This window comes from Salvelinus namaycush, chromosome 42 (genome assembly GCF_016432855.1).
Source record: "Salvelinus namaycush isolate Seneca chromosome 42, SaNama_1.0, whole genome shotgun sequence".
NCBI classification, from domain to species: domain Eukaryota; kingdom Metazoa; phylum Chordata; class Actinopteri; order Salmoniformes; family Salmonidae; genus Salvelinus; species Salvelinus namaycush.
The window spans coordinates 3,647,646-3,791,824 of NC_052348.1; the positions used below are offsets into that span (position 1 = coordinate 3,647,646).

The following is a 144,179-nucleotide window of genomic DNA, read 5'->3' on the forward strand; positions in this document are numbered from 1 at the left end:
TGTATACACCTGTCAGCAACGGGTGTGGCTGAAATAGCCGAATCCACTAATTTGAAGGGGTGTCCACATACCTTTTTATATATAGTGTAGCTGCTGCTACTTCAAACTCGATCAGTTCTAATGTCGTGGCCCCACTGAGCACATGTGGGCGACAGAAAGGTAGGCCTGGATGCTGTTTTCTTTTATAAATGCAACTCAGGAAAAGTCCTTGCTGGTAATTGCTTCCTACACGCTGCTGCTGCTCAGCACTGAACTGTTTTCACTCATTCACTTCCATCGTTGTCTAATAGCAAACGTGACCGCTGCGGTGCCGTTGTCACTGTGCTGCGAGCCTAAACTACAAAACACTAGGCTATCTAAAGGGTTGGCCTTTCAGGTATGCGGGGGAAATCGATAATACCCCGAAGTGTTCAGTGGTTGAGCCAACCTGTTCACACAGACGTTGACATTTCAAACAATAAAAAAGGCGTTTTATTTTCACTATCTGATGCTGGGTCCATAGAGGCGATGTAGCACATGTCCCTATGGGGAAAGTTGTTTAAATCGAGTGGACAAACTGTTAGGTGCATGAGTTTTCTTTCCATGATATCAAAAAGTCGATAAACACTGAGTGTACAAAACCTTCCTAATATTGAGTTTCACCTGGTTAGTCTATGTAATGGAAAGAGCAGGCGTTCTTAATGGTTTGTACACTCAATGTCCACTTTCAGCAGCGGAAATCAGTCGTTGCGCTGTCCATGGTCCTGAAAGGACCCATGCATAGCCACACTCCGTTGCGCTGATAGGGGTGATTTCAGGAACACCTTCAGCACCAGTGCTGGTTTTAACACTGTCACCACATAAACGCTATGGAAGCTTCCTTACATCATGTTCCCTGCTTAATTTCACATGTAATCTATATTATTGCACAAGTGTATTGAACACGATAGTCTAGGCTACGTATTGCAATATGATGACAATTGGTAATGGTATAGCCTACCTAAACGCGCTAAAGAGGGGGGACCTCTTTGTAGGACTTATTTGAACTGTATTTCTCATGGTTTGCTATCTCTGTTGTGTTCTCCTAGCTCTCAAATGACACCGATTTGGAGAGCAAGAATGGATCTTCAAAATCGTTGCCATAACGGCATACGGAGAAAGGAGCACTCCCCGTCCACTTTTTAAGTTATGATAATATCCTAATGCGCTACTGGTCGCGCCAGCCAGCGAGGGGTTTGACATTCTCTGGAACAAATCGTTTTCACCTTAGTGACGTGCCTCTAGCTGCTCTAATTCTAGGGCCTCGAAATGTTTCGTCTCTCGGATATGTCTTCAAGTAAACCCCTTGAAGTATATTAAAACAGATCTGATCACACTGAGGTATCCGTCCCAAATAGCACCATATAGTGCACTACTTTTGACCCGGCCCTAGATCGTAGCTAGTGCACTAGATAGGGAATAGTGTGCCATTTAGAGCCACGGAGTTTAGAACGCTGTCAAGATAACTGCAGAGTGCGCGCTTACCTTTCTGCTCCCCGGCGAAATACCACAGGGCCAAGAAACCTAATGGATTTGCGTAATGTCAGCACTTACCGAGATTATTGTACGGAGCCCAATTTAGTGCCTGTAAAAGTTTAATGACACAGGTGTTATTGTATTCTGTGTAAAATAAGTCTCATTTCCCTTATGGAATTTGGTAGGCTAGTTTTAGGATTGGATGTTCGTTCTAGATCTTAGCATGGGTGTTGACATCAAATAATGTTCAAAGTGTTGGCTAGTGCTAAAATATGAAATATGGCTGGAATGAAAGGATATCTTCCCAGGCTCATGAGGCACACTTTGATTAAGGTTTGTCCCAAAAGGCACCCTATTTCCTATATAGTGCACTACTTTTGACCATGGCACATGGTGAAAAGTATTGCACTATGTAGGGAAAAGGGTGCCATTTGAGACACACCCTAAATTAATCCAGCTTTAATTAAAGTAGAAGTACAACATAATTACTTCTACATCACCATTAATAAAGTTACAGATGTTGAAACACACTTCCTTTACCAGGACAATAATGACCTACATATTGAATAATGACCTTTGAAAACTGTCCTAGTCTGGTCAACTCCTATGGTCATTGTCAAGTTGGCGAGACAGCACAAACAGATCTGGGACCGGGCTATCTTTTTATTAAACTGGGTGTGATTTTTATGCAAAATGGTACCCTATTTCCTTTACAGTGAAACATTTTTAACCAGAAGCCCTTGTCAAAAGCATTGCACTATGTAGGGAATATGGTGCAAGTTGAGACATATCCTGGATGACCTACAGTAAACATTGGGCCTATCCCATTCCTGAAAGAGGACGCAAAGCAGGATGCTTGAGGGAAATTGCAGAGCATGCTGAAAGGCCTAAAATACCTATATAAGGATATAGGAAAAGGGTTAAGGATACGCTCTCTCTTTAGCCAATTGAAGGTGCCAATTAACTCTCATCAAAGCAGAACATCTGGTCATTGGAAGCTCCCCATGGGACATATAGAATAGAGAGAATAGTTTAGATACAATTCCTTATAGAGGGAATACTGTATACAGAGCATAGAGAATCCTCCCGAAACCATCCATATGGTAATGAAATGATATCATACTGTATAATGCAGGACTGCGTTCTAAAATGGCACCCTATTCCGTATTTAGTCCCCTACTTTTGACCAGGGTCCATAGGGCTTTGGTCAAAAGTAGTGCACTATAGGGAACACAGACATAATAATTTCTATCCAGTATCTAGGCTTGAGCTCAAGAGCAAGATAGGCCCTTTATTCACCGACACATCTGAATTTATATACCTAGATACAACAGGTTTTTGGAGGCAATACCACAAAAAGAGAAGGAGAAATCCTATACGCAACCCATTTCTGACAAGAAAGTCCCCCACATTAAAATATGAAATACCCCCTTAGGCAATGGATGAGAGAACATCTCCGTCTAAACCTGGATGGATGTACAATAGGGCTTCTGAAGAGAACTGAAAAAATGGATTGGGAGTGCTAACAACGGAGAAACCTCTGCCGGAAACACGACTCGCTATAAATACAAGATGCTCGCCTCGGCTGCCAAGTTTTTTTCCCTTCTCTCTCTCTCTCTCGTTGGGCCACGCACAGTTACATATACCAACATTCAAACACCGGGCGACGGAGAGTGCAGAGAGAAAGAGGGGGAGAGAGAAAGAGAGAGAGGAGCGGAAGCGTGGTTTTTCATTTGAAGGAGCAGGTCTTTCTCTCTTTCTCTGTGGGAGTGATGGGTTAGGGAAGCCCGGGTAACTAGGCCCCTGTCTGTTGGTCAGTGTGGCAGGTTTCCCTTGTGTTCTTAAAATACACCCCTCCACTTGCCCACCTCTGTCCCTGCCCGCCCGCCCCTTGCCTCTCTTCTCTTTTCCTCTCCTCTCCGGCAGCGATGGGATTAGAGCCTGCACTTCTTTCTCCAATCAGTGACTGCAGATGGTGGCTCCAGCTCCAGCAGTTCACCCAGCCCTCCCCCTCCCCAAACACCCCGCACTCATCCGGGCCCCTACCCTACCCTGCACTCCTCTCACCACAGGATCCCCGCTCGAGTAGCACTCTGACAGGCCAACTTGCTGGTCCCATGCCAGCTACCTGCCGTTACCTAACTACTCAGATGCTTGGAAGTTAAATCGGCGTAATGGAACGCAGAGTGAAATTATAACAGTGAAATGATACCCTTTGTGGTCGATGTTGAGGGTCGGGGCAATACTTAGCTTGGTTGGAAGTTACTTAGGGTGAAATAGAACCTGAAGTGCTAAGCTGTCGTTGTGATGTGAGCGACAGAGGGCCTTGAACAGTGAAAATCAGATGTACAGTAGGGTGATGATTATACAGTTAAAACAAAGCTTAGGAAAGCTGTATGATTTTCTCTGCAAGACGCAACAACTACCTCTAACGGCCACACAAAATCTATACCCCACTTAAAAACCAGCTGTACTATTCAAAATCAATAGGGACCAACATTCTTCATATTGGTGACTGCCTTCGACTGCCATTTGTGAGATATTCTACAAGCATATATTGACTGTAAAGTTTGAAGCAGGCTTGCTTATTTGATTCATCGACAATGTGCAACAGGGAAAATGGGTTATGATGACAGTTTACGCTCTAAATAAAGGATATCTGATAGCACAAATGGTGATTCAATCACCTTTCTGATGCCCAATCACGAGAGAGACAGAGAGAAAGAGCGATAGCTAGATAGAGCAATAGGTAGCAAGAGAGAACACTGAATTCAAACAAATAACTTGCAGCTGTTCTGAGGCAACAAGACTGAGAGAAAGCTAAGCCTTGGTCGGCTAACAAAAGTAACTATGGTTACGGCCGCTCGGCATGGCACTAGCTTTCCACAGCTTCACTCCAGAAATAAAACTGTTGGGCTAAGAGCGAAGAGCAGGTAAAGACAAAAGATCCTGGGCGAGCACTATTTATAGCGGCCAGGCTTTACATAACCAGCACAGAGGGCAGTGTTGGTACTGTAGAGCTACTGGGTGGAGCGGCTGCTGCTGAGTGCTTCTGGTTGCTGGAATGCACCGCTGGTTTCTGAAAGGGGCAGAGGTGCTGGGCATGAGGGAGGGGAGAGGGCCACGGAGAGAGGCGAGAGCCAGTCCTGGAGAGAGGGAAGGAAGGGAGTGAGTGTGGTGGCATACCAGGGGAGCTCTACGTTGAAGGATAAGAAAGTGTTGTTGTTGGTGGTGATGATAATAGGCCTAACAGGTGAGGGGAGGAGAGGGGGTACTACGCAGGAAGAGGATGTTGTTTTGTTTTGCTGACGGACGGACGGACACACACACACACAAACAACGCTCTACTCTTGCGTCTATCGACATCCCATGCTCCCCTGGGAGAGGCATTGATGTCAGCGGCGAGGCGCCACCAGAATGTCCGCCCGCCGCTTGGCGTCAACATCAGCATTTACATCACCGGGTGATGCGTTAACGAGTGTTTGAGAGTTGGGAGTGAGAGAAATACATTAGCCGAGCTCAGAGGGGCCAGCTTAGCCACGGGGTGGGATGTGGAATCCACACACAGTCACACACACACACAAACAAAACCTAAACGTCATAGCGTGAGCTCATAGACAAAGCCAGAGGCAGCGGCGAGTTAGGTGATTCCTCCCACATTATCATATCACCCCAGGACAAAGCCCTTACAAGTCTCCCCTTATATCCATGAGAACGTTCTCCTTTGGCTCTAACGTACGAGCCAATGTGAAACAACGAACTAGGATCTACGCAACTGCCTAGAGATACTCTTAATGACCACCACCACATCTTACACAAATTAAACTATTAACATAATTACCCATTTATATGGCTCTAATGCACTGCACTTCTCAATTGTAAGTGTAAAGCGATAGACAAACTGAATTCAAAAATAGCTTTTCTTCAACGCCAGAAAAGCTTGATTAATTGGAATGGTGCTTGATTTTGTATGTCGCCTGACGTCGGTCAGACTTAATCATATGCCTAACCAAATCAAATCAACATTTATTTACAGTTTATTTTACAACAAAAAAAATGTGTCACAATACTCATTACACACAAAAAAAGAAAAAAATGACAAAGGGCAAAAGGTAAGGGAAAACAGTCAAATGTGACCATACCCTCAGCCCCATTAACTTAACTCTAACCTTTAACCCCAAACATATCCTTAACCCTTAACACCCCTATGTACAAATCTACCAGCTGTACAATGTTCAATTCCAAATGGACCCCTTATCCTACAGTAGACACTCCTGTAGATCTGAAAGGATTGGATAAGCAAAACTCCACCCAACCTATCAGAGGTTAAGGTAAAGCTATTTACCATATTGCTTACATTTTATTCAAGCCTTCCATGTCTACAGGAATTCCTAAGGGGTAGGATGTAGGGGATAAGGGTCTATTTGGAATAAAGAAACACACTTGGTTATTAATCAGCTCCCTCTAGCATAACTTTCTAGTCATTGCATCCTAGATAGCTGTGCTGAAAGAGGGGTTATTCATTTCTATCTCCAACCAGCATTACTTTAATGATGCTCCTCATATGTAATTAGCTTTTTTAAAGGCAAACTGTACAATAATTGAAATGTGAGATTTTGCCCAATACATTGCTTCCTTCTAACAGGGTATTGGGCAGTCACAAATTCTCTAGAGGACGCTCACATATTGTTTGGCTGTAAATCCATACAGAGAGAACGCACCAATGAATAGGCCGATACCACGGGCCTGACTCATCTGTTTATTATGCAGCCACATTAGTGAGCTCCGATGCCATTTGGCTATTATCCCATATCAGTGTGAAAAAAGAGGTCTTCGGAACAGGGTGAATGCTCTGAATGCTTTAGTCACACTGATGGGTCGCTCTCTTCAAAGGAATTAATGCATTTGTTTTCTGACTGACTGCCATTGCTTTGAGGGGATATGGAAATGTGGAATACATTTCCTCAGTGTGTGTGTGTGAGTGAGAGAGAGAGAGAAAGAGAGAGCGTGGTGTGTGTTTATGGTTCTACCATATGTGTCACTTACTCAGGCCCAAGGCCCATGATGACCAGATTTGCATTATCTGGTCAAAGGATCAAATTCTAAGGCAACAATATATTACCCACGCACATGACCCAGCAGTACAGAGCTAAACCAGTGGTATTCAAAGTCGGGATCACGTGGGAACTGCAGTGGTTTCACCAAAATGTAATACAAATATATATACAATAATTAAGAGTACAGATTATTGTATGGGACAATATAGATATGTTTTTCAGAAAGATCATTTGAAAGATACAATGTTATTGAGTAAATGTACTTATTCGTTTCTTTTCACTTTGATAAGAGATGAAAATGCAATGAATTGAAGGTTATTTGTTGATGTAAAAATCTAAATTTAGCCAATTTAAGGACGTGTCATTTGGGGTGGAAAGTCGCAACAAATTCTTGGGGAAAAAATGGTGTCCCCAGAAAAAAAAGTTGGGTTACCACTGTGCTCAGCTGAAAAAGTCTGAACACCACCGTGCTAAACCCTCTGCCTCTCCTGTGGAGCCTCTGACACAGCAGAGCGACAGGTAGCCTAGGTTGCAAGATCGAATCCCTTAACTGACAAGGTTAAATCTGTCGTTCTGCCCCCCGGAACAAGGCAGTTAACAAACTGTTCCTAGGCCGTCATTGAAAATAAGAATTTGTTCTTAACTGACTTGCCTAGTTCAATAAAGGTAAAAATAAACATCTCCCTACTGGACAAGAGTGAGCTATCACTCCCACACTCAACTGTTGGTTGCTAAAATTCCCAGGGTTTCTAGATTAGAAATTACATTTGGAAGATTTCAGGAGGCTGGAAAATCTGGGGAATGTTACAGGAATTTTGCAACCCCATTCTACATTGGAATTGTTGTGGGCTGACGATGAACAATGAATGTCTCTCTGTAGATCAATAAAAAGGACAATTCACCATTGGCAGAATGTGAAATAAAGACAACGGCAGTTGTGCTTATGTTTTTAATAAAACACTTCCAGTAGCCTACTTCCCAAAAGTGATGCAAATTACATCAAGACATAAAAGATGTCTGCTTTATGTTGGTGATGATAGTTTAAAGAGAAATACTGAATGTTGCATTGCTAGGTTTTTCACCTTTTACATTCATTCTCTAACCTGCTACAGGCCAGTGCTGCTTCCTCCTGAGCATAGGCCTATTTATAGAACTGAAAACCTGACTGCGACAAGACCGACATTGAACTACACATCTATTCAAAAGGCTGTGATAACATGAAAGCCAGAAAGATTTCTGTCCCAGGGTCACGCGGAAGCAGTAAACCAACATCAGTGCATTCAGGAGCCAGGCCCTCTGTAACGGTGTACACACTGCTGTATTAATAAAAGATCTAGCGACTGAACACTACGCTCTTGTCTTGTTTGTATGTGTCTCCACTCTCTGCATGTCAACACTTGAAAAGAAGTTGACACCGGCGATGCACTCCGAGCCTCTCCATTTTATCCAATTCAGCATTGGGCCCCTTCACAACGACGCCTCGCCATGGTAACCGGGCACCGCAGAAACAATGACTCTCGGCGGATTGACGTCAGCGGCTGTCCTTCGTGTGTCGCAGTCTGACAAAGGACCAGGATCAGGCTCTGACAGTGGCTCTTTCTCAATTCATCTTTCCTCGATTCCTCGCATCATCTCTCCTCGCCTTTCTTAAAACCCATCGAAGGAGGAGCTCCCAGGGAAGGGTCCATGGACCATCTCGTCCAATATGGTTGAGAAGGAGGCTAGGAGAGAGGATGCAAGCAATCAAAGCAAGACAAATTGACCCAGTCACCGGTTACTGATCTGGAGGGTCACTCCTATCAGAAGTGTACATTATCAGCTGTAGTTTAATACATCTTAATAAGCACTGCTATAAACTATACAAAAAATATATACTTTCATTGAATTTCTATCGTTTCATGATTGGTTACCAAAACCAGAGGCTAGAGTAACAACACCACATATTGAGCAAATAAGTGTCTTCCTAAAAGGCGATAAAGACATCCTTCCCACAGAAAAAAAGTAATCAGCACAGGTCATCGACACGACACACAAGGCGTTGACATATTTATTGTTCTTTTCACTGAAGATGTAACAAACCAACGCAAGGAAGTTACTCATGTTATTCCGTGCCGTGAAGGATATCTGCTACCGGTGGAGATACATCCGTGTCTTGTTTTGCATTGATAAAATGAACAGGAAACCGTTTATTTGCAGCAAAACATTTGGGGAAAACAAAACTTATTTCTTAATTTTATACGGGCTTAAATGAGATTGTATGAGGGGACAAAGCAACCAGAAACAAAATGAACCTGGGGATCAAATATTTGTTAAGACGGAATATACTATTTCTCAATAGGCCCACCAATTATAGGTATTACTTTGCTCAACAGAAAATGCATCTCCAGAGACAAAAAAAAGTTTGAATGATCGACTTTGAAAAAGTGCATTACTTCCTATAGTACGGTAGTCTTGATATGATACTGTATGAATGATTTATGTCAAGACTATTCTTTAGTACTACTATTGTTACTATAGTTCTTAAAAGGTTTCTGCCATCAGACAGACAGAGAACTCAGTCAGGCGGCACTTGGGGAGTTCATTGATAAGTATATGGGCTATTCAAAAATAACCTTTCATCCGTACTTTGGGGTATGGGCTTTGTACAAACACTCACTGAGACAGCCAAAGGGGAAGAATTGGAACATTGGAGTTGGCCCATAGACTTAACATCTGTTGACGTTAAGGAGACAGATGGAGTAAAAATGGCAATTCTTTTGAGAACATCTTACAAAAAAAGCGAGATGAGATTTTTTGCATCAGTGTCAATACTGCTCAGCCATTATCAAAACAGTTAGTGCCGACCAGCCAGTGAAGGGGTGACTCCCTTGCCCACTGCCCGTGCTGTCATTGTACTGTTCCCAGATATACCCAGTCTCTACATACTGTCTGTAAACATTGTTCATGATATTAGTTCTGAGTTCCTGGTAGAGGGCGGCTGCCTTCTCCTGATATGGCCCCTCAGTGTTGCCATAGTGGTGCAGGGCCCTGACGGCCAGGTAGTTGATGTTGATCCATATGGGGCCCCGCCAGTAGGGGGCGTCATGCTCAGTGTTGCGCTTCATGTAGAGCGGGTCGGCCCTGGACAGAGAGCGAAGGCCGTAGGGCGTCCACAGCTTGTCCGCGTCCCTCATGTCTCTGAAGATGTGCTCAAGCTTGGGTGAGTCGGGCGTCAGGACGTATAGCAGGAAGGGGAATAGGCTGATGTAGCCCAAAGCATTGACGAACTGCGACTTGGGGGCCCGGCGCACCGAGCGCACCAGGCGCGCCACGGGAAACTGGTGCCTCGGCTGCCCCGGGGGGACGTACACCTTCTCCTGCTGCAGCGACACCGCCTGCGTGTGGTTTCCATAGTCGCTGAAGGAGCGAAGCTGGTCTGACCAGTGCAGCTCTTCCAGCAGTGCGTTGTCGCTGAGCGTCTGGTGGGTGCGCTCGTACTCCTGGTGGGGCTCTCCCAGCAGCCGGGCCACGCTGGCCATGGTGCCCGACGCCAGGGCCATCCAGCAGTGCAGGTCCACATGGCGCTCCTCGGCTGATGGGTGCGAGGCCCGCGGATAGTCATCCAGGCCGGACGTCAGCGTCTTGGGATTGAGAAAGAGGTTGGTGTCCTTGTCGCGGCCCCGCCAGCGGTAGGAGTTGGGCAGCGGGCCTATCTGGGTGGTGTTGTACCACTCAAACCATGTCTGGAGGCGGGGGTAGAGCCTGCGGAGGAAGGGCAGGGTGGGCCGTGAGGACTCTGCGTCCGGATTGGCCTGGACCTGCTCCACCAGCTTCTGCAGGGCCAAGAAGAAGGTGGGCGGGTTGGCGTTTTCATTGCGCTGCACCACAAACTCGGCAGGGACCTTGCTGCGTGCCTCATCGCCCAGGATCTGCTCCCGGGGAATCCATCCCTCCATATTGACCAGGTCCAACCAGTGGGCCGTGGCCTCCCGCGTCACCTGCGGGTCCCACTTGCTGAGCAGCAGCTGGTGGAAGCCTTCGTCCCACAGGAACCCTCGGGGGAAAAAGGAGCGTGAGGGCACAGCGGTGAACAGGGCACCCTCAGGGTAGAGCAGCGGGTACTCGTTGTACACCGACTGGACCACCGACTGGCCGTAGAAGTAACCCATCCCACCCAGCATGTTGCTCAACGCCGCCTAGCTGAACTTCACCTGGGCATGGCCCAAGCCTTTGGCCTGGAGACCGAACGTCTTCTCGAACTTGGCATCGAACGCCGCCTTCCTCTCCTCCAGCTCCTCCGTCATGGCCGCCGCTGACAGCTGGTTGGGACGGTTGCGGAAGCTACCAGACTCGAACAGGACCTCAATCTGGAAGGGCATCTGGACGGTGACCTGGTGCAGGACAAAGTCGCTCTCCTTTCTGGGGTCGGCTGGTTTCGGCTGGTGCGGGGGCTTGTAGGTATCCACCGCGATGTACTGCCTCTTCTCGCCAGAGGGGGGGCTGTAGACGAATCTGCGGTTCAAGCTGTTCCTCACGATGTCCGTCAGCCTCTCCAAGCCTGGCGACAAGGTCTGGAGGTAGTTGTAGCTGAGGAAAGGAGGAGAGAAGACGAAGGTGAACCACCCTGAAGGTAGAGGGAATCTCTCATGTTCTCATCTTGCCAAAGCTTCCTCTCAGAATTGGAGCAAGGCACCAATACCCTTGACCTGCCATCACCATAGGGTTTTATACCCTTCAGAGTGCAGTGGCCTCCTGGAAAGTGGCATGACCTTAAACCTACATCTGTGATTTCATACTATTTCAGCCAAGGGTCAGGGATAAAGAATACCGCATACTGACCGATGTGTTATGTTGAATGAAAACAATGCTCCTTTTTAGTTCTTTATGGTCTAAATGGCAGACACACCTAACCCTAACCCTATTCAACGCTCTTTTCTGGCCTGCGTTATGGCTTGATTGTGTAACCTCCTCATGAAACCTTGCTGTCCCTTCAATATCTATGCATTGGAGTCTCTATTGACCTTGTCCTCACCACTGGAACAGATCAATGTCTCTCTGTTTCGTCCCTCAAAAGGTTGAACATAACCTATATATCAGAGCCAGAACAGCAGTTTGGCTGGCCATCTTCACCGCAGACACTGAGGACATGTCCCATCTCTGCTTTGTTTCTCAATGCATTGCTGTAGCAGTTGTGCCTTTATTAATATGCAATGCTTTGTTTCATACTACATGATTTCTGTCACCTATCATGTTTCTCTCTTGACAGGCTCACTGATTTTATTGAAAAAGATTGATTGTGCCCTTTCTAGTTTTTTCACTTAGAACATATTCTTCAGATATTTAGTATTGCTTGGTATTATTTAAATATTAGTTAATAGGGACTATTGTGGCACATTTGTCCACTGTTTGCAAAATTTGGGGTACATTCATTGAGTTCTATTGGTTTTGGGTACGAAAATGCTAACGTTAGCAGTTTGGGAGAGTACCTACCTGGCATACTTGGCACTGGAGGACTCCCCGGCAACAGGCTTGCGGAAGGTGATCTTGAAGTTCCCCAGCTCCTCTGAGAACCCAGTGATGGAACCCAGACGGTTCCTCTCCTCCACGTGGGCCTCCAGGGAACCCTGGATGTCGGCAGCAGCATAGAACATCAGGGAGATGATCGGCGCGTGCGGAGCCGAACTCTGGGGGAAGGAAGAACTGGGTCATGTTCAGTAAGAAGGAGAAAACGTTTTGAAACCTAGCGAAATGGGAGAGAAAAACTCTGCTCAGTAGCATTCTAATTTAAAAAAATAATATCAATACCAGGAGACAATATGAATAGTTTCAAAACTCAAATGTCTTTCAATGTAAGACAAATAATCGGAACAAAATATGCCTGGTTAATTGCCAGGTGGGTTTAAAGGTGTGTGAATGTATCCCACCACACTGTTTAAAGGTGTGTGAATGTATCCCACCACACTCACATGCTGCTTGGCTGTGATCCTCCAGGTCCAGTCCCCTCCGTGCTCACCGCCCATCCGCTTGACAAACTCCGTGGTGAGCGTAAAGTCGCTGTCATGGATCTCCTGCACACCAAAGCTGAGGCCATCATGCATCAGCCAGCCGTAGCCCTGCAGCCGGTCGCCCTGCTCGCATGTGTGCCTGAGGTTCACATCCACCTCAGAGAACTGGCGCATCCACATCATCCCTGGGATGTAGAGAAATGGAAACACAGAATTTATTTATTTAAATCATTCCCCAAAATATTAAATGTTAAACATGTACATGGATTATATATATAATCCAGGGTTTCCATTAGAAAAATGTGGCGCTGGACATTTAAGAAATGTACCGGATCCATATGCATTGGGTGCGTAACCTGATTAGAGCGTCCACCCACAGTGCTCAGAATGAAAGAAATGGCATTTACTTTATGGTAATTCATTTCAACAAAACATGCAATTCGAGGACGCAATAGCGTGTCCTTCCTACCGAATTCTGATGAGCAATTTGAAGAAGAACTGTCCACATTTACTTTTCCTCAGCCAATAAGACGAGTAACGAAAAACAAAATCACTAGCCTATGTCAATCCTATGTCAATCTGACGCGCTGAAGCCAGCCAAGTTGTCTGTGCACTTGAATGGCGAATGGGAAGCTCGTTTGAATTACCAATTGGAAAATAAAAATATAGGTCTAGGTTTAGTCTTCCAAACGGCCATATCGCCATGTTACAGCGAGGGTTTACGGAAGACAGAGGGACCACCTGTGCTAACTAGCTATCTAGCATGCTCTGAACACCTGTGTGTAATGGAAGGCCACCAGAAACATGTTGTCACCGAAAAATACTGTTGGCTGCAACTGTGATAAAGCCGGATAAAAGTGTACAGTATAATTTGCATTTGTAAAATGATTTTGATGTGAGATGAAAGTAAAGGGCTTTATGTTTCAGCAACTGAAAGGTTGCTAGACCAAACCCCCGAGCTGCGAGCTGACAAGATAAAAATCTGTCGTTCGGCCACTGAACAAGGCAGTTAACCCACTGTTCCTAGGCCATCATTGTAAATAAGAATATGTTCTTAACTGACTTGCCTAGTTCAATAAAAGGTTAAATCTTTTTTTTTCTAGAACCATATCGCAACTAAGAATCAATTCCCGTTTAGATAAGAGTTTTGGCTGCCAGAGCCAGTCTACCTCTGAAAATAACATAAGATCCTTGGACCTTAAGGAGTAACGGTAGAGTCCTAACATAAATCCTGATATAAACCACATATAATATGAGGATAACACAATAAGTGATACAACTTATTTCCATTGTGTTCCTCTGGTGTTTCGCAAACAGGTTAGTACCGCTTGCCACATAGCATACACAGTTATTTCCAGCTGACACTTTAGTCAATAGTATTGTCAATAGTATTAGCAAATATTTAAGTGTGAATGTAGAGAAACGACAGTCTTGTACCTGTGACAACAGATCTGGGGCTCCTAGTTTTCATCCCAAAGTAGACCTGGGGCCGGTAGGAGCCCCAAAACCTCTCAGGGGACACCTCAGCACTGGTGCTGTTGGCATCGAGGACGGGCGGCGAGTGGTGGAGAGTTACCACCCGTTTGGCCAGCGAGGAACGCATGTAAAGGGCATAGCAGAACCAGGTAAGGCTGAAGATGCAGAGGCCGATGGAGATATTGATGAAGATTTTGCCGATGTCTAGCTTTTTTTTCTTCTCCTTGCGTTGTAGGGTGGCAGGTTTCTCGTCTTTCCTTGTGAGAGGGGGGTCAGCCTCGCCGGACACCACTCTCTTCCTCTGCCTGCCCATCCTTCCAGCTGAGGAGGAAGAGAAGGATACTGTGGGTGAATCTCACATTTCTCTCCAATTCCTCACATCCTTCTCAACAAAGAGGGTAGCGAGGAGAGGATACGGGGAAAGGAATGCTCTCCACGTTTATAGGTAATATGAACATGTCCACACTATTTTCATAGCCGTGTATAAGTTCTACCCAGTACGTTATCATATTTGGTTACCATAAAAAGAATGGCATGCCAGTGCTCTTAGTTTATAGAATAACAGGGACAAAGTCATTACCATATAAACATTAGCCTAGACCAGGGATGGGCAACTGGCGGACCAATGGATGTGGGTACGCAGACCCACTGCGGTCCTTCATGATGAATTCCGTTTTTTTGTGGGCCACACCCCCATCAAAGTTGTCCATCCCTGGCCTAGACCTTAACTGCTTTTAGCAACGCTATCATTTACACACTAGCGTTGCTTGGAATTAGCTTGAGAAAAAATGAATATTCCGCAGGAATTTAATTTCAAATTCAACCACAAAGACCAGGGAGGTTTTCCAATGCCTCACAAAGAAGGGCATTTATTGGTAGATGGATAAAAAAAAACAGACATTGAATATCTCTTTGAGCATGGTAAAGTTATTAATTACAATTTGGATGATGTATCAATACACCCAGTCACTACAAAGATACATGCATCCTGCCTAACTCAGTTGCATGAGAGGAACGCAACCGCTTAGGGATTTTGCCATGGTGACTTTAAAAAACAGTTACAGAGTTTAATGGCTGTGATAGGAGAAAACTGAGGATGGATCAACAACATTGTAGTTACTCCACAATACTTACCTAATTGACAGAGTGAAAAGGAAGCCTGTACAGAATAAAAAATATTCCAAAACATGCATCCTGTTTGCAACAAGGCACTAAAGTAATACAGCAAAAAAAATGTGGCAAAGCAATTCACTTTTTGTCTTGTTAGGGGGAATTCCAATACAACACATTACTGAGTACACCCCTCATATTTTCAAGCATAGTGGTGGCTGCATAATGTTGTGGGTGTGCTTGTCATCATTAAGGACTGGGGTGTTTTTCAGGATAAAAAAATAAATGGAATGGAGCTAAGCACAGGCAAAAACCTGGTTCAGTCTGCTTTCCACCAGACACTGGGAGATGAATTCACCTTTCAGTAGGACAATAACCTAAAAGACACGGCCAAATCTACTCTAGTGTTGCTTACCAAGAAGACAGTGGCAGAGTTACAGTTTTGACTTAAATCTACTTGAAAATATGGCAAGACCTGAAAATGGTTGTCTAGCAATGATCAACAACCAATTTGACAAAGCTTGAAGAATTTTGAATAATAATATATAACATTTCTAAAGCGCTTTTCGTAGAATCTCGAAGCGCTTCAAGTGGAAAAAACAAAATAGCAATATATCATGACAGGTCAACCAATAGAGGCCAAGTCTTTGGAAGCTGCATCCTCCGAAGATGGAGAGGTTCATGGCTTGAACAGAGGGAGCCAAAGGATGGTAGATGATGGAGTCTGCTGATGATCTTGTAGAGGGCAAGTCTGGGAACCAGCCTGAGTCTTATAGCCACTGGACTTCTCCTCTTCCACTCTGTAGCACCCACTTGTGATGCCTCAGCAGCTCTGGGCTTCAGAAAGCTCACCACACAAAGTTCAGAACAGTAGCCAGTTGTCCTCACTACTGTGGCAGCACTGTTGTATACCTGTAGCTCCCATTCCTCTCACGCTTCAGGCGACTCCTCAAATGATGTTCTCAGAAGATCAGGAATTGGCAGTCAGATGAAACAAAAACGCAAAATCATCGGCAAATGTTGCACAATCCAGGTGTGAAAAGCTCTTAGAGACTTACCCAGAAAGACTCACAGCTGTATTCACCGCCAAAGGTGCTTCTACAAAGTATTGACTTAGGGGTGTGAATACTTCTGTAGATGAGATATTTCTGTCTAAAAACATGTTTTTACTATGTCATGGGGTTTTGTGTGTAGATGGGTGAGAAAAACAATCTATTTAATCCATGTTGAATTTAGGCTACAGCACAGCAAAATGTGGATTTACATTTTTATTTACTTAACTAGGTAAGTCAGTTAAGAACAAATTCTTATTTACAATGACGGCCTACCCCGGCCAAACCCAGACAACGCTATGCCAATTGTGCGCCGCCCTTTGGATCTCCCAATCACGGCCGGATGTGATACAGCCTGGATTCGAACCAGGGACTGTAGTGATTCCTCTTGCACTGAGACGCAGGGCCTTAGACTGCTGCGCCACTCGGGAGTCAAGGGGCATGAATACTTTCTCAAGGCACTGTATTATATGACAACATTGTGACGTTTTTGTTGGTTTTCGGCTGTTTGTGCACATCACATTTTTTCTCAAGGCAAGCCTAATTTCGGTAGCCGAAGTCTAGGCCCCTTCGTCGCTCATTGGGCAGACAGAGCGGTCTTCTGGTCAGGCTCCGTAGACGTGCACATCGCTCACAAGTATACTACTTGCCAATGTCTAGTCTCTTGACAAGGTAGACAAAATTCGAGCAAGTGTTACATTCCAGAGAGACATCAGAGATGGTAATATTCTGTTTCACGGAATCATGGCTTACTCGGGATACGTTATCAGTCGGTACAGCCACCCGGTTTCTTCACGCATCGTGCCGACAGAAACAAACATCTCTCTGGTAAGAAGAAGGGCGGAGGTGTATGCCTTATGATTAACAAGTCGTGGTGTGATCATAACAACATACAGGAACTCAAGTCCTTTTGTTCACCTGACCTAGAATTCCTTACAATCAAATGCCGACCACATTATCTACCAAGAGAATTCTCTTCGATTATAATCACATCCGTGTATATCCCCCCCAAGCAGACACCTCGACCTCCCTGAAAGAACTTCATTGGACTCTATGTAAACTGGAAATCACATATCCCGAGGGTGCATTTACTATAGCTGGGGATTTTAACAAAGCTAATCTGAAAACAAAGCTCCCTAAATTTGATCAGCATATCAAATGCTGGCAGAATCCCGGGCTGGCAGCATTCTGGATCATTGCTACTCTAACTTCCACGACGCACACAAAGCCCTCCCTCACCCTCCTTTCGGCAAATCTGACCACGACTCCATTTTGTTGCTCCCAGCTTATAGACAGAAACTAAAACAGGAAAGGCCCGTGCTCAGGTCTGTTCAATGCTGGTCCGAGCAATCTGATTCCACGCTTCAAGATTGCTTCGATCACATGGACTGGGATATGTTCCGGATAGCCTCAGACAACAACATTGATGTATACACTGATTCGGTGAGTGAGTTTATTAGCAAGTGCATCGGTGACATTGTACCCACAGTGACTATTAAAACCTTCCCTAACCAGAAACTGTGGATTGATGGCAGCATTTGCGCGAAACTGAAAGCGCGAACCACTGCTTTCAATCACGGCAAGGCGAACGGAAACATGACCGAATACAAACAGTGTAGCTATTCCCTCCGCAAGGCAATCAAACTAGCTAAGCGTCAGTATAGAGACAAAGTAGAGTCGCAATTCCACGGCTCAGGCATGAGACGTATGTGGCAGGGTCAAAAGTCAATCACGGATTACAAAAAGAAAACCAGCCCCGTCGCGGACACCGACGTCTTGCTCCCAGATAAACTCAACAACTTCTTTGCTCTCTTTGAGGACAATACAGTGCAACTGACACAGACCGCTACCAAAACCTGCCGGCTCTCCTTCACCGCGGCCAACGTGAGTAAAACATTTAAACGTGTTAACCCTCGCAAGGCTGCCGGCCCAGATGACATCCCTAGCGCGTCCTCAGAGCATGCGCAGACCAGCTGGCTGGTGTGTTCACAGACATATTCAATCAATCCCTATCCCAGTCCGCTGTTCCCACATGCTTCAAGAGAGCCACCATTGTTCCTGTTCCCAAGAAAGCTAAGGTAACTGAGCTAAACGACTATCGCCCCGTAGCACTCACTTCCGTCATCATGAAGTGCTTTGAGAGACTAGTCAAGGATCATATCACCTCCACCCTACCTGACACCCTAGACCCACTCCAATTTGTTTACCGCCCCAATAGGTCTACAGACAACGCAATCGCAATCACACTGCCCTAACCCATCTGGACAAGAGGAATACCTATATAAGAATGCTGTTCATCGATTACAGCTCAGCATTTAACACCATAGTACCCTCCAAACTCGTCTCCAAACTCGTCAACTCGTCGGGATCGCCCTTTGCAACTGGGTCCTGGATTTTGACGGGCCACCCCCAGGTGGTGAGGGTAGGAAACAACATCTCCACCCCGCTGATCCTCAACACTGGGGCCCCACAAGGGTTTGTTCTCAGCCCTCTCCTGTAGAGGTCGACCGATTATGATTTGTCAACGCCGATACCGATTATTGGAGGACAAAAAAACGATACCGATTAATCGGCCGATTTTTTTGAATTTATTTATAATAATGACAATTACAACAATACTGAATGAACACTTATTTTAACTTAATATATCAATAAAATCAATTTAGCCTCAAATAAATAATGAAACATGTTCAATTTGGTTTAAATAATACAAAAACAAAGTGTTGGAGAAGAAAGTAAAAGTACAATATGTGCCATGTAAGAAAGCTAACGTTTAAGTTCCTTGCTCAGAACATGAGAACATATGAAAGCTGGTGGTTCCTTTTAACATGAGTCTTCAATATTCCCAGGTAAGAAGTTTTAGGTTGTAGTTATAGGAATTATAGGACTATTTCTCTCTATACAATTTGTATTTCATATACCTTTGACTATTGGATGTTCTTATAGGCACTTTAGTACTGCCAGTGTAACAGTATAGCTTCCATCCCTCTCCTCGCCGCTACCTGGGCTTGAACCAGGAACACATCGACAACAGCCACCCTTGAAGCAGCGTTACCCATGCAGAGCAAGGGGAACAACTACTCCAAGTCTCAGAGCGAGTGACGTTTGAAACGCTATTAGCGGGCACCCCGCTAACTAGCTAGCCATTTCACATTGGTTACACCAGCCTAATCTCGGAGTTGATAGGCTTGAAGTAATAAACAGCGCAATGCTTAACGCATTGCGAAGAGCTGCTGGCATAACGCACGAAAGTACTGTTTGAATGAATGCTTACGAGCCTGCTGGTGCCTACCATCGCGCAGTCAGACTGCTCTATCAAATCATAGACTTAATTATAACATAATAACACACAGAAATACGAGCCTAAGGTCATTAATATGGTCGAATCCGGAAACTATCATCTTGAAAACAAAACGTTTATTCTTTCAGTGAAATACGGAACCGTGTCGCATTTTATCTAACAGGTGGCATCCATAAGTCTAAATATTCCTGTTACATTGCACAACCTTCAATGTTATGTCATAATTACGTAAAATTTGGGCAAATTAGTTCGCAATGAGCCGGGCGGCCCAAACTGTTGCATATACTCTGACTCTGCGTGCAACGAACGCAAGAGAAGTGACACAATTTCACCTGGTTAATATTGCCTGCTAACCTGGATTTCTTTTAGCTAAATATGCAGGTTTAAAAATATATACTTCTGTGTATTGATTTTAAGAAAGGCATTGATGTTTATGGTTAGGTACACGTTGGAGCAACGACAGTCCTTTTTCGCGAATGCGCACTGCATCGATTATATGCAACGCAGGACACGCTAGATAAACTAGTAATATCATCAACCATGTGTAGTTATAACTAGTGATTATGATTGATTGATTGTTTTTTATAAGATAAGTTTAATGCTAGCTAGCAACTTACCGTGGCTTCGTACTGCATTCGCGTAACAGGCAGGCTCCTCGTGAGGCAGGTGGTTAGAGCGTTGGACTAGTTAACTGTAAGTTTGCAAGATTGAATCCCCCGAGCTGACAAGGTAAAAATCTGTCGTTCTGCCCCTGAACAAGGCAGTTAACCCACCGTTCCTAGGCCGTCATTGAAAATAAGAATTTGTTCTTAACCGACATGCCTAGTTAAATAAAAGGTGTAAAAAAAATTATTAAAAAATAAATAAATAAATAAAAATCGGCATCCAAAATTAAAGATTTCCGATTGTTATGAAAACTTGAAATTGGCCCCAATTAAATCGGCCGTTCCGATTAATCGGTCGACCTCTACTCTCCTGTACTCCCTTTTCACCCATGACTGCGTGGCCATGCACGCCTCCAACTCAGTCATCAAGTTTGCAGACAACACTACAGTGGTAGGCTTGATTACCAACAACAACGAGACTGCCTACAGGGAGGGCCCTCGGAGTGTGGTGTCAGGAAAATAACCTCACACTCAACAAAACAAAGGAGATGATCGTGGACTTCAGGAAACAGCAGAGGGAGCACCCCCCTACCCACATCGACAGGACAGTAGTGGAAAAGGTGGAAAGTTCCTTGGTATACACATCACAGACAAACTGAAATGGTCCACCCACACAGACAGCGTGATGAAGAAGGCACAACAGCGCCTCTTTAACCTCAGGATGCTGAAGAAATTTGGCTTGTCACCCAAAACCCTCACAAACTTTTACAGATGCACAATCGAGAGAATCCTGTCAGGCTGTATCACCGCCTGGTATGGCAACTGCTCCGCCCACAACCGTAAGGCTCTCCAGAGGGTAGTGAGGTCTGCACAACGCATCACCGGGGACAAACTACCTGCCCTCCAGGACACCTACACCACCCGATGTCACAGGAAGACCAAAAAGATCATCAAGGACAACAACCACCCGAGCCACTGCCTGTTCACCCCGCTGTCATCCAGAAGGCGAGGTCAGTACAGGTGCATCAAAACGGGGACCGAGAGACTGAAAAACAGCTTCTATCTCAAGGCCATCAGACTATTCAACAGCCATCACTAACTTTGAGTGGCTGCTGCCAACATACTGACTCAAATCTCTAGCCACTTTAATAATAAAAAATTGGATGTAATAAATTATCACTAGTCACTTTAAACAATGACACTTCATATAATGTTTACATACCTTACATTACTCATCTCATATGTATATACTGTACTTATTACCATCTACTGCATCTTGCCTATGCTGCATGGCCATCACTCATCCATATATGTACATATTCTTAATCATTCCTTTACACTTGTGTGTATAAGGTAGTTGTTGTTAAATTGTTAGATTACTTGTTAGATATTACTGCACGGTCGGAACTAGAAGCACAAAGTTTCGCTACACTCGCATTAACATCTGCTAACCATGTGTATGTGACCAATAAAACTTGATTAGATTTTCTTGTTGTTCAAGTGAAGGTCTTTAAAGGGAGTATGCGAGCACACTCCTTCGGAAACTTGTCTAGGTGCCAGCCGAACCAAAGCATGCGGAAGCCTTTAGCTTCTGCTCAGCAATGAGTCTGGATCTGAGTAGCTCCCCAATGATTTCCAGAAAGCAAACATTCTAACCGTTCTAATTGGTCACAGAAACCGATGGGTTGGGCCAGAGACACGTGGGTAAAGCAGCATTTTGAAATGATTAAATTGGCTTTGATACTCCAATTGCTGATGACTTGCTTTGTACAACACCCCTTATTTTAAGTTCACCAAGAACTAGCAGAATAATTCAGTTTGAGTTGTCAGGCAAATCTCGCTGAGAAACTGCATGGGTCTACAACAGACCTACGTTTGGGAATTCTGTTTATTTATACATTTCATTAGATTTTTTTCTTCTGGAATTTCGCCTGCATAAGGACAAAGCCTACAGTCAATCTACAGAGTAAATTGAAATATAATTTTGTTCACTTCTGGTTTCCGGCGGACTATTCAGTTATTTTGTAAGCTAATTGCCAACTACGCCAGTGTGTAAATACTAGCGTTTCTAAAAACAGTTAGCCTCGACCTCATCTTCAGCTTTTAGCCTGGCTAATTATAATGCACCTGCCACTGCTAGGAGGTAACATTGCTTGCAACTACAGAACTAGCTAGTAGTTTGCTACCTAGCTAGCAAATGTAATGTTGCCTCGTCGACTATGGAAATTATTAACCTGCAAAGTTGCATAAATAAATACCCTTTAAAACTATTACAACATTAAAAAAATGTAGTTACTGCGCTAGGCAAAGCATACATTTAAGCCTTTCGGCTAAAGCTAACTGGCTAATGAATGATTAGCAAATCGGTGGCTGTCACTAAACTATCGGGCAGACCTGTTTTAGCACGAGTTTGCATAATTTTTAAACAAGCTTTTCTGCCAATAATGCAGCACATAAATCACCGAGAAATGTACTATATGTAATATGGACAGTAAATGTAAAACTCACATTTCAAATGCACATAATTCGCGCTAGTTCTTGATCCCCTCGCTCTCGTAAAACACTGACGTGTACACAGTGCTGACTGCCCACGCCAGGGGCCTATTCATTATGCCCATTCTGTTGCTAAATGTTTCTTACACGGAAGAAAACATAACACCTACCTGCATTACTCGACTTTAAACTCGTTTGTTGCAAAACGGAACGTCGCAACTCTGATTACACCACAGCTCGAGTTATCTGGCCAGAGGCCACAACATTCAATCCATGCACACCATTCTATTCTGTAAGGAACAGGCTGAAAATATATATACTTTTGGACATACTGTACACAGTCCTGAACCATTGCATCAGTAGTTGACTATGACATTTGGGACTATGCCATCCTAAATGTGTTCACTAAACCAGAATATGCAGATATTAAGTCCAACTTCATGTATTCGAATTGGGCCAGGTTGTGCAATGCATTATAGTGTTGATCATTGTTTATCATTCAAGTCCATCAATTTTCTATCCAGTATGGAACAAGCATTAATTTGATTGTCATATGCCTTAGCAATAGCATGTAACAGGAACTGGTTATACAAAAATGTCCCCAAAGAATATTACACTGAAGAGAAATATGGAATTTTATTGAAATTATTGTATAATGAACTGCATGAGGAAGGGAGTTGGAAACAGTTTAACCTTTTAAAGTGTTTTATAGCAATACAAAGATGGCTCTGTGAGGCGTGTGTGTAAAAACCCATGTTTTCTTTTTGCGATGCATTGAAATCCGTAAACTGTAGTTGGTGTGATTGTATATGTAACAAAACTGGATTTTCCTAAATGTATCAGCTATGAACTTTTCAAAACATAAACGCTGTTAAAATAAGTGAAATGGAGAATGGCAATCAGGAACAAGTGGTTCCGAGCTGATGACTAGGAATAAACGCTGACGTCAGACGCCTCCTCTCAGCCCTAGGTGGCGATGACCACTCACTTCTAGCTCCTTAAAGCCATTCCCAAACCAGTTTATGTAACAAAACAGGGGTGATGACACACTCAACCTCACTAGTTGTTGCTTTTTTTAAATCAATCAATGTTTCCCCCATCCTGAACTCTCACATTACGATTGAGCTTATTACTTTACATATTGGTCAACAAAGGCAGGAAAAATCCATTGCATTCTCATACGAGACCCTAGATCAGCGATAAGACTTGTTTCCTTCGCGCTCTCTTAGGGCCAGACCTGGGTTCAAATGTATTTTCAATTACTAATTGAGCATTTGATGTAGCCTGCCTGGAGTGCCTGAAAGGTAGGGAGACAAAATTCATTAGTTTCATTGTGCCAGACAAGTCTAATCAAGCACAAAGTATTTGATAAACCTACTTTTTAAACCCAGGTCTGCCTAAAACATATTCCACTAGATGACATGTAAGTTGGAGTATATGAGAATGAAACATCACAATACCAACACAAAAGCCTGCAAGGTGTTCCAGTTTGTCAACAGCTCAGCGAACGGAAGAGGGGTTCTAGAGACCCTGCGTATTTGCACTGTATATTTAGAGAGACGCTAACCCTCCCATTCTGACACTCGATTACAGTGTACTAGAAGGGAGAGGCCTTCCACTAAGGGGAAGAAGGAAGGCCCTGATCTGGGCTCTAGTTATAAACCTGACAGGCTTTTGTGACTGCTGCTGTGCTTATGACAGTTTAAGAACCCTGCCTAGGAACAGTTGAACCACCCTGCCTGTGGAGTGGACAGATAAATAACCCAACTGACAGAGCAAAATCACCATCAAAAATAAAAAATTAAGAACCATATAACTTTGTCTTTGTGTAATTACAGAAACCTTTGGCCAAACAAATGCAGAGGTCCATGTCATTCCAAAGAGCGATTCAGTTCATAAGAGCTTGCGATGCAGTATGCTGATGACGAGTTGTCTTTTTTTGACAAGTGCTTTGTATTTTTACTTCTTTTTATGAGCGTTATACATGCAAAGCGAAAAGAAAATTAGAGATAGACAGTCACCGGTGTAGCAAAAAAAAAAAGCCAAAATAACCCGTGCCCAGCACAAGACATAATCCCTTTTCCACTTCCCATTGACCCTTAACCCCAGCTTAAGTGACTCCATTTGACCCCCCTTTATCCAGGGCCTTGACTCAGACTCAAAGAACAGACTGAAAAGAATGATCACCAACCCCGGAATAAAAAAAAAAAAATTACAAAAATTACAGGAGAAAAAAAAGTTTAAAAAAAGTAAAAGATTGCCCGTCTCCTCGGTCCTCCTTCACCTGATGTCAGCGTTGGTGTGTGGGTGAGTGAGTGGGTGGTGATAACAAAGGGCCGGAGATAAATCAGGGGACTCTGACCGCGAGCCCGCCCAGCCTCAGGCCTGCGGCTTGATGGGCAGAGGGACGCCGAGCACCCCACCTCCTCCACACTAGTTCTTGATCAGGCCCCCGTCTCCCTCACTCACAAACCGCTTCCGCCCCCTGATGGACAGACAGAACAGGCGATTCAGTACTTCATAGGCTACCAATGAGTTGAGGATATGAGTCCTCAGCCTTACAATGCAAAACACTCGGGGCCTAGTGAAAAGCTATTCATAAAGTAATTAATATACTCATATTGAGTGGGTTTACATGTACACTAATTACTTGATATTACTCAGACTATGGCATTATTAATGTAAACACATTAAGTATGCATACTCTGATTAGTCTAGTTTTATCAAAAACATAATGACTTTACTGTACAGCCCCTCCAGGATTTGGCAGAGATTGATATTTGCAGTTAAACATGCTTTATTTTGAAGCAGCAATTCCAACCTTTTGTATGACAAAATGCAATAATGTTGTCCAATTTGTGAAGAAAAATGCACTGAAGAGGTTAAAGGTTTGTTGACGTGTGGCTTGATTTAATCATTATGCAGTAAATGTGCATTGATTGGTTGACATCACAAGCCCTATTTTTGTATTGTGGTGATGGGTTAATGTTTTTAGTTTCATGCAGAGATAGTGCAGTGACTGGTCAAATTTGCAAGCCCTCGCATAATATCCAGGGGGAATTGTGGATTTTTGTAAAAAATAAAATGCGATCGCAGAATCAGGAACTGACTATACCCAAGAGACAAAATGAGAGTTTGCACCACTCAACACTGGGACTGACCTGGAGGGACAGGAGTCTCTCAACTGTTTGGTGATAACAGACTCCTGGTAGCAGAGGTCCGTAAAGGACTCCATGATGGAGTGGGCGTGGGGCACGTCCAGGTTGATCTCTGGCAGCTCGTCGTACACACGCTGGAAGCCCTGGTTGTTACAAGAAGTCAGAGTAAGCAAATCATACAGCCAAAGAACACTTTCAATCATAAGACAATATAAGAGACGATTCAATTCTGTCACTTGAGCTTGTCAGGTAACAAATGAATATGCCTTGACAGTGACTCGAGAGAATATCACAATATATACTGTGGCTATAGCTAGAGAGAATATGGCCAAATACTGTAACTATATCAGCAGCAGAAAATATGCCTTGACTGAGTAGTTACAGATGGGTCTACAGATGGGTTTAAATCCACAAGGTCTGACGTTGACAATTAATACTCGTTTAACATTCGAGTCATGCTATGTTAATTGTAGTGCTGGAAAAGAAAAACCTGCAGTCATATCACTGGAAATAGTTTTTAGAAGTTTAGAGGTATTTTTTGTGCTGGTGCTACCAGTGAATTTGGTGCTACTTTCTGGTGCGTAAGGGGACGTACCCGGTTCATCTGGTCCACTGTGACGAGGCCAATCTTCCAGAAGGCCTGGAGGAGCTTACACATCATCTTGACGGCCGTGTCCCCCTTGGACTCCAGCACCATGACAACAGCCTGGTGACCAACCAGGAGAGAAGGAGAAGAAAATGCATTGGACTTCATGCTAATGTCTATGAACAGGATGTTCATGTACAAAATGATTGTAAAAGTACCGTCCCAAATGGCACTCTATTCCCTATATAGTGCACTACCTTTGTCCAGCGCACTAAAGGGAATAAGGTGCCATTTGGAACACCGGTTATGTCATGCACACAGTGTCTTAAATATTCCATTATGTGCAACGGCTGCTTGACCAAGATGAGACTGAAGAGTGGAGGAAGAATTATTTGACACAATAAAAGGGGCTGGTAATTTTGCTATTTTCAGACTAGTAAAATATTTTCAGAGAGGTTGCAATCCCATATTTAACCACATTGGGGCAGCATTGCTTTAATTCTCACCACAGTGAATGGATTTGGCATGAAATATTTTGAGTAACTGATTACATTTGCATTTAATTAGTATCGAGGATGTTGGTGGAATAATGTTTGGTAATGATTTGCAAGATAACATGTCAGACAAAAACAATACATCAAACTATCTTCACAGCAGCATGGACCATAAACATTTAGGTAACATACACTACCGTTCAAAAGTTTGTGGTCACTTAGAAATGACCTTGTTTTTGATAGAAAAGCACAATGTCCATTAAAATACCATCAAATTGATCAGAAATACAGTGTAGACATTGTTAATGTTGTAAATGACTATTGTAGCTGGAACGGCAGATTTTTTTATGGAATATCTACATCGGGGTACAGAGGCCCATTATCAGCAACCATCACTCCTGTGTTCAAATGTGTTGTGTTAGCTAATCCAGGTTTATCATTTTAAAAAGACTAATTGATCATTAGAAAACCCTTGTGCAATTAGGTTAGCATCTGAAAATTGATTAAAAGAAGCAATAAAACTGGTCTTCTTTAGACTAGTTCAGTATCTGGAGCATCCGCATTTGTGGGTTCGATTACAAGCACAGATCGGCCAGAAACATACAACTTTCTTCCGAAACTCGTCATTATTCTTGCTCTGAGAAACGAAGGCTATTCCATGCGAGAATTTGCTAAGAAACGTAAGACCTCGTACAACACTGTGTACTACTCCCTTCTCAGAACAGCACAAACTGTCTCTAACCAGAATAGAGAGAGTGGGAGGCCCCGGTGCACAACTGAGCAAGAGGACAAGTACATTCAAGTGTCTAGTTTGAGAAACAGACAACTCGCAAGTCCTCAACTGGCAGCTTCATTAAATAGTACCCGCAAAACACCAGTCTCAACGTCAACAGTGAAGAGGCGACTCCGGGATACTGGCCTTCTAGGCAGAGTTCCTCTGTCCAGTGTCTGTGTTCTTTTGTCCATCTTAATCTTTTCTTCTTATTAGCCAGTCTGATATGTCTTTTTCTTCGCAACTCTGCCTAGAAGGCCAGCATCCCGGAGTCGCCTCTTCACTGTTGACGTTGAGACTGGTGTTTAATGTTTTGCGGGTACTATTTAATGAAGCTGCCATTATTGAAATTTTTCGGGAGTTTAGGCGTGTTGCGTTCTTTGCGTTTGGTGACGAAGGAGAGCTTAGCGCCACTTGGCTAGTTTTGCTTGCTCATTCGAGAGGGAAAAATGCCATTCTAAAACCAAACAACGATTGTTCTGGACAAAGGACCCCTTGTACAACATTCTGATGGAAGATCATCAAAAGTAGGACCCATTTATGATGTTATTCCATATATCTGTCGAACATGTTTACTTTTAGTTAGCGCACAGATTTTGGGCGCTCTCTCGCAATAACGTAAGCTGCATGTCGTAATGAAGTTTTTTTAGAATTCTAACACGGCGATTGCATTAAGAACTAGTGTATCTATCATTTCCTATACAACATGTATTTTTTAGTAAAGTTTATGAATAGTTATTTGGTCAGAATAGGTGAGTGTCAGAAAAATATCCGGACATTCTGGGAAAAAGATGCTAAGTTTTCAGAATGTGTAACCACGGATTTCAGCTCTAAATATGCACATTTTCGAACAAACCATATATGTATTGTGTAATATGATGTTATAGGACTGTCATCTGATGAAGGTTTATGAAGGTTAGTGAAAATTAATATCTTTTGCTGGTTTATTCGCTATCGCTAACGTGCCTATTGCTATCGCTAACGTGCCTTGATGAATGAATGCGGTTGTGTGGTAGGCTATTGTAGTAAGCTAATATAATGCTATATTGTGTTTTCGCTGTAAAACACTTTAAAAAAAATCGGAAATATTGGCTGGATTCACAAGATGCCTGTCTTTAATTTGCTGTACACCATGTATTTTTCAGAAATGTTTTATGATGAGTATTTAGGTATTTCACGTTGGTCTCTATAATTACTCTGGCGGCTTCGGTGCTATTTTTGATGGTAGCTGTGATGGTAGCTGCAATGTAAAACTGATTTATACCTCAAATGTGCACATTTTTCGAACAAAACAGATTTATTGAATAACATGTTATAAGACTGTCATCTGATGAAGTTGTTTCTTGGTTAGTTTGGTTGGTTCTTGGTTAGTTTGGTTGGTTTTGTGCAAGCCACCTGTGCCGTGAAAAATGTCTGTGCTTTTTTGTATTTGGTGGTGAGCTAACATAAATATACGTGGTGTTTTCGCTGTAAAACATTTTAAAAATCGGACAGGTTGACTGGATTCACAAGATGTTTATCTTTCATTTGCTGTATTGGACTTGTTAATGTGTGAAAGTTAAATATTTCTAAAAAATATTTTTTGAATTTCGCGCTCTGCCTTTTCAGTGGAATGTGGGAGGAGTTCCGCTAGCGGAACCCCGGGGCTAGACAGGTTAACTAGTCAGTGAACACACCCCCATGAGAACAGACATTATACCCAAACATCATGGAATCGCCCTTCCAAGGCAAGTGCTTCTAAAGGACTCCCGACAAAAATGTACGTTAGATCAGAAAACACAGCTGTTGCTACATGTTGAAATAGTTGGCGATTGAAATATAGTCAAGATAATGCCGGGACAGTGTCCCCACGTTGAAATGGCTACTACTCGAGACCAAAACACGCCAGGTGGTTCAGACTTCAACTCTACCGAAGGACAAGACCAGAGAACGTGGAGAGCATTCCCACATTCTAGATTTCTTAGCCATTTCAATCTAAAGAACAATTATTCAGGCTGCAGCTGTTTAAATACTTTAGTCTGGTAAACGCAACCGGTCGAACAGTACTCTGACATATCCATTTTAGCAAGATACAACTCCGAAAGACTGATCTCTGGTGGACAAACCAGAGACTTTGTTGACAATCTATCCAGCAGACGGACCGGCGATCGCAGAGGGGGACAACAAAGGCATGCACGCGTAAATTTGTAAATTGCAATTTTCAAATGAGCAGTTGTTCAAAGTATAAGCATTCCCAGGAGTAGAGCGTATGTATGGGGTCCACTGAGTTTCCCACTCTTGAGCTGGCCACACCCCTTTCCTTTGTCTACCAAGCCGTCATATAGGCTTAGCCCACTAGGGACTTTTCAGTGTATCATGTGTCAATGTATAATCAATGTATAACTAATTGTGTGTTTATGTAATTCTGTGATTGATTAGTTAGTAAATAAATAATTAAGCCAGTTTGTAAATTGCTGATTCATGTTAGTGTTTCTGACATTCAGGAATGAGACTTGAGGTAACAATACATAGAAGACTAAATTGACAAGAAAATATCTGAAGCTTTATAGTCGCGAAATTGAAACTCTAAACAACTTTCCCATGGTGCCCAAACTTCCTAGTGAAATACTGTTCCGTGATTCATTTAAATCGTGGAATAATTACACGGATAATTGATTTGATAAATATAACAGTCTTCACATTTAATGACAGTAAACACCACAACACTATAGTCTTATCAATACTGAAAAGGCCAGTAAGATTAAGCCATATGTCGCCAACTAGCTATATAACTATTGAAAGTACAATAGAGCCATCACTGATCAGCTATCAATATCAGTATGTGCTGACAACAAAGGCCATGTTCAGTATGGAGAAACTCCATGTAGTTGTCCAATAAAATAGTTTTGCTTTCTGTTGCAAAACATTTTGATACGGTGCGTCCTTCTAAACAGGACACCAAGCGCTTTGAGTATTTTTGTACCTCATAGACAAGCTCGTGGTGGAAGTGAGGTACTTCTAGGTCACGCAGACAGCGTTCCGCCTCCTTCACCTCTCCCGATACAAGGTACTCCTTCAGCAGCAAGTTCATCTGAAACACATATCGATAAAGTATGAATCAATCAATCTCTCCATCATACCAACCATCATTCACCACCCATGGATAAAACACTGCCCAATACAGATTTGACCGATAAGGCTTCAAACCTGGTTCTCTGGACTTATCCCACCGAGCTAAAGCCTATGTCCAATAGATAAAAGATGCATCTTATCTATAGTTTCAGACATTTCTCAGCAGTGACTACCGGACCTCGTTTATTTGGTAGTGCAAGATTTTTCCTGTTTAATACAGGAAGTCATGAATCGGGGAGAGGACTCCCAAGCGATCACTGGCTGGACAAATTGGTCATTGAGCATCGTGATTGACTATTTGCTCAAACAACGTCTGCTTTGTGTGTGTAGTACTCAACCCTCATGTTTCTGTTCAGTTATGAACCGTGAGTGCAACTGCAATTCCGCAAACCCTTGGTGACTCGGGCTTACCCCATTTAGTACATTTTTGGGGGGGCGATAGGCTGTTGGTCGACCAACATTTCTTTAGTTGAGCATATAGCAACAAAAAAAAGGGGGGGGGGGGGGGGGGGGGGGGGTCGCTGTGTACAAGACACCTGTCTGATTCTCGCCTGTTTGAGTAGACTAATCTATTGTGGAGGCAGTGGGGATGGCACAGTCCAACAGACACGTGCTACTGAAATTGTATATGATTCTAATACATAAGGACAATGGCGCAACACGAATATTATGTTATATATTTTCTCCTGCGTTGGATAGAGGTCACTGCCTTACATACCTACACGTAGACTACAGTCACAAGACGCAGGCCTCCTTATTGTACCTAGAATTTCTAAGCAAACAGCTGGAGGCAGGGCTTTCCATTTTTATGGAATGGTCTGTCTACTCATGTGAAAGACGCAGACTCGGTCTCGACCTTTAAGTCATTACTGAAGACATCTCTTCAGTAGGTCCTATGATTGAGTGTTGTCTGGCCCAGGAGTGCAAAGGTGAACGGAAAGGCACTGGAGCGACGAACCGCCTTTGCTGTCTCTGCCTGGACGGCTCCCCCCCTCTTCACCGGACCCTATTACGGGGGCTGGGTCACTGGCTTACTAGTGCTCTTCCATGCCGTCCCTAGGAGGGGTGCTTCACTTGAGTGGGTTGAGTCAATGACATGATCTTCGTGTCCAGTTTTGCACCTCCTTGGGGTCGTGCGGTGGAGGAGCTCTTCGTCGGCTATTGTCAGCCTTGTCTCAGGGTAGCACATTGGTTGTCTGATATCCCTCTAGTGGTGTGGGGGCTGTTTATAGTGGGTGGGGTGATATCCTGCCTGGTTGGCCCTGTCCGGGGTTATCTATGCAGCCTCCAGTATCTATGCTGCAATAGTCTGTGCCGGGGGGCTATGGTCAGTGTTTTATCTGGTGTAATTCTCCGGTCTCATCTGGTGTCCTGTGTGAATTGAAGTATGCTCCCTCTAATTCGCTCTCTCCCACCCATCCCGGAGGACCTGAGCTCTAGGACCATGCCTCAGGACTACCTGGCCTGATGACTCCTGGCTGTCCCCAGTCCACCTGGTTGTGCTGCTGCTCCAGTTTCAACTGGTCTGCCTGCGGCTATGGAACCCTGACCAGTTCACCAGACGTGCTACCTTGTCCCGGACCTGCTGTTTTCAACTCTCCCTCTCCTGCTGTCTAGACCTCAATGCTCGGTTATGAAAAGCCAACTGACATTTAGCCCTGAGGTACTGACCTGTTGCACCCTCTACAACCCCTGTGATTATTATTATTTGACCCCTGCTGGTCATCTATGAACATCTCGAAGGCCTTAATGGCCATGTACTCTTATAATCTCTACCCGGGATACCGCCAGAAGATGCCTGGCCACCCCTCAGAGCCTGGTTCCTCTCTAGGTTTCTTCCTAGGTTCCTGCCTTTCTAGGGAGTTTTTCCTAGCCCCCGTGCTTCTACATCAAATGTATTTATAAAGCCCTTCTTATATCAGCTGATGTCACTAAGTGCTGTACAGAAACCCAGCCTATATCCCCAAACAGCAAGCAATGCAGGTGTAGAAGCATTGTTTGATGTTTGGGGTTTTAGTCTGGGTTGCTGTATAAGCACTTTGACATCGGCTGATGTAAAAAGGGCTTCATAAATGCATTTGATTCATGATTTGAAATGCAATCAAGCATTTTAGTAAAATAACAAAACGACCCTTGAATAAATAGCGTAAACAAATGATTTCGGCAACAGAACCTTTGTCAGAAATGGCTGTAATTATTTTGCCGGTTCAGCAACATGGACAGTGCGATAAACACTTGATGTTCGGTGGTGTGGAGGAGTGAGAGAGACAATGGGTCAGTCTTTTTTCCCCTCTTTTTTTTGTGCAGCAAGTCTGAGCCCGGCACAATCAAATCCCTTGTGGCCAGACTCCCTCTAGTTATCTGTGTGTTATTTTATCAAAACAGTGCACTTAAAGCATCAGACAAGCTCAGTGCATGTAGTACATTTGATTAAAACACAGGATGTGTCTATATATGAAAAAATACATTTTAACCAATAGATTGTTCTTTCGACCAGACTCGGACAGTTTTTGTTGTTGTCGGGGACAGCCGTATTGCTGACGCTGGTTCTGTTTCTGCGGCCCCAGCTGTAAACTATCTCCTATGGAATGTGCTGGCAGGAGAGAACCCCTAGCACCCCCCCAAACATCCCTCAGCTGGAGCAGGCACACTGCCGACTACCCCTCTCCATGGTGAAGCAGTGAAATGGGGGCAGGGTTCCAGCGGTTGCCGCCGTTGGGGGGGGGGGGGGGGGGGGGGGCGTGCGATCTCGCTGACGAGTGTGTGATGACCCTAGCGTGGCCAAGGCTTCACCCCTGAGCACGGTACTGCCAAACCATACCAATCCAGTCCTCTGGCAGACAGTGTTTAAGTGGTTAGGGGGGAATACTAGGCAGCCTTCCTAAAGCCCAGATTAAGAGAAGCTAGACAGACGGGCTGTGTCCCAAATGGCACCCTGATCCTATTCCTTTTAAAGTGCACTACTTATGGGTTCTGTTTAAAAGTAGTGCACTATTGAGGAAATAGGGTGCCATTTGGGACAAAGGAAGATGCTCTGGAGGACTCCACCAGTCTCCTAATCACTCACAGCACTGACTTATCAGTCCTATTCGGTTTGTGTGTGTGAAGGTACAGTATACAATCAACCCTAGCTTAATGTTTGTGCAGTAGTCACCGGCAGCTTTGTTTACAACGATACTGTGCACACACACCCCTGTATTCAATTCTGATAACTATGCACAGCCAAAAGCACTATACAAAAGTAACAGCAGGGGAATAAGTGCACTTGTCTGACTCTTACACGCATATCCCTGTATGAGCCGGTTCTTGGAGCATGTTGTCAAATCACACCCTGAAACAGTTATTTCCAGGTCTTGTGAAAGAACACTCCAGGGAACCTCACCACAGTACCAAACGCATATGTGAAAACGCCCTAGGGGAATACTGCTATTCAAATTGCTCTTAACTCCCATACTCTGACTTCAATGTAGTCTCTGGCAGAGTGATTTGATCAAAACCAGAGGCGGCAAAATCTGTTTCCCTAATGACCCTATGTAGTGCACTACTTTTGACCAGGACCCATTGAGCTCTGGTCATAAGTAGTGCAGTATACAGGCGATAAGGTGCCATTTGGGACACGCCCTAGGAGCTCCTGTTCTGGCAGGCTGTGTGTGTACTCTGTAGCCCCACTCGATCAGGGCCTGAGGCCCAACAAGGACGGGCAGGAAATCAAACCTGGTCGGGAGTCTGCAGGCTACAGAGACTAACGTACGGTGGATTACACAATACTCTTGCTCTGCTACATCGTCACAAGCATGTGTGCAACCGTGCACATTCACACACGAGGGTGCCAAATTATCCATTTAGTTCAAGGAGCAAAGACTCTTGACCACTAGAATATACAAATGCGCACACACACACCCCTCTCCTGACTTGAAAACCTGCACTCAGGTGTGTGTGCGTCCCTGTGCATCTGTTTACGTACATACATGCACGCATGTGTCCCTGTAAGTGTGAGCATCGGTCTCTTTGTTCCAGGCTTTGCAGTCAGAGCCAAGCTCTGAGGGACAGCGTTGTGCTGACACCGGCCTGGCAGGGCTCCCCACGACTCTTTTCCCAGCATGAAGTTCTCTCTCCACCTTGTTGTGTTTACATAACACACGAGTACAGATCCAGACCACCAGACAGGAAGGTTATGTCCCAAATGGCACCCTATTCCCTATTTAGTGCACTACTTTATAGGGTGCCATTTTGGGAAACAACCAGACAGTGCCCATCTCTCTGCACTGAGATTCTGGGTTCAGGTGTGGGGGGGGGGGGGGAACAAAGAGGTAATCTCCACTGTGTAAATACAGTTGACCCACAATGGAAGGCTGCAGAGAAATATAACAAAGCTCTCCTTTGATTGGTTTTGCATGTTTCTAGCTCTGATAGATGGGTGTTTGCTGAATATAGGTTTTGTTGAATTGCCATTCAGACCTGAGTTCAAATAATATTTACAGAACCCAGGTCTGTTGCCATTTATCCATATTTGATTCTCATTAGGTGTCTCCTGTCACTTCCAACAAGGCATCACATTTCATGCATGCAGAGAGAGAACATCCGGAATGGGCGGTTGCTTGTCTAACTGGAATGTTTTGATGAGTCACACAATGATACAACACTGGCATGTGATGATTGGCGGGCGGGGCGCCAGGTCCCGCCTACTTGGCAGAGACTGCCCCTTACCTCTTTGACGAGGTGTTTGACAGGTCTGAGGCCGCCGCCCACACCCCACACGTTGTCTAGCCGCACCATCTCCCTCTTCATGGAGAGGAGCACCGCCGCGCGGTCCAACGCGGCTCTGTGGGGAAGGGAATAACCGCAACAGTCATGATCGCAACCATGACCACAACCACAGAGAGATGCAATGAGAAAAGGGGAATGTGTCAAGTCACAGCTAGATATTGAACATGGTCACTTGAATTCACAACAAAACGACTTTCTGAATAAAATTGCCTAGTAAAACAGGGTATATATATATATAAAAGAAAATATATATATATATATAAAAAAAGGAAATGGCAGGAATCAGCAGGTTAACTACAAAATGGACTTTCCCCAACTCATCAGAATAAATATAACAGTATCATTTGCATTGGAATTCACATTCTCGGGTTGGAGTAGTACATCTTTAACAGAAAATTGGAGATTCCAAACATTAGGTGAAACCAAATCAGGGTCGTCATCAGTTCTGGAGGGGGATCATTCAGTTGCTTGGAGAATGACTACGCTTCCATGGTGAGAAGACGTAAACATTTACCCTGGCCCCTCATCAGGCGGTTTTTAAGCAATTAACTGACAACATCAGTAACAGATATGTAACCACTTCAGGCTGCTTTGATGTGAAGTGGGCTTCTCCACCATGTTCCTTGTTGGCAACAGATCTAAGATGAGTTTCTTCCTTAATCCTTAAGAGAATACTGATTGTGCGCAAAACTGACAGGGGCAACTTCATCTGATTTCTCCTCACCCTAAATGACCAACATGAACTAATTCTCCCTGCCATTTGCACATGATTCATATCAGTGTCTCTAATGTTGCTGTCTATTTATAGTCTGTGCCAGTCTGTTGTTTGTCCGAAGCACTGTCTTAGCCCTAAATAGTATTCTAAGGACTGAAAAAGTTGTTTGAATTTAAAAATCACCCCTCCACCAATCAATGCCCATCTTTTTTTATTATCCTATCCCCTGCTCACCTAGCGTGGTCGCAGTCCACCTTGCCTTTGTAGCGGTCCAGGAATGCCATAGGTAGAGCGTGGTCCGCGATGGCACGGGCAATAAACTGTCCCAGCATCTGTAGAGTTGGAGAGAGTTAAAAAGGTAAAAACCTAGAGTAGATGATCGGTTACTCTTTAAATTAAAAAGAGGGTTGGGTTTAAAGCAGCATGACAAATTATAATTTGTCTGAAAGAAAAATGTACAATGATTGCATACAAAAATGGCACCCTATTTATTCCTTATATAGTGCACTACTTCAGACCAGAGATCCACAGTCCCTTGTCAAAAGTAGTGTATTAAATAGGGAATAAGGTGCCATTTGTGATGTAGCCCATGTATTTTTCTAACAAGTCCTTCCCCCATCCAGTACCTGTGGAGCCTCTGGCGTGTCCAGCATAAGGTCGGGCAGCTCTTTGAGGATCTTGTCGAAGGCGCGGGACATGTCGGACTCCGAGAGCTCCTTGCCGACCAGGTCACGGAGCAGCCTGGAGGTGAGCTCCCGGTGGCTGGCCTTGCCCTCCAAAGACAGGGACACAGCCAGGCTGGAGAACTCGTACTTGTGGTGGCCCAGGTTCAGCTCCCTCAGCAGCATCTGGGAGTGGAAGAGGGGGTAGGGTGTACACAGAGAAACACGCACAAAGGCAGTTAACGTGAAGTAAAATGATATGTCGGGACCCTGCATGGTTTTGAGGCAAAACAGTAAAAGAAAATAGATGCACTGCCATCTAAAGACCTTCTCAAATAACCAATCCTCCATCCAACCTCTTCCTCTCTTTAGTGCAACATCAAACACATACCTGGACTTCTTTTGTGTCCCCGTGCTCAAAGTACTCCTGTACGATGGGGTTGACGGTCTTCTCCAGTTCCCTCTCGTCCAGCTCTGGAACAACAGTGGCATACACGGTGTCTCCCTTTAAAATGAAACCACAGTCATTATAGGTCAGAAATAGCAATCTAATAACATCAACAGGCTGTAATCTGTAATCTGTAATTAGGCTGTAATCTGAAATGCCACTGGTGAATTTGTTAAATCCAATGCGGCCATTTTTATCTCAAAATCAAATAATTCCTGGGTAACAATTAAGCACCTTACTGTGAGAGTTTAATTGTCAAAAATAAATAGCTTCTTAGCAAAGAACAATTTCTCAAGCAAGAGTTTTGCTAGGTCTGTCGGAGTGGTTTGAGTGGAAAATTAGATTTGGAACCCTTTCTTATTGGTCTATTAACAGCATAGTGATATCACCATGGAAGGCCAAAACTCCCATCAAAACAGGCAGACATTTCTGCCTGTCTTTACAAACTATTTTTTTGCTAAAAAAGGGGATAATATTTTTTTTTGCGATTTCACAGTATTATTCCAAACTATTGAGGAAATGTGTATAAAACACAGGAAAATCACATTTGACCGCACTGGGCCTTTAAGGTATAGAGCAGGGGTCAATAACTGCCATCATATTTAGGCTGAATGGCCGGGATATGGCAAATGTAACAGCATGATAGCAGTTCTGTGCCAAGTGCTGCCGACATATACAGTCAGGGTTTCAGCAATTACCCAACGCACTTGACTCACTTTCATGTTTTCCCTCCAGGTTTCAGAAGTATGCTTGACCTTTAAGAACAACCAAAAATGTTCTCAGACGACACCAATGCCCTGTTCTGGTATTGTCCTGCAACTCCCTTCCTTAAAGTAACCATTGATCTCACTTGATTACACCATTTCACTTTCACAGACCCAGTCATGATTGATGAGTGATTACTTCCAGGAAGGGAGGATGGATGGATGCATACTTTCAAGTTTTGAAACAGGACCCATGTGACCCTTACCACTACCTTGCTAGTAAGGAACCCAGACACACCACTACCGGGATATACTGGAGACAGGCATGTGTGTCTCAAGAGCATGGGACATCCCAAATGGCACCCTATTCCCTATATAGTGCACTATTTTTGACCAGGGCCAGGCCGATCGGGCTATATGCTTTTAGAGGTCAGTAGGGCTGCTCTCCAGTGTCGCCAACTCTGTCCTAGTTACCTGCTGCCACAGCACTACTGCTCCAGTACTGTTTCTTTTAGGTTTCTCTCGAGGAATAGCCTTGGAGGCATTTTCTCGCAACACAGAATAGCAAACAACGCCTTCGACATCCACGTTTAACTGATACTGTGGTTTAAAGTGAAAAAATACATAAATAAACCCTCGCCATCATAAATCATTCCTAAGGTGTATGGTGGAATATAAGAATTGACTGTCATAAAAGGCCTATGACAGAACAAGCCTACCTTCATGATTTAAATGGAAGATATTTCACCCAGAAAAGAACACAAATAAATGGTCTATTCTGATCCCATTCAAAAAGATACAAGAGGATGTACGACTCATTAAGTGAGTCATAATTATGGTGATGGGTGTTGACAACAGGGTTGTGTTCAGTCGGCACAAAGGAATAAAACAGTCTGAAACGGAGAGCTAATGGGGAGGTATCATCTGTCCAATAAAAAAACGCTGGTTTTAGTTTTCAGTTACAAAATGTCTCCTGATGAGCATGACCCAGTTGTGGACTTTGTATGGACAATATCTGCTTGTCTGGGAACATGTGGCCCCTGCATTCACCACCAATCACCATAAGCATGTTTATTTTCCACAACCCATAAAGTGGTATGATCCAACACGGGCTTTGTGACAATTGGCCACTTCTGAACAAAGCTAGTCCAAAAACAGAGCTCAGCGCAAAACAACTACAGAAAGAACCCAGCCCTGGCCCCCTCATCTACTCAACTGTTGTCTTTGTAGTAACAATTTGGGACATGGATTGTGGGGACACTGGTGTACATGAGAAGAGAGGGGTGCGTGCAGAGGCTCTATTGTATAGGTTGGGGTAGGAGAGAGCTCGTGTTTTTTTACACACGCATACCTCGCCCGTGCCCCCTCTTTTACCTGTGCAATCTCGTCGTAGTTGGGGTCCTTGACATCTGGTTCCTCTACCTCGTACACCATACCTGCTGCTCCCCATACACCTTTACCCCCTGCGCCACCTGTCGTGTAAAGACCACATCAACATCAGAGCTAGTCAGTTAGCACAAGAGACACGTTTAGAATAGATGGTTTTGTGAACCCAGGGAGATTACCTCAGCCATAAGCACTGCTCTATGATCAGTTTACCAGACTTCAATCCTAAACAAAAACTTATGGCCCCAGACAAACTGGTACTAGACCACCAGCGCTAACAGAGTAGATGACTTCCATCTATCTCAACCATTATTAGCATAGCACAGACCTTTCTTAGGCAGGCCCCGGCCCTTGCCTGTCCTGGACTTGCGGTCGTTGGGGGCGGGCACTTTGCCCTTGGGGCTGTGGGAGTCGCCGTCGGCCAGTTCACCCGACAGCGACTCTGACAGCGACTCGCTGCGGGATGACGATTTGCGCACACGCCGCTTGGCCTTGGCCTTGAGCCGCGCCTCGTGGAGCGCCTTCTCCTGTGGCGTCCAGTTGCCGTTCACCTCCGCCTCGAGCGCCGCCTCGTCCTCATCGCAATAGGGATGGTCCATATCCACATCGTCGTCAAAGGATAACACCCCTGCGATTGGATACAAGGACAGGCAGTGTGAGTTTAATCAATTTCATGTAAATATTAATAACATTGAACGAGCAGGACCGCACCCTGGTTGGCTTAAATACATGTCTGCATAGTTTTTACATTTTTATTAAACAATGTTTGCAGTTCTTCCAGTGGCCACAGGGGAGACAAAGACTGCAGAATGCACCTTTGACAACACGAGGTATGCATTTGTTTGTGTATCCTACATTGTTAAGTTGCAAGTTACGGATATTCAATGATGGATATGGATATTGGGGATGGGAATGGATATTCAAAAGTTTGCGGTCTGTGGAAACATGTCAACTGCCAGCACTTCTACTACAAGTTACACAATCAGAATCCCCAAGTATGAGAAGTGTGTCCAGTCACAGTCATGAGATTATAATAATTAAAGGATTACAGAGAGCCAGTAAATGAAGGAAAATATGCTAAACTTTCCAAGGGCTTGGAGGATGTTCAAAGACACCAATTTCCCTTACTGATAACATAACTGTAAGATTGACTTGCAGGTATGAGAGAATTTGTTGTTATTTTGGCACCATGGACAATGTCTAGTGTAAATTGAGACTGGTGGCTTTTTATGGACAGGACAGCTGTTATCCTTAAAATAAAGTCTACAACATCTATACATATTTGCAGATAACTTCACAGTTTGACTGCATACAAGTGATAACTAAGCTAATCTCTTTCATTCAATGGTCACATGAACATCTAGTTTAATGGTTAGCCAATTATCATGCCAAAACTGGCCTGTAGACACAGGCTCACATGGTACTAAACTGAGGTAAGAGCACCTTGCAAGGCAACTGGTAGTTTAGAGTGATCCTATAGCTAGCTAACTATAGCTACCGAAACAGATTATGTCATGTTGTTATTTGACACGCAAAGACCCAAACGGCGTTCCATAGAAATTCTGGTTGAGAATGAAAAGACTGAACAAATGAACAACGAAACAGCACAGCAAGTAAGTGAAAGAAATGGGTTTGGATTATTTTACTGGTAATGGGGACATATGTAAATGCCAACGAAATTACTTTTTGGTCAATGCGGTGTGTGTGTAACCTTTATTTAACTAGGCAAGTCGGTTAAGAACAAATTCTTATTTACAATGACGGCCCGGATGACGCTGGGCCAATTGTGCGCCGCCCTATGGGAGTCCCAATCACGGATGGATGTGATACAGCCTGGATTCGAACCAGTGACTGTTGTGGCGCCTCTTGCACTGGGATGCAGTGCCTTAGAACGCTGTGTCCATGTGCGTGTTACTATTTAACTGTACTAGAATGCTTAAAAAGGCTGCTAAAATTAAAATATCGGTTTTCGTTTTTTTGGCAAGGAAAATATCGGATATCGGCCAAAAATGTCATATCAGTGCATCACTAGTCACAACAATGCCACAGATGTCTCAAGTTGAGGGAGCGTGCAATTGGCATGCTCCCTCAAGATGTCTACTAGAGCTGTCGCCAGAGAATTGAATGTTAATTTCTCTATCACAAGCCGCCTCCAACAGCCTTACAACCGCAGACCATGTGTATGGCGTCGTGTGGGCGAGCGGTTTCCTGATGTCAGCATTGTGAACAGAGAGCCCCATGGAGGCGGTGAGGTTATGGTATTGGCAGGCGTGAGCTACGGCCAACAGCATTTTATCAATTGGCAATTTGAATACTCAAAAATACCGTAACGAGATCATTAGGCCCATTTTTTTTAAAGGTACCTGTGACCAACAGATGCATATCTGTATTCCAAGTCAAGTGAAATCCATAGATTAGGGCCCAATGAATTTATTTCAGTTGACTGATTTCCTCATAACTCGGTAAAATGTACATTTTAGTCATTTAGCAGATGCTCTTATCCAGAGCGACTTACAGGAGCAAATAAAGTTCCTTGCTCAAGGGCACATCAGATTTTTCACCTAGTCGGCTCGGGGATTTGAAGCGGTGACTTTGATTACTGGCCCACCCGTCAATACACCGCTGGACTCATCTGCTCCCGCTTTCTCCCATTGTGCTATTTGCAAACTAACACGTGACTAGCTCAACTGTTCTGGGGAACTACAGTAAGCTTCATGTAAAATAATGTGACAGGTGAAATGAAGAACACGATCTTATCTCCTAGTTGACTGCAGGTGTTTAAAAAGTAGCTACAAATATGATAATTTATTGAACTTCAAACAATATTTTGTTTAAAAACTGTATTGAAAAATCATCGTGGTCATTTCCAAATACGCTGGTACACCGCCCATGAATGGAAATGGCGGAGCGATTTGTGCATATCGCACCTTTAAACCAACAACCAAAGTGCTTCACATCAGACACTGTTCTGCCATGGCAAAATGTGCCCTTGTCTATATTTGTGTCCTGTACTGTAGCTTATAAACAAATAAAAAATAAAAATAAAATAAAAAAAGGGGCCATCTGAAGTCCATCAATTTTGTGACTTCTAAATTAATTACGTGTAACCATTGATTCGTGACGAATATAACCTATAAATGCCTCATGAGCTTAGTTGAACTGCCCTATCCCATCAGAATCCAAAACATATGCTTGTTTTACTCCGATATCCATAAACAAACATTGCATCGCCTCAAAACATGATTAAAAACGAATCCTTGCACCGATAGCCCAGTCTATACATTTGAGAGTGGTTCCATTTCTCCAGACCCATCCCTCTGCCTTTAGTCAGAGGCAGGGAGATCTTTGTTATTGTTTAAACTGCTGATTGCCGCTTTAAGAAAATGATGCAATGTTTACATCAATTTTATGATCGTATAGGGCCCTACAGAGTTTAAGAGTTTCACTAACCAAACTGCTTAGGCCCATAAAGCCCGAAATCATAAAAAGTTGTAAATAAATATTCCGGCTTTAGACTAGGCCTATACCTTTCTCTGTCAACAGTGTCAAGCCTCCGCCCTATTTTACGATAAAGCCATTGGGGGGGGGTTGCAGTCTAGTGATAATGACTAGCCAATGGTTTCGTCAATGATAGCGCTTCAATCTCACCAGTTCTACCATCAACATGTCAGGTCAAACAGCAGAGCATGCTCAAGCGGTGTGGGATGTTAGCAGCTGTTAGAAGCCCTCTTGGCTGCTCACACTACATAGCTTAATAAGGTGATTTACAGAGGCAAGTCCACACCGACAACATATGCGAACCATAACGTGCCTAATGGTCTACACCTAAGTCTAAAAACACCTTTGAGCTACAATAACAGACCAGGAGAAAGAGATAATGCACTTTATGCTGGTCACATTCTGGTCACATCGTCTTACTACCAGGACTAACCCAAGCATAGTTGGCCCACTTCCATATGTTAAAAGTGTTGACGCACAACTGTTTAGCAGGCACACGGTAGCGTGTGCACACAGAAGACTTAAAGGCCTCTGCCCTTACAACACCAGGGCAACACACTAATCCCAATTTATTATGGAGACTGATCACACAACACAAGCCACACATTGACAGGCAAACACACACACACTCCTGCACTCACCAGCCATTCAGCCCACAGGTGCAATAGCTAGTTAAGACTGTTAGAGGATTAGCAAAAAATTTAAACTCCCTTCTGCTACCTCGTGTGTATGGAGCCAGGGAAAAAGGACAGGTCCCAGTGTACAGTAAGCGTCTTGTGGGAACCACAACAAACGGAGTTGAAGTAGAGCCCTAGTAGTGTTGGGGGCAAGTAAAGGGCACATTGGGGGGATAAAAATGCTGACGTGAGCGCTTTTCCCCTATCCTTCTAGTGTGCATCTCGACACTACCACTCAGCGTGGGTCTGACTACATATGGCAGTGCTAGCCCACAGCCAGTCAAATGACCCCTCAAGAGGAGCTTCTCGGGGTGTAATGAATACCCCAGAGCCCTCCTACAAAGCCCACCGCCGAGCCCTAAGAGGAGACACGACCCTATAGATCACAGGGACGAGGAGGGCGGCCCAACCACAGAGCAGATCCAGCATTGTCTGGAGTGGAGCTAGCACCAGCCAAACTACTTTTACTGGCCATGAGTGCTGTGTGTGCCTGCATCTAAAATGGCACCCTGTTCCCTAGATGTTGCACTAGCTCTAAGCTCAGTGGGCCCGGTTTCAAAGTAGTGCACTTTGGGATAAAGCCTGTGTGCCTGCTCTCCTAGAAGGGCTAGATGAGCCAGGCCCCCCCACAAGTACGTCAATTATTCAAACGAGCTAGCGGTCAGTGAGACGTTTTGTACATGGATCAAGTGAACAAGATTCCTACGGGGTGTAAAAAGGTCTAACAGAATTCCAGTGTATGTGCATACTGTGCAGCAGAGTCCTCGCTATCGGATTCTAAACAAGCGTGGGCCGGCCTACCGTCGGTCAGAAACACTCCCTGGGCCTGCAAAGCTGTAAACAACTGACCAAGTCTCTCGCCGTCCTCTAACTCCCTTCAAAATAGGCACATGCCAGAGCAGTAAATTAGGGGAAGACCAATGTCAACCAGCCAAAAAACAGGCCTGGCCAATTGGAAACAGGAAGAAAAAGAGAGGAGAGCCGAGAGAGGAAACTAGGGTTCTGCCAAGTCAAGCATTGCAAACCACAGAAAACTAAAAATGTGCTACCTAACAAGCAAACGTAACGTTATACCTCTGAGTAGCTAGTACTGGCCACATGCCTTTTGACATTTGTAATGCAATGATCTGTAGCCTGAGGCCATGTAGGTCGTCACGGACTGTATAGGGAACTGAAAGTGCTAGAAACTAGTTTTTCTACTTCAGTGTTTTCTTTACAAGTGTGTGTCTACCATAGGCAGCCTAGTTGTATGGAAAGCGCGATCTGTATCCATAAGTGTCCAGATATGTCCTTTGAATTGTTTGAATCTGGCGACTATTGTGATTTGTGGATTCAAATCCACAAATCGCATTCAAAAAATTGCGAGTGGCACAGTTTCCGCATGGCGATGAGTGACACATCCCTTCTGCGCTCTTTATTTAATACAGACACCAATACTCAGACAAAAAGATTACTAGGCCATAGGCTACCCCCCCAGTCTGAAACTCAGGCAGCAGATCCTCCTAAAAGCTTTGGGCTTGATCCAGGTCAGCAGGGAACTTTGCTGTCAAAAACAACCCTTTGTATTCCTGTGTTAGTAGCATGTAGGCCTACATGGGTAATCGTAAGATCAACTCCCTCTAGATGTGTAAAGGTATTCCGTGTGTTAGGCGTGTGAACGTTTATACGAAATAGGGATTTTGCTGAATGTTAAGGATGCCAAACTAAAAACTGGGTTTTCCCCCACCAAATATTAAAATCACATTGCAGCTGGCTCGCCTGCCCTCTCTCTTCACTAATGAGGCGAGCGTGTGTTCAGTCTGTCGCATGTAGGATATAACGGCGCCCGGAGGAGGTGGCTGCCATTTTACAAGTTAGGGGACCGTAAGGGAGGTCAGAGACCTGGCCGTGTGGTGCCAGGACAACCTCTCCGTCAACGTGATCAAGTGAAAGGAGATGATTGTGGACTACAGGAAAAAGGAGGACAGAGCACGCCTCCATTCTCATCGACGGGGTTGTAGCAGAGCAGATTGAGAGCATCAAGTCCCTTGGTGTCCACATCAACAACAAACTGTCATGGTCCAAACTAGGGATGCACGATATATATATTTTTTAATAATAATTTTAAAAAAATACAAAATTTAATTCGGTAAGCATATCGGAATCGGACGATATTAGCAAAAAATGCCAACATCGGCTCCATGTATAGTTTGACATCGGTTTTGCACATCGGCGTTAAAGCTGACGTGCATACCTGTATAACGTAGGTAGATGGCGTAATGACTCCACGAAAGATTCCTAACCTAATGAGGCCATACGCCACGTTTGTGCTACTATTATTTCCAGAGGGGAGAAAGTGAAATCTTTCAATACCACAAACCTAATTACTCATTCGAAAGTGCATCACGTCCAGACATTCAGCGACTACTTAGAACAAATGCAGAAAAACTAACCACACACTACCAACAACTAAACAAGTTCAAGTCCAGCAGTCATTTGAAAGAGGAAGAAAATTTCAGCGAGACAACTCCAAGGCGAAATCCATTAAAGCCAAGATAATGGAATCCAATGCCCTTGACAATCAACCGTTCTCTGTCGTGGATGATTGAGCACCGGTACACACTACCAAGTGTGCTATTTTTCAGATGTTGCCCTACCGGAGTTACACAGCATTGTTGAAACGCACATCCATGAGCTACTTGCTATGGGCGTCACTGATATTAGCTTCACGACTGACATTTGGACCAGCGATGTCAGCCCCATGAGCATGTTGAGTAACAGCGCAGTGAGTTGCATGCACAAGAATGTGCTGGTTCTCATACCGCTGCTGCCATTTCAATGACTTTTGAAATATGGAAAATCCCCAAGAACAAAGTACACGCTGTGTTACGTGATAATGCATGTACAGTTTTTCTTCCTTTAAAAGTTGTGTTGTACTGCAGCACAGCTTGCGGGCTGCCGCAGAATTCTATGGCACGTAATTTAAGTGTCAGTCATTGTTACCATTAACGCTAGTTTTACCACCAGTGGGCATCTTTAAGAAGCATTTGACTGTTTTTAATATGGTCTGTAATAGAGAATTTAAAACCTTTTTTGTAAGAACATAGTATATGGGATTGATTAAGAAATGTGGCTTAATTTTATAAATATTAGGGTGTTAGGAAAATATGGCGCTGTACAACGTGACCGGTCGGGAGTAGGCTACTAAGTGACTGCAAGTGAAGAGCAAAATAATCATAACATTTCCACACCCTAATTGTAGTCTAACCAATACCCAAACGGAGATTCAGTGAAAATAAAAATCTCATTGATTTATCAAGACCAGTCCCCATGCTTGCCTCAAAGCAGCATGAAACGGTGCTGAAATAGTTGACCACACACAGGTAGGCTATTGCTTCAAATCCTATTGTAACAATTTGATGACTTTGGGTGTTCCAGTAAGCAACAATGTTGCCTTCATTAGCCTACTTTGATCCAATATCTGTCATTCAGTGATATTTATTCCCATAGTAATTCGTTATGAGCCATCCAGATGCGGTTAGAAAACAATGCATTTGGTGAACTCGGTAAGAGTCTATTGTCCTAATAGCCCATCAGGGGTGCATGGCTTCTTTTGTATTCTTAAAACTTCTTCAGGATAGGGTCTTTTTTCTCCATTTCTGCCTGACTGACGTGCCCAAAGTAAACTGACTGTTGCGCAGGCCTTGAAGCCAGGATATGCATATAATTGGTACCAATGGAAAGAAAACATTTCTACTTCAACGTGTTAAAAATAATATAGGAGACTATAACACAATAGATATGGTAGGAGAAAATCCAAAGAAAAACCAACCGGAAATTATTTCTTTGAGAGTCCATGCTCTTCCAAATGGAACGTATAAGTAAAAAATGTAATCTAGCTCCCAGTATGCAATTCCTATGGCTTCCACTGGATGTCAGTAGTCTTTGTTCAAGGTTTCAGGCTTGTTTCTTCCCAAACAAGGAAGAATGAGTTTTGATACAGGGACACAGACTTAGAAATCAGTGTATGCGCGTGCCATGTAGAGGACAAGCACCTGCTAATATAATTTTCCTATTGAACATACTTCTTTCCATATGAAATATTATAGTTTAATTACATTTTAGGGTATCTGAGGATTAAGTAGAAATGTATTTTGACTTGTTTTAACAAAGTTCAGCGGGAGCTTTTTGGATTCCTTTCTCTGCATGTTACACGAGCGGATTACTCAAATCGATGGTGCCAACTAAATAGACCTTTTGGGATATAAAGAAGGATTTTATCTAACAAAACGACACTACATGTTGTAGCTGGGACCCTTTGGATGACAAAATCAAAAGGAAGATTTTCAAAAAGTTAGTGAAAATTTAATCGCTATTTGTTAAATTTATGAAACCTGTGCCGGGGAAAAAATATTTTGATGTGGGGAGCCGTCCTCAAACAATAGCATGGCATGTTTTCGCTGTAAAGCCTACTGTAAAAATCAGACAGTGCAGGTAGATTAACAAGAATTTCAGCTTTTAACTGATAGAAGACACTTGTATGTACATAAATGTTTAATATCTATAATTTTTATGGTTATTTATTTGAATTGCGCACCCTCCAGTTTCACCGGAAGTTGTCCCGCTATGCGGGACGCCTAGCCGTAAGAAGTTTTAAAAGAACTCCAGCACAGAGAAGAGAAATGAGCCATGTCGGTTAAATACTGATAGACTTGGGGATTATGGTCTCGGACAGTGCTATTCGCTTGAGTTACGCCGAACGCGAAAGCCCAGGAAAATGAACAGGTATAGTAGGCTGCAATATTGTAAAGTAGGCCTAATGATGCTAAACATAATGCTTAAATAAAATTGACAGCTGGTCTTTATTGTATGCTGCACATTTTTACATTGTATTCCATTTCCAGCGAGACTATTCAAGCCATCGACTTACTAATGGTTGAAGATGAGCGATCCGCAAAGGCAATGTTTAAAAGTTATGGGTGGAGCTAGAATTTTGGCTGTCAGAAGCATTAAAATCCACCAATGTCTGCCTTTAAATTCTTTATTATCCAAATGTTTAAAGTGCGTGTGGTCGACGGAGAGAATGCATGACTGTTTTGACTCGGTATACATTTCCCAAAATACATTTCTTTCGGAACATGTATACCGAGTATGTCCACATTCCTGTCAGTCCATTTAATTGGTAAACTACATGGTAATGTAAAAGTAATCTTTTTTGTGATCCAATGTGTAATAAACAACATAAATAATAATAGTTGGTAACAGATCAGCTCTTGGAACTCATTACGGGGCAGCTTCTATCTTCAATATGCTTTATTGTACAAATTTTAAAGCGCGTGTGGGCGACAGACTGTTTTAAATACTAGGGCTTTCAGGAGGAACGGAAAATAATTGAACAACATGAGCAGATTAATAAATAAATGTTTTGACCAAGTTAAAGACAGACTGAAAACACCGCCATTAATTTATAGTCAATTTGTGCCACAGTTTAGACTACCGATAGAACGCTGATCTTCCCCTTGTGATAGTGTGGTGCAATGACAGAATGCCACCATCTACCACTAACGTTCGCAGCAAAAGCTGAAAACTTTTAAAGGAAGAACCACTAACATGACAAAGGCTTTGGAAGAATTCAGAGTCGCCAGTTTGCCATGCATGGCACACACGCTGCAACTGGCTGTGAACAAAGGTGTTTTGGCCCAACGCAGCATATCTGACACAGTGTCAGCAAGTAGGAAGATAGTGGGTCATTTTAAAACACTCACAGCTAGCAGACAGTCACCTACAAGCAATACAGGAGCAGCTTGGAGTGAAAACAAAAAAGACTTAAGCAAGACGTTTCCAACAGATGGAACAGTACTTTTTTCATGGAGAGCCTGATGGAACGAAAACGAGTGCTTGGCTTGTACGCAGCCGACTATGAATTACCTGCAACAATTAGTACAAAACAGTGGACTCTCATTGAAAACATGAACACACTCCTAGTTCCAGTCAAAACTGACTCGAGAAAAAAGCTCATCAATTGCGTCTGCAGCAGACGTGATACCCTCTGTCATGGCATTGAAACACCTGCTCAAAACTGCAGACAGACCGTAGGGTTAAAAACTTACAAAAATACTCTACTAGAGACTGTGAACAAGCGATTCGGTGGCATTCTCTAAGAGGCCTCTTTACAGTGTCGCCACCATGCTTGATGCTAGGTACAAGGACCACTACTTCGATGCAGACAAGAAACAGGGTTTACGTGAAATGTTACACAGCTGGGCAATATGGGAACGGACACAGTGACAGTGTGCACCAAGGAAGAGGACCCACGACAGAAGAGGCCACGGAGAGAGAGCTGAAACTTTACTGCTGATATGCATGATGAAATCCTGGTTAGGAATGAAACAACTGAACAATTTAACAACAAAACTGCAAGTGAGTGAAGTAAATATGTTTTGATTATGTTTTACTGGTAATGGGGACATACATAAATGCAAACAAAATAACTTTTTGGTCAGTGTGGTGTGTGTGGGAGAAAGAGAGATAAGTATTTTCATTTTCTGTTACTACATCGGCCAACATTTGCCAATGTTGATCTATGCCTAATGATCCTTTGGAATGCAAGAATAATGCAATATGTTGTATTAAATGTACTATGCCCCCCTCCCCCATTATTTGTAGAGATGAGCATACCGGACAGAACCTACCATTCCCAGGAACGAAGATGCACTCAGATACTTGAGTAGAAACAAACAAGTATCTTGGAAATCCCTGTACTAGTGTACTGTACTAGTGTGGACAGTGCACACCTTTTCAGTGCAGCTTCACACATTGTAGACGAAAAAAAGAAACATACTCTCGTGACAAAGCCTAGCAGGTCCTCTTTGTGAAGGAAAACCTTCCACAAATGTTTAAAATGGGCAGTCATACTGTAACCCAGCCATGTAGAATCGGGGGGGAAAAAATACACTAAGCCCAATGGCTTTTCTGTTTATTCATGGCTGGTATAGGTCAAGATTTTAATTTCAAACAAAGCAGTTTTATTCTTGTTAATTTTATTTTTTTTAAATGCGCTCGCATTTTACTAGTCGAGTCAGTTGAGCAAATTTGAAAAGTTTAAGTTGTGCCATTTATAGCAGTTTATGACATGGCCTAGAGACAGTCATTTTTTTCAAGCAGTTATAGTTTAAATGATTAACTGCATTTTAGTTTAAACAAATATTTATTTCAAAGCATTTTTTAGTTTCTCCACACAGTCAAGATTGGATAGTAAGAAGAGCCACCAGCAACTTAGCCATCTTTGTAATGGCGGGCAGCTAAAATATTTGTGTCATGAATATTCATTGATTTGTCATTTACAAGTTATTAAATAATCTGTTCCTAACTGAAAATGACACGGTTTCAACTATTTAACTGTACTAGAATGCTAAAAATGCCGCATTTTTTAAATATATATATATCGGTATAAGTCGGGTTTTTGGCAAGGAAAATATCCTGCAAAAATGTCATATCGGTGCATCCCTAGTCCAAACCCACTAAGACAGTCGTGAAGAGGGCACGACAAAGCCTATTCCCCCTAGGGAGACTGAAAAGATTTGGCATGGGTACTCAGATCCTCAAAAAGTTATACAGCTGCACCATCGAGAGCATCACTGCCTGGTTGCATCACTGCCTGGTATGGCAACTGCTCGGCCTCCGACCGCAAGGCACGACAGAGGGTCGTGCGTACGGTCCAGTACATCACCAGGGCCAAGCTTCCTGCCATCCAGGACCTCTATACCAGGTGGTGTCAGAGGAAGCCCCTAAAATTTGTCAAAGACTCCAGCCATCCTAGTCAGACTGTTCCCTCTGCTACTGCACAGCAAGCGGTACCAGAGCACGAAGTCTAGGTTCAAGAGGTTTCTTAACAGATTCTACCTGAAAGTTAAACGAAGGCCTTATACCTTTTAAAGGGTTAATCAACTATGATACACTGTAAGGTCTCCTCTTCAGGAGACGTGTGTGTGTGTGTCTTAAAACCAGTTTTGAGTGTTGTGACCTTCAGACACTACCAGAAGGCGTCTACCCGCAAAACACCAGTGTCAACAGTGAGGAGGCGACTCTGGGATGCTGACCTTCTGGGCAGAGTTGCAAAGAAAAAGCCATATTTCAAACTGGACAATAAAAATAAAAGATTAAGATGGGCAAAAGAACAGACACTGGAGAGAGATATGGCTTTTCTTTGCAACTCCGCCTAGAAGGCCAGCATCCTGGAGTCGCCTCTTCACTGTTGACGTTGAGACTGGTGTTTTGCGGGTACTATTTAATGCAGCTGCCAGTTGAGGACTTGTGAGGCATCCGTTTCTCAAACTAGACACGCTAATGTACTTGTCCTCTTGCTCAGTTGTGCACCGGGGCCTCTACTCTTTCTGGTTAGAGCCAGTTTGCGCTGTTCTGTGAAGGGAGTAGTACACAGCGTTGTACGAGATCTTCAGTTTCTTGGCAATTTCTCGCATGGAATAACCTTCATTTCTCAGAACAAGAATAGACTGACGAGTTTCAGAAGAAAGTCCTTTGTTTCTAGCCATTTTGAGCCTGTAATCGAACCCACAAATGCTGATGCTCCAATACTCAATGATAAACTTGGATTAGCTAACACAATGTGCCATTGGAACACAGGAGTGATGGTTGCTGATCATGGGCCTCAGTATGCCTATGTAGATATTCCATTAAATGCATTATAAAAAATTTAAAAAAATCTGCCGTTTACACCTACAATAGTCATTTACAACATTCATGTGTACATTGTATTTCAGATCAATTTGATGGACAAAAAAAGTGTTTTTATTTGAAAAACAAGGACATTTCGAAGTGACCCCAAACTTTTGAACGGTAGTGTATATATTACCTCGACGAACCAGTGCCCCCGCACATTGACTCTGTACCAGTACCCCCTGTATTTAGCCTCGCTATTGTTATTTTCCTGTTGCTCTTTAATTATGTTACTTTTATTTGTTACATTTCTCTTACAACGGCATTGTTGGTTAAGGGCTTGTAAGTAAGCATTTCACTGTAAAGTCTATGCCTGTTCATAAAATGTGATTTATCCTAGCCATTTCATTGACGATAGGCCCTGCTTTTCTGACGTTGCGAGACATTGCAAGCAAGAAAATAAAAGCATCCCATTGTGAGATACAGCTTTTTGATGGCTGATAGATGGGCCTAGTACACGGTTCCGATTCAGTTTGTCTGGTGGCAGACCTGCCTATACTGTGCCCCTCCCCTCTTTCAGTCCCTCTCTAGTGCGCTATGAAAGATGTGCGTGTTTGTTTCACGGAAGTAGGGGAACTAAGAACGTCAGTTATGTAGTTATTAACCGAGCAGGTCCGACGGGATTAGTTTTACCAAACATTCAATTGACCATTATGATGAAGCCTGGAATCTCTTTCAGGCAGGAAGATACACTACATGGCCTAAAGTATATGGACCCCTGTTCATCAAACATCTCATTCCAAAATCTTGGGCATTGAGATGGAGTTGGTCCCCTCTTTGCTGCTATACAGCCTCCACGCTTCTGTCAAGGCTTTCCACGAGATGTTGGCACATTGCTGCGGAGACTTGCTTCCATTCAGCCACGAACATTAGTTAGGTTGGGCACTGATGTTGGGCGACTAGGCCTGGCTCGCAGTCAGCGTTTCCTTATTCATCCGGGTGTTCAATGAAGTGGAGGTCAGGGCTCTGCAGGCCAGTCAAGTTCTTCCACACCGATCGTGACAAACCATTTCTGTATGAACGTCACTTTGTATACGGGGGCATTGTCATGCTGAAACAGGAAAGGGCCTTCACCAAACTGTTGCCACAAAGTTAGAAGCACAGAATGTCATTGTATATTGTAGCGTTAAGATTTCCCGTCACTGGAACTAAGGGGCCTAGCCCGAACAATAAAAAACAGTCGCAGACCATTATTCCTCCTCCACCCAACTTTACAGTTGGCACTATGCATTCGAGCAGGTAGCATTCTTCTGGCATCCGGCAAACCCAGAGTCGGCCGTCGGACTGTCAGATGGTGAAGCATGATTCATCACTCCAGACAAACAGTTATTGTGCAAACTTTGCTTCAAGAAGCAGTTTGGAACTCGGTGGTGAGTGTTGCAATTGAGGACAGACGATGTTAATGCACTACGCGGTCCAGTTCTGTGAGCTTGTTTGGCCTACCACTTTGCGGCTAAGCCGTTGTTGCTCCTAGACGTTTCCACTTCACAATAACAGCAGGGATGGCCACATTTCTAGGGATAGCCTAATATTGGCCTAATGGCCTTCAGTTCAGAAAAAGTCATAATGCATATCAATAAGAACCATGAACTTTAACCTGACGTATTTGGCAATTTATTGGTACGATATCATCCACTTAATCTTTTAAAAGATAAGTATGGCACAAGGAAAGACCATATTTGACAAAAGGGATAATTTACCTGTAGGCTACGTGCATAGCAATTTGTTTTAAGCATCAATTTGTTCCCGTGTTCTTACCCAAACTGGGTGCAGCACCTGTTTAACTATAATATCCCTCAATACACAGGGTTGCCGATTCGCACAGGATAAGTACCATCAGAAGACCTGGGAGTTTGCCGAAAAACAGTAGGTTTTTAAGACTGGGATAACCTTCCTGCCAAGTAAAAATTACTGACATAGCAGAATCGGACGGCACTAAAATTACAGATGTGGTGATTTGTGCTCGTGCACATAATTACATTACCTGATCTCCCCCAGTAAAACTTATCTTGTTCAAATATGGCTTTATGAGTCGATTCCTAATGGAAAAGGTTCTCTTTCTACTAAATGACTTGGTAACACAGTATTTAACTTTAAAAAGTATTTTTTTAGGAAATAGTGGCCGGCGAGCAGGCAGCAGTCTAGCTGCCCGCAGGCAGCTCAAGATTATTTGATTGACAGTTCTGGTCGCCCAGTGATGGACGTGTTCGTCCCGCTTCAGAATCGACATTCCTTTACAGACAAGTAAAATGCCCGTTCAGTGGCGCTTCGAAACCATCTCCAGTGAAGGTTTCATGTCGTCATTTAAAAAGCCGTAGAGTGCCCTAGCAGACAAACAAACACGTAGTAGCTGAGGTGCATTCAAGGGTATTTGACTGAGGTAGATAACTTCCTTTCCCGGCCTTAGTGGTCATGCATATGTAATAGAACCATTATTCTGCACTGTGAATTGACGTGGGATTTAAAAAAATAAAAAATAAAAAAACATTCTCAGCATTTTAAAATGGGAAAAAAGGTATAAAATTGTCCGTTTAAATGTTAAGCAAAATTGTTCTTCATTTGTCACATCCCTAGTGTGTGTGTACACTGTTTAGGCCTGGCACTGGCTTGGAAGAGGAGAGAGGTTTGGCCCTGGGGGTCAGTGGAGCAAAGTTTTCAGAGAGCTGGGAGAATTTACCCAGTTCTAATGGCTGCTTGGTGTGAGGTGGCAGTTTAGTAAGGTCACTCACAGCCATACAGATTGGTGTCAGTGGGGTAATGGACGCAAAGTAGGTTTTTTAAACCAAGGCAAGGGAGGGGGCCTTCACATGTTGAAATGCAGTCCCAAACTGCTGTCTGACAAGGCTGTGTTCGGTGTGGAGAATTTGTCTCCAAACCGGGTGTAAAGCGGAGGTGCTACTACCTGGACCTACAAGACAAATTGTTTTCTGTTGCTACATGTCTTTATACAATGTGCCCTGCTGAACACGAACAAGCACTAAGGGGCTTAATCCGGGACAATCAGACTTTTTTTTTGGTGTGTTGTTACAGTTGGGTTAAGGAGGGAGATAGAGGGGTGTGGTTGGTTGGTGGTTTTGTCCTGGGGGGGTTCAACTGTCACTAAGGGGCGGACAGAAAGACGAGTTAGCTACAGAGCTGACTGGGAAGAATAAGCTTAACTGGGAAGATATTGGACAATTTCCCATTAGGTCTATTATTGAATTAGGCGTTTTAAAAGTGTTGTTTTTGGCCTCCCTTAATTGACACGTCCTTGTTTTAAGTAAATAATTGTTTGCACTAAAAGAGCCAATGAGCTACATCCCAAATAGCATAGGGTGATAGGGAATAGGGTGCCATTTCGTACTGGCCATATATCTGTTCCCAGCTGGGTTTGTTTGTCGGTCCTTATTTGAAATTAAATCGGCCGAGGGGACCTTAAAAAAATATATTTTTTTTAAAAACTTACATTATGTGTAGTCAGTAGGTCATAAACAAATCCGGCTTGACATTTCAGTGTAGTGCACACTCCATTATACTCTACTTATCAGCCTATATTTACCTATGGTCGACTATCTATATAAAATGTTCTGGACAGGAAGTACCCTACAACGCCGCTAAAATAAACACTGCAGCCTATCAAGTAAATACTCTATAGGCAAGTTGCTGCTCCATTCAAAAGATGGGTTACATGCTACACTTGCATCAGATAATCACATTTTTTAAAAGACATGCCAAAGCAGGTATAAATCAGAATGTCAACTCACAAACAACTAGACAACAAATAATTAAAATGCAATTTGTTCCAGCTGCTGCTAGGCTATATGTATGCCTATGCAAGACATGTCACCAGTGGTGTGGACAATGCAGCATTTCAGGGGTGAAATGATTAAACTGACAGTTGTGTTGAACTCAGTAGAAGCACATAGGCCTGTTTGTGGGAGGGTTTCTCCTCCAACCCACACACAAAGGCGTCTTTGACAGGGAGTGTTACCACCACCACCACCACCACCACCACAGCAGCTGAGCTATTTAATCAAGCGCGACAGGCCTTCCGAGTAGACTAGGGCCAACAGAGTTCATATAAAAAGAGCAACAGCCCATATGTGCAGATGTATTCACCAGTATGGGAAACAACTATGACTCAAGCATGGAGTAAACCATTAAAGTGCACATTCCTTGCCTTACATATCTAGGGGGGGCTACTTTGAAGAATATCAAATATATTTTGATTTGTTTAACACATGATTCTAAATGTGTTATTTAATATAGTTTTGATGTCTTCATTATTATTATGGAATGAGTAGGTTTGTCCAAACTTTTGACTGGTACTGCATGTGAGACGCTGGGCTGAAGGGAGTTGTAGTTTTCATTAATATGGTCGAATCCGGAAACTATCATCTCGAAAACAAGACGTTTATTCTTTCAGTGAAATACGGAACCGTTACGTATTTTATCTAATGGGTGGCATCCATAAGTCTAAATATTCCGGTTACATTGCACAACCTTCAATGTTATGTCATAATTACATAAAATTCTGGCAAATTAGGCAGCCCAAACTGTTGCATATACACTGACTCTGCGTGCAAAGAACGCAAGAGAAGTGACACAATTTCACCTGGTAAATATTGCCTGCAGGTTTAAAAATATATACTTCTGTGTATTGATTCTAAGAAAGGCATTGATGTTTATGGTTAGGTACACATTGGAGCAACGATACGCACCGCATCGATTATATGCAACGCAGGACACGCTAGATAAACTAGAAATATCATCAACCATGTGTAGTTATAACTAGTGATTATGATTGATTGATTGTTTTTTATAAGATAAGTTTAATGCTAGTTAGCAACTTACCTTGGCTTCTACTGCATTCGCGTAACAGGCAGGCTCCTCGTGGAGTAGTGCAATGTAATCAGGAGGTTAGAGCGTTGGACTAGTTAACTGTAAGGTTGCAAGATTGAATCCCCCGAGCTGACAAGGTAAAAATCTGTCGTTCTGCCCCTGAACGAGGCAGTTAACCCACCGTTCCTAGGCCGTCATTGAAAATAAGAATGTGTTCTTAACTGACTTGCCTAGTTAAATAAAGATTAAATAAAGGTGACACTGCTGTCATCTAGTGACCAAAATCTAAATTGCACCTAAACTGCAATATTATATTATGGCTTTTCTCTTGCATTTCAAAGATGGGGAAAAATATTTTGGAAACATGTTTTTTGGTTTGTATTATCTTTTACCAGGTCTAATGTGTTATTCTCTTACATTCATTTCACATTTCCACAAACTTCAAAGTGTTTCCTTTCAAATGGTATCAAGAATATGCATATCCTTGCTTCAGGTCCTGAGCTACAGGCAGTTAGATTTGGGTACACTTTTACATCTGCTATGTTAGATACACACAGACCACATGAGAGAAGAACACCACAATCAAGAGAGAGGAAAAAGACAACTCCTAAAAGTATGCCCAATCTACTTTGAAGAACTAGTAAAATGATTGCCAGACAGCTCTACAGCAGTCCTAGCCAAATAGAAGGACTAAAGACAGTACAGTATGGGGAGCACAGAGAACGTTGTCTGGCTGTTTGGTTGCTACTGCCTGAGCAGAGATGAGATTACTTTTAGGAATAAGAAAAATAACAAGTTTTTAAAAAAGTAAGTAATATATACACAACTGAAATATTGTATTATTTCACAGTAATTCCATTTTTTTTAATTGACATTTCATAATGATTTTATTGTTGGAAAAAAAAAATCTAACCGGCCTTAAAGCACTAATTTCCCAACACTACTTTTTTGGGGGGGACATTCCAATGTATGTACTTGGCAATAACGTAAGTATTTTCACACACGTGACACAAGGATGAAACCCTGGGTTTAATTCCGCTTAACACTTGTTGGAGTTAATGTTTATTAGTAAATATTTTCACTGTGAATTGTAGTCATTTTAATTTAATCCTTATCAGATATAGGAACTGTAAATGAGACAATTGCAACCTGATCTCCAAACCATAGTAATCTATATACTATAAATCCATATAAATATAAATCTATCATCCATTTCACATTAAGCACATGCATTACGTCAAGTATTTCAATTGGTCTATATAGCGAGCTATACATGTCCACGTCACTAATCTTGTAAGACCTTGATGCTGCGTTAGTAACCAAGTGGGAAGTGGGAATTTCCCACCATAGATAAAACTCTAGATAGATAAAACCAAATTTGACTTGGACATTGCCCTTGAGGGCTTCCACCATTTTAAAGTGGGTGAAGGATCACATGATTCCATCCAGGTCATCAGCCAACTAATTATACACATTCCAAAAAACTTTAGGTGGCAGTAAATTGCTAACCTTGTTTGAACAGATATAAAAGCAATGCACCCTTTCAGTTTTTTTGCCAACTCAGAAGTAGCAGATAAGAAATTATACTACTTCAAAATTGAGATTGCATTACTGGCACTGCCTTTGCGCTCACAGACGCCACATTGGGACATATAAAGATGATATCTATCAGACTGTTTACCACATACAGCCGGGGGAAAAAACTATTTGAACGGCCCTTCAACTGGTACTTCCTTGTGGTTAACTCGTCTAGCGCCGCTGAGCTCCGACTTCTCCCACATGGTGACCTCTGACGTAACCCACTAAGGAAATTATCTCGATAAAAGCAACTCAAAACATTATTTTTAAAGCAATCTATTCATATGGTTTTTGAACACTATAATTTGTTAACAAGCCTGATAGCTGTACTTTTAGTTTATGGTTGACACAGCTTGTTGGCCATTAGCTAATTGGGTGTTTCTCAAATGAGTTCAAAGCACGAGAATGCATCCAACTGGTATTTTCGACTTCAAATGGAACATTTCCACCTCCCACTTGGAGCTCAAGGATGATCGACTAGTTTCCCCACTAGTCTCTACCAGCTGGTGGGATGTTCAAGTATATTTTCCCAGTCGTATGTGGTAAACATAGAGAATGATAAAGAAATCATCTTGGTATATGTCCCATTATGGCATCTGTGAGCACACAGGCAGCGCGATTGAGGCCATCTCCATTTTGAAGTAGTACATTTTTCTAATACTACGAGTTGGCAAACAAACTGAAAGGGTGCATACTGCCATTCAGAGTGTGTTGTTTGACCAGGTATAGAGCCAAGGATGGCAATTTACTGCCACCTACAGTTATGGAATATTTGCCTCACAAGTTTAATCTATTCTTATTCATATTTTTTTTTTAAACTGCATTGTTGGTTAGGGGCTCGTAAGTAAGCATTTCACTGTAAGGTATACAACCGTATTTGGTGCATGTGACATAACATTGTATTTGATATTGGCGGATCCCTCCTGATGACCCAGATGGAATCATGTGATCCTTGCTTCACCCATAGGAAGTCCCACCCAGTTGACTACTTTTTTAAAAATGGTGAAGCCCTCAATGTCAGTGTCCATGACAAAACGTGTTTTATCCATCTAGAGAGTCCTCTAACTCTATGGTGGTAAATTCCCACTGGTTATCAACTCCGCATGAGTAGTCAGTCATCGGTTACACAGGGTTGTGCATGTGTCTACTAATCTCGAGTTCTGCTGGAGAAAAACATTTATTATGTAGAAGTCCATAGCCACATGTAACAGTATGTCTTCACCCAATGTAAGACGTCATGCGACCATTTTGCTCAGTGGGGAAATGGGGATATTCATGTCAATGCGATAGAGGATGATTTGAGCTCCTTTACGAATCCGTGTCATTCAACGTTGGCATTATGAATGACCAATATGCATAAAAGTTAATTTATGTTCGTTGCAGTATTTTTCATGTAGCCCAATAAAAATGGTATTGCACGCAACGGATTGCACGTCTGGTAAGGGGGCGTGGTGTTGTTTGACAACATAGATTCAGTTCGTCGTTCGACCGCAATGTTTATGCAAACAAAGATGTTTGTCGGGGTATATAGCGTTTAGTCAAATTACCGAGATTATGAATAAAAACACGATAGCATTGGCCATGAATGAAAGCAATGTTGCATGAATGTTTGTGGACATTCCAGACTAGAGGTAAAGGAAATGTGTTCTTCAAAGCAGTAACATTAAATCAGAAAACACCCTTTAATACAACTAAATGTGTAGGCAAATGTCCGTAATTGAAAGATGACAGGACAGTGTATAACTGTTAGTGGTTGATTGCGCAACAACGGTATACTACAGTATGTTGATTACATATTGCTATCTAAATGGCTAGCCAGATACGTTAGCCTTTCGCCAAAGAGGAAGGTACGTTAATGCAAAACAAGTCTCGAATGGGTTAAATATTAGTGTGCGTCTTCACATGTGCCCAGCGAGACAATGGTCCATTAAAAAAAAAACACTGCATAGTCAAATATGTCGTCCAGCAATTTGTGAGTTGGCTGTCGAATTAACTTGCTAGCTATCCAGCTACATTGCTAACTGGTTCGCTCTAATACAAGTGCTCGAGCATTAGAGCACATGGTGGAGTGTGGCTGGAACTGCAGCCCAACCCTTTGAGACAATGGGCGAAGTGAGCAAACATGTTTTCGTCGTTTAATCTAAAAACGATTTACTGCCTTGAAATAAGCATGCATTCGTGCATATGCTATTCAAATTACTCACCATCGTGCTTTTGAACGGTGGTCCATGTCTCCACTTCGGTCGCCATGGCGCTCACTTGAACTGGTTGTTTACCGTTTGATAGCAATCCACACCGTTTGGCCTGTCACGAAAACAAATAGCAGAAACGTGCAAAACAGCGTGAACAAACAAACAAAATGTGCATCTAAAGTAAACATTGATGTTATGCACATGCATGGCAAAAATTGTAAATACGTTTAATCCTCACCCTCAAGCAGCTTGCTTGCTCGTGCTATATAACGTCAGCTATAATACCCAACAAATATGAAATGCCGTAGCAAAATTAAAGTCAAATAAATTCACACTTTTTTTAATGAAATTAATATATATCTACTACTCCTTTCAGAATAAATCTAAAAAAAGAGCACGGAAAAAACCCGATGCGCAAAGAGAAAAATAATCCGTGGACCTTTCCGCAGCAACCTAGAAAATAAACAAAGTCTGTTTTTAACTTTGGAACGTCTGTCTCAATATCACGTGGTTAATACAGGGGCAAGTCCTTTTCTGTTCTGGCCAATCATTTGGGGTTAGTGTTATCCGAGATCCTTGGGACGTCCCTACCTTAAACTCTCAAATTAACCCCTACCGTTATCCCAATCATAACGGTACCTAACCCGAACCATTTTTTATTTCAACTTCAATGCGGTAGGGACGTCCCAAGGAACCGGTATTGCAAGGACCAATCAATTCAATTTCAATTTAAGGGATTTATTGGCATGGGAAACATATGTTTACATTGCCAAAGCAAGTGAAATAGATAATAAACAATAACAAATTAACTGTAAACATTTACACTTACAAAGGTTCCAAAAGAATAAAGACATTTCAGATGTCATATTATGTCTATATATAGTGTTGTAATAATGTGCAAACAGTTCAAGTACAAAAGGGAAAATAAATCAACATAAATATAGGTTGTATTTATAATGGTGTTTGTTCTTCACTGGTTGACCTTTTCTAGTGGCACCAGGTCACGAATCTTGCTGCTGTGATTGCACACTGTGGTATTTCACCCAATAGATATGGGAGTTTATCAAAATGAGATTTGTTTTAGAATTCTTTGTGGGTCTGTGTAATTTGAGGGAAATATGTGTCTCTAATATGGTCAAACATTTGGCAGGAGGTTAGGAAGTGCAGATCAGTTTCCACCTCATTTTGTGTACATAGTCAAAGATTTTCTTAATTTTGGGTCAGTCACAGTGGTCAGGTATTCTGACACGGTGTACTCTCTGTTTAGGGCCAAATAGCATTCTAGTTTGCTGTTTTTTGGAAGGTTTGGGAATTGCTTCCTTTTAGGTGGAAGTCTCTTTTCTGGATTATTATTTGGTGTTTTTCGTTGTACACTGAGGATATTTTTGCAGAATTCTGCATGCAGATTCTCAATTTGGTGTTTGTCCCATTTTGTGAATTCTTGGTTGGGGAGCGGACCCCAGACCTCACAACCATAAAGGGCAATGGGTTCTATAACTGATTTAAGTATTTTTAGCCAGATCCTAATTGGTATGTCAAATTCTATGTTCCTTTTGATGGCATAGAAGGCTCTTTTTACCTTGTCGCTCAGATCGTTCACAGCTTTGTGGAAGTTACCTGTGGCGCTGATGTTTAGGCCGAGGTATGCTCTAGGGCAACGGTGTCTAGATGGAATTTGTATTCATGGTCCTGGGAGCTGGACCTTTTTTGGAACACCATTAAGATTTACTGTCAGGGCCCAGATCTGACAGAATCTGTGCAGAAGATCTAGGTGCTGCTGTATGCCCTCCTTGGTAAGGGACAGTAACACCAGATTATCAGAAAACAGTAGACATTTGACTTCAGATTCTAGTAGGGGGAGGCCGGGTGCTGCAGACTGTTCTAGTGCCCTCGCCAATTCGTTGATATATATTGAAGAGGGTGGGGCTTAAGCTGCATCTCTGTCTCACCCCCTGGCCCTGTGGAAAGAGATCTATGTGTTTTTTGCCAATTTTAACCTCACACTTGTTGTTTGTGTACATGTATTTTATAACGTCGTATGTTTTTCCCCAAACACCACTATCCTTCAAATTGTATAGCAGGCCCTCGTGCCAAATTGACTCGAAAGCTTTTTTCAAATCAAATCAAATCTAAGTTCATTTGTCACGTGCGTTGAATACAACAGGTGTAGACCTCACAGTGAAATGCTTACTTACAGGCTCTAACCAATAGTGCAAAAAAGCTATTAGGTGAACAATAGGTAGGTAAAGAAATAAAACAACAGTTAAAAGACAGGCTATATACAGTACCGAGGCTATAACAGTAGCGAGGCTACATACAGACATCGGTTAGTCAGGCTGATTGAGGTAGTATGTACATGTAGATATGGTTAAAGTGTCTATGCATATGCAGATAGCCCGGTTAGCCAATGTGCGGGAGCACTGGTTGGTCGGCCCAATTGAGATAGTATGTACATGAATGTATAGTTAAAGTGACTATGCATATATGATAAACAGAGAGTAGCAGCAGCGTAAAAAGAGGGGTTGGGGGGGCACACAATGCAGAAAGTCTGGATAGCCATTTGATTACCTGTTCAGGAGTCTTATGGCTTGGGGGTAAAAACTGTTGAGAAGCCTTTTTGTCCTAGACTTGGCACTCCGGTAATGCTTGCCATGCGGTAGTAGAGAGGGGTGGCTCGAGTCTTTGACAATTTTTAGGGCCTTCCTCTGTCACCGCCTGGTGTAGAGGTCCTGGATGACAGGCAGCTTAGCCCCAGTGATGTACTGGGCCGTACGCACTACCCTCTGTAGTGCCTTGCGGTCAGAGGCCGAGCAATTGCCGTACCAGGCAGGGATGCAACCAGTCAGGATGCTCTCGATGGTGCAGCGGTAGAACCTTTTGAGGATCTCAGGACCCTTCCTCCCTATAGGCTGTCTCGTCATTGTCGGTGATCAGGCCTACCACTGTTGTGTCGTCTGCAAACTTAATGATGGTGTTGGAGTCATGCCTGGCCATGCAGTTGTGGGTGAACAGGGAGTACAGGAGGGAACTGAGTACGCACCCCTGGGGAGCTCCAGTGCTTAGGATCAGCGTGGCAGATGTGTTGCTACCTACCCTCACCACCTGGGGGCGGCCCGTCAGGAAGTCCAGGATCCAGTTGCAGAGGGAGGTGTTTAGTCCAAGGATCTTTAGCTTAGTGATGAGCTTTGAGGGCACTATGGTGTTGAACTCTGAGCTGTAGTCAATGAATAGCATTTTCACATAAGTGTTCCTTTTGTCCAGGTGGGAAAGGGCAGTGTGGAGTGCAATAGAGATTGCATCATCTGTGGATCTGTTTGGGTGGTATGCAAATTGGAGTGGGTCTAGGGTTAATGGTGTTGATGTGAGAGTGAGAGTGAGAGTGAGAGAGAGAGAGAGAGAGAGAGAGAGAGAGAGAGAGAGAGAGAGAGAGAGAGAGAGAGAGACTCGACATCCAGTTAATGTGGGATATGGGGATATAAAGGGATAAAGAAATCCCCTATACTTTGCCCATGTGGTCCAGAAATGGTCCGGGTTAAAATGTTAACATTGGTTTAACTGGTTTAACATACTATATACATACTAATGTATATAGTATGTATAAGCTGGGAAATACAGGCCTAAGCGTTGTTGTTCACTAGTTTGCTCCAATTGGGTGTGGGGTGGTAGGGTTGGAGGGTAATAAAGGAAATATATATATATTTTAAGATGTGTATATATGTATGTATGTAGGTACAGTTGAAGTTGGAAGTTTACATACACCTTAGCCAAATACATTTAAACTCAGTTTTTCACAATTCCCAACATTTAATCCTAGTAAAAATTCCCTGTTGTAGGTCAAGTTAGGATCACCACTTTATTTTAAGAATGTGAAATGTCAGAATAATAGTAGAGAATGATTTATTTCAGCCTTTATTTCTTTTATCACATTCCCAGTGGGTCAGAAGTTTACATACACTCAATTAGTATTTGGTAGCATTGCCTTTAAATTGTTTAACTTGGGTCAAACGTTTCGGGTAGCCTTCTACAAGCTTTCCACAATAAATTGGGTGAATTTTGGCCCATTCCTCCTGACAGAGCCGGTGCAACTGAGTCAGGTTTGTAGGCCTCCTTGCTGGCACACGCTTTTTCAGTTCTGCCCACAAATTTTCGATAGGATTGAGGTCAGGGTTTTGTGATGGCCACTCCAATACCTTGACTTTGTTGTCCTTTAGCCATTTTGCCACAACTTTGGAAGTATGCTTGGGATCATTGTCCATTTGGAAGACCCATTTGCGACCAAGCTTTAACTTCCTGAGTGATGTCTTGAGATGTTGCTTCAATATATACACAATTTCCCTCATGATACCATCTATTTTGTGAAGTGCACCAGTCCCTCCTGCAGCAAAGCACCCCCACAACATGATGCTGCCACCCCCGTGCTTCACGGTTGGCACGGTGTTCTTCAGCTTGCAAGCGCCCCCCTTTTTCCTCCAAATATAATGATGGTCATTATGGCCAAACAGTTATATTGTTGATTCATCAGACCAGAGGACATTTCTCAAAAAAGTACGATCTTTGTCCCCATGTGCAGTTGCAAACCATAGTCTGGCTTTTTTATGGCGGTTTTGGAGCAGTGGCTTCTTCCTTGCTGAGCGGCCTTTCAGGTTATGTCAATATAGAACTCGTTTTACTGTGGATATAGATACTTTTGTACCTGTTTCCTCCAGCATCTTCACAAGGTCCTTTGCTGTTGTTCTGGGATTGATTTGCACTTTTCGCACCAAAGTACGTTCATCTCTAGGAGACAGAACGCGTCTCTTTCCTGAGCGGTATGACGGCTGCGTGGTCCCATGGTGTTTTTACTTGCATGCTATTATTTGTACAGATGAACGTGGTACCTTCAGGTGTTTGGAAATTGCTCCCAAGGATGAACCAGACTTGTGGAGGTCTACAATTTTTTCCTGAGGTCTTGGCTGATTTCTTTTGATTTTTCCATGATGTTAAGCAAAGAGGCACTGAGTTTGAAGGTAGGCTTTGAAATACATCCACAGGTACACCTCCAGTTGACTCAAAATATGTCAATTAGCCTATCAGAAGCTTCTAAAGCCATGACATCATTTTCTGGAATTTACCAAGCTGTTTAAAGGCACAGTCAATTTAGTGTATGTAAACTTCTGACCCACTGGAATTGTGATACAGTGAATTATAAGTGAAATAATCTGTCTGTTAACAACTGTTGAAAAAATTACTTGTGTCATGCACAAAGTAGATGTCCTAACCGACTTATCCAAAACTATAGTTTGTTAACAAGTAATTTGTGGAGGTGTTGAAAAACGAGTTTTAATGACTCCAACCTAAGTGTAAACTTCCGACTTTAACTGTATATATATATATATATATATATACTGTATATATATATATATATATATATATTTGCAAAAAAAGATATGGGGGATTGGAAGTGATGCAGACAACTGCATTGATGGAAGCTACAATCTATCTGCAATATTAAAGCTGATCTACTCCCTAATAAAAAAGTACTTAAAAAAAATAATATATATATATATATATATAAAAATATTGGTTTAACTGTTAAAATGTGAATGTGTGGCTAAATTATTTCTCAAAGTCTCGATCAAACCCTCAACATGTACCTAATTTTAAGTGATCTTTTACCCCTTGGAGCAAAAAACCCCACCAACAAAAAACAACCTAATGAACACCTGACATGACGAGGTGGCCGAGTGGTTAAGGCGATGGACTGCTAATCCATTGTGCTCTGTACACTTGGGTTTGAATCCCATCCTCGGCGGTGGAAGTTATTTTAATGTAGTTGTTGTAGCTAAATTATTACATGGAAATGTTCTCTCTACTACCTACCACAGCCTGTTCACCCGGCTAGGATCTAGAACGGTGGTCCCCAACTTTTTCCGGTTACTGTACCACCAACTGAATTTTGTTCTAACCAGAGTACCCCTGAAGTACCCCCTCGTGCATTTTACCACTAAGCTCATGAGTCTTCAAGTACCCCCTGTGGATAGGCCCAGTACCCTTGGTTGGGAACCACTGATCTAGGAAGTGGAGACAGTACACGTGCATCAAAGCTGAGACCAAGAGACTGAGAAACAGCTTCTATCTACAGGCCATCAGACTGTTAAACATGAAACACTAGCTAGCCTCCGCCCGGTACCCTGCCCTGAACCTTAGACACTGTCACTAGCCGGCTACCACCCTGTACTCTACCCTACACCTGAGAGACTGCTGCCCATAGAGTCATTGAACACTGGTCACTTTAATAATGTTTACATACTGTTACCCACTTTATATGTACAGTATATAGTGAATTATAGTCATCCTATATATGTTTTTGTTCATACAAAAACATAAAACATTAAAATACATAAAACACTGAAAACAAGGCAGGGAAGGATTGAAATAAAGCATTTAATTTAAAATAAATACATGATTGACAAGATTGGGTATGATTAAGCTAGACTTTGATGATATGAGAGAGCGAGAGAGACAAAAAGAGAGACAGAGAGAGAGAGAAAACCAAGATAGTGTCAGAGAATGAAACAGAGGGATATGTTAGGTTGTATAAGGGAGCCTATAGTTACCCTTAAAATTATTGACTGGAATGAATCAATCAACATAAAAGTGATGACATACTGTATGAATAACTTTTGAATCACAGATGCAAAGGCCTACATGATGCAACCCTGCATAAAGCAAGCTCAGCCCTGTTATTAGATATATTGTCCAGTTGTAATTGTTGTCTCTTTGTCTGTGTAAAGGGCCTAGGGTGACCACGTTTAAAATATTAAAACGCAGGACAACAGGATGATTTTGCAGGACAATCGCAGTCTCGCCTACATGACATTTTTTGAGGAGGCAGCTGTCACGCGGAGTGGAACAGGTGAACCCAACAGCAGACTTAGACGAGGAGACTGGGATGAGGTAACCAAGGTATTTATTGAAACACGGGGGGAAGATTGAGTGCAGGCCAGGGGATGCTCGGGCGGGTTGCTGGAAACCAGGTGCGGAGGCAGAGGCTGGAGCGAGAGGTATGGGGACAGGGTAAGCAGATCCGGAGGGGAATCCAAGGGAGCGTAGAGTGGGGAATCCAGGACAGAGTAGCACGACTGACGAGAAGTCGGACTGGAGACAGGGACCAGTCAGAGCGGGCAGAACTGTAGCGGAGAGGAAAACAGCATCAGGCAAGGGAAAACAGGCACAACAGGAACAAACGGCTAGAAACATGGACTGACTGGGCAGAGATTATGATCTGGCAGTGTGGAAGTGGCAGCACTGGTGGGGATCTGCTCTGACTCCAGCACACCTGTCTCCGCCCACACAATCACACACACACACACACAGAGAGAGGGAGGGAGAGAGCACTGTGGGAGTGGCAGCAGGTCAAGGAGACACCGGATGAGCACTAGAGGGCGTGGCAGGAGCAGATGTGACAGCAGCACAGACAGATGTAGCCTACTGAATCTCATGATACACTGAAAAAAGTATATAAAATGCAACATGCAACAATTTCAAAGATTTTACTGAGTTACTGTTCATATAAGGAAATCAGTCAATTGAAATAAATTCATTAAGCCCTAATCTATGGATTTCACATGACTGGAAATACAGATATGCATCTGTTGGTCACAGATCCCTTAAAAACAAAGGTAGGGCCGTGGATCAGAAAACCATTCCGTATCTGGTGTGACCACCATTTGCCTCATGCAGCACAACACATCTCCTTCGCATAGAGTTGATCAGGCTGTTGATTGTGGCCTGTGGAATGTTGTCCCACTCCTCTTCAATGGCTGTGCGAAATTGCTAGATATTGGCGGGAACTGGAACACGCTGTCGTACAAGTCAATCCAGAGCATCCCAAACATGCTCAATGGGTGGTGACATGTTTAGTGAGTATGCAGGCCATAGAAGAACTGAGATGTTTTCAGCTTCCAGGAATTGCGTAAAGATCCTTATGACGTGGGGTCGTGCATTATCATGCTGAAACATGAAGTGATGGCAGCGGATGAATGGCACAGTAATGGGCCACAGGATTTCGTCACGGTATCTCTGTGCACTCAAATTACCATCGATAAAAATGCAATTGTGTTCATTGTCCGTAGCCACCATGGGGTACTCTGTTCACAACATTGACATCAGTAAACTGCTCGCCCACACAACGCCAAACACGCTGTCTGCCATCTGCCTGGTACAGTTGAAACCGGGATTCATTCCTGAAGAGCACACTTCTCCAGCGTGCCAGTGGCCATCGAAGGTGAGTATTTGCCCACTGAAGTCGGTTACGACGCTGAAATCCAGTCAGGTCAAAACCCTGGTGAGGACGATGAGCACGCTCATGACCTTCCCTGAGATGGTTTCTTACAGTTTGTGCATAAATTCTTCGGTTGTGCAAACCCACAGTTTCATCAGCTGTCCGGGTGGCTGGTCTCAGACCATCCCGGAAGTGAAGAAGCCGGATGTGGAGGTCCTGGGCTGGCATAGTTACATATGGTCTGCGGTTGTGAGGCCGGTTGGACCTACTGCCATATTCTCTAAAACAACGTTGGCGGCGGCTTATGGTAGAGAAATTAACATTCAATTCTCTGGCAACAGGTCTGGTGGACATTCCTGCAGTCAGCATGCCAATTGCACTCTGGTGTTGTGTGACAAAACTGCACATTTTAGAGTGGCCTTTTATTGTCCCCAGCACAAGGTGCACCTGTGTAATGATCATGCTGTTTAATCAGCTTCTTGATATGCCACACCTGTCAGGTGGATGGGTTATCTTGGAAAAGCAGAAATACTCACTAACAGGGATGTAAACAAATGTGTGCACAACATTTGAGAGAAATAAGCTTTTTGTGTGTATGGAATATTTCTGGGATCTTTTATTTCAGCTCATGAAACATGGGACCAACACTTTACATGTTGCGTTTATATTTTTGTTCAGTGTGTAATATGCATAAAATGCATCCTCCAATTGCAGCGTCTGCCTATGCCCACACATATTCTCTCAAGAACATTTTCAATAAACTCAAACACGAAGTTAGGCATACCTAATTTCAAAGTAGGCCTTGTTGGTCCCAACTGTCCTCTAAATGTAGCTGGAATTTAACCTGAAAGGATTTGAGAAATGTCATTGTTTGACGATAGGCCGATGACATTGGCCAACCTCTAGTTTTGCATTGCGCCGAATATCAGATCCCAACAATGATTGGATAAGTGTTTAATATCACCAGTAGGCCTACCACACCCTTATGATATATATCTTGTCATAAGCGAAACGTGATTCCAAGAGACAGGTGGAAATAAATGCGTTCGAATTTGTTGATTAAATGCGGGACATGATTACTTGGTTGTGGTAAGCGGGACAAAGGGCCACAATGCGGGAGTGTGTGTCCACCTTCTTCATCACTTGTTTTGTATAGATGTCATTGAGGGGTACCTGACTTTCTCCATGTTCCCACAGATTTGTATTACCCTTATCAATCTGACTAGTGTTCCATAGAGCACCAAACCACCTCAAAATATTAAAAAGATAGGATGGATTCTATATAGCATTGATAAAATGACATGACGCTAAACAAAGTCCTCCACATGCGCCTCATACACATAATAGTTTCTCACAGCACAGGAGTGGGGCTCCACTAAAACATAGACGTTTCTGGCGCCAAGATGTCTAGCTATTGAACTCTCATCTCCCTGACCTTGGCCAACTGACCTCTGATTGGTTGACATGTTGCTGGGCAACTATTATTCTAATCACCAGACATATTTAGCCAATCAGCTGCGGGCAATTACCTGGTTAAGACCCGTTTAGGCTACTTTGACCTGTCTCCACCAGCTACACAGAGAGAGTAGATGCTGTATCGCTGTGCTGTGTCCTTCACCTCAGGATTTCTGTTCACTTTAACCATATCTACATGTAAATACTACCTCAATCAGCCTGACTAACCGGTGTCTGTATGTAGCCTCGCTACTTTTATAGCCTCGCTACTGTATATAGCCTGTCTTTTTACTGTTGTTTTATTTCTTTACTTACCTATTGTTCACCGAACACCTTTTTTGCACTATTGGTTAGAGCCTGTAAGTAAGCATTTCACTGTAAGGTTGTACCTGTTGTATTCGGCGCACGTGACAAATAAACTTTGATTTGATCCAAGGACTTTCACCTGTTTGCCCATGTAAGTGGACTTTGTGGAACCAGAGTGACTATTATTTAATGTTGTAAAGGCCTACATATTGTGTATTCCTTTTCACTATGTAACAATCCCTTTATTACATTGTCACTAGCCAACTATACCTAACTGTTATCCAGTATAACTTGGTTAGTATTTCACCTGTATGTAATATGCCATGTTACATCACCTGCTTTGTACACTTTTTGAATGACTACTGCTTGCCATTGAAACCTATAGGCCTAAAATGATCGCTTCCAGTGGTTATTATTGTCATGTGACCATTCCAAGATGGCGGCCCCCATAGCCTAGTGTAATTAGCCGCATGCTAACAGGAATGCTAACGTTCTAACTTATGCTTGCCTATGTATGGGTTTATACTGTTTATAATGTTATGTTAGCTTGCACTGTTGATAACGCACTACTATAGCATTCTAGCTACATTAGTTTAACCCTTTCCTTAAAACTATGAGTCCACCTTACCGGGTGGTGCTCTCCTGTCACGGAGGTTTAAAGCAGTGTACTCAAAGGAAAGAAGTCCCCAGTAGTGTTTGTCATTAATTCCCATGAATTGAAATAGGCCTACCTTGGATATTGACGTGACAAACACATTTAAACCCTTCAAAGTAATTTGTTATCTGGATTATAATGGACTGAAATAACTATTATTGTAATGTTATTTAGATATTTGCCATTAAAAATTGTTCGATCAAGTAAACAACTTGAAGTGAGAAACGCATAGACATGAAAATTATGTTTGATATGCCCTGAGGAGTATAAAGAGCGGTTGCTTATTACGAAAAATAGCGTGGTTTTGTGTTTGAAGTTATACTGCATCCCATTACTGTATTGCGCAAAAGATGCGACTCCGGTGGGACTCGAACCCACAACCTTTGAATCACTCCTCAAGTGCTTGACTAGAAGTCCAATGCGCTATCCATTGCGCCACGGAGCCACCTGTTGATAGGTTACGCACTAGCCAATATAACGTTGCGGCGTCCCGTAAAACCTTGTGTAGTCATAACGCATTTGATCTAGCTTTTCTGTGTACACAGGTTACTAAATACGTCACAATGGTCACGTCATATGTGAAGGAAGATAAGTATAGATGTCGTGTACATTGTAAGTGAACAACGTATAATATACATTAGCCCTAATAATATTGCTGTAGTATGCATTGAGTAACAAAACATTTGCTGTGGGCTGCTGGCTGAGATGTGAAACCGCTTTAGTTTATCGTTTTCTTGCCACGGACGCGTTGTGCAGTGAATTGAACATAAAGGGACCGCTCTTTCGCATTGTCAATAGAGCAAGAATCACATGCTTTTTAGTGAAACAAGCGAATATATTGTGCTAACTGGCATTGTAGCTTTATGAGCATCCCCCAGTTAGTCGAGGACATTTCTGGTTGCGACAACCTAGCTATGATATCACTGCAACCAACAAGTAACCAAGATTTGCACTCGCCAACCAATCCGAAGGATATAGCTCATCAATCGAGGTTGCGACACCAGGAATTAAAGAATGGGGGCATTTTCTACCAGGAACCAACATACTCGTCGATGCCGACCCTGTATCGAATCCCAACACGGCTGCTGTATTTAGCATTGAATCGTTTTAAATGCTTTCTTTTCCTTACGGTGACAATCTGAGAGTAGAAAAGTATCGGGCTTCATCCGACAATCCTCGTTCCTCTCAGCCTGTAAATCTGTCATCGTCATCCGTAACTTTTTATTATGAAAACCTGTCTCTTTTTGTCAAACCGCTCACCCTCTTCAGGATTCGAATTTATAGAAGGGTAGCCTAAATGTGTTAAACAAGATTCCTGGGCTGTTTAGGCTTATCTCAAATGAGAGAAATAGCTTAATTTATACATTTAATATCAAGTTCACATCGAAAACGTAATGTTGGTTAAAAAAAAAAAAGTAAATAAAGGAAGTAATTGAAGACACAGAATTGGAGGAAGACGTGAGAACGACAGGGGAGAATACTTATGAGTAATACATCAATGACAAATGATGCTGTATATACAGTTAAATAATCACCACAGAAGGACAAACAATTGAACACAAATAATTACAATTATAAATAATTAACTGAAAACGGAGAGCGACTGATCGCTGGCTCCATCAGAATGCCAAGCCCATAAGGAGCAGAGGACAGGGCTGAGCCGGGCACAGGTGTGGATATCATGAACAGAGGCCCAGCCGGGCACAGATGTGGAGATCATGAACAGAGGTCCAGCAGGGCACAGGTGTCAAGGCCACGGACAGAGAACCAGCTGGTGGTGGAGTAGTCCGTAGAGGAGCGGAGGACTGATGCGGTTAGAGGTGTGGACTGGATGCTGGATGGTGGGACTCCTACAAAGTCATCTGATTGGCAGCATGTTTTTTGCATCACTCTTCATCAATGCCACCAAATACCCAGCATACCACAGAGCATTTTTAACAACCTACTTGAAGGTCTGCTTCCTCTAAAGGCTGAACTGTCTTGTTGCTGGGTTGCCAACTCGGGCCAGTACAGCCCTCCTGGCCAAATGTATCCAGAGATATAGCCCTGGTGTACTTTCTTTTAGAACTGTCTCCTGAAATGGCAAGCATCCTTACTGTCAAAAATCAAATCAAATCCAATTGTATTAATCATATATACAGAATACAGCGGGGTGTAAACAGTGCAATGGAATGCTTACTTGCAGGCTACCTCTCAACATAGCCCTTGTCATGTCAGCTCACCCAAAGACAAAAACGTTACTTTGATAACCTGTTCAGTGTCAAAACACCAGTTTACTAACGCGTTAGATAGCGTTACTGTAGCTACACTAAATATTGTTAACCGAACCGTGCTAGCATATTACTGTAGCCTAATGCACTGATCTTACCTGCTAGATATTCCGATCGATGATGGTGATCAATGAAAACAGCAGACAACAAAACATTGTAGCTAACGTTACTTCAGAAAATAAAGATAATTCGCGAACAAAATTACCAGGAAATATATTTTTCCATGGTCCTCTTCTAGAGTTTAAAGGTCCCGCCATAGCTCTATCCTCATTGGTCAATTCTCGGTTACCTCTTGGTTGCACTGGCGTCTCGGATTGGTTGGCGAGTACAATTCTTGGTTACGTCTTGGTTGCAGACGGCGATATGATTGGTTGTCGCAACTAGAAATTTGGAAATGAGGTTGAAACAGAGTCTTAGAAATTTGCTGAAATACCATACATGACCTGCTGAAGCCAGAGCCCGGATAGCTCAGTCGGTAGAGCATCAGACTTTTAATCTGAGGGTCCAGGGTTCAAGTCCCTGTTCGGGCGATGCTTTTTTTTTTTTTTTACCTGCTAAATATTGCTGGGCATAAACTACGTTTCATTAGCTAGCTAGGTGGCTAAACGAGAATTTTGAAGACCACGCCTAAATTGCGTTCTTGTGTTTACACTAATTCGTTGTATTCAGAAGGTCCGTTTCTTGTGTTTATCAGTTTTAAAGACCGCCAAGCTGTAATTATGCAATAGTCAATAATAAATACAGAACAAGAGTTTGACTGGATTTGATTGGAATATCACTTTCAAGGCTGTTTCTAGATGTGGGGCTAATTTGTGCATTTCCAAAACATTCCAATAGGTAGAGACATTGTCCATGTACTTTATGGGCTGACATAGGCTTTTAAAAAATATATTTTTAGAATTGATGTACTTTTATTTCTAGTATGACTAATTGTACAGCAAAGCCTTCACAACATTTACTTGATACTTATATATTAAAAAGGACTGAAATTCAAAAGGAATACATTGTATGTCAATTTACTAAGCACAGTCCTTCACAAATACAGAGTGCATGTTAGTCCAATGCAACACCATGTTATGTCCTTATCTACTTCTATACTCTCAACAAATGCATAGGATGGTGTTTCACAGCTGCCGTACATTGACATTTACCTGAATTCCATTGCACAGTACATACTTAAAGATTGACTGTTAATACTAGTCTTACATCTATGCTAGTCATTGTGGTTCTTACTAACAAAACATAGCAGAAAAAAAAATCTCAACCACATCAGATGGTTGAGATATGAAATGAAATAGCAATAGCTTTGAATAAAGGTCAATTGGTTTACATTTCCTCTAATCAAACATTAATATATTCTTATATCATCTAGCTTGTCAAATGTGTGGTTCTGGTTTACTAATCGCAGATGTAATATAAATTAATGAGTTTCCAGGGCATAGATTCATGGGGTCAAATACCATAGTGATAAAATTCAATACAGGTCTTTGTCATATGGTATGTCATGTCCAATTGAGTGGTGGAAATCCACTGCCAGGGGTTGTTCTCCGATGGTAACTGTTGTGGAACAGATGTGTGAAGTCATTCTGGTGCAGAAAGTTCCTCCTTCAGGTAACTCATAACAGTTCCTTTCTTTCCAACCTGATGTGGCTCCAGTGGGTAGAACCTGATCACGACCCGGTCTTCAGTAAGTCCAAGTTCTCCTGTAAGGAAAGGGAAGATATTGGCACTGTGTTCCTTGTTCTTCTCGGCAATGTCAGTGACACCGATGGCGGACACGGACAGTATCACTCAAGGAGCCCAAGTTCCACCCATGAGCATTGGCAGTCCAGGTTTCACCACCAACATCATTCTCTCTTCGGGTTTCCCTAGAACAGCAGCTGTTTTGGAGCACAGCTTTTTCAAGAAATCCTCAGAAAACGTACTCTCAGGTAAATTGCTTTCTAAATCAATGAACGGCATGATGATTTTGTAAAGAGTTCGTTCTTTCAGATGAGAAGGCTAGGGAGGTCAATTTCCCGGGCTGACATAGGCTTTTCAGTACAAGACACACTGACGTGTCGTCAACGCCGTTTGGGTCTTTAGTGTCAAAAAGATACACGTCAAATAACACTATTTGAGGCGTCAAATAACACTATTTGACACGTCAAATAAGATTCTTTACCAGTCTGGACCTGAATATCACTCCACGTCACATTATAATGTAACACTTTGTATGTAGTTAATACACATTGATTACACTCTCACTCTATTTCATATGTCACAACGATTCACCGATACGTATGCTCTGAGTCATAGATTTTGTCATTGATGATAACATTTGCATAAAGGTCGTTTGTACTCCGCCCAAGTCTCAGGTACTGATGAAAGACGTTCACTGAACTTCTGTTCTTCCCGAGGTAAAATTAGCTAGCTAGTTAACAATGGCTGCCCAATTTCTCGAAAATTGTAAATCTACCATCTCTGATTTGCATCAGACTGCTGCTCACAGACAGAAGAGATGGACTTCAACCATCAATAGCCAGGTAACGTTAACGTAATGTTAGCTATCTAACGTAGGTGTTGAGAGTGTGTGGCGTAACAGCTGCAAAAAGTTTTTAGGAGTGCATTTTGTAATTAATTATCTATTGTATTTTTTATTTCAGTATCCTATCAAGCGCCTTTGGAGGAAAGGCGGTATCACATCACCAAGGAGCAGCTTGAGTTCCTCAGATATTCATATGACCATCAGACAAATGGCAGATGCTCTCAATGTGTGGCACTCTGTGGTCAAGAATAAAGCAATTGTAACACAAGAGGGAGATCTCTACATCCCCTCTAGATTTGATCACATTCCTGATTGATGTATCTTGTTGTGTTATTTTTGTATTTAGTCATTTTCAGCTTTTCAGGTCCTACTCACTGTTGTCAGACGCTCAGCTGGATGAGAGGATCAAAGAGCTGATATCAATAAAAACAGAATGGCGTCACCATAAGAGAAAACAAAGTTTTTGTAAAACAAACGCATCTTGTTTTTTAGGTGTAGCATTGTTATCCATGGTGCTGTGGATGGTTACAGCAGACCTGTTGTGTGTCTGAAGGCCTCTGACAACAACAGGACCGCCACAGTCATGGATGTCATTCGAAGCAGCCATCACCAGCTACGGAGTGCCATCCTGGGTGAGATGTGACCGGGTGGTGAAAACAACCGCATCTGTGCCTTCATGGAGCAGTTCAGGGGTGGTGAGAGGGGAAGTGCCCTCAGAGGAAGGAGCACTCACAACCAGAGGATAGAGCGGCTGTGGGGGGACGTCTGGCATGGAGTCTCCAACGTTTACCATGACCTGTTCACCTTCTTGGAGACGGAGCAGACATCATCGACATCAACAATGAGGTGCACCTGTGGGTACTGCACTTTGTGTTCCTGCCACGGGTGACCAGAGATCTTGCTGTGTTTGCCAGTCAGTGGAACCACCGTGGGCTGAACAACGGCAGTCACCTCTGCAGTTGTTCGTCTCGGGTTCCCTGGCAATGCAGAGGGCCAATCTGACAGCAGTAAGGGATTTGTTCGCCCCAAATTCAACCACCATCAGCTCTCAAGCCACCACCTCAATTCCTCCAACCACCACCTCAGCTCCCCCAACCACTGGCGCCGCAGCACTTTATTGGTCGGAATGGGTGATTGTGCAACAAATCCAGTTCACCATCATCACACACAGATGGAACTGTTGCGGACAATAATTCCATTGGAAGGCCCCAGAGGCAGCCTGGGAGTTGACAATCTACAGAGGGTTATGGCAGTTATATCTTCAGCGCCACTCGTTCCTACTTCAACCTGACTTACTACATACACCCCTGATACTCCCCTACTGGGATGAGGGATTGGACACTATATCTTCAGCGCCACTCGTTCCTACTTCAACCTGACTTACTACACCCCTGATACTCCCCTACTGGGATGAGGGATTGGACGCTATATCTTCAGCGCCACTCGTTCCTACTCCAACCTGACTTACTACATACACCCCTGATACTCCCCTACTGGGATGAGGGATTGGACACTATATCTTCAGCGCCACTCGTTCCTACTCCAACCTGACTTACTACATACACCCCTGATACTCCCCTACTGGGATGAGGGATTGGACGCTATATCTTCAGCGCCACTCGTTCCTACTCCAACCTGACTTACTACACCCCTGATACTCCCCTACTGGGATGAGGGATTGGACGCTATATCTTCAGCGCCACTCGTTCCTACTCCAACCTGACTTACTACACCCCTGATACTCCCCTACTGGGATGAAGGATTGGACACTAAATCTTCAGCGCCACTCGTTCCTACTTCAACCTGACTTACTACATACACCCCTGATACTCCCCTACTGGGATGAGGGATTTACACTATATCTTCAGCGCCACTCGTTCCTTTGAATCAGTTCATTTTCATAATACTAACATTCCCGCTCTTTCACACACTGTATGATTTGGTCTCTAGAAAGGTACGATAGACATCTTCAACTCTAAACGGATGGGGACCAGAGTTTAAGACACGGGTGGCCTTAACAAAAGTTAAGTACTTTCCCATTCCAGTACGATTCTGTTTGGTTATATTTGGAGAGAGTCAGGTACTGTGAGTTTAGTTACAACTGAGGTTGGATTGAAAACCTACAGGAGGGTAGCTCTCCAGGAACAGGGTTGGAGAGCCCTGATGTAAACCTACAGGAGGGTAGCTCTCCAGGAACAAGGCTGGAGAGCCTAGGACTAATGGATCTAGTTCTTAGATCAATGCATTTGAAATTCGATAAGTCACTACGAAGGTGCAGTTCCCAGAAGTGGAGATGTCACTTAATGCAGTGGATGGGAAGCCTTATTTCATGTAGTTCTAATTAAATGATAATGGTTGAACTTCATTTGTTCTTAATGTAGGACATCAAATTATCAGATTTGGATGAGTTGGCTGCAATATGGCAGCAGTACTTCAGTCAATATCAGCAAAGGATATTGGTTATTAGTGAAGTGTCAGTAAAGTGTTTCTAAAAAAACTAAACCTTAAAAACACCAAGACAAACAATATGGACGGTGTAATTTATTATTAATGATCATTAAGTGAACAATAACAGCCAATATGGAAATACAGTGCATTTGGAAAGTATTCAGACCCCCTTGACTTTTTCCACATTTTGTTACATTAGAGCCTTAAACTAAAATGTATAAAATAAAAAAAATGTAGCTTCATACCCAAGAAGACTCTATGGTGTAATCGCTGCCAAAGGTGCTTCAGCAAAGTACTGAGTAAAGGGTCATACATGTAATATTTACTTTTTTATTTCCATTTGCAAAAATGTCAACTTGTTTCTGCTTTGTCATTATGGGGTATTGTGTGTAGATGAGGGGAATTTTTTTTTTGTATCCTTTGTTGAATAAGGCTGTAATAAAATGTGGAAAAAGTCAAGGGGTCTGAATACGTTCCGAATGCACCGTACAAACACAGATGTAAGTAGATAAATGCTTAAATGTGCTACTAGATACAATTATGTATCGTAAACATGTTTTTATGCAACACCGAAATGTGGGGGAATTCACAATACCGGAGGTCATGAATTCCCTAAAGGCATTGTGGGTGCTATGAAGAGGGAGCCTTAGTGTCACAGCACACGTGTTTGCCTCCGGGTACTTTTTCTTCTGCTGCCCAGCGAGACGCCCTCGCGCTGTGTGGAGGAATTCGATGGTCGGGGTGTCCTCAAACCCAAGGGGTGGCACCACCGTTGCCCCAGTAGCAAACTCCAACACCATCGCCACTGTTAGAGGACATTCTCCATCTGAGGAGTACACAGTAAAACATTTAAAATCACAAAATGGAATAATATGCAGTTACCGATAAACTTGAACAATTGACCATTTTACCTTGCACCTCAGCCAGCCAGTTGAACCAGTGGCAGATGGTGTCGTTCTCCAAACACCGCCGGTTGCCGCCAGGTATGGAATAGGTTACTTTAAACAGGTCCCGCAGGTCCCCACAAAAAGTGCTCGGAAGCTGTCCGGGTGGTTCCACAATGCTTCGAGCAGCCCAAGAGAGTTGAGACCATTTTTTAACCTGTTATGGTTTCGAGACAGTATGTATATTTAAAATAGGTGTTACGGACAATATAGTGACGTGTATTGATTTAGGGGGGTGGACTGATTAAAAATACTTGTGTTAGAGGAGGTAATGACAAGTACTTCACAGATTTGACAGAGTTGACCTCCTGCTCCAAGGCCATCTGCATGCTCTCTTGGACAAATTGTTGAGCCACCAATTGAACCACACCATCTCTGTCCTCCATTGTCTTGACAATCCTTTTTTTGTAGGGGAACGAGCCTCCTCCTCCTGTCTGTCTTAAAGGCCTCTACATTTGGATTCATCTGGGGGAAGGTTTCCCCCAAAACCTTCAAGCTGCTCTCCTGACCATAGGGCACTTTGATCTGCCTCACAGGATACTCTAAAGATACTGAGATACGGAAACATTATTTAAATCTAATAAAAAGTATCCTAATATAAAACGGAAATAGTCCATGATCTTTAAAATCAGTAAAATAACCTACAATAAGTCTGTTTAATCACAAGATAGATTCACACCTAGCTTACTTACAAAGCAAGCACTGTGTCCTCATGTACTACATGGATATAGGGAAAATGTACCTATCCTGTTCAGCAGCCGGATGGTAGGGTCAGCGATCAGGCATTTTACTGGTTGAAGTGTAATGCATATTAAACAGGACGTTCATACATGCCTTAAAATCCAATTACAATGCAAAAGTCATGTGAAATGCACTCATAAGTAACATGTAAATGTAGGCTTTTTTTTCTGCAGTTCTATGAGAACTCCCATGTTCTGCCACCAACTTGCAACTCCTCACCCTAGTGCGGCAATGTTTGCAAACACAGAAAGGGGTCTATGGGTAATCTCATTTCCAGCTTCTCTGATGGAACAGTATTGCTATTTATGGGAATCCTGCAACACAATCTTGACACGTAAGTGACAGGCAAAGTTATTGAATGATAAATGAATGATTCTAACACGATGAAATTCAGCATACCCTTCTATTTAAAGCTATTTACAGCAGAGTGAGTGCATACATTTTCGTGTGGCCTTTGCGGGAATCGAACCCACGACCCTGGCGTTGGTTGCTAGTCTTCAACAAATGAGACGAAGAGTGAAACAAACCAGCACAAACAGTTGTATACAATAGAAATACTTTTAATTTGATGTTTTATCACAGGCATCAACGTTAAGAATAAAAAAAAAAGCGGATTTTATTTTCTCTCAGTTTCATCGCTCACTCACGCACATCCCCATACACACCTAAAGGACACAAAGAAAAAAAATGACAAGAGATTCTGCTGGATTAAAATCATGATCAACCCTAGTAGACATCCTACTCTTCTGCGCACACACGCTTCAACTGGGGTTCTCTTGATGTCTGTCGTCACTTCTACCTCGACAATGCGGAGATCCTAAGACAGAGAAAAGGAAGGAGGGTTTATTGTGAGAAAGCAGTAAACAGATGGTCCAAAGTAAATGTCCGATGGTCAAAGAAGAACGTGTGTGTACTAAATCCAATTCCTCCCATTCTACATTTGAGTAATTTAGAAGACACTCTTATCCCAAGCGATTTAACTTGCGAGGGCACGTCAACAGATTTTACCCCTAGTTGGCTCAGGGATTCGAACCAGGTACCTTTAGGTTACTGGCCCAACGCTCTTAACCACTAGGCTAACTGCCGCCCTGAGTCACCCTGAAGTGTGTGACAAATTGGAAATTCCACCTCCGACTGGGATGCGAACTCACAACCCTCAGCACCTTAACACAATGTACTCAAAAAGCGCCAAGGCATTGTGGATGTGAACTTGTTTACCATCCATGCTTTTCAAATCATTGAAGGGGAGGTAGGAACAGCACACTTCAGGACGCGAGAGACTGTACTCACTGTAACTTCTCCTGCAGCAGCTCCAGCCTCTGTCGGTCTACGTAGCGCGAGAAGAGAGAGAGCAGGTTGGGAGGGGTGAAGAGAGGAGGGGACAGGGACGAGGAGGGCACGTTGAGCAGCTCCCTGGTCACAGAGAACACCAACTCTGTCCTGAGAGAGCGAAGAGAGGGAGGGAAAGCAAGAAGCGAAAGGACACAGACAAGGTGGAGAGTTAAGACCACAATAAACAAACAGTGTTATCAACATCAAAAAAAGATGTATAGGTTTGTAGTTGCTGTGTGTGTTTCCCAAACCTGCCGCTAGGTGGAGACATTGACCACGCATCACTAGCCATTACTGGTACCTTATTTTTTTTAGCTTCTGATGGAACAATACTAGCTAATATTGATGAATGTAAAAATCTAACAGCCATTCTAAATGTTGCCAATCACAAAACACACACCGGTTTCTGAGTAGTAAAAGGGCGGGCTGTGCTCACCATCGATTGTCATCCATGAGTTGACAGGTGGGGTTGGAGCTCTGCATTCTCTCTCCTTCACTCAGGATCAGGTAAAGCAGTGTCACACCAAACTGGGAGGATGGAGAGAAAAGGAACGAGATGGTAGAAAAGGAGAGACGGGGACAGGAAAAGTGAGTGCACTGACTTCATAACGGCCTTATTTATCGTCATTGAACCTGAACCATTTTCACGGCTGGACAGAGAAAAATAAGGTGCACTATTTTGCATCATTCTAACAGCAGGCAGGTTGTATAGTGGGTCAGTGCAGGTACCTTATTTTGCAACACTCTGGACAGTTGACCCTCGCTGCCTTGCAGCTCCTGCAGCAAATCTGTGAGGGAGGCGCTAGATAGGGATGAGATCACCACGGCAATGGGCTCCACCAACCAGCACAGCACCTGGGGGAGAGGGGAAGAGCAATTATAGACCACTTATGAGCATTAAATACGTCTATGTAGGTGAGTATGTATGCATGTGTGAGTGCGTGCGTCTCTGTGTGTGTGGGCTTGAGTATCTCATAGAGAACATTGTTTTTTGCAATAAAGACCTGACGCTAACCAACTGTGTGTGTATGTGTGCCTCTATCTATACCTGGTCCTGTTTGTCTTTCTTGGCCAGGGCGGGCAGGTTCCGGGCAATCCCCATGACAACGGTGGCGGCCTGCAGCGGAGGCAGGAAAGGGATGAGCCTGGAGATGAGGCGCTTTCCCTTACGCACCGACATGATCAACAGGCACTGCTCGTCACTCACCCTGCAGGATGTGGGGACAGATGGAGGAGAAGAGGCGAGTGAGTCTGTTGGGAATATTAGTGACGGGGGAAGCAAAGCTTTTCGGGACAATTAGGGTTTCCGCCAAATAGCGCTGGGGGGGGGGGGGGGGGCTTGGGTTGACTACTTGAAACTTAACATCGAACATTAGTGACTGCCGGTTGGCTGAGGGAGCGGTGAAGCTGCAGGGTATGGGGAGGTCATGTTCACCCCTTCCTCTCCTCCCTCCCCCTAATTCCAAATCGTTCCCTAGCCCCTTCACCCTAGGCACTCAAGTCGATCTGAAAGGATTGGATCGGTATAAGCAATAGTCATTTCCACCATATTTCTTCCACCGATCACAACCCTTCAGATCTACACAAGTGTCTCGGGAGGAGGAGCTCGGAGTCCATTTGGAATTCAGGGACTCATGTTCCCCTCCTCTCCCTCCATCCTTCCTTCCTCACCCGACGTTAACGACGGCCCGCTGCCAGTAAATACATGTGTCGGCCCAGTGGATCCCGTCAACTCCTCGGCGCATTTCTGCCTTCCAGGTCAACGTTCACATGCTCGGTCGCAGTCTACTATTGAAAACCACACGCAAAATGATTGGCAGTTCATTCAAGGACCACCCCACCCCCGCAAGTCACAACTGCTTGAGCAGAATAGGAGCCGATGTCGTCACACAGCACACGCGGGCTGTGTGCAAAAAAGAAGCGCTTGTCAAACAACTCGTTGCGCTTATTTATTTTAAGGGAAGTGATTTACAAAAGTAAACCTTCAATAGTGAACCTACTGCTTGCTACTGTTGATGGGCTTCAGAAAGAAAGCTATAAAAACACACCTAGCATTCATCTTGACCGGCCTACTGGAGCCAGATATCTATTTTCTGGGACTCATTCTTAAAAAGGGGAAGCGTCCTATTTTGAAATGTACATCAAAATATTCTCTCAAAATGACATACTTTAAAGAAACAACAATTATTGCAACTAATACAATGTAATGACTTACATTGCCTAAATTATATTACACAGCTTTTTCAAGCCATAATTACAATATGTAGCCTATTAGTAGCTGAATATAGAGAGAAAGCATGCCAACCAACCTATAGGCCTTGCATGATCTTAATGCATTTTAACTACCCCAAGTCCGGGGTCAACAGATTTTTGGCCGACTGGGTCAGTGACAAAGTTATTGTTGGACCTTGCGCACCTTGTCGTCCCACTCCTTCCCTTTGAGGGAGCTGTAGAGTGTGGGTCTTGTCCTCTCCCTCACGTACCCCATCCTCTCCTCTTCATCCCTCCATCTCACCTGTCGTCCCACTCCTTCCCCTCGAGGGAGCTGTAGTGTGGGTCTTGTCCACTCCCTCCTCCCCCTATCCATCTCTCATCTCACCTGTCGTCCCACTCCTTCCCCTCGAGGGCGCTGTAGTGTGGGTCTTGTCCTCTCCCTCCTCCCCCTATCCATCTCTCATCTCACCTGTCGTCCCACTCCTTCTCCTTCAGGGAGGCGTAGAGCTGCAGCGTGTGGGTTTTGTGCTGCTCCAGCAGGGCCTCTCTCTGCTCCTCCGGCGTCTGCATGAAGCGCTTCTCAAAGTCCTGCACCTCCAGCAGCAGACTGTACATCTGATGGAGAGAGGGGGAGGGAGATCGTGTTAGGGTTCCCTGAGGGCCAAGCTCTCAAGAGTGTTTTCGGGGGATGCGTGGCAATAGTGCAGAGCTTCATAGATAATGAGTAGGTAGTAGTAAATTGTTACAAATGCGAAAAAATAGAATAAATGAATAAAGATATTGCACAATATATATGCTCCCAATAATTTAATAGGCATCACCAACGTTTAGGCACATGGTACCTTCTTGCGTAGCTAGCTAGCAGTAACTAACACAAGATGGTTACAAAGAGATAATGGAGTTTATACAGATATAACACATGTTAAGAGTGAGAGCACTGCAGAGTTCAAAACAGGCAGAGGAAGTAAAAAAAAAAAAAAAATCAAGGTAATACAAATGAATGCAACCACAGAGCTGTAGAGACAAGTAACCCTCCCCCTTCCTCCTCTTTACCTTCTCCACAGTGTAGAGGATCTGCCGTCTCTTATTCCACACCTGTTTCTCCCTCTTCTCCTGCGTGGGACAGAGGGAGCGGTTAGAGGAGCAGAATACTGTACCACCGCAGTGTTTCCCAACCGGGGGGGTAGGTGGGCAGTCCCCAGGGGTACGTGGGACATTATTCCAAAATGTGCCAAAACAAATTATTGCCGAATATATATATATATTTCAATCTTAATAGACAGGAAAACATTTACTGAGGTCACTGGGGTGAAATCTCCAGTTTATTTTATATTTATGGGACTACTTTTTTAAAAAACTTTAGTTTCGGTGTGCATTGCTCGGTCTCCCTGGCCTCTGCCCGCCTGTTTATCCTCTGCTCACGCCCAAGTGCACGTGACCCTCTGCTCCACACTAGTGGCTCCCCATTTCAGCTAACAGCTAGCTTTGAGTAGAAACTAGCTATGGATCAATGGCTGAAACGCACTTTTTCTAGCAGCAGTAGCGCCAGCTCAAGTGAACCCGTGGGAAAAAAGAAAAAATCAAAGTAACGTCAATTTCATTAACAGTATGTCCTCTTCAGTTTCACCTCCTGTTTCCTCTGCGGCGACGAGCTCTCAAATAATAGCATGAAACTAACCCATTTACAACACCACCAAGCCTCTTTCCTGTGTGGCTAAGACCACAGAGTTTTCCATGGAAAGCAGTCAGAATTTAAGGGAAGTCAAGAGAAATTAAAGAAAGTGACTAGTGTCAACCAAAGCATTGGAGGCTTCATACGCTATGTCGCAACTTGTGGCCAAGTCAAAAAAGCCATTCACTATAGCTGAGGAGTTAATTTTGCCTGCTGCTGTTATCCTCACTGAAACTATGACTGATAAAGGCAGCCGCTGATGCACTGAAGACCGTACCATTGTCAAATAACACGGTGTGCTGTACAATCGACGACATGGGCGTTGATATTATTGATCAAGTGGACAACGTGCAGTTGGACGAACGGACGAATGTCAGTTTTTAAACAGAGTTGATTGCATTTGTGCGATACTGAGACATTTAGGAAATGAATGAGCACATTCGGTCCTGTGAGAAGCTTAACCGGGAGAACACAATCCTCAGAACACAATCTGGATTGGAAATCCTGTGTTCTTGTGTGCACGGATGGTGCGGCATCAATGACTGGGAGAATGAAAGGATCAATTGCCCACATAAAGTAAACCCGGACGTTGAATGGAATTCACATGGAGGCATTGGCCAGCAAGAGAATGAGTCCGGAGTTCCATGACGTTTTTAGAAAAAGGCAGTGAAAGTGATTCACTTTATCCAGTCCTCCGAATCACCGACTTGTTTTGAAAGACTCTGTGATGACAGTGAGACTGAGTACCAGCAGCTACTGCTTCACACCGACATCCATTGGCTACCCAGAGGGAAAATGCTACGGAGGCTTTTTTTGAGCTGCGGGCCGAAGTGATTTTCTGTCTGAGCACTCGCACCACGGGGGGGGCCGTGGTCGTGTTGGAGGGCACAGACCACTTTGCTGTGTTCCGCAAACTGAACCACCTGAATCTTAACTCTGCAAGGCAAAAAATACACACATTCTAAAACATGTATGACAAAGTGTGTGGATTCATAAAGAAGATCAAACTCTGGGAGAGGAAAGGCAAAGATGGGGATATACTTAGTTTCCAGCAGCTTGACACCTACCTTTCTACAGGTGATGTTGGCAGAGCTCCTATGGTGAAAATAGTAAGCTCACGTTTATCCAAACTGAGTTCAACTTCTACTTCCCTGACATTGAAAACGAGTCTGCTAAACTTGACTGGGTGAATAATCCTTTCATGACTGACAGTATCAACAACAGTCCTACCAGACTGCAGGAAAATCTTCTGTACGCGTCCTCAAACCGTGGCCTGAAGATGAGGTACTCGGAGACAAGAGTGTCACATTTCTGGTGTGATGTGAAGGAATATCCTGACTTGGGGGGAAATGTACAACGAATGAACTGCTGCCCTTTGAATCTACAATGTTTATATGAAGTGAGACTTTCCTCCATGACCCTAATGAAGACCATGCACAAGAACGAACTCGACTTGGAGAAAAGCCTGATCACTGCTGTTGCCACATGTCCCCCAAGACTGACAAAGCTTATGAGTGAGAGACAGCGTAAACTCTCTCATTGATTGGAGAGTCCTCATTTGGTCATACACAAGTCTATACATACTGGTTACATGTATTGGGAGTATGTGTATAAAATGTGAGATTTGTTTTTGTATAATTTACCTGAAAAAAAATTATAGAAAAAGATAACTGATGTTAAGAGTACATTAGTATTATAGTAATACATTATCATCATTCTCAGTTAATTGACTAATATTGATATTCAACCTAATTTAGTCAAATTTACACCTAATCTTGGAATCACGGCGGACGCACGAGCATGAGGGGGTACTTCAGGCAGGTCAAAGTGTTTTAGGGGTACAGTACCCAAAAAAGGTTGGTTACCACTGTACTACTATACCCATAATAGCAGTTTTTTTCAGTAGATAAGTTTGATGGGGTCAACTTTGGGTCATGATAAGGGCTTCACCAAATGTTTGATGTATTATAATAATTGATTATGCTTATGTTGTTTTAATATAAGGGGAAGGGCTATAAGACCCCTCCCCCACTACATTTATAAGGTCCTAGACTACAGATGAACAATATATATATATATATATATATATATATATATATATATATTAGACTATATTAGACTATATATTAGACTATATTCAGACATCCTACTATAAAGCAACTTGGGGAGTGGAAAATTACTGCTGAGCCCTTAAACACTGCAACTAGTGTCTCTCTTGCAAGTTTGTAAAATGGTATATGCATGGGCTTGGTCTCATGAGTAGAAGGTATTGACCTAGGCAGTTACATCACTAGGGGTTGACTGCAAGCATATTAAAAGCAACTTGGACTTTTCCTATTTTGCAGAACTCAGGAGAGACATCAGTTGTATGTTTGATCTTTGACTTCTGTCTACAGCTGTATTTCAAATAAAATTGTTATGATTTATAAGTGCACATTTTGATTATTTATTAAGTAAATAACAGAGCCGAGAAAAAAGGAACAAACAAGTTCCTGAAAATAAGTAATGTTGTCCTGTCTCCATATCAATGCAGGAAGGATAGACCAAACAACTGACAGTAACATCTGGAGTAGCGAGACAAAAGCAATATAATAAGAACAGAGCGTGATAAGGAACGGGGAACATACGTCAGAGACAAAAACAGCAGGAGATAGAATGGCAGAACTCGTGAGACACGGGAGTCTGGAGAGATTGTGGTGTGTGTGTGTAGTACGTACCTCGTCGTCAGTGCGACTAGTCACCACCGTGTCGATCATCTTCCTGGGGTTGTTGACGCTGGACACAGTCAGCTTACCCAGCGAGCCTGCAAACTGCACTGTGGGGGAAGGGGGAGGGAGGGGGGGACGATACACACGCATGTCACAGATACATCCTCAAAAACACACAAAGGTGATGTGATGATTATTTAATCAGATATTGTTTAAAATAGTATTGGTTCTCTTTTTAATACTTGATTGAGCTTGCCTGGTGCAAAGGAACCAACGCAATAGGGGCGGCAGGGTAGCCTAGTGGTTAGAGCGTTGGGCTAGTAACCGAAAGGTTGCAAGTTCAAATCCCCGAGCTGACAAGGAACAAATCTGTGGTTCTGCCCCTGAGGCAGTTAACCCACTAGGCCGTCATTGAAAATAAGAATTTGTTCTTAACTGACTTGCCTAGTTAAATAAAGGTTTAAAAAAAAGTCCCAAAAGTGCAAACCCGGCCTATTTAGGAACCAACGCAATAGTCCCCAAAGTGCAAACCCTGCCCATTTGGTACACCAGGTAGTGTGCCAAACACTATTTGAACTCAGGTCTGGATTTCATCATGTATCATCCTAGTTTTATGATAATCATTCATGCATTACCTGGTCTGTAGGTGTGTTCCAGCTTGGCCACCTGGGGGGTGATGAGTTTGGTGGTGTGCTCCTTCCTCACGCCGTCTCTGTCTCGCTCCTGCCTCTTCTCCATCTTCTCAAAGTAATTCTGCCAGGCAACACAAAATTGGCATCCATTTAGTTACATATTTCTGCATTTAATCCACCATAAACAGGGACAACTACTGAAAAAAAGTTTCCTAATCATATGAAAATGTATCAGGAGTATAGTACATCTATTTATTAACATTCAATTAAAAGGTGGAGGTCTGACAACAAAGGTCAAAGGATAGCAAGACCTATCGGTCCCTAGAAGCAGGCGAACAGGGATTAGATTGAGGTAGAACGCCAAGTGGAACTAATAAAGGATCTGAATGACAGGACTGGAACAGTTGTTTCCCTGGTGTACATTATGATCTTGTTTATGACATGCTTCCCTCTTTATCCCATTCAGGATTGGTCCGTCTAGCCTGGTAACGGTCAGATGTTTTTCTCGTGTCAGCTCAATAAATTACATTTCTATTTAATCTCATTCTAGGTTGGTCAGTAGGACAGAAGGTGATGGAACGATCAGATAGAAACAGACTGTAAAGTCGACATACATCTCTGCAAGAGGTTGCGTCAGGTTTATAACGGACATGTCTATCTGCCTTGTTCAGAACGTCACGCCCTCCGGCACTGACCTGGGTCATGTTTATTAGGGAACACCGTAGCAAAACATTTTGCAGCGGAAAATGACAAGCGTTAATTGGACCAAGTCCAGGTAGCCATTCCCCATTTCAATCCATTTTCTTGCTCAGTTAAATAGCATCTGGCACACTACCTGGTGTACCAGGCATTGGTTCCTTTGCACCTAGTGAATACAACCCAAGGTAATGTTCATTAGGGCACGCAGAAGAAAAAAAAGTTAAAAGATTTTGCACCAGAAAACAAAAAAAAGGCGTTTCTTATAGGACCAACTACTCACTCCCTATTTCAGTCCATTTTGTTCCGTTTGGTACCTAATGAACAGGGCCGTGGCTTTTTCCATTGACTTGGCTGTACTGACCTGGTAGTAGTAGTCGTCCAGGTAGGGATCAGTGCTCTGCAGCTGCATCATCTGGATCTTGGCCACCCACTCCTTCTCCCTCTGGGTCATCAAGTTACTGTAGGGGTCCCTGCTCCGCCAGTCCCCCACACGCCCGCCACGCTCACTGGGGAGAAAGACGATAGGGGAGGCAAAGTGAGAGAGGCTCCACAGCTGCAGGTTAGCTGAACATAAAGCATTAGCAGTTCAAGGGAATTCGTGCGGCAGTTTATGGCAACAGCACTGTGAGATGCGGATGCTGGAACAACTCAAAAGATGAACACACACACTTCAGTCTACATACCCTCCTCTACTCTGCATCCTCTGGGTGAGCATGCGGCGGTGCTGGGGGTGCAGGTGAGTGGTGTTGTGCCGGATGACGGGACAGGGGACGTGGTTGTGGTTGGGAGGGGGCCCGCCGGGGTGGGGACCCATCCTGTGGGGAGGGGGCTGGCCGAAGAAGGGCCTGAAGCCTCCGCCACCAGGCAGCAACGGGGGACCCTGACAGCCCCTGGGGAAGCCAGCAACCTGAGAGAGGGAGAAGGAAAGAAAAAAATAGATATATTTTAGGAGGGAGGCTGGCATTGAATGTGTGTCGTGGAAATTTAAGGACTCAATAAAAATGTATTCATTTACATTGAGTTTATCACATCCAGATAAGTTCAAACTCAATCCAAGCTTGATGAAAATTCCAAAAAGCAGGTTCCCTTTCAGTCCTTATATACTGCTCCACAAAGAAGTTATATAAGCATGATTTACATGATTCATTATTAACGTTGGTTCCTGCATGTGACTGACGAGGCTTCTCTCAAAGTTAGGACCTTGAAACTGAAAAGGATCCCAGAGCAACGTTCTGGGCGTACTGCCAATTGGTCTGAGGTGGTCACAGTCACTTGCACGAACCAAGATAGAGTGAGAGGTGTGTACAATTCAAGGATCTCTTCAGACAAAATGTTCCCTCGTGTGTTTATGCAAACACCCATTTCACATAACAGTATGTATAGACGATCATAGATATGTTGTACATGTGAATCATTTTTGTTCATAGGGAGTGAGCATGCGGTGTATTCCCTACGCACCAATCGGAAGCAAAAGGTCTGAGACAGTGCATTCAGGTGTACAGATGAGAACACAGGTGAGTGTTTAGTCCAGGTGTTGAGGCCGGTGACAATTTTTAGCGTGTAAATCTTGGTGGGTCAAACTCCCAAAAATGTTTTTAGATGCATACCAGCAAAGCCACTACACAACACATTCAATGAACTATAACGTTGACAGACGGTGCCCAAAAACTGTTAGAACCTATGTAAGGTGTTGGGACAGCTTTATAACTGTTACACCTGGCTATCAGCGGAGCCTTGTCTCGCAGCGTAACAGTTCCTTCAGTCTCATTTATTTCCTTTAAAAGAAACATAGCTGAGATGGCTGAATTGCTTAAACAAAACTTTGTGGGTTTCTAATGAAAATTGAGATGTCCCCTTATGCCACAGTTTGTACGACGAGCGAATAAGAGGCAATCCGTAATTTCGATTAATACAAATAAGCGAGCTAGAACGGACATAGTCGATTATAACCATTTGTTCAGAAACGTATAGCAACAGAATTCAGAACATGGGCCGTTCTTACAATACTCTCCCTGTACACCAAGTCAGAACCACAGGATAAAGGAGGCATAGAAGCAGACAAAAGCATTTACAATATTCAATGAAATTTCTCTGAAACAGGCTCAGGGCTACATGTGCAGCACCAAGTCAGAACAGTAGGCTAAATTATGAGTGGAAAAGGCACCAAATTATTAGGGTGAGGCACATGGGCTACTAACATACACTTAGTATTACATTCTTAACTACAGTATACATATATCCCTGGCATATTATATAATTTATGCAGCAGCAGACATTTTTGGACTCACCTTGTTATTCTGTGCTCACTTGAACTGGAAGGTGGCACGGCAGTCCTTGGTGGGCAAATTTTGTCATCAAAGTCTGGCATTCTCCGGATTCATGGTGCTTTCGAGACAACTGGGAACTCGGGAAAAAACAAGGTTGAATCATGGCGTTAGTGATCTTCAGGTCGGAGCTCTAGAAAGAGGCCCGAGTTCCCGACTTGGAATTCCGAGTTGGATGACCGTTCAAAATGTATTTTCCCCAGTCGGAGCTCGTTTTTCCCCCAGAGTTCCCAGTTGTCGTTAACTCACTCAAGTCTGAGATTTCCCAGTTCCGAGTTTCCAGTTGTTTTGAAAGCGGCAGAAGTCATGTTGAATTGACAGCATGGCCAATGTTGAATGTTTATCCTTTGAAGGTTGGAAAAGAGACCCTTAAACCCAGACTTTGACCACACATCCACTCCACTGAATAGCAGGCTAATGATTGATTGGCAATGCTTGCAGTTAGCCACAGATTCCTTACAAACCACTCATTGTTGAATTTGCGATTTCCAACTTGTTGTGTAATGTTTATGTCCAATGGCCGTTGAGCACCGATACGTTTTATCTATAATTACCCTTCATATGACAAGGATTGAAAAGGATTTGACAGTAGATTGTCAACTTGATCCATGATGACTGCTAGCTTGCTAGCTAAGATTTTGAAAGTATGTTGTTGACACGATCAGTCCAATCAAAGCTACTGTAGATATGTGATTTGACGTAATTTTATCTGTGGCCAATGACCTTGGATTCTTGGATGGGCACTTCTAATGTAACTATGGCAGCACCCAAGCGCCTTGAATTTTTGAGCTCTACCCATAGATTTTGCGGTGCCATAGTGTCCCCATGAGTGACAGAACACTGAGCCAATCACAGCGCAACTCGAGAGAACATTACCAACCCCTACGCTCCGTATTTTCCACTGGCTGCGCCGCAAGCACTGAGCTAGGCTGAAACACCTGCATTTTGGAGTTGCCTTACTCAAGAAAGCAAAAAAGAGACCATGTTTGTATGCAGCTTTATTAACTCAATGACTTTTCTTTTTTACATTGTTTGCAAACTGATATGTGACACATATTAATGCCAAAATAACATGCTAAACTCTGCCCCACCTGACCTGAATGACAGGTTGCCACTGGTTAAGTCTCACCTGAGAGTTGAGCATCTGGGCGCGTTGGATCTGGGACAGAACGGGGCCCATGCCGGCCGGGAACGGAGGACGACACAGAGGAGAGTTCTAACAGAGAGAGAGAACCCAACTCAGAACCAAAACTGACCTGGAACCTGAATCTGCAGTGAGCTAGAGAGTCCATCCATGAGCCAAGCTATTGAGCCAAAACCAAGCTAGCTGCTATGGAATAATTTATATTTATATATCCACCCTCACGGAAGTAACTGAGTAATTGTTGAAACACTCATTCAACAATTGGTCAAAAACATCACAACAGACAACCAAAATAAAACACTTAACATTCCACAACTTCACATGCCCCACCTAATAAAGTAAGGGAAGGCCGGAGAGGTAGGACTCACAGCGATGTTTAAGAGGGTGTTGGGAGAGATGCGCTCGGGGAAGGAAGGGGGGTAGCGGTGTTGGTGTTGGACCGGGGCTCGCACATGAACGGCGGTGGGGTGGTGGATCTGCAACACACACACAGGAGAGAGAGGGAGAGGGTTTCAATACAACTAATTAGCCTATAACTGTACACAGAGAGAGGGTTAACTCCAGCTTTGCAACAGATAGGAAGAGAGTAGATGCAAAAACAGGAGGATAACACCAAGCACTTACTAATAGTCTAATACAGTGGTTTCAAACTCCAGGCCCGTGGGCCACCATAGTGTAACTCGGGGGCCAGATGTGGCCCGTGAACTGGAAGTTTGAGACCACTGGTCTAATAACTATGAACAGTAGTTATTTCTGCAGAATAATGCCATGTTAAACAAAACTATACTGAGAAGGGCATACACTGTTCACAAGAAATAGCCAAAATTACACAAATAACTATTTCAAATATAAGTGGGAGTATTTTGCATACATTTACATTTAAGTCATTTAGCAGACGCTCTTATCCAGAGCGACTTACAAATTGGTGCATTCACCTTATGATATCCAGTGGAACAACCACTTTACAATAGTGCATCTAAATCTTTTAAGGGGGGGGGGGGGGTTAGAAGCATTACTTTATCCACAGAGAGAAGATGAGGTAACAGTCCATAATGATTACTAAAAAGAGGGAGAAAGGGCATAATTCTCCCACTGACCTGCTGCTGATGATTCATTGCATGACTCATCGGCTGCTTGGGCGGAGTCCCGATAGGCACAGCCCTCACTGGTGGGCTACCAATCACGGGAGAGGACGAGCGAGGCGGGGGGGCCCTTTCCGACAAGTCCCGCCCATCCTCGCTCATCATTGGCGGAGGCCGATTGGGCAGCCCCACTTCTTTGATGATAGACATAAGTGGACTGTCCTGGAAAGAGGGGGAAGAAGAGAGAGTTTAACTTTTGAATCAAAGTCTACAATCAATAAAATTGGTTTAAACAAGATCTGGTAAGTCATTCAGAGGGCAAATGTGCCAGCTCTGTTGTTTTTCATGTAAAGTACAGGGCCACATTCAGCAAGGCACAACGTAGCTAAACAGTTCGTAACCGAAAAGCAGTGGTCTTACTTGACAAATTCAGGAAGTACATCCCTGTTACAGCCTGTTTCAAAACAGGCAGGTGTCTTACCTCCATTTGAGTGAGTAGTCCAGGGGTGATGCTCACAGGCCCGAATCCCAAGTTGTTCTCCCAGATATTGTGTGAGTTCATCTGAAAGAGAGAGGCAGAGGAGGAGAAAGTGTGTCAGAAGGCACCGCTCCCCTAGTGATGCATAATAGTCGCCCCTCATTGAACGAGCTGATAGTTCCTTCTCCAAACCCTATAACGTAGTTCTGCAGCATATAGAGCTACAGAATACTAGATCAGTGGTTCTCAAACCTCTCCTTGGGGACCCCCAGACATTTCAAAATGATGTTGTAGCGCTGAACCAGCTCACCTTATTCACCTAGTCAAGAGTTTGCTATTTGGTTGACAAGTTGAGTCAGGTGTGCCTAACTCTGGCACAAATCAAATACATGGAACTGCTGGGAGTACCCAGGAGAGGTTTGAGAACCACTGCACAAGATACAATGATCTGCAGCGTTACTACAGTAGAGTATACTAGATTGTCTCACCTGTGGCATGGGGGCCGCCCCTCGGCGTATGAGGTGCTGATGCTGCTGGTAGCTAAGCAGGGAGGGGTGCGGTGGGCCGGGGGGTAGCCCAGACGAGGTCAGCGGGTGGTGGGGAGGGAGCTGGGAGGGGTGGTGGTGCTGCTGGGGAATGGAAGGGGGAGGGAGACCAGTGGACCGGTCACCAGGCCCGGCTGGACCACCCACACTGGCGATGGCCGGGTCCGCCCCGAGAATCAACATGGCTAGGGACTCGGCTAGGTCGCCTCCCCCCCTCTCCTCCAGGCCCGGAGGGGGCATCGAAGAGAGGGAGTGATGTGGTGGGGGGAGGGAAGACGGGTGGGGGACGCGACTGGCGGGAGGAGGAAGGTGAACAGTGGAGGCGTTTCCTCCTCCCATTCCCCCCATCCCTAGTGCCCCTAGTCCTAAACCTCCGAGTCCGTTGTTCTTTTGTTCTTCGAGCTCGGCTAGGCGCTTGTGCTCCTCCTGCCAGTCATCGTCTGTAGGAGGTAATAAGTCATTCCATTATCACAGGTGTCATCCATCCAAGTAATAAAGAATGACTGACAAATGGGTGATTTTAACTGTGAATGGTAACGTTAGCGGTGAAGTAAAGGACGATATTTAGAACTAACCTAGGGTGCCGGTGTAATTCTGCTTTAGGCAATTCCTTTGTCGTTGGCAAATTTGGCACGACAGAGATTTTACCATGACCACAGCATTGAAGCTAGCTAAAGCAGAAACAGACTTGCATATCCCTGCATGTATTGTATGCACAAAAGGCTTGGATATATGTTGGATATAGTGTATGCACTACAGATTTGCACAGTGTAAATGATGCTTTCGTGGAATGTACTACGCCGCGTGCTGTAGCCTATTGCCTGTTCCTGAGAAGATGAGAAAGAAAATGTGAAACTATGCATCCGTTTGCTGCTTTTCATTCAAATCGTGTATAGCTGTACTTTATATGGTCTAAAATAAGTGTTCATATGGGCAGAATATTATATATATATATATATACACTGCTCAAAAAAATAAAGGGAACACTTAAACAACACAATGTAACTCCAAGTCAATCACACTTCTGTGAAATCAAACTGTCCACTTAGGAAGCAACACTGATTGACAATAAATTTGTTGTGCAAATGGAATAGACAACAGGTGGAAATTATAGGCAATTAGCAAGACACCCCCAGTAAAGGAGTGGTTCTGCAGGTGGTGACCACAGACCACTTCTCAGTTCCTATGCTTCCTGGCTGATGTTTTGGTCACTTTTGAATGCTGGCGGTGCTTTCACTCTAGTGGTAGCATGAGACGGAGTCTACAACCCACACAAGTGGCTCAGGTAGTGCAGCTCATCCAGGATGGCACATCAATGCGAGCTGTGGCAAGAAGGTTTGCTGTGTCTGTCAGCGTAGTGTCCAGAGCATGGAGGCGCTACCAGGAGACAGGCCAGTACATCAGGAGACGTGGAGGAGGCCGTAGGAGGGCAACAACCCAGCAGCAGGACCGCTACCTCCGCCTTTGTGCAAGGAGGAGCACTGCCAGAGCTCTGCAAAATGACCTCCAGCAGGCCACAAATGTGCATGTGTCAGCATATGGTCTCACAAGGGGTCTGAGGATCTCATCTCGGTACCTAATGGCAGTCAGGCTACCTCTGGCGAGCACATGGAGGGCTGTGCGGCCCCACAAAGAAATGCCACCCCACACCATGACTGACCCACCGACAAACCGGTCATGCTGGAGGATGTTGCAGGCAGCAGAACGTTCTCCACGGCGTCTCCAGACTCTGTCACGTCTGTCACATGTGCTCATGTGCTCAGTGTGAACCTGCTTTCATCTGTGAAGAGCACAGGGCGCCAGTGGCAAATTTGCCAATCTTGGTGTTCTCTGGCAAATGCCAAACGTCCTGCACGGTGTTGGGCTGTAAGCACAACCCCCACCTGTGGACGTCGGGCCCTCATACCACCCTCATGGAGTCTGTTTCTGACCGTTTGAGCAGACACATGCACATTTGTGGCCTGCTGGAGGTCATTTTGCAGGGCTCTGGCAGTGCTCCTCCTGCTCCTCCTTGCACAAAGGCGGAGGTAGCGGTCCTGCTGCTGGGTTGTTGCATGTGCATGTGTCTGCTCAAACAGTCAGAAACAGACTCCATGAGGGTGGTATGAGGCTGTGGACGTCAGGCCCTCATATTTGGGGGAGCAATGTTAAATATAGTAGAACAGGTTAGACGAGGGGTGTTCAGACCCTCTTCCTAACGCGGTCTACTTTTTCTTGTGGATTAAACTGAAATTGCAACCAATCACAGCCGGTTGTGATACAGCCAACCTAACTAAGAAATACATTTGACGATAGAATTCTCCCTCCACCCTCCTTCTAGGCAAGTCTATTGCCCAGCTACCTGCTAATAGTCATAATGGCATTGTACAACGTGACTGTGTGTTTGAAAGAGTATTTTCCAGTAAGCAACAATTTGTTAACCTTCACTAGACAACTTTGTTCCAATATTTCTGTAATTCAGTGATTTATTCCAATAGTAATTCGTTATGGATCCATAACTAAATAAACATTGGCATTTTGAAAGAGTATTTTTTATCATTATTTTATTAACGAAAGCATTAAGATGCCATTCTTAATAACATTGTTTTAGTTTGAACGTGCAGACTGGCACTAACAGAACAGAACAGCAGGAACGTTTCCCTAGTCAGCACCATGCAATGCCCCTAAAATGTGTTGCTCTGTGCTACCCAGTGTGGAGGGGTGGGGTCCGTCTTGTGTGTGCAGCGAAATGCTCTGCCCCCTCCCCTCGAACCTCGCTCGCGTTCAGAGGATACAGCTGGAGAACTACAAGGCAATCCCATTGTGCGCCACTCGGGAGTCATGACCAATATGCAGTTGAAGTCGGAAGTTTACATATACACCTTAGCCAACTACATTTAAACTCAGTTTTTCAAAAAATTCCCTCTCTTAGGTCCGTTAGGATCACCAATTTATTTTAAGAATGTGAAATGTCAGAATAATAGTAGAGAGAATGATTTATTTCAGCTTTGATTTCTTTCATCACATTCCCAGTGGGTCAGAAGTTTACATACACTCAATTAGTATTTGGTAGCATTGCCTTTAAATTGTTTAATTTGGGTCAAACATTTTGGGTAGCCTTCAACAAGCTTCCTACAATAAGTTGGGTGAATTTTGTCCCATTCCTCCTGACAGAGCTGGTGTAACTGAGTCAGGTTTGTAGGCCTCCTTGCTCGCGCATGCTTTTTCAGTTCTGCCCACAAATTTTCTATAGGATTGAGCTCAGGGCTTTGAGACGGCCACTTCAATACTTTGACTTTGTTGTCCTTAAGCCATTTTGCCACAACTTTGGAAGTATGCTTGGGGTCATCGTCCATTTGGAAGACCCATTTGCGACCAAGCTTTAACTTCCTGACTGATGTCTTGAGATGCTGCTTCCATATATCCACATAATTTCCTATCCTCATGATGCCATCTATTTTGTAAAGTACACCAGTCGCTCCTGCAGCAAAGCACCCCCACAACATGATGCTGCCACCCCCGTGCTTCACGGTTGGGATGGTGTTCTTCAGCTTGCAAGCCTCCCCCTTTCCCCTCCAAACATAACAATGGTCATAATGGCCAAACAGTTCTATTTTTGTTTCATCAGACCAGAGGACATATCTCCAAAAAGTACAATCTTTGTCCCCATGTGCAGTTGCAAACCATTGTCTGTTTTTTTTATGGTGGTTTTGGAGCAGTGGCTGCTTCCTTGCTGAGCGGCCTTTCAGGTTATGTCGATATAGGACTCATTTTACTGTGGATATAGATACTTTTGTACCCGTTTCCTCCAGCATCTTCACAAGGTCCTTTGCTGTTGTTCTGGGATTGATTTGCACTTTTCGCACCAAAGTACGTTCATCTCTAGGAGACAGAACGCGACTCCTTCCTGAGCGGTATGACGGCTGCGTGGTCCCATGGTGTTTATACTTGTGTACTATTGTTTGTACAGATGAACGTGGTACCTTCAGGCATTTGGAAATTGCTCCCAAGAATGAACCAGACTTGTGAAGGTCTACAATTATTTTTCTGAGGTCCTGGCTGATTTCTTTAGATTTTCCCATGATGTCAAGCAAAGAGGCACTGAGTTTGAAGGTAGGCCTTGAAATACATCCACAGGTACACCTCCAATTGACTCAAATTATGTCAATTAGCCTATCAGAAGCTTCTAAAGACATGACATCCTTTTCTGGAATTTTCCAAGCTGTATAAAGGCACAGTCAACTCAGTGTATGTAAACTTCTGACCCACAGGAATTGTGATACAGTGAATTATAAGTTAAATAATCTGTTTGTAATCAATTGTTTGAAAAATTACTTGTGTCATGCACAAAGTAGATGTCCTAACCGACTGGCCAAAACTATCGTTTGTTAACAAGAAATTTGTGGAATGGTTGAAAAATTAGTTAATGATTTCAACCTAAGTGAGTGTAAACGTCAGACTTCAACTGTATATTGTCCTGCTAATAACAGGGTTAATAATATATCTGTGAGAATATCCAAGGGGCTTTTATATCATTCTAAATTAATAACAAATAAGAATAGCTTTGTTAAAAAAATAACATTTTGGAGATATAGTTTTCAAATAACGTAAAGTGAGTGAGAAAAAGGCCATTCTTGAACATGGGGTGAGACATTGTTACTAATCCTGAATTTAAAAAAAAAAAGTTTATTATTTAGAATTATTTCTGTTTTTAGAGGGAGAAACCAAAAACCTACAGTCATCTCATGGGTCTCCCAGTCAAGGCCAGCACGGGTATTGAACCCGGCATCTGTAGCAACACAGCTTGCACTGCTATGCAGTGCCTTTGACCGTTGCGCCACTCAGGCACTGTACAATGTTACCAGTCGGGAGTGGCATACAGTACTACAGTAAGAGCAAAATAATATTAAAAGAAAAACCTTAGTGTAACAACAGTTTTAGTAAGTAATACTGAAGTTGTGCACAATTATCAGTTTCTATTTATGTTTTATGTCACCCATTCATTGTCAGAGACACAGTAGGACCCAAAAGCATAATCAGTGCTCTAACTCCCCCTTGTGGTGGTCTGGAGCAATGAAGTGGTGACACAGGCTACCGTACTAAACCACAAATTACCTCTAAGTCCGTTGCATAATCACAAAACTTTTAGTGGAGAAACCACTGTAGCTACTGATTGCTAGCCTCAAGCAGGTGTCCGGGTGATCATCTGTTAGAGTGGACCGATATTTTGACTTGATGATCTTCATGTCTGAACATGTCTGACTCACAAAGGTAGGTCGATGGCAAAAATATTGGATATTTTTCCTCCACGATAAGGTTCCAAAAGTGATCCCCTGATTTGGAGGTCGCTTTGCAGAGTCAAAATTTCACTCGAAGGCTGATGTCTCCATGTGAAACAATGATGCAATTTTTGTTGCAATTTCGTCAACATCAACACCAAACGGAAAGCACAAACGTTGCCACAGGTTTTGTTTAGAAGCCGTCACAGAACTAATCATTTCAACAATTTTTTTGTCTTCTCCTTGCAGCCCTAAATTGAGCTCATTCTGCCAAACAGTTACGTCGGTCAAAAAAGCTAAATCCAACAGCCATACTGTCATCCAACTGCTCATATTCGGCATCTTTTGAGGACAGAAACTCCTTGATCACAAATAACAGATCCCTAAATCTCTGCAGGAATTTCTCTCTACTAAACCACCTTACCACCTTACACCTTACCACCTTACCTCTTGTGTTGCAAGAGGTCTATGTATTCAGCGTCGCTTTCTTCCAGTTGAGACCTGAAGATGCAGACTTTTGGCATGAATAGAATTCATGATTTTGAGGGCGATATCCATGACATCTTTCATATTCAGCATTTTACCACACAAGGCCTGTTGATGGATTGTGCAGTGATAATTGAGGAAGTCTGGAAAGATCATTTCTGCAAAGGGCAATAAAACCCATTGACGCGGCCAGTCATGGCTGGTGCTCCATCTGTAGTTATGGACACAAGTTTTTAAATGGGTAACTGAGTGCTATTAATAGTCCTTGAATGCCAATAAAAAAATCCCCCCCCTCAAGTTTTTCCTTTCAACGATACGATTTTGAGCAGTTCCTCTTTGGCAGTCATATCGTCAAACACCATTCTGATGAAAATGCACAACTGAGATGTGTCGGTCACGTCTGTCGACTCGTCAAATTGAAGGGAAAATAATACGCACTCATTTGCCTTTTTTATTAAGATCCTCCCTCAAATCCTCATCCATCATTTCATAGCGCCGCGTAACAGTATTTCTGGATAGCTGAACATCCGTAGTAGCGGAAATGATTTCTGATTTATTTTTAAAATCAAACAATGATTCTGCTGCTTCTAAAAAGGGCCTCTTTTACAATTTCTCCATCCTGGAACAGTTTCTTGTCCCGGAATGATGCAATTGGGGCCGCCTTTGATTTTGAGCTGGGCCTTGTAAAGATCGATTGTTGGGCAGCTAGTTGAGACTTCAACTCTTTTACTTCTCTTACGTAGTTAACTTTAAGCTGGTGTTGGAATCGTCTAAACTTTGAACATTGAGATATTAAATAAATGATAGAGAAGAAGCCTTGAATAGGAAGAATGGAAGAGAATGGGTTTAGTGTCAGAAGTTAAGGGTTTTCTGTAAAAAAGCCAGAAGGCTTTGGAATGTGTTTGATTGAGGAGAGGAGAGCAATGTGTTGATATAGGGAAGACAGATGGATATCTGTGGATTAGGTGAAGGAGGGGTTGAGGTCAGGAGGTGAGGTCAGTTCCCCTTAAGGGAGTAATCAGGGTTGGTATCTGGTTACCTTCTTTCTCTTGGGCATAAACTAAAGATTGGAGAGAGGGAGTGTCTTAAGTAGGATGTATATAACTGATGTGAGAAATGTTTTGCTGTCTGATTACAGCTGTACAGAACCTTTGGGAAGAATTAAACTTGGTTAAAGCTTCTCCAGTGTCCGTGGGTTATTTACTCTGAAAAATAAGAACCTAACACTGGAAAGTCACTTTCATATTTCTTGTGAACAGTTTCGAAATGCCTCTCGACATTCCCTTCTTAGCAAGAGCTACGTTTGAATGGCAGATCAGACACACACATTTTGAATTTGTTGGGGTGAAAAAATAATCTGCCTCCCACTCACTGTGAAAGTGGTAGATTTTTGGTTTCTTGCTGCTTGGTCCCGCACGCATTAAAAACATAACTTGATAGAAAAAAAATGTAGCAAAAAAAATACCACTGGTACAAAGAATATTCTGTTACAGGTCTCGCAAGCGTGGAAATGTAAACGTATTAAATGCTGACGGATGCTATGGTAGCGACAGCTTGGAAAACAAATGTAGCAACTATAGTGCCGCGGGTGGGTCCAATTTTATGTCAATCAGGCATTTTTTATTTTTGGGGGCTGTGCAGTAATATTCGAGACCAGGGTTGAATAGACCTTAGCAGTCTGCATTTGATTGTGAGGTATTCTAGGTCGAGAGAACAAAAGGACTTGAGTTCCTGTATGTTGTTATCCCAATCACACCATGAGTAGTTAATCATGAAATATACAAACCCGGCCTCCTTCCCGGAGCAATATTTATTCCTGTCTGCACGATGAACTGACAACCCAACTGGCTGTACGGACTCAGACAGTATATCCCGAGAGAGCCATGTTTCCGTGAAACAGAGTATGACAATCCTTGATGTCTCTCTGGAAGGAAATCCTCGCCCTGAGCTCATCAACTTCATTATCCAGACACTGAACATTAGTGAGTAATATACTTGGAAGAGGTGGTCGGTGTGCACGCCTCCTGAGCCGGACTAGAAGTCCACTCCGAGTACCTCTCCTCCGCAGGCGGTGTTTTGGGTCAGCCTCTGGAATCATTTCAATTGCCCTTGGGGGTGTGAACAAAGGATCCGATTCTAGAAAGTCATATTCCTGGTCGTAATGCTGGTGAGTTACCGCCGCACTGATATCCAAAAGTTCTTCCCGGCTGTATGTAATAGCACAAAAAAATTCTGGGCTAATAATGTAAGAAAAAACACACAAAAAACGAAATACTGCAAAGTTTCCTAAGAACTAGAAGCACGGCAGCCCTATCTGTCGGCGCCATTTTAACATCTGTTATGTCATAGTTTTGATGTATTCACTATTATTCTACAATGTAAAAAAAGCAAAAATAAAAGAAAAACCCTTGAATGAGTTGGTGTGTCCAAACTTTTGACTGGTTCTGCATATCATTTTTTATGGCACGAGACTCCTGTCTGATTCACACCTTTCTCAGTGGACGAACGTATTGCGGATGCCAAGGGGATGGCACACCAGTAGCACCAGTTGTAGATTTTCCATTAATTCCCATAATTGTAATCTACAATGTTTGTTTGGTTACGGTAATTTATGTTAATGCACTCAATACATTATTATTACAGTCTTTTACCATTCTCATTGTAGGAGTGGTCACATGGCTATTTTTACATAGTTGGCAATGGAAGTTACTTTTAGAATTTTGATTAACCACATAATGACTTTGAGATATGAAGACTATCATAAATTAAACTGTTCCACGAAAATGTGCGTATAAAAATCATAACTGGCATGCAGATCAGTTGAAATGGTAAAATAAATTGGCACTCCAAATGGAATAGGCTGCCGATGCCTGGTGTAGCCTATTAGGAGCGTAACAGCAGAATCCGCGAAGGCCAGAAGCAGCGGGAGGGGGAGAGTCGGGAACAGGTTCTCTTCATTTGCGTGTCTAAATTATTTAATCACAGTGTGCTCAAAGCATCAGACAAGCTCAGTAGCCTACACATAGTTGATTTTATCGATTGGTTGAAAGGGGGAGGGTTCTCAGATGCTCCATGTGAACTACAATCCTGACGCTTTGTTTTAACATAATCCTTGCTTACGGTTTTAGAAACCGTTGGAACTTAACTTTAGTACAAGCGAGAAATAATCTTTCAAATACAAAAGCTACACTTACTGTACGCGGTTTAGCAAAGTTGCATCCGGCTGTAAAACAGCCTGCCGCCGAGGTACCAAACATCCTCTCATCTTTCGCTTGCATTTCCATATTTCCGGTCGGAAGCAGGTGTTACTCAAAACACAGCTGGGCGCAACTTTGCTAAACTGCGTACAGAAAGTGCATATTTTGTATTTCACATTTTTTCCCCATGTTCATATGAAAGTTACGCTTCAAATGTTTACAAAACTGTTTAGTGTGCCAGTTGTATTTGTGATTATACAGAGGGCATTTCCCTCACAAGGCTACAGGGGACGTCCAATGCCACAAGGTTATTATAGTCTTGTATTTTTTTTTACATTTGTCTATTTTTTTTATTTTTTATCCAGTTTAGTTTGTTAGTTTTCAGACCCGTTTTGCTAGTTTTTATTTTGTTTTAGTTGTATAAAATATTAATATTTTGTTATATTATTCAGTTTAATGTGTTCTGTCAGCCAGTTGGTGAAAGTGACTCACCGATGGCCCCATCTCCGAAGGTGTCGTCATTAAACTGGTCAATCTCATCTTCTTCTTCTACCAGCCCCTCCTCCTTCTCCAGGGTACAATCTTCATCAAGGGACTGGAGGGAGAGAGAACAGAGAGAGAGATGAGAGGGAGTAAGGAGGGGGGATGAGAGAGAGTAAGGACGGAGGGATGAGCGAGAGGAAGGCGGGTGAGGGATAGGAGAGAGAAATAAGGTATGAAAGAGATATGGAAGGATGACAGAAAGGAGCTATGGGAGAGAAAGAGAAGCAACAAGAGATATATTGATTGTTGTTGAAGGGAGGGGATGTGATGAGGTCAAGAAATGTACAGATTTAAGAAATAAGTCTAGAATGTTGTTTTTCCTCATGCAAAATATTGTTTTTCAACAAATGTCAAAAATACGTTTTCAGATAATTATAGTCTAGGCAGGTATCTTAGCAAGCTCCTCAAGCAAAAATATTGACTTTATCCGCAGATGAATGAGGCTCTGGGTACAATAGGAAAGAAATGACAGATTTCCCTCAATTTGATAGCGAATGATTAGAACCCTGTATATATTATATTGTGAGTATTTCGTGAACCCACGTGGACGGGGGAGGTCAATGCTGCCAGCTAGTTACCTCTGCAGCTAGATTGATTGGTGCCGCTAGTTTTGAAGTAGCTAACCCAAAGATGTAACGTTACTGTTAAGACATCAACGTCTATGAAAATGTTTACGTTAGTTGAGAAGATGATTCGGAGAAGAACAGTCCAGCATTTCACAGGCAGAGTGATCCAAGTCACCTTGGCTTTATCAATCCACTCACTTGTCAACAATAAACTGTATTTCCATTCCAAAGAAAATTGGCATAGCTATTATACTTCTGAACCTTTTAATGGACTGTCAAACATGACCCACCTAGCTAGCGACTTAGCTAGCCATCTTATCACCTATCAAGACAATGTTTCCTAGACAAAATAGCGACCCAGAAAAGCTAGCTAACGTTAGCAGGGGAAAGCTGCGCAAACTAGCTCGCTAGGTTACATCACACGGGATCCACGTTGATAGTATCAAACTTGGAACATTTCCTAATAAAAATCCGTTCTTTAGTATTTTCCTTTTAAGCTAAAATGTTGAGCCCCATAGCCATAGCCAGACTCCGTTCACTGGACACCCAGGCCGTTGACGGCGGGGGACAAGGTGCCGGGGACAATTAGCCAGGGAAAGCTTGGTAGGCCGCACGGAGGAATTTTGTCAACGGAGTCGATAAGTAAAAGGCAAAATCCCCCAGAAAATGGCCACATTTCAACTCGTCTTGAGGGAACGCTAGCTAAAATGTATAGAGAAATTGCCAGAGGTAATCTAAACACTGCTCACCTGAAAACGGAACATGTATCTTCAGTCCGTGAAAGGTACAATTCTCCCAAGTGTCTCTGGTGGAAGGCGGCGCGCAAATTACGCAGCGTTGGGGTTCGCGTGATCGCAGCCAAGTCTATGTGCACGAGTACGCACACAGGGAGAGACTGCGACGCACGATTTACCACAACGTTGAAGTGCATGCAATTTATTATTATGTGTGACTAGGTGCAAGGTACATTGACATACATCTAACCCTAACCCTTCAAAGTGACCTGAAACATTATTGTGCACTCACAGTACTCTACAGTAAAGCTAATGCAGACATGAAAACCCACATAGTCCTGAGCAGGGTTCTTATGACAATTTTCAGTGTGGTTTCCTCAGCCTGATGAACCCTTCCATGGTAGTCCCTCCCTCTCACCTCTTACCTAGGCAACAATCAGTCCATTGCATAAGTCTATGTGAATAATCAGTCTGTCACAGTTGCAGACTAGCCACCCCATCTTCAAAAAGTAGTGAAGAGGCAGGCTGTGTGTGTGTGTGTGTGTGTGTCTGTGTATGTCTATGCAGTGCTTGTGTGTGCGTAGGGTTTACCTATGCAACAGTGTGTTATGAACATGACTATATGCATGTAAATCTTGGTGGAGCAGACACATTTTTTTTTAGATGCATGCCTGCAAAGCCAATACACAACGCTAAACAATACATTAATTGCACTATAACAGCGACAAGCGGTGCCCACAAACTGTTAGCGCCTACAGAAAGCTGTCCCGTCAGCTGAACTTTCCTTTCAGCACCACGGAGGGAATCCTTACCACTGCTACACCTGGCTATCAGAGGAGCCTTGTCTGGCAGCGAAACAATTCATTCAGCCTTGTTTACTGCCTTTTCAAAAAACATAGCTGATATGGCTGACCATATCTCCCTGGCATAATACATCATTTTTGCAGCAGCAGCATATAAGACATTTTTGGACTCACCTTGTTGTGCGCAGCAGTCCTTTGTTGGCAAATTTTGTCATCAAAGAAAAAGATTTACACTTCTGTGTTGGATGACGTTTCAAAACATATTTTCCCAGTCTGACTTCTGGTTAGCCACTGTCACCAATTCCTTCCAAACAACTCATTGTTGAATTTGCAATTTCCAAATTGTTGTGTAATGTTTGTGTCCAATGGCCGATGAGCACCGATAAGTTTTATCTATATTTTCTCTTCATATGACAAGGATTAAAAAGGACTTGCCAGTAGACTTGATTGATGAATCAGGACGATGACTGCTAGCTAAGATTGTGAAAGTAAGATGTTGACATCATCAGTCCAATCAAAGCTACTGTACATATAACGTGATTTAATGTAATTTCTGTGGCCAATGACCTTGATCCTTCCTGGAAGTGCACTTCTAATCTAAGTATATGGCAGGACACCGGAGGGTTCACATTCCTAATGTCTCCCCTTACTAAAGGCGGGTAACTAGTGTCCCATGAGTGACAAAACACTGAGCTAATCATAGTGCAATGCCCCTATTTTCTGCTGGCCTGCCCCAACACCACAGATAGCACTGAGCTAGGCTGAAACCCCTGCATTTTGGAGCTGCCTGTTTGTATGTGGCTTTAATAACTCAATGATACATATATTTTTTTTTACATTGTTTGCAAACTGATATGTGGCATGTATTAATACCAAAATAACATGCAAAACAGGCAAGCTGCCCCCCCCCCCCAAATAAATATATATATATATATAAATACATTAAAAAAATATATATATATTTTTTGTTTCAGAAAATGTGGGCCTCTGCCCCACCTGCCCTAAATGACGGGTCGCCACTGACTATATGGTGGTTGGTGTTATTAGCAACCTACTTGTTTGAAAAAGTAAAAATGGTTTTTGATATTGGTTTTATTACTCTACTTTGATGCCTGAATATCACTTCCCCATTCTCCATGTATCTGTCTCTCTCTCTCTCTTTAGTCTTTTTGCTCTGTTTGACTCTCTCTTTCCAATTCCCCTTCTATCTCTATCTGTACACTTCAAGATGGTGCGGTCTGTCAGAGAAGAATGTAGTCAGCTAAGCACCATACAAGACCTTAAGGACACTGGCTTCGGCCATCCTCCCCCACGACATGGACTCAAGCTCCTCTTCTGGTTTGCCAATGACTGCGTGGAGTTCAATCAACACGGCAACATGCTGTTACAGTGCAATCCTGAGAGAGGGGACTTCGGCTTCCACTACTTTGGCAACTTTGAGAAGATTCTCCCGGTCCTATTGCGAGACCGCACGGACCGCAGGGAAGGCTACTTCGAGGTGGGCAACCTGAACATAGAGACCTATCCCGAAGCCAAGGACCTACCGGACTACGTGAGACAGGACTATGGGCATTCCCGGGACTACCGGAGCCAATGCAACAAGGACCGCATCATCATCAGGCTGATGCAGGGGGACGTGCAGGGGGACGTGATGGCCACCTATGTCACCGAGCACAAGGAGGGCGGCGGCCGGGGGGAGTTTGACACCGAACGCACCCACCTTGTAAATCCGTATTTGATACGGATGATTCAGGATCCTGAGCTGGGGCTTGCGAAATTCCTGGACCAGACGGTGAGAGAGCGCCTCCTCAAAACTTTCAAGGTCTTCATCTTGTTTGTGGTCTTCCTGGTGATCGCTTCTATCATTTTGAGCATATTAGGGAAGTTGTAGAGAGAGGAGTCCGATGTTAGCCATTGTGCGTTTATAGGTTAAGTCCAGGGGAGCAACTTTCACTGGGCACATCCGAGCGTCGGGTAGGCTGTTAGGAGTGTTTATCCAACTGGATAAAAAATATATATAATTATGTCCCCCTCACTTCTAAAACCAAAGTTGCGGGACTGGTTAAGTCCATAGGTAATTTGCCATAGTGTTTTGGATGCTTAGGTCATATAGCCTAGTAAATAAAATAGTTGTATTATTTTATAAATAGTAAAATAGTTATGTTACAAATATTTGGCCTATTTGTAATAGATTATATATTATCTGTTTAAAAACATGAATTTACATGAATGTCACCTTTCTTTCTGTGATTATATTGAGTACAAATGAAAGAAGAAAGGAAGACGAAAGAGCCAACATGTCTTGTCGTTGTTTCAGGTAGCCTAGTGGTAGCCTAGTGGTTAGAGCGTTGGGCCAGTAATGGAAAGGTTGCTGGATCGAATCCCTGAGCTGAGAAGGTAAAAATCTGCCAATCTGAGCCAGGCAGTTAACCCACTGTTCCCTGGATGCCATGGATGTTGATTATGGCATCCCCCCCACACCTCTCTGATTCAGAGGGGTTGGGTTAAATGTGGAAGACACATTTAAGTTGAATGCATTCAGATGTACAACTGACTAGGTATCCCCTTTTCCCTACATTATAGACAAAAATTGTAATCTCTCTTGTTGTTTATTTATAGCAAAAATCGGATGTCATCTCGTGGGAGTTTGACTCCGAACCCTCAAAACCATCTCGTCCAGACCAGACAACTTGGGACAATTTGGTCCGCACCCCTTTGGATCCGGAGCAGGACGCGACCACGTCCCAGTCGGGACTATCGCTGAGAAAACGGTGTACCAGATCCTGCAAAGTCTTTAGCGTCATCCTAGTGGTTTCCCTGGTCATCACTTTGACCGTTTTGGCCATTTTAGGGAAGTTGTAGAGATAGTAGTCATTGTAGCCCTTATGCTGCTGTTTGTTCATCAGGGTTGGGGCCAGGAAGTAAACTGAAATTCAAATGGACATTTTTCTTAGCGGAAAAGCTTTGAGAAATTACTAAATTGAAATGGACCCCAACCCTGAGGTCCATAGATCATTTCTCAGGGGTAAATGAAATAGTTTTATTTATTTTTTGTCGGCTAAATGACTAAAATGTGAAATGTAATGTTATGTTTTTAAATATTTTTTTAATCAATAAGATATTATCAGATTTTTTATGTGACGATTTAGAATAATATACAAAGAAGACAAGTTTAATAATTTGTCCTTACTTAAACTCTGTGATACATTTCTGTTCTTAATACCATAGGGAACAGAAACCTCTCTAACACGCACACACATACACGCTGTCACGCCCTGACCTTAGAGAACCTTTTATTTCTCTATTTTGGTTAGGTCCGGGTGTGACTAGGGTGGGTAGTCTAGTTTTTCCTTTTCTATGTTGGCCTGGTATGGTTCCCAATCAGAGGCAGCTGTCTATCGTTGTCTCTGATTGGGGATCATATTTAGGCAGCCTTTTCCCACCTGTTGTTTGTGGGATCTTGTTTTTGTATTGTAGCCTTTAGCCCTACAAAGCTGTATGTTTGTTTTGTTACTGGTTCACATTAATAAAAGATGATGAACCCAAACCACGCTGCGCCTTGGTCCAATCCTTCCAACGAACGTTACACACACATACAATACATAAACACCTGACCTTTGTCACCTCATTGCCATTTGGACTGAAGTCAGAGCATCACAGACAGACAGCATACAAAGAAAGAAACAGACTATACACACAGTACTCGTTATTAGCATTATTGACATATGGAGATAGAAGAGGGCAACAATGCCAATGTAGAGGAGGTCAGTATGAAAGGCTGTGATGATCTGGCTGTAGGTTATGAGACTACACCAGAGTCTAGAGGCTGGAACAAGTAGGCGTTGGCAGCTTGGCTACTATTCTCATTGTATAACCACGATTTGTGCCGCTAAATATGCACATTTTCGAACAAACTCTATATGTATTGTGTAATATGATGTTATAGGACTGTCATCTGAAGAAGTTTGAGAAGGTTAGTGAAAAAATGTATATCTTTTGCTGGTTTATTCGTTATCACTATTGTTGGCTTGAATCAATGCTGTTGTGTGGTTGGCTATTGTAGTAAGCTAATATAATGCTATATTGTGTTTTCGCTGTAAAACACTTAAAAAATCTGAAATATTGTCACGTTCCTGACCTGTTTTCCATTGTTTTTGTATGTGTTTAGTTGGTCAGGGCGTGAGTTGGGGTGGGCATTCTATGTTATGTGTTTCTATGTTGGGTTAAATGTGTTGCCTGATATGGTTCTCAATTAGAGGCAGGTGTTTGACGTTTCCTCTGATTGAGAACCATATTAAGGTAGGCTGTTCTCACTGTTTGTTGGTGGGTGATTGTCTTCCGTGTTTGTGTTCGTCACCACACGGGACTGTTTCGTTTGTTTAGTCTGTTCCTGTTCGTGCGTTCTTCGTGTTATGTAAGTTCTCATGTTCAGGTCTGTTTAACGTCGTTTGTTGTTTTGTAGTTTGTTCAAGTGTATTTTCGTCTTCGTTATTATTATTAAAATCATCATGTCTACATACCTCGCTGCGTGTTGGTCCGATCCATGCTCCTCCTCGCCTGAGGAGGAGAACGACGTCGACAGCCGTTACAGAATCACCCACCTACGAAGGATCAAGCAGCGGGTTAACGGGCAGCAGCAACAGCGCAAGAAGGAGGAATGGACATGGGAGGAAGTTTTGGACGGCAAGGGTTGCTACACATGGGAGGAGATCCTGGCTGGAAGAGATCGCCTCCCATGGGAACAGCTGGAGGCAGTTAGGAGAGCAGAGGCAACCGGAGAGAGGAACCGGCGTTATGAGGGTACGCGGCTAGCACGGAAGCCTGTGAGTCAAGCCCAAACATTTCTTTGGGGGGGGCTACAAGGGAGTGTGGCGAAGTCAGGTAGGAGACCTGCGCCAACTTCCCGAGCTTACCGTGGAGAGCGAGAGTACGGGCAGACACCGTGTTATGTGGTAAAGCGCACGGTGTCTCCTGTACGTGTGCTTAGCCCGGTGCAGGTTATTCCACCTCCCCGCACTGGCAGGGCTAGATTGAGTATTGAGCCGGATGTCATGAAGCCGGCCCAACGCATCTGGCCACCAGTGCGTCTCCTCGGGCCGGCATACATGGCACCAGCCTTACGCATGGTGTCCCCGGTTCGCCTACATAGCCCAGTGCGGGTTATTCCACCTCCCCGCACTGGTCGGGCTACGGGGAGCATACAACCAGGTAAGGTTGGGCAGGCTCAGTGCTCAAGGGAGCCAGTACGCCTGCATGGTCCGGTATATCCGGCGCCACCTCCCCGCCCCAGCCCAGTACCACCAGTGCCTACACCACGCACCAGGCTTCCTGTGCGTCTCCAGAGCCCTGTTCCTCCTCCACGCACTAGCCCTATGGTGCGTGTCTTCAGCCCGGTACCACCAGTTCCGGCACCACGCACCAAGCCTCCTGTGCGTCTCCAGAGCCCTGTTCCTCCTCCACGCACTAGCCCTGTGGTGCGTGTCTCCAGCCCAGTACCTCCAGTTCCGGTACCACGCACCAAGCCTCCTGTGCGCCTCCAGAGTCCTGTGCGTCCTGTTGCTGCTCCCTGCACTAGCCTGAAGGTGCGTGTCCTTAGCCCGGTACCTCCAGTTCCGGCACCACGCACCAGGCCTACAGTGCGCCTCAGCCGGCCAGAGTCTGCCGTCTGCCCAGCGGCGCCTGAACTGCCCGTCTGCCCAACGCCGTCTGAACTGCCCGTCTGCCCAACGCCGTCTGAGCTGTCCGTCTGTCCTGTGCCTTCAAAGCCGCCCGTCTGTACTGAGCCTGCAAAGCCGCCCGTCTGTACTGAGCCTTCAAAGCTGCCCGTCTGTCCTGAGCCTTCAGAGCCGTCCGCCAGACAGGAGCCGCTAGAGCCATCCGCCAGACAGGAGCCGCTAGAGCCGTCCGCCAGACAGGAGCCGCTAGAGCCGTCCGCCAGACAGGAGCCGCTAGAGCCGTCCGCCAGACAGGAGCCGCTAGAGCCGTCCGCCAGACAGGAGCCGCTAGAGCCGTCCGCCAGACAGGAGCAGCCAGAGCCTTCCGCCAGACAGGAGCAGCCAGAGCCTTCCGCCAGACAGGAGCAGCCAGAGCCTTCCGCCAGACAGGAGCAGCCAGAGCCTTCCGCCAGACAGGAGCAGCCAGAGCCGCCCGCCAGCCATGAGCAGCCAGAGCCGCCAGCCAGCCATGAGCAGCCAGAGCCGCCAGCCAGCCATGAGCAGCCAGAGCCGCCAGCCAGCCATGAGCAGCCAGAGCCGTCAGCCAGCCATGAGCAGCAAGAGCCGTCAGCCAGCCATGAGCAGCCAGAGCCGTCAGCCAGCCATGAGCAGCCAGAGCCGTCAGCCAGCCATGAGCAGCCAGAGCCGTCAGCCAGCCATGAGCAGCCAGAGCCGTCAGCCAGCCATGAACAGCCAGAGCCGTCAGCCAGCCATGAGCAGCCAGAGCCGCCAGCCAGCCAGGATCCGCCAGAGCCAGCCAGCCAGGATCTGCCAGAGCCAGCCAGCCAGGATCCGCCAGAGCCAGCCAGCCAGGATCCGCCAGAACCAGCCAGCCAGGATCCGCCAGAGCCAGCCAGCCAGGATCCGCCAGCCAGTCCGGTGCTGCCCCTCAGTCCGGAGCTGCCACTCAGTCCGGAGCTGCCCCTCAGTCCGGAGCTGCCCCTCATTCCGGTGTTGCCCCTCATTCCGGTGTTGCCCCTCATTCCGGTGTTGCCCCTTAGTCCGGTGCTGCCCCTTAATCCAGTGGGGTTAATTTGGAGGGTGGCCATTTGGAGGAGGCTACGGAAGCGGGGATTGACTATGGTGGGGTGGGGACCACGTCCGGAGCCGGAGCCGCCACCGTGGACAGATGCCCACCCAGACCCTCCCCTAGACTTTGGTTGTGCGCCCGGAGTTCGCACCTTGAGGGGGGGTTCTGTCACGTTCCTGACCTGTTTTCCATTGTTTTTGTATGTGTTTAGTTGGTCAGGGCGTGAGTTGGGGTGGGCATTCTATGTTATGTGTTTCTATGTTGGGTTAAATGTGTTGCCTGATATGGTTCTCAATTAGAGGCAGGTGTTTGACGTTTCCTCTGATTGAGAACCATATTAAGGTAGGCTGTTCTCACTGTTTGTTGGTGGGTGATTGTCTTCCGTGTTTGTGTTCGTCACCACACGGGACTGTTTCGTTTGTTTAGTCTGTTCCTGTTCGTGCGTTCTTCGTGTTATGTAAGTTCTCATGTTCAGGTCTGTTTAACGTCGTTTGTTGTTTTGTAGTTTGTTCAAGTGTATTTTCGTCTTCGTTATTATTATTAAAATCATCATGTCTACATACCTCGCTGCGTGTTGGTCCGATCCATGCTCCTCCTCGTCTGAGGAGGAGAACGACGTCGACAGCCGTTACAAATATTGGCTGGATTCACAAGATCTTTGTCTTTCATTTGCTGTACGCTGTGTATTTTTCATAAATGTTTTATGATGAGTATTTAGGTAATTCACGTTGGTCTCTGTAGTTATTCTAGTTGCTTTGGTGAGAGTTGTGATGGTGGCTGCAATGTAAAACTATGATTTATACCTGAAATATGCACATTTTTCTAACAAAACATATGCTATACAATAAATATGTTATCAGACTGTCATCTGATGAAGTTGTTTCTTGGTTAGTGACTATTTATATCTTTATTTGGTCGAAATTGTGATAGCTACCTATGCAGGAAAAAAATGGTGGGAAAAAAAAGTTGTGTCTTTTGCTATCGTGGTTAGCTAATAGAAATACATATTGTGTCTTCCCTGTAAAACATTTTAAAAATCAGAAATGATGGCTAGATTCACAAGATGTGTATCTTTCATCTGGTGTCTTGGACTTGTGATTTAATGATATTTAGATGCTAATATTTACTTGTGACGCTATGCTAGGCTATGCTAGTCAGCTTTTTTACTGATGGGGGTGCTCCCGGATCCGGGATTGTGATGAAGTAGAAGTTAATTGAAATGCTTTCCAGGTGACTACCTCATGAAGCTGGTTGAGAGAATGCCAAGATTGTGCAAAGCTGTCATCAAGACAAAGGGTGGATATTTTGAAGAATCTAAAATATATTCTGATATGTTTAACACTTTTTTCATAGCACTGTATATATACACTGCTCAAAAAAATAAAGGGAACACTAAAATAACACATCCTAGATCTGAATGAATGAAATATTCTTATTAAATACTTTTTTCTTTACATAGTTGAATGTGCTGACAACAAAATCACACAAAAATTATCAATGGAAATCAAATTTATCAACCCATGGAGGTCTGGATTTGGAGTCACACTCAAAATTAAAGTGGAAAACCACACTACAGGCTGATCCAACTTTGATGTAATGTCCTTAAAACAAGTCAAAATGAGGCTCAGTAGTGTGTGTGGCCTCCACTTGCCTGTATGACCTCCCTACAACGCCTGGGCATGCTCCTGATGAGGTGGCGGATGGTCTCCTGAGGGATCTCCTCCCAGACCTGGACTAAAACATTCACCAACTCCTGGATAGTCTGTGGTGCAACGTGGCGTTGGTGGATGGAGCGAGACATGATGTCCCAGATGTGCTCAATTGGATTCAGGTCTGGGGAACGGGCAGGCCAGTCCATAGCATCAATGCCTTCCTCTTGCAGGAACTGCTGACACACTCCAGCCACATGAGGTCTAGCATTGTCTTGCATTAGGAGGAACCCAGGGCCAACCGCACCAGCATATGGTCTCACAAGGGGTCTGAGGATCTCATCTCGGTACCTAATGGCAGTCAGGCTACCTCTGGCGAGCACATGGAGGGCTGTGCGGCCCCCCAAAGAAATGCCACCCCACACCATGACTGACCCACCGCCAAACCGGTCATGCTGGAGGATGTTGCAGGCAGCAGAACGTTCTCCACAACGTCTCCAGACTCTGTCACGTCTGTCACATGTGCTCAGTGTGAACCTGCTTTCATCTGTGAAGAGCACAGGGCGCCAGTGGCGAATTTGCCAATCTTGGTGTTCTCTGGCAAATGCCAAACGTCCTGCACGGTGTTGGGCTGTAAGCACAACCCCCACCTGTGGACGTCGGGCCCTCATACCACCCTCATGGAGTCTGTTTCTGACCGTTTGAGCAGACACATGCACATTTGTGGCCTGCTGGAGGTTATTTTGCAGGGCTCTGGCAGTGCTCCTCCTTGCACAAAGGCGGAGGTAGCGGTCCTGCTGCTGGGTTGTTGCCCTCCTACGGCCTCCTCCACGTCTCCTGATGTACTGGCCTGTCTCCTGGTAGCGCCTCCATGCTCTGGACACTACGCTGACAGACACAGCAAACCTTGCCACAGCTCGCATTGATGTGCCATCCTGGATGAGCTGCACTACCTGAGCCACTTGTGTGGGTTGTAGACTCCGTCTCATGCTACCACTAGAGTGAAAGCACCGCCAGCATTCAAAAGTGACCAAAACATCAGCTAGGAAGCATAGGAACTGAGAAGTGGTCTGTGGTCACACCTGCAGAACCACTCCTTTATTGGGGGTGTCTTGCTAATTGCCTATAATTTCCACCTGTTGTCTATTCCATTTGCACAACAGCATGTGAAATTTATTGTCAATCAGTGTTGCTTCCTAAGTGGACAGTTTGATTTCACAGAAGTGTGATTGACTTGGAGTTACATTGTGTTGTTTAAGTGTTCCCTTTATTTTTTTGAGCAGTGTATATATATATATATATATATAACGAAGGAGTGGCTTCGTAAGAAGCATTTCAAGGTCCTGGAGTGGCCTAGCCAGTCTCCAGATCTCAACCCCATAGAAAATCTTTGGAGGGAGTTGAAAGTCCGTGTTACCCAGCAACAGCCCCAAAACATCACTGCTCTAGAGGAGATCTGCATGGAGGAATGGGCCAAAATACCAGCAACAATGTGTGAAAACCTTGTGAAGACTTACAGAAAACGTTTGACCTCTGTCATTGCCAACAAAGGGTATATAACAAAGTATTTGTCACGTTCGTCTAAGGGAGAGAGAGGACCAAGGCGCAGCGTGTGAAAAATACATCTTCTCTTTATTAGAAGAAGAACAACGAAACAAAACAACAAACAGATGAACGTGAAGCTATCAAAGACTAAGTGCAACATGCAACATAGACACAGACAATTACCCACAAAACCCCAATGCCTATGACTGCCTTAAATATGGCTCTCAAATCAGAGACAATGAACCACAGCTGCCTCTAACTGAGAACCAATCTAGGCAGCCATAGACATAACTAGACAACTACACTATACACTGCCCCATACACATACAACACCCCTAGACACTACAAAAACACATACATTCCCCATGTCACACCCTGACCTAACTAAAAAACATAAAGAAAACAAAGAACACTAAGGCCAGGGCGTGACAATATTGAGATAAACTTTTGTTATTGACCAAATACTTATTTTCCACCATAATTTGCAAATAAATTCATTAAAAATCCTACAATGTAATTTTCTGGATTTTTTTTTCTCATTTTGTCTGTCATAGTTGAAGTGTACCTATGATGAAAATTACAGGCCTCTCTCATCTTTTTAAGTGGGAGAACTTGCACAATTGGTGTCTGACTAAATACTTTTTTGCCCCACTGTATATCTTTAGCCTTGGTTTGTGTGGTAGAATATTATAGATAGGAGGAGGTCAGGTGTATGTAACCACTTATTGTTCTACACCTGAAGGATTGACGTATGGGAATCAGAACTTTCAGCCTTACAAGCTGGCTACAGTTTCTCTGGGACTGCTGTGTGTTCTCCTACTAACCACAGTCTGTCACGCCCTAACGATAGAGAGCCCTCTGGGTTCTCTATGGTGTATAGGTCAGAGCGTGACTAGGGGGGGTTCTAGCATTTGTATTTCTATGTTGGTGGTTTGTATGGTTCCCAATTAGAGGCAGCTGGTAATCGTTACCTCTAATTGGGGATCATATTTAGGTAGCCCTTTTTCCCCACCTGCGTTTGTGGGATATTGTTTGTGTTAGAGTTTTGTTGCACTACGGCTTTCACGGTCGGGTTATGGTTATTGTTTTTTTTGTAGTTTCACTGTGAAATAAAGTATGTGGAACTTGGTCTGTCCTTTATGACGATCGTGACACAGTCATCTCCAGTTGGAGAGGGAGAGAGACCAGTTACAGACCATTTATAGCAGCTTGACTAAAGAAAGAGACCTGTCACAAACCCACTATATTACCATAACTAGAGAGAGAGAGACCAATTACAAATCCGTTACAACACCATGATTAGAGAGATAAACCTGTTAAAGACCAGCTACAGCATTGAGAAACATCACTTACAAAGGACAATTTCAGAGCAGGAGAAAAATATATCAGAAGAACTAGGTGAGTATCAATTCCATGATAATAACTGTGAATTTGAGTTGATTATGACATGTTGAATAATTATTTTCTGTATGTATGACTATATTCATCACTGTACTTTCTTTCTGCAAGATGCTGTCCTGACGGTTGGAGGAGATTCGGATGTAGCTGTTATTACCTTTCAACTGAGAGTAAAACTTGGATTGAGAGCAGAGCAGGCTGTATAAGGGGAGGAGCAGACCTGGTGATCTTAAACAGCGGAGAGGAACAGGTGAGAGAGCGGAGGAGCAGGAACAAAGCGGGAAATAACTAATGAGGGAGAAAAAGAGAGAGAAACACACACACAGACAGACAGACTAAACGTACCAACTACAGTTGAAGTCGGAAGTTTACATACACTTAGGTTGGAGTCATTAAAATGCGTTTTTCAACCACTCCACAAATTTTTTGTTAACAAACTATAGTTTTGGCAATCTACTTTGTGCATGACACAAGTCATTTTTCCAACAATTGTTTACAGACAGATTATTTCCAAACGCCTGAAGGTACCAGAAACAATAGTACGCAAGTATAAACACCATGGGACCACGCAGCTGTCATACCGTTCAGGAAGGAGACGCGTTCTGTCTCCTCGAGATGAACGTACTTTGGTGCGAAAAGTGCAAATCAATCCCAGAACAACAGCAAAGGACCTTGTGAAGATGCTGAAGGAAACAGGTACTAAAGTATCTATATCCACAGTAAAACGAGTCCTATATCGACATAACCTGAAAGGCCGCTCAGCAAGGAAGAAGCCACACCTCCAAAACCGCCATAAAAAAGCCAGACTATGGTTTGCAACTGCACATGTGGACAAATACTTTTTGGAGAAATCTCCTCTGGTCTGATAAAACAAAAAATAGGACTGTTTGGCCATAATGACCATCTTTATGTTTGGAGGAAAAATGGGGATGCTCGCAAGCTGAAGAACACCATCCCAACCGTGAAGCACGGGGTTGGCAACATCATATTGTGGGGGTGATTTGCTGCAGGAGGGACTGGAGCACTTCACAAAATAGATGGCATCATGTGGCAGGAAAATTATGTGGATATATTGAAGCAACATCTCAAGACATCAGTCAGGAAGTTAAAGCTTGGTCGCAAATGGGTCTTCCAAATGGACAATAACCCCAAGCATACTTCCAAAGTTGTAGCAAAATGGCTTATGGTATTGGAGTGGCCATCACAAAGCCCTGACCTCAATCCTATTGAAAATTTGTGGGCAGAACTGAAAAAACGTGTGCGAGCAAGGAGGCCTACAAACCTGACTCAGTTACACCAGCTCTGTCAGGAGGAATGGGCCAAAATTCACCCAACCTGTTGTGGGAAGCTTGTGGAAGGCTACCCAAAACGTTTGACCCAGGTTAATGAATTTAAAGGCAATGCTACCAAATACTAATTGAATGTATGTGTAACGCTCGTCGTAGTGATGAGAAGAGGAGGACCAATGCACAGCGTGGTAAGTGTCCATATTCAATTTATTAACTGAACACTAAGAAACAAAATAACAACGTGAAATACAAAACGAAAACGAAACAGTCCCGTATGGATAACACAGACACAGGAAACAACCACCCACAAAACACAAAGGAAAACAGGCTACCTAAATATGGCTCCCAATCAGAGACAACGACTGACACCTGCCTCTGATTGGGAACCATATTAGGCCAAACACAGAAATAGACAACCTAGACATACAACATAGAATGCCCACCCACATCACACCCTGACCAAACAAAACATAGAAACATACAAAGCAATCTATGGTCAGGGCGTGACAGTATGTAAACTTCTGACCCACTGGGAATGTGATGAAAGAAATCAAAGCTGAAATAAATCATTCTCTCTACTATTATTCTGACATTTCACATTCTTAAAATAAAGTGGTGATCCTAACTGACCTAAGAGAGGGCAATTTTACGAGGATTAAATGTCAGGAATTGTGAAACTGAGTTTATATGTATTTGGCTAAGGTGTATGTAAACTTCCGACTTCAAATATATGTTATTATCAGGTGTTTCTAAACAAACTGGGAAAGATGTGCATTTCTGGATAGGTCTGTCTTACTCAGAGATGGAAGGGATCTGGAAATGGGTGGATGGAGTAATATTTATACCTATACTTTCACGTGTGCTCCCTCTCCGGCCTCTAGGTCACCAGGCTGCTCGTTATGGCGCACACCTGTCACCATCGTTACGCGCACCTGCAAGTGTCAGACTCACCTGGACTCCATCACTTCCCTGATTACCTTCCCTATATATGTCACTCCCTTTGGTTCCTTCCCCAGGCGTCATTGTTTCTGTTTAATGTCTGTGCATTGTTTGTGTTTCTTGTTTTGTTTTACGGTTCGGTTGTTGACTAAATCACTCACTCCCTGAATTTGCTTCCTGACTCCCAGTGCACTTCGTTACATATACTTGTTTCTTTTTTGAAGCGTATTGATTCTTGTACAAATATCACGTTGAAATAATTTTCTGCTGAACTGGTTCTGGAGAGGAGGAGAGGAGGAGAACCTAATAATGCCAGTGGAGATGAGGATTCTGTGGTCTTCAACAGGTTCATTGCTGACACATGCACATTTGTGGCCTGCTGGAGGTCATTTTGCAGGGCGCTGGCAGTGCACCTCCTTGCACAAAGGCGGAGGTAGCGGTCCTGCTGCTGGGTTGTTGCCCTCCTACGGCCTCCTCCACGTCTCCTGATGTACTGGCCTGTCTCCTGGTAGCGCCTCCATGCTCTGGACACTACGCTGACAGACACAGCAAACCTTTTTGCCACAGCTCGCATTGATGTGCCATCCTGGATGAACTGCACTACCTGAGCCACTTGTGTGGGTTGTAGACTCCGTCTCATGCTACCACTAGAGTGAGAGCACCGCCAGCATTCAAAAGTGACCAAAACATCAGCCAGGAAGCATAGGAACTGAGAAGTGGTCTGTGGTCACCACCTGCAGAATCACTCCTTTTTTGGGGGTGTCTTGCTAATTGCCTATAATTTCCACCTTTTGTCTATTCCATTTGCACAACAGCATGTGAAATTTATTGTCAATCAGTGTTGCTTCCTAAGTGGACAGTTTGATTTCACAGAAGTGTGATTGACTTGGAGTTACATTGTGTTGTTTAAGTGTTCCCTTTATTTTTTTGAGCAGTGTATAACATTAGTTCTCAATAGTAATGATTGTAGTCATAATTTGTAATGATTGAATTTATATAATATAGAGTTTCTTATAAAGAACCATAGTATTATGAAAGTGCAACTCTGATCTGAAAGCTAATGTAGTGAAGTGACATGCAGGATCTAATCTAATTATCTAGCAGTAAATTGCGAACAAGGCAAGTGCCATGCTTCAATTGGTTTGTTTCTCTGTCAGATGGGATGATAATTATAGGCTACTTAGTAATTCATTTTGGCTCTATCGTGGAAACTCTAACCAAAAAGGAGGAGATTGCCGATTCTTCAAAGCAACTTATTTTATTGTAAGATTTGTAAATCTGGAGCGGTTAACAATCACTCAAAAGGTGCAGAGTTAAAAGCCCAAAGAAATTGAGTTGGGTCTCAGCTTTTTTAGAAAGTACAACTCCCTTTTAGGTGGTGTGACAACCAGAGAGCACAATAGCCGTGGGGAAGCATTGGTTGGTGACCCAAATGTACAGCCAAAAGACTATGGAACTGAGAGGCTGCGATTGGCCTGTGGCGAGGTCTTGCTGAGCAATGTCACGCTATTTCCCAGTGCTCATTGTTGCAACACTGTTTCTCAAAGGAATCTAAACCATTTGTCTTGCTCGTCTCTCACAGATTAGTTCAGTCTACTGCTAAATAACAGGATATTGAGTCAGTAACTTAGACAAAGGGGAAGTGTTCTAGCAGAGGGAGCAAGTCTCATTATTACATTATCTGACTTTAGTTAATAAATCTTCTTAGGGCTAGGCCCCTTTTTTTTCTCTCTCAATTTCTCAAAAACAAATTCCTTTTAAATTGGAACCAAATTATTTCATGGAAATGGTAGTCGAGAAGGACAGAGTTACTGTCTGTGTGTGGTTGAAGACCACAGCATTAGTTCCTCTTGGTATCAGAACAGCATTGGTTTATGAGAGAGAAACTGGTCCGCTGGAAAGACTAAGATATACATACAGTAGTACCAAGTCAGGTGTATGTTACATTTGTTTTTCTACACCTGCAGAACTGAAACTTGTGAATCAGAACTGTCTGGCCTCAGTTTCTCTGGGACTGCTGTGTCCTCTTGCTGACCACAGTCATAAGTCTCTCTGTAGACTGAGTATTCAACAATCACAGGTGGTAGTGTGTGTGTGTGTAAAGAAACATAAAATTACACATTTGTTCTCTGTTCCATCCCAGATGACGATGACTACAACCAACTGTCCAGAACTCTTTCTCTTCTAACGGCCAACCATACTTCAGAGAAAGAATAACTTCAGACTAGTTACGAACCCCCGACGTGAGGAGAGACCAGCTGGAGACTTCTTTCAATGCCTTGAATATTGACAGAGACCAGTTTACAGACCCGTTTTAACACCTTGGCTGAAGAGAAATACCTGTTACGAAGGAAAATGTCAGAGCTGGAAAGAACGATTTCAGAAGAACTGGGTGAGTATGCATGTTGTGCTAAAAAACTGTGATTTTGAGTTGACGTGAAAAAGGTATTACGATATATTGAAGTTATATGACTGTATTGACTGACATGCTCTCCCTCTGCGGGATGCTGTCCTGCCGGTTGGAGGAGATTCAAGTCTAGCTGTTATTACCTCTTTTGAGGAGAGAACTTGGAGTCAGAGCATAGCAGAATGAATAGAGAGAGGAGCGGACCATGTGATCATAAACATGTGATCATATGCGTTTGTGTAGGGGGTCAGCGCTGTGACATGGAGGTCAGTGAGGTTCGCCAAGGTCATCTTGCAGTGTTCCGCTTGCAAACAGGCGGTGGAGAAAGGGGCTGGCATGGCGTTCCCTGGTCAGCAGGTCGCCTGCGGCGATGTTCCCCATCTCCTCCCTGCACGTCGGGTAGCGGTCGTCCACCGAGCTCAGTTCCGTGTTCAACCGCTCCTCGTCACACCGGCACTTGCACTGCTGAGGACAGCTATACAGCACTAGAATCATTCTGGCACTGCTGAGGACAGCTATACAGCACTAGAATCATTCTGGCACTGCAGAGGACAGCTATACAGTGTTAGAATACTTCTGCCACTGCAGATGACGGCTATAAAATGTTACAATCATTCAGGCACTGCCGTGGAGAGCTATACAGTGTTAGAATCATTCTGACAGCTATGCAGTGTTATCACTGTGTGCTTAGGGTCATTGTCCTGTTGGAAGGTGAACCTTCACCCCCAGTCGGAGGTCCTGAGCGGTCTGGAGCAGGTTCTCATCAAGGATCTCTCTGTATTTCGCTCCGTTCATCTTTCCGTCGATCCTGACTAGTCTCCCAGTCCCTGCCACTGAAATAAATCCCCACAGCATGAAGCTGCCACCAACATGCTTCACCGTAGGGATGGTTCCAGGTTTCCTCCAGACGTGACGCTTGGCAATCCAGCCAAAGTGTTCAATCTTGGTTTCAACAGACCAGAGAATCTTGTTCCTCATGGTCTGAGAGTCCTTTAGATGCCTTTTGGCAAACTCCAAGTGGGCTGTCATGTGATTTTACTGAGGAGTGACTTCCATCTGGCCATCTGACTTCCATCTGGTAGAGTGCTGCAGAGATGGTTGTCCTTCTGGAAGGTACTCCCATCTCCACAGAGGAACTGTCGAGCTCTGTCAGAGCGACCATCGGGTTCTTGGTTACCTCCCTGACCAAGGCCTTCTCCCCCGATTGCTAAGTTTGGCCGGGCTGCCAGCTCTAGGAAGAGTCATGGTGGTTCCAAACTTCTTCCATTTAAGAATGATGGAGGCCACTCTGTTCTTGGGGACCTTCAATACTACAGAAATGTTTTGGTACCCTTCCCCAGATCTGTGCCTCGACACAATCCTGTCTCGCAGCTCTACGGACAATTCCTTTGACCTCATTTCTTCAACCTTTTGCTCTGACATGCACCGTCAACTGTGGGACCTTATATAGACAGGCGTGTGCCTTTCCAAATCATTTCCATTCAATTGAATTTACCACAGGTGGACTCCAATCAAGTTGTAGAAACATCTCAAGGATGATCAATAGAAACAGGATGCACCTGAGCTCAATTTCGAGTCCCATAGGGTCTGAATAAAATGTAAATAGGATATATATTTTTTTTTCATTTTTTATTTTTATCATCCATTAAAGAATAATGCTGTAACGTAACAAAATGTGGGAAAAGTGAAGGGGTCTGTATACTTTCCAAATGCACTGTAGGTTCAGGCATATGAAAATCATGAAGAGATTCAGTACTTACATTCACTCCTCTGAGTAAGGGTTGTACGTTCTCCCTCGGTGTGTGGCAGGGTCTCCCCCTTTTGGCCAGAATCCGCCATTCCAGTCTGAGCCAGGCTGATGTCACAATCTGTAGAGTACACTTGTGATTTCTTCCCAGAAGAGATTCACAGCAGGGTTGGGCTCAATTCAGCATGCTCTTGAATACAGGGTGGGAGTCATGTTTTGGCTGTTAAGGTTAAATGTACTAAAATGGGAATACAATAGAAGTTTCAACTTCCAAATGCAAATTAATCACTTAAAAATCATACAATGTGATTTTTCTGGATTTTTGTTTTAGATTCCGTCTCTCACAGTTGAAGTGTACCTATGATAAAAATTACAGACCTCTACATGCTTTGTAAGTAGGAAATCCTGCAAAATCGGCAGTGTATCAAATACTTGTTCTCCCCACTGTATATAACATCACTAAAATCTAAAACCGACTGTAATGTACATCGTACCAGCTCCTTCCTGGCCTCAAAAGAAAAACAAGCCTTATGCCGGTAATAAAATCCTATTTTCAGCTTGAGCTTCCTTATCAAGTTCTCTACATGCACAGTGAAGCTCAGCTTATCATCAACCCACACATCCAAATATTTGTACACTATAACTTGCTCTATAGTATGTCCAGCCAATGTAGCAATGACATGATTTGTAACATGCCTGGCATTTGAAAATACCATGCATTTTGTTTTACCTGAATTTAGAATCAGCTTTAAATCATACAGATTCTGTTGTATGATGTTAAATGCTTTTTGGGCATTTTCAAAAGCTAAAGATAAACTACTACCACTTGAATAAAGAACACTATCATCTGTATAAAAATGAACATAAGCTGTTTCAATAAGATCCCCAATGTTGTTGATATACAAAATGAACAACAGTGGGCCCAAAATAGAACCTTGCGGAACACCTGAGCACACCTCTGTGGACTCAGGTAATTTATAAACCAATCTAGAGCATGACCAGTAATTCCACAACATTTTAACCTTAGCACTAACACAGCATGGTCCACGGTATCAAAAGCCTTCAACCTAAAACCTGATTGCATTCCATTTAAGATGTTGTTTTCTTGGAAGTAGACCTTTAGCTGCCTACTAACTAAGGACTCCAGTACCTTTGACAGTACAGACGATGTTGATATGGGTCGATAGTTGTCAAGCAGCGAAGGATCTCCACCTTTCAGGAGAGGCAGTACAAAAGCAGATTTCCATAACTTGGGGATTTCCTTAACATCAAGCGTGAGGTTAAACATACATGTTAAGGGGGAGTAATGATGTCTGCGGCTAGGTGTAGGAGGCGGGGGTCTAGTTCATCAGGGCTAGGGGATTTTTCCCATCAATTTCTTTCAGGGCTTTACACACTTCTGAAACAGAGAAGGATGAAAAGGAGAACCTGGTGGAGGAGTGCGCAGGGGTGTCAGGTAAATTCATAGGGGGCTCAATTATACCTTTGACCTTTTCAAATAAACTGCCTGCATCTAAAAATAAATGCGTTTTCAAGGCTTTCAGAATGGAGGTTCTCTCAGTTACAATCTGTGTATCGACCAACAATTGTTTGGGAAGCTGTGTGTCTTTTTTGCACTCCAAACCCTTCACTACTGTCCAAAATTTGGATGGATTATTTAAATGTTGTGAAGTAGATTTCAGGTAGTGCCATGCATGTGTCACGACTTCCACCGAAGGTGGCTCCTCTCCCTGTTCGGGCGGTGCTCGGCGGTCATCGTCGCCGGCCTACTAGCTGCCACCGATCCATTTTTCCTTTTCGTTTGTGTCTGTCTGTTTTGGTAACGCCTGTGTCCTATTAGTTCATTTCGGTGGGTTTATTAACCTCCGCTGCCTGCTAGTCTTTGTGCGGGATTATTTGCTGTGTTTGCTCTGTTAGGGGTGCGTGTTTGCGCCACAGGTCCCCCCCCCCCCCCCCCCCCCTTACAGTCGTTGTACCGTTGGTATTGTATTAGGAGTAGAGGTTTCTCCTCGGTGTGTTTCGTGATTTTCCCTATGTGTGGCGACTTCGTTGGGGTGTGTATCCCCACCTGTTGTTGTTGTGTTGGGACTTTATATTAAACGACTGTGCCACTGGGACTTCCTTGCTCTCCTGCTGCTGACTCCTGCACCTACCTCTTCTTAGGAGGCACTTAACAGCATGACCTTGTTTGCGCCCTTTTCAATGTGAACATGAGTCTAATCCTTGTAGGGTAGTTTTTAGCTCAAACCATTCAGACTAGACATACGATTTCATGAAAAGTATCTTGGCATCCTCTCATGTCTGGCAAACAATATGCGGCCATTCGCATATCTACCACATATGCGAATGGCCGACACAGGCGGATTGATTGGAATGCGACACAGCCCATGCAAATTGGATTTGCTCAACTCTTGCGTCCTCTCTCCGCAGTCCTCTATGGGCTTTTGAAAAAGGTCAAAAGTATTTAAGGAGAGGTGGCGAGGAGAGGGAAAATGGATGAAAATGCGTTTGTATGAAATGAGACTTCTTAAATCGAATTCGTTCTTAACTGACTTGACTAGTTAAATAAAAATAAACGCACATACTGAAAGCTAATGTGTGTTTGATACAGGAATGTTACTCATTTCCTGTAACGAAACATTGGAATTTAACAAATGACAACATTGCACAATCAGATTTTCTTGGGAAATTACATAACATTTGTATTTATTCCGGATCCCCTCTGTAGCGGCTTTCTTCCTGGGATGAAGGAGAGGACCAAAACGCAGCGCGGCTAGTGTTCAACATGTTTAATAAAGAATAATAACGTGAACACTACAAGCTACAAAACAACAAATGTGAAAACCGAAAACAGTCCTATCTGGTGCAGAACACAAAGACAGAAAACAATCACCCACAAACCAACAGTGCAAACAGGCTACCTTAATATGGTTCCCAATCAGAGACAATGACAAACACCTGCCTCTGATTGAGAACCATATTAGGCCAAACAACAAACCCAACATAGAAACACAAAACATAGAATGCCCACCCAGCTCACGTCCTGACCAACTAAACACAGACTAAACAAAGGAAATAAGGTCAGGAACGTGACAGTACCCCCCCCCCCCCAAGGTGCGGACTCCGGCCGCAAAACCTGAACCTATAGGGGAGGGTCTGGGTGGGCATCTGTCCACGGTGGCGGCTCTGGCGCTGGACGTGGCCCCCACCCCACCATAGTTAATCCCCGCTTCTGTGGCCTCCTCAGAATGGCGACCCTCCAAAAATAACCCCACTGTACTGATGGGCGCCTCCGGACTGAGGGGCAGCTCCGGACTGAGGGGCAGCTCCGGACTGAGGGGCAGCTCCGGACTGACTGACGGCTCTGGCAGCTCCTGGCTGGCTGGCGACTCTGGCAGCTCCTGGCTGGCTGGCGACTCTGGCAGCTCCTGGCTGGCTGGCGACTCTGGCAGCTCCTGGCTGGCTGGCGACTCTGGCAGCTCCTGGCTGGCTGGCGACTCTGGCAGCTCCTGGCTGGCTGACGGCTCTGGCAGCTCCTGGCTGGCTGACGGCTCTGGCAGGTCCTGGCTGACTGACGGCTCTGGCAGCTGGGCGGCGCAGGCGGCGCTGGGCAGACGGGCGGCTCAGACGGCGCTGGGCAGACGGGCTGCTCAGACGGCGCTGGGCAGACGGGCGGCTCAGACGGCGCTGGGCAGACGGGCTGCTCAGACGGCGCTGGGCAGACGGGCTGCTCAGACGGCGCTGGGCAGACGGGCGGCTCAGACGGCGCTGGGCAGACGGGCGGCTCAGACGGCGCTGGGCAGACGGGCGGCTCAGACGGCGCTGGGCAGACGGGCGGCTCAGACGGCGCTGGGCAGACGGGCGGCTCAGATGGCGCTGGGCAGACGGACAGCGCAGGCGATGCTGGGCAGACAGCAGACTCTGGCCTCTGGAGACGCACAGGAGGCTTGGTGCGTGGTGCCGGAACTGGTAGTACCGGGCTGGAGACACGCACCACAGGGCGAGTGCGTGGAGGAGGAACAGGGCTCTGGAGACGCACAGGAAGCCTGGTGCGTGGTGTTGGCACTGGTGGTACTGGGCTGGGGCGAGGAGGTGGCACCGGATATACCGGACCGTGAAGGCGTACTGGAGCTTTTGAGCACCGAGCCTGCCCAACCTTACCTGGTTGAATGCTCCCTGTAGCCAGGCCAGTGCGGCGAGGTGGAATAGCCCGCACTGGGCTGTGCTGGCGAACCGGGGACACCATGCGTAAGGCTGGTGCCATGTACACCGGCCTGAGGAGACGCACTGGAGACCAGATGCGTTGAACCGGCTTCATGGCACCTGGCTCGATGCCCACTCTAGCCCGGCCGATACGTGGAGCTGGGATGTACCGCACCGGGCTAAGCACACGTACAGGAGACACTGTGCACTCTTCCGCATACCACGGTGTCTGCCCGTACTCTCGCTCTCCACGGTAAGCCCGGGAAGTTGGTGCAGGTCTCCTACCTGACTTCGCCACACTCCCCTTTAGCTTCCCCCAAGACATTTTTGGGGCTGACTCTCAGGCTTCCAGCCTCGCTTCCGTGCTGCCTCCTCATACCACCGCCTCTCGGCTTTAGCTGCCTCCAGCTTTTCACGAGGGCGGCGATACTCTCCAGCTTGAACCCAGGGTCCCTTACCGTCCAGAATTTCCTCCCATGTCCAGAAGTCCTGAGTACGCTGCTGCTGCTGTCGCTGCTGCCCGTTACCACGCTGCTTGGTCCTTTTGTGGTGGGTGATTCTGTAGCGGCTTTCTTCCTGGGATGAAGGAGAGGACCAAAACGCAGCGCGGCTAGTGTTCAACATGTTTAATAAAGAATAATAACGTGAACACTACAAGCTACAAAACAACAAATGTGAAAACCGAAAACAGTCCTATCTGGTGCAGAACACAAAGACAGAAAACAATCACCCACAAACCAACAGTGCAAACAGGCTACCTTAATATGGTTCCCAATCAGAGACAATGACAAACACCTGCCTCTGATTGAGAACCATATTAGGCCAAACAACAAACCCAACATAGAAACACAAAACATAGAATGCCCACCCAGCTCACGTCCTGACCAACTAAACACAGACTAAACAAAGGAAATAAGGTCAGGAACGTGACACCCATTGGCTATTCTTCCTGGGGTCCAATCACGATTACGCAATTACATACAAAATAAAACAGTACATAACTCAACCTATTATTATACTCTAACACAACATATCTATAATACAAAATCAAAAACACAGTAATATAACAATAGTAAGATGAACACACATAGGCTACACAGAATGATCAATGAGGCTCTCATGTTTTCCTACCAAATGTGATATAAACAATAAAAATAGCATCGCCATGGCATATTTCCCAAGTGTTTTAATTGTTACTCACAATAACGTTACAATAAATGGCACAATGGCACAGACATGTGTGATCACAGTCCAAAGCATAGAAAGGTTAGATAACATTTTGATTGCACATGATTTACGCTACACTTACACAATTTACACAATGTTTTTATACTGTAATATAAAAACATTCAACCACTAGATGGGGGGAAAGGATTGGAAGGAAAGGCCAACGTTTTCTCTAAACAATGCTTGAAATTGTATAGGATTTTTAAACACAAATGAGTAAATCACTGTTACCAGTCATTATTGTTTATAAATGTACAGCTGCCTGGCATGCAAAGTGACATGACAAAAGGTCACACACACTTAGTCACTAAAATAGAGAATCCACCAAACAATTATAGTGATCCCTCCTATTTGACCCGAGAAGTAGGCTTACATTAAAACCACAATCTGAAGTTGTGTTTCTGGAGAAATGTTTCCCCTCTCAAACTCATAGGCAGCTTTGGCTTCAAGGAATGACAGTTTACGCGGGTATTCTGAAGCAATACATACTTTGTTTACAAAGATTTAAACGACAACAAAAACATAAAGGGAGAATAGAGTAATCGTATTTTGGGTTGCGACAGGGTATGTAAAACATGTATATATTGCAAGCATGGGTATTGATGTATTGATGACTGTTAAACATCAGGAAATATACACAATGTATGACTTTAAATGAAAGGTATGGGTAAGCCTTTGACTTAATGTATTGAAGCTCAGTACAACACACTTATTTTTATCAGTTTGAATAAGTCATGGGGTTATTTTAAAATAGTGAAAAGTGAATTATATCTTCATATTCAGTCTCAGTAACTACTCAGAAATTGAGTGGCATAAAAATGAAGTGGCCTACAGTGCAACAACTCACTATGGTATCGACAGATTTTATAGTTTTGGGTCACAGTAATCTTTGCAGGCACAGATCCATACAAAGGTTGCACTAATGTAGGTGGATCACAAAATGCTCTGATAGAAGGAGAGTGTATAGTGTCTGCAGGAGTGTCTGCAGGAGGGAGTGATTGTATTTTTAAGGGATAATGTGCTACATATGTTGTGCTGCTATTTTTATTGACTAGGCCAAAGCTTTTGGTACTGTAGAACATTCCATTCTTGTGGGCTGGTTGAGGAGTATTCGTGTCTTTGAGGGGTCTTTGGCCTGGTTTACTAACTACCTCTCTCAAAGAGTGCAGTGTATATAAAGTCAGAACATCTGCTGTCTCAGCCACTGTTTGTCTTCAAGGGAGTACCCCAAGGCCCGATCCTAGGCCCCACGCTCTTCTCAATTTACATCAACAACATAGCTCAGGCAGTAGGAAGCCCTCTCATCCATGTATATGCAGATGATACCGTTTTTTACTCAGCTGGCCCCTCCCCGGATTTTGTGTTAAACGCTCTACACCAAAGTTTTCTTAGTGTCCAACAAGCTTTCTCTATGGAACGCCGTTTGGGTCTTTACGTGTCAAAAAATATATACACGTCAAATAACACTATTTGACGTGTCAAATAAGCTTGTTAACCAATCGGGACCTGAATATGACTGCACGTCACATAATAATTGAACGCGTTCATACATTTTTTACTTAGTTATTACACATTGATTACACTATCACTCGTATTTAATATGTCACAACGATTAATCGATACGTATCGCTATGATGCTGGCAAAGTTGTCTCGCACACCTGCCCTTCCCCAAGCTCTGGACAGTGCTGGTTGTAAAAAAGTTAGCTAGCTGATGGATTTGATGCAAACAATGTTCTTCCCCAAAAACACAGCAAAACGACAAGTTGTATTGGGTTAGGGTTAGGGTTAGATACCAAAGAAGTTGCGGTCGAACAAATAATGCCTTATTACCAACGCGGTATTGTAAACACATCGTTCGTGGCCAGTGTGTGCTTTTTTGCAGACTTTTTGTGAAGCTTTGACAATGCTACTGATAGTAGTGCTGGCGCTTGGCTTGCACGTTCAAATTCATCACACACAACATTCTATAATAGAATTGTGTTATTTGACGTGTCAAATTAAAAGCTTATTTGACGCGTCAAATAGTGTTACTTGACATGTATCTTTTTGATACGTAAAGATCCAAATGGCGTTCCATATTTCTCTACACTTAACCTTGTTCTGAACACTTCCAAAACAAAGACCATGTGGTTTGGTAAGAAGAATGCCCCTCTCCCCACCGGTGTGATTACTACCTCTGAGGGTTTAGAGCTTAAGGTAGTCACCTCATACAAGTACTTGGGAGTAGGGCTAGACGGTACACTGTCCTTCTCTCAGCAGATATCAAAGCTGCAGGCTAAGGTTAAATTTAGACTTGGTTTCCTCTATCGTAATCGCTCCTCTTTCACCCCAGCTGCCAAACTAACCCTGATTAAGATTACCATCCTACCCATGCTAGATTACGGAGACGTAATTTATAGATCGGCAGGTAAGGGTGCTCTCGAGCGGCTAGATGTTCTTTACCATCGGCCATCAGATTTGCCACCAATGTTCCTTATAGGACACATCACTGCACTCTATACTCTTCTGTAAACTGGTCACATCTCTCTGTACACCCGTCGCAAGACGGGTGCTTATTTATAAAACACTCTTAGGCCTCACTTCCCCCTATCTGAGATATCTACTGCAGCCCTCATCCTCCACATACCACCCGTTCTGCCAGTCACATTCTGTTAAAGGTCCCCAAAGCACACACATCCCCATCAATTTTCAGTTCGCTGCAGCTAGCAGTACAAACAATAATGTTTGTACCCTGTTTTGTGCTGCTACCATGTTGTGCTGCTGCCACGTTGTGTTGCTACCATGTTGTTGTCATGTGGTGTTGCTACTATGCTGTGTTGTCATGTGTTGCTGCCATGCTATGTTGTCGTCTTAGGTCTCTCTTGTCATGATGTGTGTTTTGTCCTATATATATTTTTTTAATCCCTAAAGGTTAAATAAAAGGTTAAATATTTTTTTTTTTAAACACATAGATAGGGATAACCAATAGATGGTCCATCATAATAAACAAAACGAGCTAATTAAGAGTTACAATTCAGCCCAGACCTACATCTTGTGAAAAACGCTAAGAAGAGGAAAATGTCACTGAAGATCAAACGGCAAATCAAGATCTATCCTCAGAAGTGTTTCATACATGATGAAAGGAAAAAAAAACATCTATGGACCTTTTGTTTTTCTAAAGCAGCCGAACAGCCATTGCTTCTAAGGAGTAGGTGGCTTTATCTCAAATGCCTGCTCTTTTTATAATACGTACACAGCTGCTATCCTCTGGCAAGCTAAACCGTAACCAGCTATAAAACGATACAGGGGAGGGACCTACATTTAAACAACAGAACAGTATGTACTGAAAATAAGCTTTGGCCCAGCAGTAGCATAGCAAACACACTATGGAATTGGATTAAATGATTGGTTCCATTTGTTTTAACCTGTAAATTGGGATTTGGGACAAAAGGCACTTGAAAAGAAGGATTATACAGATCCTGCTACTAACTCAATGCATAGTTATTGAATTGGTCCGTACCAGTGGATGTCATCAAGACCCCTGTTTGGCAGAAGGTCTGTGAGAATGACCTACAAAGAAAGCCTGAAATTATAACATTAGTGCAAAAGTTTCAGGGGAATTTTCTCCCATAACAACTGTGCCTCTAAAAGGTTTTCTGGGTGAATATTTTTTTTTAACTTTCATTTTGTTTCAACATCCTCTTTAAGATATGCCGTCCTCTCCAGGATGTGAATTATCATGTTGGTTTCTCAGCAACTTCCCACTTTGCTTCTTCATGCTGTGTCAACATCACCGCTGGCAGCCATGCGATGTGATTGGAGTGTATCATAAACTGATGTCAGTTTTGGTTTGTCTCTAAGTGAATCCAGTTCTGGTACACCTGTTCGCTCCTCCTAGGCAGGGAGTGGGAGGTAGGTAGGGGAGGGCGGGATGGAGAGGGACAGGGAAAGACAGGGAAAGGGAGTGGGAGGGAGGGAGGGAAGGACAGAGAGGGACAGGGCAGAGAGAGGGGAGATTAAAAGGGTAGGAAAGTAACAAACCAAAAAAATGATCTTATGCTTTATTAGAAACAGGACATGCTCTCTTGTCTATCCTCTTTGTTCTGCAGTAGGTAACTCAACAGTCAACACAACACACCTAGGACCATTCCTAAAGCTAGTGGGAGGAACCACGTGGGCAAGCTATAAAAAGCCCACAGACTTTGCAAATACTGAGAAAGACTATGTGTATATCAAAGGCATTACTATATACCATTTGTTCTGTGTGGCTTCTCATTGTGGGCAAAACTGGTTGCAATGACATCAGGCTGCGTATCACACTCATGTGGTCTGTGACACTCAAGACCTCATTAACCCACTGGCACAGAGCTAAAGCCTACAGCTGTCACCATGAGGGCTGCTGTCTTGTCTATCAGCCTGTAGCATTTTTACTAACCTGATTATCTGCTTGTTTTTTAGGAGTTATCGTTGCGTACACAATGTCAACTTGCACTTTTTGAGATGAATCTATGAAGAGAAATAAAGGAAAGTAAATATTGGCCTAAGGTGAGGTGTGACTAACTGACAGAGTCATACAGATGCTCACCGCCCAGGACAGGTTCTGTAAACACTCAGGACTCATTTGATACTATGGGTACCAGTCTCTGTGCTTGCAGTCTTTTTGGTGTCAGAAAAGCTAAGCTATTCAGGTAATCATTGTCAGAGAGAGTGTGTGTGTGTGTGTGTGTGTGTGTGTGTGTGTGTGCGTGCACGCGCGCGCCTTCTGCTTTTTCAACATTTAGAGAAGTCTGGAATAATGACACTGTCTGAACAAGCAGAGGAAGTGTGGAAGATGTGCCACTTTATTTGACCTGCATCCTGTTGTCAAGCAAACACTTCCTACCTTTTCCAAAACACTACCATTGATTATAAAAAATGTAAATAAAAAAATACATGGAAAAAGGATAAGCAGGCTTTGACTTTGGGGGGTGACCTCACACCTCCAAAAGATAAATACCTGCCTTTTGGTTGTCCATTTCTCCTCTTCTTTAGATAGATTGCAAGTCCAACCATCCCCAAGGCAACCGAAACGCAGATTACAGCAATAATAAGAATACCCCGACCCCTCTCATCACTGTCTGAAATAAATGACACAAGGAAATAATTTTTGTAAAATATGTTTTGAATGAGCTCTTCACTTTCACTTGGTAATTTCTCTTTTCTGGATGGCTTTAATTCAAAATTGCTCTTACCTGCATCATTAGGATGACCATCTTTGCTGCAACATTTTGGGACAGGAACTGTCTCATTGCTGATAGGGTTAGCAGCCACACAGCTATAGGTGGAGTTGTAGTTCTTTCCCTCTACCTCCAAATAGAGAGAGAGATCGGTGGTGAGATCAGGACTGCTGGTCTGGTTTAGTATTTCCTCTCCTCTGTACGAGGTCAAGGTCACCTCTTTTTCGTTGTCCACAGAACACACCGCACGACAGGAGCTGCTGTCACACCCTGTCACCTGAGGTTTGGAAACAACATCTGGAAGGAAAATTATGAATAAATTGGAATTGGAACCTATAATGTTTTTGTAATATACAGCACACACACACACACACACACACACACACACACACACACACACACACACACACACACACACACACACACACTTACTGTATACAGTGAGCTCAAATTTGTTTTTCCCCCCTCCATCTGTATCCTCCACAGTATAAACCCCAGCATCGTCTATCTTGAGGTCTGACAGAGTGAAGTATCTTGTAACACTGTTCAAGTGGATACGATTTTCAAATCTCTTCTCGAGGGTGATTTTGCCTTCTTTACCAGGGTACACATTTGCAATACTGCCAAGGTCTCCGTGAAGTAAATTGCCAGACTTGTTCACCCTCTCTGGAAAAGAGAGAGACTGCCCCACGACGCCTTTTACCTGCCGAGTCTCAGACTGGACTGTTGGTTGGGAAGCACAGAGTACTGTGGACAGAGAGAGACTCAATATCAACACAATAGCAGTATTCCAGGAGGTCTGTAAAACAGTCGCACACTAAATCTCAGAATACCTGGATAAGTGTTTAACATGTCAGTAACTGCATGCATGTGATATTGCGATCTGATGCCAGACTGCACTGAAGATGACACTGACATACAATCATTAGTAAATCTTTTGCTGCAAGTCTGCAATGTAGTCATCACAGCCCTTCTTAGTTATTTACAGGCCTAATGGGATGGTTGGGGTCAGGAAATAATTGTTAGGACTAGTATTTGAATATTCTGTCAGAAATTAAGTTCACATGGAAATGGATTCTCTGAGTGAGGGAAGTTCTTCCCCAATTGACTGTTGTTTTTTCTCCAAAATAAATGAAGGATATCACTGAAAAAGCACATGACTTTACAGAGATATTTCATTACCACCCAACATAATTTCCCACGGCAGCCTCTTAAATAGCCTAGATTGTATTCTTTGAATTTCAAGGTCAGAGGAACATTGCAGCATGACAGGCTAACGCCTACAATAGTCCTCTATGTGTTATTTGTTGAAACAAGGTTTTGTGTTGACAACACAGAAAAAGAGATGAGGGGCATGATGGTTGTCCTACTAGCAGTAGGGAAGAGGGAGCAATTCTGTACATATGGACACTGCAAAAATATTATGATTATAAGCAGCTGTAAACTGTTGAAAAGTGGCTGCTAAATTACTCAAATATAATTATCTTCTAAACAGAAGTTATGTATATCAATAATCAGAGGTGGGAAAAGTAGACAATTGTCATACTTGAGTAAAAGCAAAGATACCTTAATTAAAAATGACTCAAGTAAAAGTGAAAGTCACCCAGTGAAATACTACTAGAGTAAAAGTCTAAAAGTACTTGGTTTTAAATCAACTTAAGTATAAAAAATACATGTAATTGCTAAAATATACTTAAGCGTCAAAAGTAAAAGTATAAATAATTTAAAACTAGATGGCACGGTTATCTTGTTTTTTTCAAATTTACGGATAGCCAGGGGCACACTCCAACACTCACACATAATTTACAAACTAAGCATTTGTGTTTAGTGAGTCCGCCAGATCAGAGGCAGTAGGGATGACCAGGCATGTTCTCTTAATAAGTGTGTGAATTGGACAATTTCTGCTAAGTATTCAAAATGTAATGAGGACTTTTGGGTGTCAGGGAAAATGTATGGAGTAAAAAGTATTATTTTCTTAAGGAATGTAGTGGAATAAAAGTAAAAGTTGTCAAAAAGATAAATAGTAATGTAAAGTACAGCCCCCCCCCCCCCCCCCCAAAAAACCTACTTAATTAACTCTTGTTTAGTCTTAACATTCCGTATACTCCCCTTGTCTTAAGGGTGAAAAATTATCCGCCTTCACTAAACCCCTAAAATAAAGCAGCTTAATTGAATTTTAAACCCGAAATCTATTTTGCATGAAGAAACAACCTGTCATTCATGACAAACTTTATGAATATCTGAGTTTTCCCTCTTCACAATGTAGAAATACTCCATTTAATCAGTTGACACACTCGTTTTTATTACAACACACCTGTCATAGTTGTTTTCTTCACAAAAGTAGAGGTTTATTATTATTATTATTGCTAAAGGTACTGCATAGGTGTAAACATAGATTTTAGCGAGAGATAGCACTTGTATAGCCTAAGATAGTAGCAGAAACATGCAGAAAGTAGTTTTGAAAGCATTTTATTGAAGGGAAACAATAACAGTCTTGAACTTTTTTGGCAACATAGTGATATATTCTTACATACTGTACAATGAGGAATTCAACTACAAAATAGTAGTCTACTCCCATTTTTTCGAACCATTGCCCCCACCCACAAGGTGTATAAACAACAACAATAAAATAATACAAAACAAAAACTTGAACATAAATCAATCAATTCTAATTAGCACATGTAGGACAGTATGAAAGTGTGTGTGCATGGACTTTGCAGATTCATTTCTCACATGTGCAGCACATAGTATTTGTTTTACAGTCCTTTTTGGTGGGGGGGCAAATTGGCATCTCCTCGTCTTGCCTTCCCCAGCTTTAGCCTCAGGAGGATCAGGACAATATTCAGCCCCCTGAACAGCTTTCACAAGCGCTGCAAAGGCTGCTGTGTGGGGGAGGCGCTCCCTTCTTTGAATGTGTGGGGTTACAAGTGCCTTTCCCAACTGCTCCAGGAACACCCTCCTCTTGTTCTGCTCATCAGCCATCCAGGTAGGGTTGATCTTGTTCCATATCACAAAGGCATTGTATGAGGACACATCAATGATGTTATGGAAGAAGACCAGGGGCCAGCGGGCAGTCATCCTCCTGCAGCTGTAAGTTCAAATCATATTAATATGTGACCGTGTCTCTGCTTGTGAACACAGACTCGTTTCCTCAGTCTGTCACATCGTGTTTCCGGCCTTTTTCTGTCATGTTAGTGGTTTGACCACACTGAGAAGCAGCCCCACACAGTCTTCCCTGCATACAGGAGTCCCGTCTCACATGCAGGCCTATGTGGTGAAATATGTTTGCACTGCAATTAATACTTTTCACTGCAGCGAACAGAATAGTGGTCAGTAACGCTAAAGGTCTACTCGTGACTCTCATTGTTTTCACACTCTCTAAGCAAATTAACTATGCCAATCGGTGATGAGACGATGAACATTGTGGTAATAGCATCCCTAGTGTTGCATGTTCTTCAGCACAAGGGAGCTAGCCTCCAGCCTACATAATCTCCGGCCTTCTGCAGTTGGCAGCTGTAACAGTAAAACTGACAATAATTACAACAAAGCATTGGACAGAACACTGAACAAATGACACAGTCCATTGCCGCCCTCCAAGAGGGGCTGTGTGTGGTAGAGGTGGCGCGGCAGCAGAGAGAGAGTGACATTGATGCCCTCCAAGAGGAGCTGTGTGTGGTAGAGGTGGCGCGGCAGCAGAGAGAGAGTGACATTGATGCCCTCCAAGAGGAGCTGTGTGTGGTAGAGGTGGCGCGGCAGCAGAGAGAGAGCGACATTGATGCCCTCCGTCAGCAGCGGATGACTACGCCACGAACAGAGAAGCCCATCAGCCAGGTAGAAGCCACGATACCCCTGAGCCCAGTGCAGCCTTTACCCCATCTGCCTCACAAGCCCCTCAGCCTCTTCGGGTCCACCTCGACCTGCCAACCTCTCAGTCTGCCACACCCTACCCTGCCTCACCAACCTCCCAGCAGTCTGACCATGTTCAGCCGAACACCTCCCGAGGACAGGATCCAGTTCAACCCAGGATACCTCCCAAAACTCCAGTTCTGATGGACTCTGATAGGAAGTATCTGGAAGATAGGAGACTTAGCCATCTGGTATCTGGGGAACAATGCTGGTGTGCCACAACTGACAGTGCACTACAACTGCTCTATCAAGTCAAGCTGGAAAATCCTGACAACCTTGTCATACATACTGGGACAAATGACCTGCGCAAAAAAGGTGAAAGAGTGGCTGAGGAAGTGAGAAAGGTGGCAGAGAAAGCACACACCTTGTTCCCAAGGAGAAACGTGATTATATCCACCCTTCTACCAAGGAAAGATCTTCCCTGGCAAATTATCCAAAATGTCTACCAATAAATCACCATGGAGCTGCTCCTTACTACCAAATGTCAGCATCTCTCACCACCACACCCTGACATGTGAACCTCCCCGCATCTCCAAGGAGAGAGAGGAGGCCAATCTCATCTCAGCTGATCCAGACACAGACATCTCCAGCCCCTACCAAAACAAATTAAAAAAAATTGTCACATGCGCCAAATACAACAGGTGTAGACCTTAAAGTGAAATGCTTACTTACAAGCCCTTAATCAACAATGCAGTTTTAAGAAAAATAAATGTTCAGAAAGTATTTACTTGAATAAAAAACACGACCTGGCGCACACCCAGAGAAAATTATTTGATGTTGAGGTGCTGACTAACGGCGAATAAACCATAAGCTATAAAAATAAAGTAACAAAGTATTTACTAAAATAAACCGAATAAAAAAAATAAAAAATAAAAATAGTAAATAATTAAAGAGCAACAATAAAATAAAAGTAGCGAGGTTATATACAGGGGGTACCAGTACAGAGTCAATGTGCGGGGCACAGGTTAGTCGAGGTAATATGTACATGTAAGTAGAGGTAAAGTGACTATGCATAGATAATAAACAGAGAGTAGCAGCAGTGTAAAAGAGGGGGTTGGGAGGGGGGGGTTCAGGAGTCTTATGGCTTGGGGCTAGAAGCTGTTAAGAAGCCTTTTGGACCTAGACTTGGCCCTTCGGTACCGCTTGCTGTGCTGTAGCAGAGAGAACAGTCTATGACTAGGGTGGCTGAATGCTTAGCGCCTTCCTCTGACACTACCTGGTATAGAGGCCCTGGATGGCAGAAAGCTTGGCCCCAGTGATGTACTGGGCCATATGCACTACCCTCTGTAGTGCCTTGCGGTCGGAGACTGAGCATCTCAACCTGCTCCACTACAGCCCCGTCGATGAGAATGGGGGCATGCTTGGTCCTCCTTTTCCTGTAGTCCACAATCATCTCCTTTGTCTTGATCACGTTGAGGGAGAGGTTGTTATCCTGGGACCACACTGCCAGGTCTCTGACCTCCTCCCTATAGGCTGTCTCATCATTGTAGGTGATCAGGCCTACCACTGTTGTGTCATCGGCAAACTTAATGATGGTGTTGGAGTTGTGCTTGGCCATGCAGTCATGGGTAACAGGGAGTACTGGAGGGGACTGAGCACGCACCCCTGAGGGGCCCCAGTGTGGCGGATGTGTTGTTACCTACCCTTACCACCTGGGGGCAGCCTGTCAGGAAGTCCAGGATCCAGTTGCAGAGGGAGGTGTTTGGTCCCAGGGTCCTTAGCTTAGTGATGAGCTTTGAGAGCACTATGGTGTTGATTGAAGTTTTCCCCACCTCTAGTTTTATATGAAGAAGTGTATTTCTGTTGTTGGGTTGTTTATTTGTTTTTGTCTTGCTTCAATACAAATCTCACCAGATTGGGTCTGCTGGATGGCTGGAATTTCTCCCTAAGGATTTGCCATCATCTCCCTCACCCTGTATCTCTGCAGTGAGGTTGACAAGATGATAGGGGAGTATAAGCCAATTTGGAGAGGGATGGTTTCAACTGTGTGTTGCTATTCTCTTTGACATTTGTCTTTAGACATTTGTATTACCAATTTTGGTATTAGTAATAATTTGTCATACAGTGAATAATTTGTCATTTAGTGAATAGTTTGTCTGGATTTCCTGAATCAGAAATGCCCTAAACTAAACTGTTGTCCTGGTTTGTCCTCTGTCGAGGTGATTGCGAAGGTGACAACAGATGGTATCTAGATGCATGGAAGGGATCATTTAGCCGAGAACAGTATGAACCTCACCCCCTCTAACTGGCTGAAGCAATGGCGATAATGGAGTTCACGATGATCCTCACCACCTGAAACCTGAGTCCAAGCCAGCAACCTGTACACACCAGCCAGTTGAGGCTATCAACTGCCTTTTCTCTCGGGAGTGCGACATGAGTCCACGTGGAGTGAGCATGGAGAGAGATCCCGTCCAAACTTCTCTCACGCTTCTGGTGTACTGGTCGGAAAAATTGACATAATGGACCGTAAAGGATGGTGGCGGCTCAGGTGAGAGATTCGTCTGCTGGGAAAATCGGATTATTCCCCAGATATTGAAATTGGGACATTATCAAGGGCCATCCACTTTGAACATATGTGCCATTGGGAAGACGAATTGTAAAGCTATCTGAAGAAGGAAATTAAGACACGCCAGAAGGATGAGTGGCGTGAAGGAGGGGGGTCGTCAACCGTGCCTATAATTGATTTAGGTTTGTCAAATTGTTTATTTGGGATATCGGGCTGATTGTGGAGGTCTGCATACTGCAGATGTTATAGTAATTTTGACTAAGAATGCATTGAGATACCAGTCTGTCATTACCACAAATGGAGGCCGAAAGAAGTTAATGCTATAAATATAAGATGAATACACTGTATGTCAACATAAATGTACATTCTGCAAGTGTCGGTGTGTGCTAAGTTGAGGGTCTTCGATTGATTCTAAATTTGGGTTGGATAATTAATTGATTGGGTTCTAATTATGATTTGGAAAGGCGCGAAGGAGTGACAGAGCGATGCCCTGAAATGAGAGGAGAGCCACTGGAATGTATTTTGGGCTAACCTTGCCCCAATCTCATTCTTATCAGCGTCGGTGTGAAACTGTTACAACCACGTGTTCTCTCTTCCCTGTGAAAGTCAATAGGATTTCTAGGTGGGATGGAACATGCATTGTTTGCATTATACTAACACACAGGCCCACTGTCTTTCGCGAGGCCAGATAATACTTTACTCCCACCCATTTCAACGGCAGGAGTGATGACAGCCCCTCGGTGTATTAAAGGATAAGAGCTTTGAGTGAGAACTGAAGGTTGTTTTGTGTTGGACAAGTTTAGAATGCCTACAGGTTTGGTGTTTTTGACGAGTCTGAGGGACAGCCGCCGCAACCCGCTTGTGGTAAGAGCTATGTAAACAATGGTTAAGCATTGACAGATTTAGTCACCTCTGAGTCTACAGATCCCTTAGAATGTAAAACCCAGTTGGGAGCTCCTGATCGATATGTGTACTTGGTGTATTGAGTTTGTTGGAACCTCTCCACTGCGCTGGTAATAAAGAATGATTCATTTAAGATTGACTTCAGGCGTCCCTGGTGGTAATTTCCACGACAATGTGATCATGTCACATAGTATGCATTAGAGATACGAAACAGCAAATGACTAATCCTCGTTTAATGAAGAAGATATATTTTTAAATGTTCTCTCCTCAAGGGTTTTTACATGACATGTTCTACTCTGATTTAGCCACTGTCTCCTGTCACGTTCCTGACCTGTTTTCCCTTGTTTTGTATTTATTTAGTATGGTCAGGGCGTGAGTTGGGTGGGTTGTCGATGTGTGATTTTTATGTTGGGATTTTGTGTGTTCGGCCTGGTATGATTCTCAATCAGAGGCAGCTGTCAATCGTTGTCCCTGATTGAGAATCATACTTAGGCAGCCGGGGTTTCACGTGTGTTTTGTGGGTGTTTGTCTTTCGTGTCAGTAGTTGTGCCACACGGGACTGTTTGTCGGTTAGATTCTCTTTTGTTATTTTGTTTCGTGTAGTGTTCAGTTTATTGATAATAAAACATGGACACTTTCCACTCTGCGTCTTGGTCCGATCCCTACACCTCCTCTTCAGACGAAGAGGAGGAAATCTGCCGTAACAGTCTCCTGTAAAAATGTCTCTTCCATATGTTTTTCCTGGCAGATAAATACACTCAATCAGATGAAAAATCAGGCCTGGTCCAAAGCAAGCAAACTGGCGCTGGAGCGGACTGGAAATTTTCTAGACCATTGAGAAACATATCTACTATATCGATTAAGAAAGCTAAAACAAGCTACTTTTTAACTTCTTATGGCTGCAAGGGGCAGTATTGAGTAGCCAGTTAAATCGTGCCCATTTCAAACGGCCTCGTACTCAATTCTTGCTCGTACAATATGCATATTATTATTACTATTGGATAGAAAACACTCTCTAGTTTCTAAAACCGTTTGAATTATTTCTCTGAGTGAAACAGAACTCATTCTGCAGCACATTTCCTGACCAGGAAGTGGAATGTCAGAAATTGATGCTCTGTTCAACTTCCTGCCTATACATGGGCATGATACGTAAGAGTCTACGTACACTTCATACACCTTCCCCTGGTTGTCAAGAGGCGGTGAGAGAAGAAATTTTGTGTTTATCTTGGTCTGAGGTGGAATTAAAGCCGTCCATTTCCTGTTTCTGGAGCGCGCGAAAGGGGACATGGATTTGCCTTCTGTTTAGCTGTCGTTATGGACGACTAACATCTCCGGTTTAGATTTTATTTGATACATGTGACCATATCATCGTAAAGTATGTTTTTTCAATATAGTTTAATCAGATTATTGAATTTTTTTCGGGAGTTTTGCCGTGTTCCGTTCTCTGACTTTGTTGACGTTGGAGAGATCCGTGCCACTTGGCAAGTGCCCATGCTAAATCAAGAGGGAAATTTGCCGTTCCAGATCCTAACAACGACTGTTCTGGACAAAGGACACCTTGTCCAACATTCTGACGGAAGATCACCAAAAGTAAGAAACATTTTATGATGCTATTTCTAATATCTGTCGTGCATGTGA

The 144,179-nt window shown here is 43.7% G+C and overlaps 4 protein-coding genes and 2 non-coding genes across 9 annotated transcripts in view; 1 reads left to right on the forward strand and 5 right to left on the reverse strand.

Moving 5' to 3' along the window:
• Positions 1 to 8,549: 8,549 nt before the first annotated feature.
• Positions 8,550 to 22,642, reverse strand: LOC120035170 (mannosyl-oligosaccharide glucosidase-like). The gene is given in 5 exon segments (XM_038981992.1): positions 8,550 to 11,117; positions 12,021 to 12,214; positions 12,497 to 12,720; positions 13,973 to 14,332; positions 22,588 to 22,642. Coding segments are annotated over 4 exon segments (2,532 nt in total). The 5' UTR covers positions 14,325 to 14,332; positions 22,588 to 22,642; the 3' UTR covers positions 8,550 to 9,355.
• Positions 22,643 to 23,183: 541 nt separating this feature from the next.
• On the reverse strand, positions 23,184 to 61,336 carry LOC120034993 (programmed cell death protein 4-like). The gene is made up of 12 exons (XM_038981722.1): positions 61,095 to 61,336; positions 60,869 to 60,968; positions 39,704 to 40,003; positions 39,364 to 39,461; positions 37,229 to 37,342; positions 36,802 to 37,023; positions 36,410 to 36,507; positions 35,401 to 35,515; positions 30,545 to 30,652; positions 26,326 to 26,436; positions 25,734 to 25,873; positions 23,184 to 25,057 (listed from the first exon to the last, which is right to left on the reverse strand). The coding sequence occupies exons 2-12, from the start codon at positions 60,912 to 60,914 to the stop codon at positions 25,006 to 25,008; spliced, it is 1,404 nt and encodes a 467-aa protein (XP_038837650.1). The 5' UTR covers positions 60,915 to 60,968; positions 61,095 to 61,336; the 3' UTR covers positions 23,184 to 25,005.
• Positions 61,337 to 71,888: 10,552 nt separating this feature from the next.
• Positions 71,889 to 71,980, reverse strand: trnar-ucu. The gene is given in 2 exon segments: positions 71,889 to 71,924; positions 71,944 to 71,980. It is a non-coding gene; the product is annotated as a tRNA-Arg (tRNA).
• A 2,282-nt stretch (positions 71,981 to 74,262) lies between these two features.
• Positions 74,263 to 74,335, forward strand: trnak-uuu. Its single transcript has one exon. It is a non-coding gene; the product is annotated as a tRNA-Lys (tRNA).
• Positions 74,336 to 81,004: 6,669 nt separating this feature from the next.
• Positions 81,005 to 106,194, reverse strand: LOC120034681 (protein PAT1 homolog 1-like). The gene is made up of 18 exons (XM_038981285.1): positions 106,095 to 106,194; positions 104,729 to 104,831; positions 95,239 to 95,735; positions 94,754 to 94,834; positions 94,288 to 94,494; positions 93,559 to 93,666; positions 93,176 to 93,262; positions 90,406 to 90,629; positions 90,084 to 90,228; positions 89,027 to 89,144; positions 88,401 to 88,498; positions 85,065 to 85,124; positions 84,481 to 84,626; positions 82,846 to 83,005; positions 82,527 to 82,652; positions 82,234 to 82,325; positions 81,756 to 81,905; positions 81,005 to 81,282 (listed from the first exon to the last, which is right to left on the reverse strand). Exons 1-18 carry the CDS (start codon positions 106,107 to 106,109, stop codon positions 81,261 to 81,263), a joined length of 2,439 nt encoding a protein of 812 aa, XP_038837213.1. The 5' UTR covers positions 106,110 to 106,194; the 3' UTR covers positions 81,005 to 81,260.
• A 26,687-nt stretch (positions 106,195 to 132,881) lies between these two features.
• The window catches only part of LOC120035066 (SLAM family member 5-like), a 22,396-nt gene continuing 11,098 nt past the window's right edge, over positions 132,882 to 144,179 (reverse strand). The window contains exons 2-6 of one of the 4 annotated variants that reach the window (XM_038981829.1): positions 135,659 to 135,973; positions 135,242 to 135,523; positions 135,011 to 135,127; positions 134,446 to 134,516; positions 132,882 to 133,904 (exon numbers count right to left, since the gene is read on the reverse strand). In XM_038981829.1, the coding sequence (XP_038837757.1) occupies positions 133,785 to 133,904; positions 134,446 to 134,516; positions 135,011 to 135,127; positions 135,242 to 135,523; positions 135,659 to 135,973 (905 nt within the window). In that variant the 3' untranslated portion in view covers positions 132,882 to 133,784. Of the gene's footprint in view, positions 133,905 to 134,445; positions 134,517 to 135,006; positions 135,128 to 135,241; positions 135,524 to 135,658; positions 135,974 to 144,179 lie in introns of all 4 variants that reach the window. The other 3 variants (XM_038981832.1, XM_038981831.1, XM_038981830.1) reach the window with 3 other exon arrangements.

What these genes read in the sequence shown, in the direction of transcription:
- LOC120034993 (XM_038981722.1), bottom strand. Translation starts at nt 60,914, where the DNA reads ATGGCGACCGAAGTGGAGACATGGACCACCGTTCAAAAGCACGATG. An exon ending in CCGGGGCCTGCCTAAGAAAG is followed by an intron (nt 39,462 to 39,703) that starts GTCTGTGCTATG and finishes TTTACACGACAG; the next exon opens with GTGGCGCAGGGGGTAAAGGT. An exon ending in AGAGACTCCTGTCCCTCCAG is followed by an intron (nt 25,058 to 25,733) that starts GTCAGTCCCAGT and finishes TCTGTCCATCAG; the next exon opens with GGGGCGGAAGCGGTTTGTGA.
- LOC120034681 (XM_038981285.1), bottom strand. An exon ending in GGGCGGCCCCCATGCCACAG is followed by an intron (nt 94,835 to 95,238) that starts GTGAGACAATCT and finishes TCTCTCTTTCAG; the next exon opens with ATGAACTCACACAATATCTG. An exon ending in AGAAAGACAAACAGGACCAG is followed by an intron (nt 82,653 to 82,845) that starts GTATAGATAGAG and finishes CCTCTCCCCCAG; the next exon opens with GTGCTGTGCTGGTTGGTGGA.